The 144179-nt window shown below is 40.0% G+C and overlaps 6 protein-coding genes and 1 pseudogene across 7 annotated transcripts in view; all 7 read left to right on the top strand.

The window, feature by feature from the left end:
• Positions 1-598, top strand: part of LOC118841543 (perilipin-3-like) — a 12759-nt gene extending 12161 nt beyond the window's left edge. The window contains exon 7 of the mRNA XM_036749068.1: positions 284-598. Coding sequence (XP_036604963.1) covers positions 284-598 — 315 coding nt within the window. The remainder of the gene's footprint in view (positions 1-283) is intronic.
• Positions 599-5070: 4472 nt separating this feature from the next.
• Positions 5071-11376, top strand: LOC118841541 (annotated as a pseudogene).
• Positions 11377-29510: 18134 nt separating this feature from the next.
• LOC118841531 lies at positions 29511-38883 on the top strand. The gene is made up of 7 exons (XM_036749041.1): positions 29511-29577; positions 31441-31496; positions 33443-33683; positions 34327-34505; positions 35468-35563; positions 38104-38118; positions 38601-38883. The coding sequence occupies exons 1-7, from the start codon at positions 29511-29513 to the stop codon at positions 38880-38882; spliced, it is 936 nt and encodes a 311-aa protein (XP_036604936.1). The 3' UTR covers position 38883.
• A 12799-nt stretch (positions 38884-51682) lies between these two features.
• Positions 51683-61354, top strand: LOC118841524. Its single transcript, XM_036749030.1, has 7 exons — positions 51683-51749; positions 53579-53634; positions 55577-55817; positions 56455-56654; positions 57582-57677; positions 60308-60322; positions 61061-61354. The coding sequence occupies exons 1-7, from the start codon at positions 51683-51685 to the stop codon at positions 61352-61354; spliced, it is 969 nt and encodes a 322-aa protein (XP_036604925.1).
• A 16031-nt stretch (positions 61355-77385) lies between these two features.
• On the top strand, positions 77386-78081 carry LOC118829922 (transmembrane protein 263-like). Its single transcript, XM_036736739.1, has one exon. The coding sequence runs from the start codon at positions 77501-77503 to the stop codon at positions 77849-77851; it is 351 nt and encodes a 116-aa protein (XP_036592634.1). The 5' UTR covers positions 77386-77500; the 3' UTR covers positions 77852-78081.
• An 11193-nt stretch (positions 78082-89274) lies between these two features.
• LOC118841517 (myotubularin-related protein 10-like) lies at positions 89275-91837 on the top strand. Its single transcript, XM_036749001.1, is given in 5 exon segments — positions 89275-89391; positions 89492-90139; positions 90142-91179; positions 91182-91563; positions 91566-91837. Coding segments are annotated over 5 exon segments (2442 nt in total). The 3' UTR covers positions 91823-91837.
• Positions 91838-108142: 16305 nt separating this feature from the next.
• TDRD7 (tudor domain containing 7) overlaps positions 108143-144179 on the top strand; it is a 153834-nt gene continuing 117797 nt past the window's right edge. The window contains exons 1-3 of one of the 2 annotated variants that reach the window (XM_036741502.1): positions 108143-108294; positions 140030-140242; positions 142274-142415. In XM_036741502.1, the coding sequence (XP_036597397.1) occupies positions 140036-140242; positions 142274-142415 (349 nt within the window). In that variant the 5' untranslated portion in view covers positions 108143-108294; positions 140030-140035. Of the gene's footprint in view, positions 108295-140029; positions 140251-142273; positions 142416-144179 lie in introns of those variants that run through there. The other variant, XM_036741503.1, reaches the window with a different exon arrangement.

Raw genomic sequence — 144179 nt, 5'->3', positions numbered from 1 at the left:
AAACTTTAGAATTCATCTAATTTATTTTGCAGATGAAACTGAGCATCTTCCCCACAGTCCCATAGACAGTGAGTAAAAGAGTAGGGGTTTAAATGGAGTCTTCCACCTCCTAATCCAGGAATTTTAAAAAATGTGAACTATTTTCCATTGCCTACTGGTTGTGTGTGTGTATGTATATGTGTATCTGTCTGCATGTGTATATAGCTTCTAAATCTACAGGAAAGCAATTAAAGAAGTGGTGATAGAAGGCAGAGGACATTAAGTCCTTTTTTTTTTTTTCCAGTTCCTTGAAGCCCTGACTCTGCACATGTCCTGCAGAATTTCTCTGAGATTACAGTCGGCCTTCATGGACCTCATGCCTCAGGTCCTTGGTCTCCCAACCAGTATACAAGACGATCTCCAACAGGCTTGCTGTGACATGGAGGAGCTTCATACCACCTTTTCCACAAGTGGTAGTTTTCAAGATCTAAACAAGCATCATCTGATACTTAGCCAGTTAAAGCTGACCAAAGCCCAGGGAAGCTTAGAAAAATTGCTCTGTTTCTTAGAAAGTGATATTCCTTCTGGTTGGATTGCAGGATCATTTCCCCCCTTCTGAATATTCCTTCCCAGAGGTAGCAGTTCCTAAAGAAAAAGCATCTTGAATTATCATATGGAATTGGGGTGATCTTTATTGTACTCTTTATACTTTTCAAATTAGGATAATAAAGTTGCATTAAAAATTTAATTTATTCATCCTTTGTGGGTTATTCAAATGCAAAATAGGAGACCATAAATTTGGGGCAGCTGGTGATAGGGTGCAGGGCCTGGAGGCAGGAAGACCCAAATTCACATGCTGACTTCAGACCTTCACTACTTGTGTGACACTGGGCAGGTTACTTGACCCCTATTTACCTCAGTTTCCTTGCCTGTAAAATGGGGATAACAGCACTTACCTCCCAGGGTGAGAGGAGGATCAAACGAGACAATAATTGTAAAGTGTCTGGCACATAGTGTGTGTGGGTTTTTTTTTTTCCACCCATTAGTGGCCTATTCAAGGCCATGAACTTTCTTTGAGTTCTCTACTCCTCCCCCTCCCTTGAAGGGGGAGGAGCAGCAGGATGGCCCTTGGTGCAAAGTCACCTGTCTATTTTGGAGATAATGAGATTAGTTCTGGAGGGTTTTGGTTCAGGGCAAAGGTATGAGTCCTATGTGGCTTGCTTTCTCAGCAGAGCTAGAAAGCTTAAACTATAGATTCTGAATAACTCACAAAATGCTCTCAGCTCCTAGGTGACAGATTGATCAATTATCCAAAAGTTCCCTCCCCTACTGCAGAGTATGACAAACACCAGCTCAGGACACGATTAGCCACATCTATCGTGGCTTTTTAAAAAAAATTTATTTTCAGTTTTAACATTCCCTTCCATAAGTTTTAAATTTTCTCCCCCTTCCTCCCCAAGACAGCATGCAATCCAATACGGGCTCTACACATACATTCCTATTAAATATTTTCACATTAGTCATGTTGCATACAAGAACTATAATGAATGGAAGAAACCATAATGAATAAAAGAAAACAAGAGAAAAGAGTTGCTTCCATCTACACTCCAACTCCGTAGTTCTTTCTCTCTATGTAGATGGCATTTTCCATCATGAGTCCTTTGGAAGAGTTTTAGGCCCTTGCATTGCTGAGAAGGGCTGAGTCTATCCAAATGAGTCCTTGTATACTGCCGCTATTCCTTTGTACAGTGTTTTCCTGGTTCTGCTCACTTCACTAAGCTTCAATTCACATAAGTCTTTCCAGGTTTTCCCAAAGTCCGCCTGCTCATCATTTCTTATAGCACAATAATATTCCATTGCATTCATATACCACAACTTGTTCAGCCATTCCCCAACCCCTCAATTTCCAGTTCTTAGCCACCACAAAAAAAGAGCTGCTATAAATATTTATGTATGTACAGATTTTCCCCACTTTTATGATCTCTTTGGGTGATAGCCCTAGAAGTGGTATTGCTGGGTCAAAGGGTGTGCACATTTTTATAGCCCTTTGGGCAGTTCCAAATTGCTCCCCAGAATGGTTGGATCAGCTCACAGCACCTATAATGAATTAGCGTTCCGACTTTCCCACATCTTCAACATCTAGCATTTCCTTGTTGTCATGTTAGCCAATCTGATATGTGTGATGTAGTACCTCAAAATTGTTTTGATTAGCATCTCTAATCAATAGTGATTTAGAGCATTTTTTTCATATGGCTATAGATAGCTTTAATTTCTTCCTCTGAAAACTGCCCATTCATATGCTTTGACCATTCCTCAGTTGGGGAATGACTTGTATTCTTATAAATTTGACTTAGTTCTCCATATGTTTTAGAAATGAGGCCTTTATCAGAGATACTAGTTGTAACCTATTGTTTTAAAAAAATGCAAATAGCCAGCAAAAATGTAAAATGACAGAGAGACACTTAACTGTGCTACTCATCAGAAAGCAACAAAACAGAAGAGAGAATGAATGTAATTCCTCATTGTTCCAGCAGTTTCTCTCACTATCCAAAACTGAGTAGCACCACGTGCTCTAGGGCTTAAAGCTGCCTCTTCAGCTGGTCCCTTTCCTCTCTAATTCATCCTTTTTCCCATTCCTAAGAGATTTAAAAGCTGTCACTAAAGTAGAAAACTAAGTCCATATTCCAGAATCTTTCAACCTCTTCTCAGGCTAGAAAAGAAATAAAACTCCCAGGATCTTTAGTAATTTCGGCCACCTCACAAGGCACCCAGCTCACAAGGCAACACTACTATAAGGGGCAGAGTTAGCAATTATGTGTTTTTCGAACCTGTTCTGGGTAAACTGGCCTGGACATGTGGTACGGTGTAAAGAATCATTGACTTGACTTTTCCCCCCACATTCCTTCCTGCTGCTTCCAGGTGATGATCACAATTCCCCCACAGCATGGGCTCTATGAAGGTGGGATACCTTCCCTCTCCCCTCTTTTGTCCCAGCTCCAACAAATGAGCTTGGGGTCTCCTGAGTTTCTGCATCTCTGTTTCAGGTGCTGGTGGTAAACCCACACAAACCTTAAGCCATGATGGCAACCTTGGAGCCAGGATTGCAGGTGGGATGGTGTATGTCCCAAGTTCTTGTGAAAACTCCATGGAGTGTGGCCTGAAATGAGAAGCCAATTTTCTTTGCCTGCCTTTGCTCTTTCTTTTGTCTATTAGGCTGAAAAAAGGCCCTTTAAGACTAAGCAAATAGAGATATTTGGTAAATTTTATAAAACATTCATTTTCCTGAATTTGAAAAATTTTATTTTGGGTAATGTAACACTGGCTACCCTTGCCCTAGATGCCTGAAAGCCAACTCTATTACATTTCACCTCCTCTGGGGTTTTCCAGTACCCCTAAGGAGGTTGGGTATGTCTAGGTTCTCAGAAGATGGTTCCTGCTCTCAGTGATGGTGTGCCCCCAAGTGTGTATGTATGTTTACTGATGGGGAGAATCACCTACATTCATCTCCACTTACCCACTGTCAGATTAGCTTTTACAAAGAAATTTACTTCAAAGGAATAATCATAAATATAAGAAATTTCCCACAGATGAGAGGAATGATTCTTCCCTCCTTCACAGACATCAGTCTTTGGGGAGGAGAAGGGAATTAACTTCACTTCTCAATTCTTTTGGAGCACAATACTGGTTCCAAGTTCAAAATCTGTTTTGGGCTTGAGTCCCAGGCACCCTAGATTCTCCAGGTTTCCCTGCCAGGCTGGCTAGATGCAGCATCCCACCTGGAAGCCTGGCTCCAACATCTCCATGGTTTGAATGCAATTTTGTCCTAGGAAATAATGAGATAACATAATTAGATCACAGATACATGCTGAGTATTTAAGAGATTCTCCTCCCTGGTTCTAACATCTACAAACTTCATTGAACCAAATTTATGAAACTAGCCACAGGAAGGATGATATTGCACCAATATAAGAAGAATAATGACAATGCATAAATAGCAAAAACCCCACCAAAATGAAGCCAAACACTATGCAATTCTATTGGTCAATCTTGTCTTCAGAGAAGAAATGAGAAAAATATTTCCTTAGAAAGGGAGGGGAAGGTAGATGCAGAATGTTCCATATTCTGCCATACTTGGTAGGTTGTTGTATTTTCTTAATTATCTTTCTCTGTTACAAGGGAAATACCAAGGGAAGAAATCCAGAAATTGCTGTAATATAAAAACAAGCCAACATTAAACCTTTTTTTTCAAAAGGAAGAAAAGTTCAAACCCTTAGCCTCACACTATATTTTAACTAAACTTTACCTATTGTTTTGAAAGACTTCAGAACTCTGATCATAATAATGACAAACACAAAGTTCAAAATACCAAAGATGAAATATGCCCCTCACCTTCCGCCTGAGGTGATAACTTAAAATGCATAAAGACATCTATTTTCAGGCTTGGTCAATGTGGACATTTGTTTTGCTGGACTATGCATGTTTATGATGAGGATTTCATTTATTCGCTTTTTTCTTCAACAGGGCGGGGCCAAGGTCAAGTTATCATAGGGACATGTAAAAGCATAATGAAAAATTATTATTAATTGGCTGTTGTAAATACTACTAGTATGTGGAGAACATACTAAAGTTGCATAAAACACATTGGACCTTATTATTAATATGGAAAAAGCCGACCCTTCAATAACAATAGACCTATGGATTATCAAGAAGTATTCCAGATCTAAGTCATCTTGGCTGCTTCTGCACAAGCACAAGTTCCCCAGGCCAGGCGCATCTCATGAGAGTTCTCACTAGCCTCCAATATTAACATGGTAAAGTTTTCCTAGTTGAATGCTCCTTAAAGCTTGAGGCAATTGGGGGATCCAGAAAGATCTACCATAGGAGAATAATACAAGAACTAAACCTTGAAGTCAAGCAGGGACTCTCATGACATAGAGATGAAAGTATGTTCTAGACATGTAAGTGGTCAATCTTATTTGAAGGTAGGAATCTCTCAAGTTTGGGGGAACAGCAAGTAGGTAGTTTGGCTGGAACTGAACCTATAAAAGGAGAGAGGGAAAGTGAAAATAAACCTATAAAAGTAAATAGAAAATGGATTGTAAAAAATCACAGAGGAAACTGGAAAGTGTGGAAAGTTCTCAGGTAAGGACATGACGGGCTTCTGCTTTAGAAAGATTGCTTTCATACCTTGTGGCAACTAGTCAGAGAAATAGACAAGGAGCCAGGAATCTAGATGAGAGGCTAGCATGATAGTCTGGGTAAGGTAACAAGGGTCTGAAGCAGGGTGGGGGCCATATAAGTAGAAAGAAGGGAACAGATGGAAGATATGGAATCAATAAGACTCTACAACTGGATATAGGACTGGGGAGGGGGAAGAATGAGGAAGTTGGAACAACGACCAGGCTAAAAATTGAGGGTAACTAGAAGAATGGTGTTGGCAATGGTCACATACATCAAGAAAGGTGAGACAACATGTAACCTAATAAAACCCAAAAATCTAGTTTGGTTGGAACCTAATATTTACTAGTACATGTTTGGGGATATTAAAAAGCTGAAAAGGCTGGTACCATAACATGAGCCTAAGGCATTATAAATTTGTTTCTCTTTCTAGATACCACCTTCATCTAAAGAGATCATACCTGACAAAGCTCAACCATCAAAAGAAAGTGATTCATTGATGAATGCCAGTAGTGGTTACTCGAGCAAGGACGATGCCATAAGCCTCAGTAATGTGAGCACAAGGTCTGTGTCTGATGAAGAGAAAATCTGGTCTGAAATCCAAGAGGAGAAAAAACCACTAGAAGAATTAAAAATGACTGTGGACAAATACTTCCCACTCTCACCAAATGAGGGTCAGTGACTATCCAGCTACACACAATTCCTCTGGTCTTCTCCCTTATTCAGTTCTGCATTGGAGTGTAAAACAGTCTGGCTAATTTCTGATTAGACTGTTTCATGATGTACCCTATGACTTAGTCATCTAGCCTCCTTTATATGTAAAGTTGCTACTAATCACTTGCATGTAAGTTTATTTTTAAGAGTACAGCAGTCTTATGACTGTTACATATTCAGCTCTGAATAAGAATCTGATGCTGTTTTATGATTCTAGTGCCTGATGCTTTGGTTTAAGGAAAACGGGATGTCCTGATGGATTGGTCACATAGCATAGTTTAGCTTTCCTCACAACAGAAGCAAAGGGAATATCCTATGGATTGTCAAGGTCTCTAAGATTGGCTCACTACTGGTCTTTAGCCCCTCTTAATTCGAATGCCTCCCTCTGTTAATTACGCCCTATTTACCCTGCATATAGCTTGATTTGCATATATTTGTTTGCATGTTGCCTCCCCCATTAGACTGAGGGCAGGGACAGTCTTGCTGCCTCTTGTACTCCCAGCCTTTGGCACGTTGCCTGGCATATAATAGGTGCTTAGTAAATGTTAACTAAGTATGTTCAAGTAGAATTATTAATGCTTTTTTAAACATTCAAAATAGCTACTATCCAAGAAGCTTCAGAGGAAGACGGAGGTTATTTTGGAGACATGTCTTCAAAAGGCACAGCCTACTTCACATCACTAGGTTCTCTGCCAAGCCACCTCCAGCGCCAGGCATATAAGCATGCATTGGAAAATATCAGAGGTGCCAAGAACAACATCAGAAAACTCTTGTACCTTCTCTATGAAGCAATTGAATGGGTAAGATTTTGTATGCTCTAAGCTACTTCTAACACCAACCAGTTCCTTTCTAAGACCATTTTTAAAGAATCTAAGTTGGAAGGACCATTTAGCCATTTAGCATAAAAAGTCATATAGAGCCATTTAGTCCCTTGTCATTTAACAAGCAGTCACCCAACTTGTGTTTAATGACCTAGTAAAGAAGAACCCAGTCATTATTTCTTAAGGCAGCGCATTATAATTTGGTAAGTTGCCCCCACTCACTCCCTACACAATTCCTTTATGTATAATCTAAGTCTACCTCCCCCACCCCCCATTCTTCCTACTAGGAGCAGTAGATAAACAAACCAAAAAAAAAAAAAACCCTAACCTCCAGTACAGGCTAGCTCATTCAAGGACTTTAAAGTCTTCCTTTCTCTTGACTAATCATTGTCTATTCATCTGACATGGTCTTAAGGCCTGTCAACATTCTGAATGTTCTTTTGATCTCTATTCCATCAGTGTTGTTCTTAAAGTATAATGCCCAGAATGATCATATTAGAATCATTTGATTCTGGCCAGGGCTTAAACCCTATGTTGGGGACATTGCCTCTCAATACTGCCCAAGATTGTACAAGGGGGTACAAGCTTTGATGGATACTGACCTTATTTGTTATGCTGCACTGCCAGGTCTTTACCCACCTAACAAGGTAGACCAGGAGGTGCAGGGGTGGTGGTATGTGTGGGTGATTGGGGGGGATGGTAAAGTGGTAGAAGCAATCTTCTAGATTCCACTTAAGCCATGCTAGCCTTTCCATTGCGGCAATTATCTTTTTATGGCATGTATAAGAGGATGGTCTCCAACTATAGGGAAGGAATTATAAATTGCTGACTCATTAATAAATGCAGCATGCCTCAGTTCTGAAGAACACTGTTACAAGGCAGACCTATATCTTCAAGCTTTCCAAATGCTTTGTTCCACCAGGCTTATCAAAGAAAGCAAGATTCTGAGGATGGGCAGAATTGCCATAAGGCCCTATTTGAGCTGTGGATCAAGTGGAGTAGGAGGCTGTTCGAAAATGTCGATGGCAATACAAAGGTATCAGACTTACAGGCACATGGAAAATTAATGTCAAATTGATATCTCTTTGTAGATCGGATGGGTGACCTCAAGAACATTTGTTTAGTGTTGCTCCTATGTATTGCAAATGCCCAATTGCCTCAAGCTTCAAGGAGCATTCAACTAGGAAAACTTTACCATGTAAATATTGGAGGCTAGTGAGAACTCTCATAAGATGCGCCTGGCCTGGGGAACTTGTGCTTGTGCAGAAGCAGCCAAGATGACTTAGATCTGGAATACTTCTTCATAATCCATGATAAACTCAATCCAATTGGGGGATCCAGAAAGATCTACCATAGGAGAATAATACAAGAACTAAACCTTGAAGTCAAGCAGGGACTCTCATGACATAGAGATGAAAGTATGTTCTAGACATGTAAGTGGTCAATCTTATTTGAAGGTAGGAATCTCTCAAGTTTGGGGGAACAGCAAGTAGGTAGCTTGGCTGGAACTGAACCTATAAAAGGAGAGAGGGAAAGTGAAAATAAACCTAGAAAACTAAATAGAAAATGGATTGTAAAAAATGACAGAGGCAACAGGAAACTGTGGAAAGTTCTCAGGTAAGGATATGACAGGCTACTACTTTAGAAAGATTGCTTTCAGACCTTGTGGCAACTAATCAGAAATAGATGAGGGGCCAGGAATCTAGATGATAGTCTGGGTAAGGCAACAAGGGTCTGAAGCAGGGTGGGGGCCATATAAGTAGAAAGAAGGGAACAGATGGAAGATATGGAATCAATAAGACTCTACAACTGGATATAGGACTGGGGCGGGGGGGGGGGGGGGGGAGAATGAGGAAGTTGGAACAACAACCAGGCTGAAAATTGAGGGTAACTAGAAGAATGGTGTTGGCCAATATGTAAGACCTGAAGCCAATGTATATTTTAACAGATCACAAGAATAGGTTAAGATGAATTGGTAGACAACATGGCATGTTCCTAACATAACATTAAACATGTCAAAAGCTGGAATCTTCAGGAAGTCTTGGATTACAGAGCCTTTGGAAATAATACTCTATGAAACTCAAGACCTTAAGGCAGCTATATCGACCATAGGTCTGACTTACTATAGGGTAATTGTGTCCAACAAATCACAGGAGATTAAAAGAAAATGGCACCATGCTTTAGGGTTCAAGGTAAACTCAATTCTCAGACCTCAACACTTCTAATGGCACTTTAGTTACCAATTACTTATGCATTAACTACCCTAGCTGACTTTGAAACTTTCTGCATCCCTCAGAGGCTCTAGTGAACCTTCTATCTGAAGTATCAATAGACAATAGTATATCTTTGTAGGCATACCTATGACTTCCTTGAGGGTAGCTACTCATGGCTTGTGTAGCCTTCATAAGTACTAAATGTAGTATGTGAAAATAAAATGGCAAAAAATAAAGTAAGTTTTAAGATTATTTGAGGAAGATTTCATGGAGAATAGGGACTTCTGCTAGACCTAACAAAAAAAAAAGGGTAAATTTAGGCAGGGGGACAGAAAAGATAATCCTCAGCATAGTGATTTGAAAGGCACTGAGATCTTTCAGTATCATCCAGGCAGCCAGATGATGACTTTTCCAATATGGTGGGAGCTATTGTGGAACTTGGGGGGAGGGGTTGTCAGGGAGCTGCCTTTTACAATGTGCCTCTAGAGGAAGATTCTCTTGCCTTCTTGCTTTTTTGGGAATGAGACGGAAAAACTAGAGAGAATGTCAGGTTGGGAATAAAGGAAAGTATTCTAGGGATAAGATTATCAAGGCTCTTAGGAAACTTGTCAGTTGTTTGGTTTATTTTTTTTTATCCTGTTCTGGATAGAAGCTGTAGCTAGGTGACCACTCCTTAATATGCAGCAGAAATAGCTAAGAAATCAACTTGAGTCTGGTGTAGCTTAGTGACAAGGTCTTGTGAATGTGGACTCTAGAAGGCCAGGATATTTGAAGGAAGCAGATATTAGGTTGTGGTTGTGGCAGAAAGAGAGCAAAGGAGTGGTATCCCAGTTGTCCCTGAACCCTGATGTTTGAGAGGAGCAACAGTCAGCCTTGGAGAAGGCACCAAGGTATGTAGCTTCAGGAGAAAGCTAGATTCCATAAAAACCAGAACATGCTGAAGGAAGAGAAGGAAAAGACCTAGAATCAAAAGGTTGTAGATATAGAGCTGAAAGGAGTCTTGGAGGTATCCCTTTCACTTAGGAAAGGAAGAGACAAGGGCCTCAGGAAGGTTTAACTTTCAAAGCTCAAAGTGGAGGCAGGATTCAAACTTGGATTTTGTGACTCCCAGTTATGATCTTGCTCCAAAACTACAAAAAAAAAGCCCCTCAGGAGGAACAGAGGAAGACAGGGACAGATAAGGCTTAGGATTGAGTTTATTAGGGATTATGAAGAAGTATTCCAGATCTAAGTCATCTTGGCTGCTTCTGCACAAGCACAAGTTCCCCAGGCCAGTTGGATCTTATGAGAGAGGCAGGAAGAAAAAGCCTCAAGAAAAGGACCTGACCTCCACAGGACCCTCAGACACAGCCCAAAGCAGATGAGGAAGACAGCAAACAGGTAGCTGGGGCTAGGAGGGGGGAGAAGTAGGATGCCAGTACCTGGGTCCCAGCACTGAGCACATCATGCTAGTTCAAGCTGTGGACCAGAACAGTACAGTAAGATGCATCGGGCAGCTAGGTGGCATGGTGCATACAGCAATAGCCCTGGAGGCAGGAAGACCTGAGTTCAAAGTGGCCCTCAGATACTTAGTAGCTGACTAGGACGTGAAGTAGGATAACAGAAGAGATACTAGAAATCCTTTAAGTCAGCTGATTTTGGCAACTGATTTTTCCTTTTGCTATAATTTTTCCCCCTAATCCAAAGATGACTTTTGAACCTGAGTGACTAGAAGAATGGTGGTACTATTAACAGGAAAGGTAGCCTAAAGAAGTTTTTGTAGTTGGCAACAACTTTAGAATTCAACTAATTTGTTTTGCAGATGAGATTGAGGTATAAAATATCTTCCCCACAATCCCACAGGGAATGAGTAAAAGAGTAAGCATTTAAATGGAGTCTTAGTATGCCTAATCCAGGATTTGTGTAAAAAAAAAAGTTCCAACTATTTCCAATTGCCTACTGGATATCTATGTGTGTGTGTGTGTATGCCTTCTAAATCTATGCCAAAGCAATTAAAGAGGAGGTGATAGAAGGCAGAGGGCATTATTAATTAGGTCTTTTTTCAGAAATCTAGAATTAGTGCTTAAATGGGCAACAGCTGCATACTTACTAAAGTCTGTCTGTCCTCTCTTTTTCTTGCAGCTCTTGGAAATCCTGGCTCTGGCCATGTCCCATGGCATGGCTCTGAAATTACAGTTGGCCTTCATGGACCTCATGCCTCAAGTCCATGCCTCTCAAGCAGTGTACAAATACAAGACAAGCTCCGACTGGCTTTTCATGCCATGCAGGACATTTACACCACCCTTTCACTAAATAATAGGTTTGAAGATCTAGACAACTATCGTCTGACTCTGAGCCAATTCCAGCTCACTCAAGCCCAGGGAATTATAGAAGAATTGTTTTGTTTCTTAGAAGGTAGTATTCCTTCTGGTTGAAGTGTAGGACCATTTTCCCCCTCTCAATATCCCATCACAGGCAATGGCATTCCTTAAAGAAAAAAAATCTTGAAATAAGATATGGAATCAGGTTGATACTTTCAGATTCATGGCGAACGGTCTTATGCCAGTTCATACTTAATAACTGCACTCTGTATATTTTTCACATTATGCAAATAAAGTCACATTGAAAATTATTTGATTTAGCATTTGTGGATTATTTAAATGCAAAATAGGTGATCCTAGATTTGGGGCAGCGAGGGATAGAGTGCAGAGCCTGGAGTCAGACACATTCAAATATGACCTCAGACCCTCAATAGCCGTGTGATCATGGGCAGGTAACTTAACCCCTATTTGCCTCAGTTTCCTCATCTATAAGGATAACAGTACCTACCTCCCAGGGTTGGAGAGAGGATCAAATGGTTGAATAATTGTGCAATGCTAAGCAGTGCTTGGGACACAGTGTGATTTCCCTTCCCCCCATGCGGGGCTTATTCAAGGCCATGGAACTTTCTTTGATTTCTCTGCTACCACTACACCTCCCTCGAAGGGGGAGGAGCAGCAGGATGGAGAAAATCCAAAGGCCCTTGCTGCAAAGTGACCCATGTGTTTTGGAGATAATGAGATTAGTTCTAGAGGGTTTTAGTTTAGGCCAAAGGTGTTAGTCCTATGTGGCTTCCTTTCTCAGCAGAGCTAGAAAACTACGGATTCTGAATAACTCATAAAATGCTCTCAGCCCCTAGATGATGGATTGATTGCCAAAAAGGGGATGATCTGAGATATCATCAACTATCCAAAAGTTCCCCCTACTTCATAACAGTAGAAAAAAACACTAATTCAGAGTGGGGGGGGGGGAGCGGGGGTTGAGCCAAGATGGCAGCATGAAAACAGGGACATGCTTGAGTTCTCCCCAAATCCCTCCAAACATCTGAAAAAATGACATTCTAGAGCTACAAACCCACAAAATGAGAGTCTTTGGGGAGGAGAAGGGAATTAACTTCACTACTCAATTCTTTGAGCACAATACTGGTTCCAAGTTCAAAATCTGTTTTGGGCTTGAGTCCCAGGCACCCTAGATTCTCCAGGTTTCCCTGCCAGGCTGCCTAGATGCAGCATCCCACCTGGAAGCCTGGCTCCAACATCTCCATGGTTTGAACTCCTAGTCTAGTTGTTACCACCACTGGAACCCAAAATGGAGGACAAACAAGACAAAATAGTAACAAACAAAATGAAACCTATTTCTTGGAGGAACAGTAAAAGAGCATGGGGAGAAGGTTTTCCACTTCCTGGTTCAATTTATGGCTCCTGAGTTGTGGGTGAATGATGGTCTTCAATCTCTGGATGCAACAGGAAAGACCAGGCAAGAAAGCTCTCAAGACTACCCGTGTCTGGTCAGACGTAACCTGGTCTGCTTGTGTCAACCAAAGGAGACCACACACACACCCCCCACTCCTATCCATGTGGTAGGAGAAGCAGGGTGCTTCTGTTGGGTGATCTGGACATGCTCTAGTCCCATTAGAGGAATAACTAATCTTCATGTGTACATGTGGGATTGCATATAATACTGTATCACCAGCTCTTTGGGAATTTACTGTATCATACTGGAGGAGCAAGCAAAAGGACATTGAGCAGAGAGAACTGCTCTCAATTTAGGACAGGGACTGTGTTAAAAATACAACCTTGCCAACTTGCCAGGGACAGCAAATTACAAAAGGGAAATGGGGCTTGACCAGGTCACCTAACATGGAAGTACCATGATTCCCAGAATTCTCCTAGCACAAAGATGGGAGATCCCTCCTTTGACTGGTTTCATAACCAGAAGAGATTGGACCTTTATACTTAACCATAGTGGGATAATTTCTTTCCTGACCACTATCTCCTATGCTTCCAAAGGGTAAATATCACAGTTCACCCATAGTATGAGCCTCATACCATCCTGAGACCTCTCTGCTATCCTAGCTCCAAGAAATGGGACGAGGATCTCTGTTCTGTGTTGTTTGTCCTTCTGAACCTGGGTGTTCAAGTCATGGCAACCCTGAAGCCAAGACTGCAGGTGGGATGGTGGAGCCAGCTAGCTCGGCAAGAAAACCTTGAAAAGCCAGGGTGCCAGCACTTGGTCCCTGGGAGGTTTCGAAGTAGAATTTAGGACTATGCTATACAGGAACTGAGCTAAACTGTGAACCTAACTACCTCCCTGCCCCTTAAAACCCCCTTTTCCTTCATTGAAGTGGTAAAAGGTATGAGGAGTGCTACACCTTACAAGCTTTTTAGGGTGAGGGGTAGTGGCTCTCTACATAATATTAAACCTTTGAAGTACATAGCTTTGAAAACTTTTTTTAATTAGAGACTTGAAATCAAGACTTTGGGTCTAGTTCTAGGTCAGTCATTTATTAGTTTGTGTGACTGGCAAGTCATTTACTTCTTAATCTCTCAATCTATAAAAGGCAAGGAGAGTGGACTAGATGGTCTACAATGAATCTTCCAGCTCTAATACAATGGAGGTCAGTGGACCTATGGCATCATAAAGTTGCATGCACTGGTAAAAGGGGATAGATAGGATTAATTGGATACAGACAAAGGAAGCAAACTTCTAAGGACCAGATGCTCAGTCTCCATGATAGTGGAAGACCAGGCAGCATGATTTGGAAGCCTATAGTTTTTCTCAGTTGTGGGGCAAGGGCTGTATTTCTTCAGGCCCTAAATTGGGGATTCTAAAGTAGAGACATCTGAACTTCTTATAAGCTAAAACCCAGTAACACTTATTTGTAGGGTGAGAGGGGTGCCCTTCCATCCCCGCTGGGAAAACAGGTTCTAGAAGGAAAAAGGCTTAATGGTCTTGCCAAAGTGAACCTGCCAGCTAGAAGAGGAAGGGAATGAGCATTTATATAACACATCCTCTGTGCTAGGCACTGTAGGAGCAGGCCAAGAATCCAGTCCAGACAGAATTCTCCTTTGGAAGTTCAGAACTAGAACTGGAACAAATAAGGGAAATTAAAAGTGAGGTATAATTACCCATGTTTTTATTCATAGCACCATTTGTTATATTTCCTTTCTTCTTTATTTTAATACACATATAGATTACCCTGTAGTGGTTACCTCTCGGATGCTTAAAATTTTTCTGTGCTGCTATCAGGGGACAAGGAAAGGCAGGAGGGAAAATAATGCTGGGACTGTCCCACAGAATAAGCTGGGTAATGGGAACTCAGGCTGGAGTGGTAATAGGAGTGAGAAACTAGCAGGGAGAATTAAGGTGCACTATTTGGTTTGGTTTGGTAATCATAACTAAACGGTAATGGTAATTATAATTAAAATCTAGGAAAGCAGGAATAATGGAGTTCGGTGGACCTGTGGCATCATAAAGTTGCTCTTCTTGGTCCTATAAGGAAAGAAAAGACAAATCTAAACATAGTGATCTATGCAATTTTGTCCTAGGAAATCTTTGTCAGTTAAGTGTCAATGTCAGTTCAGGAAAGTTCCTGAGAAGGGAAGAATTTCTAGTTTCCTCAATTGGCAGAGCTTTAAGGTAAATCAGGTTGTTTCTAAGTAGTTTTTATCACTACTCGAGACAGTTTTGACCCAAACATGACCCAGGCACCCATGATGTACGCACAGATACTTGGGATATTCTTCCCTCCCCCAGCATACCCTGACTGCCCCAGATCATCTTTTGGCAAATACCCCTTAGAAGGCTCCAGGCTCTGAAGCAATGGCCAACAAGAACTCAGCTGTCCTTTCATTCTACATCCACTCACATAGGATTGAATAGGCATGGATGAGTTTCAATCAGCATCACAGATCTCAGTCTTTCACTCCAAACCCAACACTCTTTCCCACTTATTTCTGTAAAGGGCACCACTATCCTTCCAGGCACACAGCTTTACACCCTTGGTGTCATCTTTGATTCCTCATTCTCAAAGTACATATTAAAGCAATCACCAAATTTGGTTTCTAATTCTACAATAGCTCTCAAAGCTGTGCTCTTCTCTCCACTCACATAACCAGTACTCCAGGGTAAGCCCTTATCACCTCTCACCTGGACCTCTGCAATAGCAGCCTATTTGGTCTTCCTGCCTCAAGTCTGTTCCCCTTCAATCTTATTTACTTGCACCCAAGCTGCCAAAGTGATATTTCCAAAGCCTAGGTCTATGGCACTTCCCTGCTGAATAAACTTCAGTGTCTCCTTATTACCTGCAGGATAAAATAGTGTATTATTTTCTGTTTCCACCTGGATGTAATATCTCCTACTGGTGGAAAAGTTCCCCTTCAAAGTTACATGGTGGGGGTTGGGGGTGGAAGGTGTGTCCCCTAGGTCTTATTCCACATCTGCTCTGAGACTTGCCTGCTTCTCCCTAGATAATTTTGTATTATAATTTGAAAGCCTTTTACAGGTTTACATTTAACACTGCCTCTGGGCTCCCTTCCTAACTCACCCTCATAGATTGGGTCCCCAAAAGGATAAATGCTACATCAGGGTGTGAGGGTAATCCTGTGGGTCTATATTCCTACAATTCACAAGCTTCCACCAAGTTTGCTTCCCATTAACAATTAGCCTGCAGATGCAATTAGCTGTTGGCAAAGGCATTTACTAAGAAAGCATAGCAAAACCAGGGGTTATAAATATTCCTCTCCATAAACCTAGGGTACACTTTCCCCATACATAAATACAGTGTCCATGGGAAGAGTGGGCAGTAATAGGGAGGCACATGTGAACGGAAAGTATAGCAAAGGCAACTCCTAACTCTTGCAACTGCAAGACCTAAAACCTCACATGGCTCCCTTGGGTGCAGACTTGGCTGCCAGGAGTCCCCTTTCTCAAAGCAGCTTCCTCTCTTGGGTGACTCTGTGTCATGTTTGTCTTGAGGACATCTCTGTTTCCACCTGGATGTAATGTCTCCTACTGGTGGAGAAGTTCCCCTTCAAAGTTACATTGGGCGCGGGGTAGAAATGGGTCCCCTATGTCTCATTCCACATGTGCTCTGAGACTTGCCTGCTAATCCCTAGAGCTTAGCTATTTAAAGCTTCCATGGGTATATAATTAATTTGTTTGCTGGGCTAACCATGTTTCTTATCACAGAACACCATCATAAAGGGATCAGTGGGTGAATATACCTCCTTATTCCTCTTATGTGGTCTTTATTGTTTATCATTACACCAACTGGAGGGAAGGCATCCCCTTCCTTTATATACATTAATCCCCCTTTTGTACTCTATGATCCAATCAAACTGGTCTTCCTATTCCTCACATATGATAATCCATCTCTCATCTCTATGCCTTTATACTGGAATGTATGTCTTCATTTTTTCTTCGGATTCTTTACTCAAGCACCACAGTCTACAGGGAGCCATTTTTGGTCTCCCTGCTCCCTCCCAAAATTACCTTTAATTTTTTATATGGACAATCTATCTATCTATATGCGCGTGTACATGTATGTATGTATATTATATATATCTTTTCTGTGAAGGTATGGTTTCATTTCTGTTTTTCTATTCCCAGCACTTAGTACATTGCTGGCACTTAATACCATGCTTGTTGATTGATCATGTGTATTAGGAGGGCAGAGTTTATAATCTCAAAGAGGATCATAAACATGTCTGAAAGGTTCGGAACCGCCGGATATAAGAAACTCTCAAAGTAGAAGGCAGAAGAATCAAAACATATATTTAGGCTCCACAGTAACCAACCCATGAACCAGAAACCCCATTTTGATATATTGATCAAAAGCTTCCAGGCCCAATAAGTACGCCTGGAAAGAGTAACCAGGAGGCTACAGAGAAGCATGATTGCGTAAAGCAAAATCATACTTCCCCCTCTATGGAAAAAGGATTACCCACTGGCCTGAAGTCTTTGTTCAGCTTCCTCCCGTAGGTCAGCTCTGCTACTGGCAGCTCCTGCTTCAGCTGTGGCTGTGGCCACAGCAGCCTCTGGCTCCAATGGGAACTGCTTTTAACCATCCGGCTTCTGCGGGGGTGTAAGGTATGCCGGGGAAAGCACAGGTTCTTTCAATTTGCTTAAGCAAGGTGAAGGGGTTGACCAGGAAAGCACAGGTTCTTTCCATCAGCTTAAGCAAGGGAAGCAAGGTGAAGGGGCCGACAAGCTTACTCCAGTCCAACATACAAACAGTATTCAGTTCAGGGGAAAAAGCCAAACTAGTGAAGGGCACTTGTTGACTAAGTGCTAAGGAGCCCATTTTTGGTTGCCAACACATCATGGGAGAGAACTTGCAAATCCATGAGATCACAGATACATGCTGAGTATTTCAGAGATTCTCCTCCCTGGTTCTAACATCTACAAACTTCGTTGAACCAAATTTATGAAACTAGCCACAGGAAGGATGATATTGCACCAATATAAGAAGAATAATGACAATGCATAAATAGCAAAAACCCCACCAAAATGAAGCCAAACACTATGCGATTCTATCGGTCAATCTTGTCCTCAGAGAAGAAATGAGAAAAATATTTCCTTAGAAAGGGAGGGGAAGGTGGATGCAGAATGCTCCATATTCTGCCATACTTGGTAGGTTGTTGTATTTTCTTAATTATCTTTCTCTGTTACAAGGGAAATACCAAGGGAAGAAATCCAGAAATTGCTGTAATGTAAAAACTAAAGCCACCGTTGAACCTTTTTTTTCAAAAGGAAGAAAAGTTCAAACCCTTAGCCTCACACCATATTTTATCTAAACTTTACCTATTATTTTGAAAGACTTCAGAACTCTGATCATAATAATGACAAACACAAAGTCCAAAATACCGAAGATGCAATATGCCCCTCACCTTCCGCCTGAGGTGATAACTGAAAATGCATAAAGACATCTATTTTCAGGCGTGGTCAGTGTCGAAATTTGTTTTGCTGGACTATGCATGTTTATGATGAGGATTTCATTTATTCGCTTTTTTCTTCAACAGGGCAGGGCCAAGGTCAAGTAATCATAGGGACATGTAAAAGCATATTGAAAAATTATTATTAATTGGCTGTTGTAAATACTACCTAATCTTAATTTTTTCACTACCTAAGCTACATAGAAAATGACCTTCAACTGACAATGAAACGGGTTTTTTTTAGCCTTAAAAGCTTTTGGCTCAGTGTTTCTAAGCCTCTTGTTATGAAAATGTACCAGTGAAGCCTCTGTAATGCTGCTTTCCCCTGATTCCTTGTAGGCTGGACTTTTGTAGTTAGGCCACCATGAAGCAATATTGACAATTAAGAGACTTAGTTCCTTTGACCACTTAAATCTAAAGGATGATTTCATTGCTTCTTAGGGAAAATCTAGCCTAGATTCTGTCAAGTCCTTAGTAGATGTTACTTCCACCATACTGACTTAAGAGAAATCCCTTCCTCCTATAATATCCCATGCCATTCTAACTGACCTCTTCAGTGCAATTCATCGTATTCAAACTTGTCTTTATTTTTAGGTGCACTTTTCCTCATCTCCCAACTAGTCCTGAAGGCAGGCATTATTTCATTAAACAAATAGCCTTCAGTGTTTTACCACAGTATCTGCAACACAACAAACAAAGATTTAATAAATATTTGTTGGTCTGACCAGCAAAGCTAGAGAAATATTAATTTCAAACATTACATATTCATGCTACTTCACTTCGGTAGGGCCCTCACTGTAGCCCCTTTATTAATATACGAATTCCCCCACAATAAAAACCTTAAACCTCCTTTCTTCTCAAGCTTCCAACTAGAGGCCTATTTCCTATTGGTGGCTGACTTCAGACCCTACTTTACTTACATTTGCCCCTACCAGGCTTTTAAAGTATCATTCTATGTCTTATTCCAGCAAATTCCTAGGGAAGAAAAAACTTTCTATTCATTTTTTATCCACTTCTTTTACTCCTATTCATTTCTGCCACTGACTTGTAACCACACTACTACTCTCAACTGAAATTGCTCCCCCCCCCCCACCAAGATTACCAATTTCACAAGAATGTAAGGTAATAGCCTTAGAGAGAGGAAGGTGCCTTAGAAGCCGGCTGACCTAACAGATAAGGAAGCACAGAAATGTGAAGAGATTTGTCCAAGGTCACATAGCCAGTTGTTGGTAGAGCTGGGATTCAAAATTAATTCCTGATTCCAAATACAACACTTTCCACTGAGACTCCATTCCACGTCCTTTTTTTACACCTTATCCTTTTGGACCACCCTCTACTTCTGGATATTCTCTCTTCCCTGGAAGTATGTGTGTGTGAGTGTGAGTGTGTGAGAGAGATACAGACAGAGAGACAGAAACACTGCTCCCTCTTGGCGCTCTTCTTGTTTATCTATAGCGAGTTCCTTTGGGGATATTGAAATACTGAAGAAGATACAGGCCTTTGGCTTCCTGGTGCTGAGTTTTATTTAAACAAACATATATAATTAGACCAAGAATACTCGCACAGGGATGCCCATGGTAGCATCCCAGCAGGTGCTTGATGTGCAATTTCCCAAGTCATGGGTCTTCGGTCCCATGGAGCACACGCAGCCATGCTAAGGTCTGATCAGGCCTGGAAAGCCTTTCCAGGGTCTTTCCACAGGCCTCTTTTATTGGTTTATGTTACTTGTCCTTGAGCTATGCCTGACCAGTTATAGTTGCTTTTGAGACTGGCTGCATAGTTTTGGGACATTATAGTCTGCATCCTGGAAGGATTACATAAGCAAATGAAATACCAAGAGGAGGAGTTTATGTAAAGGGGTACACCCAGGGAACATCTCTGAGAGGAGCCCAGACTTGGGCCTACAATCATTCTCAGCCTCTTTTGATGGATCATCATCCAGATCCTGTCTCCCTAACTATGGGTTATAACCAAGGTGCTGTCCTGGACCCTCTCTCTGTCTCTGGCTCTCCCCACCCATATCAGCTCTCATGAAGTCAACATTCTACAAAGATCATTTGGGAGAGATGACAATGATGACTCTGCACAGCCCTGCCTCACTTATATCCAATGCACATGCAAATCATGACATCACCCTCATGATGTCATTGGTCCTCTTGGAGAATGAAGAGAGGAGGACTTCCAGAGCAGGAATCTCCCTCCACTGGTACTCTAAGGAAAAAATTAGTGATATAGATCAGAGAAATTAAACACACTACCAAGCCAGCTTAAAATATAATTGGGAAATATATAGCAAGATAAAGAAAAATGTAATGGAACATAGATCAAGTTAATATGTGTATTTCTAAGTTAATATGACATGAGGGGATGCTTATGGCTTTGCCAATGTCGCTGATATTAACATTACAATGTGTTTCTTATTTGTTGGCTATGAAAAAGTATTGGATTCAATCACGGCAATTAATGAAAATAAATGCAAGGGAAGGTGGCCTAGCTGTACCAGATCTAAAACTGTATTATAAAGCAGCAATCATCAAATCTACTTGGTACTGGCTAAAAAATTGGTGGATCAGTGGAACAGATTAGGTACACAAGACACTGTAGTCAATGATTATAGTGTTGTACCAGAAGCGAGCAAGACACACCACAGAGTATGAGTTTTAAGTGGAGAATTTATTAGCCGGCAGCCATTGGGGCACTGCACCACAAATCAATGGCCATGTGTTGGGGTGATGGCTTGGCTTATATAGGATATGTGGGGGTACAGGGCAGGGAAACAGGAACAAAGGTCCTGGCTGATAAAACATTCAGTCAGGTTATGGTACTAGTGGGAGAATCTCATTTACATTCCCTGGTGGAGTCACGGAACCCCAGGGATATCGGCTAGAAAGGTTATCCTTCAGTGGGATGGTCCTATCTATTGACATTCCTTGGTGGAGTCATGGAGTCTTAGGGGGTTTGCTAAATGCCAAAGATATCTGAGTCCATTCTTTCTGGGGGTGCTTGTCAGTAGCTAGGGGTTACTCAGGGGTTCCTAATTTTCCTTGTATTACATTCCCTACTTTTTTTTAATGGGGGGTTTCAAATGCTTGAAAAAGGAATGACCTGATGGGGCATAGCAATAAAATTAGGAGGCCAACCAAAACGCTAAGCAGGGGTGAGCCTGGGGAAGGCATGCATTTTGACAATGACAATAAAGGCAAGGCTCAGGCAGAGATTCTGGCCCAATGACAACGCTAGGTCGTTGGCCCCAGGGGAAGGCCAGACCCAGTTGGAAGACTCAAGGAGAGTCCAAGGAGCCTCCCCGGGTACTGCACACCAGAAATTTTAAAAAATGGTATAAAACATTCCACATTTCCCCCTTTTGGGTCAAAGGCAAACTGAAAGTTTCTCCTAAAGACGAATTAAAAGTATGGAAAAAAAAAAAACTCTATCTTCCACAGGGGTGAAGTTCTAAAATCCCTATCTAGGTGGAGTCAGGTTTTCCCTTTTCTGTATTTGGACATCCCCAGGGATGGGCAGACATTGTAAACTAACTATAAATAAGCAGAGGGAACATAATAAAAATTCAGGAAAACAGTCTTGAGAACACAAGGATTCAGAAGGGAAAAAAGCAGGTCTTTGCTCAGGTTCTGGTTCCGGATCCCGTGAGAAAGCCATCCGCATCCAGTGCTGTCCCTCTCAGGCTCTTGGAACTGCAGGGCGAGGTCTCCTATAGGCCCAGATGTCCACTCCTCACACGGGGTTCCCAGAACACATGTAATTTGATGATTAAAAAAAGAAACACAACATAGGTCCCAGCCACGCAGGGCTAAGTTCAAACAGATACAAGAAGTAGTTCAGTATCCCAGCCACACAGGGCTGAGTCCAAACAATGACAATAAAGTTTTTCCCATAATTCACAAACTGCACAATTACATTGGGTCAGGTACAGACCAATTACTTAGATGACTCACAATAGAGGGGGAGATTTGCATGTCACATGCTTTACATTCATAAATTGGATAGCAAGGAAACTTAAACCTGAACCATACAAAGTAATGCAATCATTATTAACAATCACATATAACATCATAAACTTTTAGCCATGCCATGTCTGTTGGATGGCATTTACAAATAGTCCACAAACCATCCTTAACAAAGCCAAAAAAGGTTTCCGATTCAATTCCAGCAATTAATTGCACATTTTGTATACAAAGTAACTTTAAATTAAGGTCACAATGTTCATTTAAAGCAGTATTTTAAAATCCCAGATGCCTGATTGTAGTTATCTGGTCCCTTGATAGTAAAAGAGAGTTCTGCCTCTCTGGTTGACATCTAGAAATTCTCAGACAATTTTAACTTACTCTAACTTACAGATACTTTACAAAGGAGATATATTTTCACTTATACCACTATCTTATACAATTTTCTTTTGCTAGCATCCAAATTTAAGATATTCTTACCAAAACACACTTATCAGCTCGAATTTCCAGAATTGATAAATTTTTAGAGCCAATCATACACATCTGTACGTAATTCTTAGGGGAATCAATCTGATCCTATTGCCTTTTTCGAAATTCGCTATCCCTTCCTTTTATTAGACATTGATCACGTTACATCTTTGCCTTATTTGCTTTGCTTAATTGTTTTCCCCTTTTGGAGGATGTTATCCCTATATTATTTCAATGTTTTATTTGGTCATGAACATAAGTTAAAATTGTAAGCTATTCACACCTGTATCAATATTCATCCATCTATTACCTAACAGATTTAGCATAGTGCTTACAAAAACTTCTTGATAATTTAAATTTGCTATGAAAGAAACGAGGGACTATGTCATATATCTTAACAGAAGGAAAGAACTTCCTTAGCTCTGTTTGATTCCAGGCATGAGTCATATCTGATAGCCAATCTTATAGTCACCAGGTGCTGAAAGCAGGCCTTAGGAGTAACCAGGTAGGGACTTTCCTTTTTAGAAAGGAAATAGCAGAGTTGGGAAATAAAGTCAGGAAGATCCTACCTAGGCTGTGTCCACGGTCGTTTTTAAGACTTTTCCCAGGCACAGACCTTTCAAGTTCTCAGCTTGCAATGCCTGCCATGCCATTACTGGCTTCATGTGACCTAGTCCTGTAATCAGAGCTTAAGACAATATTAAATTGTAGTCCCATAAAATCTTAAATAGCAAAATACATATCCTTCAGATAAGACTGCCCAAATTTCATTGAGCTAATAATTATCAAATCAAGCTACATAACTTTTCCATCTTCTAAATATTTCCTCACACTCATCTCCAACTTATTTTGACCATCTGAAACTATCATTCTTGGGTCAAGAGAGGCTTAGCTAACTCCCATTTGTCCCCAGACTTTCTTATCTGCCTTTCCTATTTTCCCTCAACCTTAATTTACCTTTCCAAATCGTTCAAACCCAGTACTCAGTCTTCCTTTACATTTCAACCATAAGACAAAACAATTCAAAAGTTAGTACTTTCATTGTCATAACTGTGTATACTGGAATCCCATTCCAGCTTCTTAAACACACAAAGACACAAAAAAGGGGATTTGTTTTTCGTGATAACTCATTCTAAAAAAATGAGGGAACACTAATTAAAAAGATCTGCCATCTCATCTCCCACTGAGGGTGGGTTCTTCTCCATCAGATGGCAGACTTCACTAATTAAACTACCAGGCCAAGCCCATCTCTTAGTCTAATCTTATCAATTTTTTTAAAGATGCCAGGTTGGAGGCTTCCTGACCCCTACCATCCTCTTATTGCTGCCCCTCCCCTTTCCTTCCCTTCTGACAGGTGGGCTAAGGTGAAATTCTTTTCTTCTTATCTAAACTAAGGGCAGGGAGGAGTAAGGAATTCAGACTGTCCTTTTGAACCTCCTTACTCAAAAAAGAACCTTGAATAAGACATTGAATGGGCCTTCAACCTCCCTCTCAAGGCTTCTATACATAAGCATTAATTCTAATAATTCTAATAAGGTTCTCACCCAGAAACTCCAAGAACTCACAATAGGTTTGAACTACAACCAATTGGCTTACAGGTGGAAATTCAGCAGTCCTTCTAAAATTATACAAAAAGATTTTACAGAACATTTTTCAAAAGTATTTTCCCTTCTTAAAGCAAAATAGCCTTTAAACATTTGGATTCATTCACAAATTAGTCCATAAACCTCCAGATTAACACACATAAATACATCTTTAGATGATACAGGCTTGAAAATCATACCCCTATATTTTTCAAGGTATTATAACAACACAATTCTTTGTTATTACAGACTTTCTAGATATCACAAAATCCTTTAGTCAAAAAGATGTTGTAATGGACCCAATTAAATTAGCTTTTATTACAATAACAAAGTTTACCAGGACTATTTAAAGCTTTGTCTATAGGAATCCCTCTACCCTGAAAACTTTCACAAGACTGAATATCTAAACGTCCTGGGTTCAGTTAACAACCTCAATTTCTTAATTAAATACAATTCTTAATCTAACAACATCCAGATTACAAGAGAAATTATTCTCTAACAGCAAAGGTAATGCGATGTTAACCAATTTGTATATAATAACAAATTTAGATATAAGTCCACCACGAGCAATTATCATGTATTTAAGCTTGAAACAGATTCCAATTAATTACCAATCTAGTGATCATAACTGAGTTTGGTAAGCAAATCAAATCTGATTCATAACCACTAGTGGTAACATTTTAATTTCTAAGGCCCAATACTCTCTGCATTGAAAAAGAAAAGGTTACTGTTATAAAACCACATTTTAACAAAACAGTTGATTTATAACAAGAACAATTTCAACTGAACTTCCAGACAAAACTTGGAGGTAACAAATACTTAGGTTACAGCAATTGGCCAACTTCTTATCCTAATGCAACTCTAACAAAATATTTTTATATTATAGAAATATAACGATGCCCTAAACATTATTATGTATGTAAAATTTGAACCACTCATTTCAGGCTAGGTAGATACATTTCTAAACCAAATAGGACAGTTTAAAATTACCAACTTTTCATCCCATCCTTTAAAGCATCCAATTCACATAATCAAACTCAAATTAAAATACAGTATAATTTTAGAAATACAGAAACAATACATTTCAGATGACATCAATTGCATTTCCAGATACAATATAGGAATTGTTGGTCTTATTACTTGTGATATTATATATTAATGCATTAATATATAAATACATGTATCACATATATTAATACATTAACATCTTAAATACATTTTATTTAGCTGTATATTCTTCAGCACCACTACCTCTGGCCAAGATATTAGGAACTTTTGCCTGGCCATGAATGAACTTATGAGAGAAAGAGAAACTTAATTTTCGCACCCACATTTTCCAAGCTTCATCTTATACAAAAATGCCTAAAAGGATTTTTTCAGACTCCCAAGGAAGATAAGGTCCTTAAGAGCAGGAAAAAATCCCTTTTAGTTTTCCAAGGGCTCCTCCCTAGGTGGGGCCTGGCAGCCCCTTGAGGGCAAGGAGCCTGCCTTTCCAAACACTAACTAACCAGCCCAATTTCTTTACAAGCTTCAGCTCTGATAATCTTTCAATGTGGAGGGTGGGGGAAGGGTGTGGCCAGGAGCACATGGCAGCCAAGAGGAGCACATGGCCTCCTGACTAGACAGGTAGTCTCAAGCTGCTATTCTACAACCCCCCTAAATTCCTTATACAGGTTTTCTATCTCTCTCTTTCACAAATTTTACCTTTAAACTTTACCACAAGGACTGGCTACAAAGGTACTCAGGGGCACAGGACTGACTGTCAGTCTGTGAATTTCTGTCCCTCTCCTCCTTTTGCCTGGTGGGGAGGGAGATTTAAGTTTTTCCCTACAGTACTCCTGCATTGTCTTCTAATCCAATCTGGGAGGAGAGGAGTTTGATTTAACTGCTCTAACCTTTACTTCAGCCCTACTGAAAAGATCTCAATGACTGTAATTCAAGTAAACTTCACCCCCTTGCTCACTCCCAAAAACCTCTTTTGTACTTGAATCTAAGGGAATCAGGGACTAAGACAAATGCCAGAGTCCCACTGAAGACTTTAAGGGAGGTTTAACCAGAAGGCATTTGTGGGGAGGAGGTGTTTTTAGCAAGAGTGAGCTCCTCGAATGGATTTACAATTTCAGGAGTTCTTCCTTCCCAAATTCAACTAACCAATTTCCAAACTTCTCAACAATTTGAAGCCCAGAGTTTGCCAAAATTTTAACCCTTTTTCCGTTGTGATTCCAGGTCACCCACACATAGAACCATAAGGTGAAAGAGTCTTTGTTTCCCTAGTTGCAGCCTGAAATTTCTGGCTGCCTGCATTTCAGATTTTTTTTTAAGATAACATAGACATCTCACAATTTTGACATAGACACAAGAACAGAGACAAACTCAAAACATAACAAAAAGCACAGTGTGGATCGAATTGAAGGCTAAGCAGGTCCCCTCAGAGGAAAGAAAGTAAACCAGGTTTCCTCTTCAAGGAAAACACCCCCAATCTTCCCACACCCCAAACAGACCAGTAGCATGGGTTAACTGAGGCTAAGCAGGTCCCCTCAGAGGAAAGAAAATAAACCAGGTTCCCTCTTCAAGGAAAACACCCCAATCTTCCCATACCCCAACACACAACAGATAACCAATAGCATGAGTTAATTGGGGCTAAATTGGGGATTAAATGTTACATGTCATGGTGCAGAGAGTGACAGAGAACAGCTAGTTCTGTCAATGTATAGTCAGAACTTAGGTACTACTTAAGGCCTAGAGACTATGCTACTAACCCATGTACTTGGATTCCATCTCTTCCCTCCCCCGCTTAGATGTGGAGGAAGGGGTGATGATGTTGATAATGACACATACATAGGTCTTAAGGTTTTGCAAATTGCTTACATATGTCATGATGTTTGAGTCTTACAACAATCTCATGAGCCTAGCACTATTCTTGTTTTACAGATGAGGAAATAGAGGCTGAGAGGGATGAACTTCTTAACTTCTTTCCTAGGAGAAATTCAATTCCTTAACTCAGCTTTTTATTTTTTTAACATATAAAATTCAAGCATCTTAGACTCTGATCTGACTTCCAGACGGTATGCCTTGGAACTGAACTGACTGCTTACAAGACTGGGGAGTTGAGTGAAAATAGGCAGTTCTAAGTTGGCCATTCAGCTCTCCTCATGTGCTTCACAGAAAGAAAGTAAAACCTGATTTGTAAATGGTCTGTGCTAATACGAATCCCTCTGGAAAGGAAATAAACTTCTAAAATGCCAGCTATACTCTAAGTGAAGAGAAAACATGGGGCTACACAGACTCTAGTAGATGCAGGCCTTTTCCCCTTCCAGCTTGCCATCTCACTAATGACTTGACTAGCACTAAACTCCTTACAATCACTATAATTGTTCTCCTGACCCTTCATTGGTCTACACCATCCATACACAAGCTCAAAACTGCGGTCCTGCTTCCATACAGGCCTCTAGAAAGTAAGATGCTTTTTCTCAGGATCACTTGCATCTTCAGATGACAAGGAGTTACACTAACATATAAATTTGCATTAAATAATTATTTTGCACTGCTATTTCAAGCAAGGTGGAAGAATTCTTGGACTTGGCATGGGAAAAGGTTTCCTTGTACCCTTCTAGATCCATATGAACTTTCCCTGTTTTCTTCCTCTGGCCTCCAAAAAAACACCCTCAGAGCCCAAGTTGCAATATGGTGGCACCTAATGCTGATGTGCACATGTATAAATGCAGGCTAAAAAGGCTAGGGAAATATTGGGGAGGAAGCAGGGAGAGGGGGTAAAAGTTCTCCTTGAAACAAGACCCAAAGGATATGGGGACAGCAAATGGTGTTGTATCCTTAGATTTTGGCAGGTTTCTTCTCCACCTCCCTCTTTTTGTCCAGCACCCAAAAGTTTGGACCATTTGTTCACACTTTTGGATAACGTGGATGATTTTCTTGCTCTTCACATATGTTAATTTCACTTGGTCCTCAATGATCCTGTGTGCCACACAATAAAAGTATTTATTCCCCATCTTAGGGACAGTTGTTCAGTCATTTTTTCAGTCAAGTGAGATGTGACCCCATTTGGGGTTTTCAGGGTAAAGATACTGGAGGGGTTTGTGTAGCCAGAGTGTTCTTTGTTTTAGAGTGACTCAGCTTACCTCATTTTGCCTGGGAGCGGTGAACTTCCTGTGTGATGAGTCATGGGGCTGGCTGAGGGGAGGTGTTAGCACCAGAGCCACACCCTATTGGGTGTTAACCTGGTCTACGCTAGGGGGCGGGGCCAGCTCAAGAACCAATCGGCTCTGGTCATTCAGGCGGCGCTTGATGATGTCAAAAACTCTATAAGAGGGGAGAGGACAGCTTGAAGATTTCTCTTTCCTTTTGCAGTTGGTGTGGGAGCAACCGGGAGCGTGACTCTGGGCCAGCCCTTGCTCTCAGGCCGAGCCCAAGTGTTGGTAACTATGAATTGTATTGGGTCTGTCTGTTGATATTTGTAATTTGTTTGTATTTTGGTTCTGAGGCTTGGGGTGCTGGTTTGTTTTCCCCTGAACTAAATGAATGTTTTGAAGCTCAGGGTGCTGGCTTTTTCCCCTGAAGCACGAGAATGAATCTGTATTTGGTATATATCTTGATGCTTGTCTCTTTGCTCCCTTGAAGTAACTGAATGCTGGCTTTTTCCCCCAAACTAAATGAATGTTGTCTGTATGCTAACAAAGTAAGCTGCTCAATCCCTTCATGCTTTCCTTGTTTAAGCAGATAAAAAAAACCTGTGCTTTCCTGGCCAGCCTCCTGGGGCCCGGCAGCCTGTGTATCTTACGCCCCAACAGAATATGCTAGCTGGGTTGTTAATGCAGTTTGCTATTTCTTTCTCCAGCCAATTTTACAGATAAGGGGGCTGAGGGCAACAGGGTTAGGCAACTTGTCCAGGGTCACACAGCTAGTAAGTAACTGATGATGGAATTGAACTTGGGTCTTCTTGAATCCAGGCCTGGTGCTCTATGCACTGTGCCACTTAGGAACAAACAACATTGTTAAAATACCTGCCCAACATTACAGCTGTGTCAGAACACAAGCTGAAACCCAGGTGTTCTAACTCCTAATCAAGTGCTTTTGCCATTATACTGCATGGCCACGTGTGTTCTTCTGCTAAGGTGAAATTCCCCAGAGTATTCCTATCCAATATAATGTAATGTCTCTTTGACATTCATTTAATTACTCTGATTTTCCCTTTAGATTGGACTGGGAAGAAAAAAGGGCTGGGTATAGCCCTTTTAGCCATATCACTGCTACTGGCATAAAAGAGTCTTGCATGGACTGTATATCCACTGTTGGCAAAGAGACTATCCATCTTGCAGAAACCAGAACAAGCCCATCACAGATGGAGAAGACTGTCTCTGAGATACTTACTGATGCAAAAGAGGTTGTAGCTAGGCTTACTGCCAAAGGTAAGTGAACACTGGTTTAACTGGAAGTGACCCTGATATACTTAGCAGAGCCTCTTGAAAGAGGAGATAGTCCTGCTTACTGCCATGCTTTAAATGGCTTAAAACTTGAATTTGGTTTAGAGAAAGTTGGCCTACTAATTTCAAGCAAAACTCCCTCTTGTGGGCCAGGAATGAAGTGACGTTAAAATATCACACTCAAAAGCTCTCCAATCTCAGAGCTTTGACCTGGAATTAGTTGAGGGCTCTGATTGCTTCCATAGTTGGGCCAAAGCAGCTGTTTTGGTTGTTGGAAAGGATTCTTTTTCCACCACCCCCAAGGTGATACAGCCTAGGAGCCCTATTGTGTGGGAATGTCGAAGAAACAATCTCTAAGTACTAGACCCAGGTAATATAAATACGTGTCAGACAGATAATACACAGGAGGCACTGGAGGTTTTGGATTCCAGCCACTAACAGGTTCACTTTTGTTCTGGTAAGACAGGAAAGAGATTCAAAGGGGTTACAAGAAGGTCTATTCTAGTCTTGTCTTCTCTAACACAGAATTGCTGATAAGGGGAACACTGCAAACTCCTACGGCATTCCCTAATCACTCTTCTTGCAGGGGTCGGAGAGAAAGGGGGAGGTGGGGGGCAACTACCCCTGCATCTTGATGGGCCTAGTCGAGGTGGGAACAACATGTGCAGCCAATCCTAAAGGGTTCCCCTAAATCCTCTCAAGCCTCAATGGCGGCCAGTAGAGGCACATAGCATTCCAGCTTGTGCATGTTTCCCCAACTCACTGACCACTGACCACTTTTTATAGAGCATCTGCCAAAGAAGGCTTTGCCAGCAAGAGCCTCACAAGTTTATATCACTGCATCCTTATATCTCACTGCGCAGTCGCAGTGGATGTTTACAATTTCAGCATGCATATATATATTATTTATCCTTATATAATGCTGTGCAAGCATGGTGGAGATATTTTGAACCATGAGCCTGGGAACTCATATCTAATAGCTGGGAAACAGATTGTCACCGCCACAGATCCTGGGAAACTGAGGTTGTTATGGGCATAGATCCTGGGAAACTGGACTCTAAGAAATAATAACAAAAATCCATTTTATGCACATTAAAATCCACCTTACTTACAATATGTTATAATAAAACAAAATAGCAGGCTTCCTTTTGTTGGCAATATGGATGGAGTGTTCTTCCCAACAAGATGACTATGCTCTACAGACAAAGTTGTAATCTTACCATGAGTATTTCACCTGAGACTTTAAGACCTTTTATGTTTGTAGTCAGCCTAAGGCTGGAGAATAGACAATAGTATTTGGATCTGGAAGGGACTGAAGAGATCATCTCATCTAGCCCCTCCCTTTTGCAAATGAATTACCCCAGTCCAGAGAAAGGGAAGGTACTTGTCCAAGATCACACAGGCAGTAAGTAGAGCAGGATTTGAACCCAATCCTTCTTACTCCAAATTCAATGCCCTTTCTGTTATGGCATGCTACCTCAGAATACCTATTTGTATTTGTACCAATCAGTAGAAAGTAGGCAACAGATGCTTTAAAGAAAAGCATTGAGCTGAGATCCTGAATATGGGATTGTTGCTGTAAATCAACTAACCAGGTTAGAATTGTTAAACATCTTAATAGTATAGATTTTAGAGTAATCAGCCTCTGAATTCAATGTAGTCATTTTCTGTGAAATAGAAACTTCCCTTGCACTGATCATTTCTTTTGAAGGCAGAAGGAAAAAGTAGAAGTGGTGGTTTAATTTCTCCTGGCCCAAAGACTTGTCACCACTGGTACGAGTTTATCTTACTGGAGGGTATGCCCATCAACACCTTCTAGCTTTTAACTAATAATGCTTTCATTTTCAGCTTCAAGTGAGCCTATCAGCCAAGAGAGAATGAGCATACCACAAGTACCACAGGAGGTAATTTTGACTAACCGTCTGAGCTAATTCTGATTCCACTGTGAAAATAATCCAGTCCTGGGTCTAACAGCTCAAAATTGTCTTAGTGTATAGCATCCTATCAGAGCTTGGCACTGAGTTCATTACAAGAAAGAAGTAAATGACCTAGGTGTGTTGAACACAGTCCCTAGGGGCCTTTTGGAGGCTTTCTACTACATATCGCTTTTCTAAACTTTTAAAAAATATTTCCTTTTAAATTCAAGACTGAATTAAAGAGCTAACTCTGGTACACTGAAGAAGGGTTCTATATAAATTCCTCTTTCTTTAAACTGTTTTTTTTTAAAGGAACTAACTTGAATATATTGATAGGTGGAAAACTGAAGAAGGCAGACTAAAGAGCCTGGGAAAAGATTATACAAAAAATGAATGGATAGATGCCAAAGCTAACCGATAAAATGAATAAATTTTAACCTGGTATAAAATCTAAGGAGGGAACCACTATCAACAAGTGAAACATTTGACTAATTAAAAGGAAATCTTAACAGCAAGTTAAACCTGGGTGATAAAAGTAAAACATCAAGTTTTGTCCTCTAAATACAGAGGGAAATCTATACCCTTGTCCTCAGTACTAACGGATCACAACATTAAAAAAGTTTTGGGAAGGGCTGCAGAGAGAATGGAGTGAGCATTTAGTAAGTACCTACTATGTGCCAGGTGCTTTGAAAAATACCTCATTTGATCCGCAAAAAAAACCTGAGGCGGGTGCTATTTTTCATTCTCATTTTACAGTTGAGGAAACTGAGCAGACACATTGTGACTTGCCCAGGATTGCACAGCTAGTAAATATCTCAGGTCACATTTGAACCCCAGTCTTCTGACTCCAGGCCCAGACCGCGCCCCCGTATCTATAAGGAAGGTAGTAGAGCCATGAGCAAAGGCAGCATGGAGATCAGGTGAAGCATCAGCTAGTTTCTTCCCATTAAGTATGGCAGGGTTTCTTGAAAGGGACTGTGGTGCCTTGTACCTGCCCCTTCCTCAGCTGTTTCCTTCATACAGCAGGACATGCACAAACCTCTTTTCCACATGGAGTTGTCCCAGCAAATTTTGTAAGCCTTAAATTTCAGACTCATACCTTTATGTGGAGCCAGCTCTACACGTCCCACTCAAACCTATTCCTCTTCCCCCCCCCGCCGCCCATTACCATGTTTCTCCAAAACCATGTTTTTGTAATTATGTTTCCCTTGCTTTCTGTCCTTTTTGACTAACACCTGATATCTACTTCCATACTCAGTTGTCTAACCTGCACTTTTGTTTCTGTGCCTAAAATTAGTCTCTTATCTAGTGTCCCTGTCTCTCAGAACTATATATGCCTCTATTCCTTCATTCTCTAAATGGGGAGTTACAAAGCACTTCCCCTTCCAACATTTTTTTCCCCACTGAACCTTGCCTCTTCATGGTAACAGACTTCAAAATACAAACGAAATGCACATTTGAACACAAATTCTACGTGGTGTTAGATAAGAGGGAGCACTAAAATTATTGGAAGAAACTTAAAACTGTTAAATATTTATAATGGTAAAATAGATTCTTGTCTACCTTGACTAATTGAAGCCCCCAAAAAAAAATAGTTGACACAAATGCCTACAATATGGAAAGCCCACTGCTACAGATACAAAGATGGGAACATTTGCTGATCTCTATTCGGGTAGATCTTGTCAGCACTTTTCAATTCCTATAGATTATTACTGGAAGGCCTTCCTAACCTTTAAAATAGGTTAGATGTCCCCAAATAGCAATGGTCACATACATCAAGAAAGTTGACAAAAACATGTAACCTAGTAAAACCCAAAAATCTGGTTTGGTTGAAACCTAGTATTTACTAGTACATGTTTGGGGATATTAAGAAGCTGAAAATACTGGTACCATACCATGAGCCTAAGGCATTATAAATTTGTTTCTCTTTCTAGATACCACCTTCATCTAAAGAGATCATACCTGACAAAGCTCAACCATCAAAAGAAAGTGATTCATTAATGAATGCCAGTAGTGGTTACTCGAGGAAGGACGATGCCATAAGCATCAGTAATGTGAGCACAAGGTCTGTGTCTGATGAAGAGAAAATCTTGTCAGAAATCCAAGAGGAGAAAAAAACACTAGAAGAATTAAAAACTACTGTGGACAAATACTTCCCACTCTCACCAAATGAGGGTCAGTGACTATCCAGCTACACACAATTCCTCTGGCCTTCTCCCTTATTCAGTTCTGCTTTGGAGTGTAAAACAGTCTGGCTAATTTCTGATTAGACTGTTTCATAATGTACCCTATGACTTAGTCATCTAGCTTCCTTTATATGTAAAGTTGCTACTAATCACTTGCATGTAAGTTTATTTTTAAGAGTACAGCAGTCTTATGACTGTTACATATTCAGCTCTGAATAAGAATCTGATGCTGTTTTATGATTTTAGTGCCTGATGCCTTGGTTTAAGGAAAACGGGATGTCCTGATGGATTTGGTCACATAGCATAGTTTAGCTTTCCTCACAATAGAATCAAAGGGTATATCCTATGGATTGTCAAGGTCTCTAAGATTGGCTCACTATTGGCCTTTAGCTCATTTTAATTCAAATGCCTCCCTCTGTTAATTATGCCCTATTTACCCTGAATATAGCTTGCTTTGCATGTATTTGTTTGCATGTTGCCTCCCCCATTAGACTGAGGGCAGGGACAGTCTTGCTGCCTCTTGTACTCCCAGCCTTTGGCACATTGTCTGGCGTATAATACGTGCTTAGTAAAAGTTAACTTAGTATGTTCAAGTAGAATTATTAATGCTTTTTAAACATTCAAAATTTCAGACGAAGATGGAGGTTATTTTGGACTCATGTCTTCAAAAGGCACAGTCTACTTCAAATCACTAGATTCTCTGCCAAGCCACCTCCAGCCCCAGGCATATAAGCATGCATTGGAAAATATCAGAGGGGCCAAGAACAACATGAGAAAACTCTCATACCACCTCCATGAAGCAATTGAATGGGTAAGGTTTTCTATTCTCTAAGCTACTTCTAACACCAACCAGTTCCTTTCTAAGACCATTTTTAAAGAATTAAATTGGAAGGAACCTCAGGCCACTTAGCATAAAATAATATAGATATATAGATATAATATAGATAAAAAACCATAGAGCCATTTAGTCCCTTGTCATTTGATAAGCACTCACCCAACTTGTGTTTAATGACCTAGTAAAGAAGAACCCAGTCATTATTTCTTAAGGCAGCCCATTATAATTTGGTAAGTTGCCCCCACTCACTCCCTACACAATTCCTTTATGTATAATCTAAGTCTACCTCCCCCACCCCCCATTCTTCCTACTAGGAGCAGTAGATAAACAAACCAAAAAAACCCCTAACCTCCAGTACATGCTAGCTCATTCAAGGACTTTAAAGTCTTCCCTTCTCTTGACTCATCATTGTCTATTCATCTGACATGGTCTTAATTCCTGTCAGCATTATGAATGTTCTTTTGATCTCTATTCCTACAATGTTGTTCTTAAAGTATAATGCCCTGAATGATCATATTAGAATCATTTGATTCTGACCAGGGCTTAAACCCTATGTTGGGGACATTGCCTCGCAATATCCCCAAGATTATACAAGGGGGTACAAGCTTTGATGGATACTGACCTTATTTGTTATGCCGCACTGCCAGGTCTTTACCCACCTAGCAAGGTAGACCAGGAGGTGCAGGGGTGGTGGTATGTGTGGGTGATTGGGGGGATGGTAAAGTGGCAGAAACAAGCTTCTAGATTCCACTTAGCCATGCTAGCCTTTCCATTATGGCAATTATCTTTTTATGGCATGTATGAGGATCGTCTCCAACTATAGGGAAGGAATTATAAATTGCTGACTCCTTAATAAATGCAGCATGCCTCAGTTCTGAAGAACACTGTTACAAGGCAGATCTATATCTTCAAGCTTTCCAAATGCTTTGTTCCACCAGACTTATCAAAGAAGGCAAGGATCTGAGGATGGGCAGAATCGCTATATGGCCCTATTAGAGCTGTGGATCAAGTGGAGTAGGAGCCTGTCCGAAAATGTCGATGGTAGTACAAAGGTATCAGACTTACAGGCACATGGAAAATTAATGTCAAACTGATGTCTTTTTGGAGATCAGATGGGTAACCTCATGGACATTTGTTTAGTATTGCTCCTATGTATTGCAAGAGCCCAATTGCCTCAACCTTCAAGGAGTATTCAACTAGGAAGACTTTACTATGTAAATATTGGAGGATAGTGAGAACTTACAATTGGGGGATCCAGAAAGGCCTACCATAGGAGAATAGTACAAGAACTAAACCTTGAAGTCAAGCAAGGACTCTCAGGACATAGAGATGAAAGTATGTTCTAGGCATGTAGGTGGTCTATCTTATTTGAAGGTAGGAATCTCAAATTTGGGGGAACAGCAAGGAGGTAGCTTGGCTGGAACTGAATCTATAAAAGGAGAGATGGAAAGTGAAAATCTAGAAAGGTAAATAGAAAATGGATTGTAAAAAATCAGAGGCAACAGAAAACTGTGGAAAGTTCTCAGGTAAGGATATGACAGGCTACTGCTTTAGAAAGATTGCTTTGGTGCCTTGTGGCAACTAATCAGAGAAATAGATGAGGGGCCAGGAATCTAGATGAGAGGTGGCTAGCATTATAGTCTGGATAAGGTAACAAGGGTCTGAACCAGGGTGGGGGCCACGCAAGTAGAAAGAAGGGAACAGATGGAAAATATGGAATCAATAAGACTCTACAACTGGATATTGGAGTAGGGGGGTGGGGAATATGAGGAAGCTGGAACCAGTGACAAGGCTGAAAATTGAGGGTAACTAGAAAGAATGGTGTTGGCCAGTATGTAAGGCCTGAAACAATGCATATTTTAACAGATCAGAAGAATAGATTAAGATGAATTGGTAGACAATATGGCATGTTCCTAACGTAACATTAAACATGTCAAAAGCTGGAATCTTCAGGAAGTCTTGGATTACAGAGCCTTTGGAAATGATACTCTATGAAACTCAAGACTAAGGCAGCTATATCGACCATAGGTCTGATTTACTATAGGGATAACTGTGTCCAACAAATCACAGGAGATTGAAAAGAAAATGGCACCATGCTTTAGGGTTCAAGGTAAACTCAATTCTTAGACCTCTCAACACTGCTAACGGCACTTTAGTTACCAGTTACTTATGCATTAACTACCCTAGCTGACTTTGAAACTTTCTGGATCCCTCAGAGGCTCTAGTGAACCTTCTATCTGAAGTATCAACAGACAATAGTATATCTCTGTAGGCATACCTATGACTTCCTTGAGGGTAGCTACTCATGGCTTGTGTAGCCTTCATAAGTACTAAATATAGTATGTGAAAATAAAATAAGTTTTAAGATTAATTGGGGAAGATTTCATGGAGAATAGGGACTTCTACTAGACCTAAAAAAGGGTAAATTCAAGAAGGGGGAAAGAAAAGATAATCCTCGGCATAGTGATTTGAAAGGCACTGAGATCTTTCAGTATCATCCAGGCAGCCAGATGATGACTTTTCCAATATGGTGGGAGCTATTGTGGAACTTGGGGGAAGGGGTTGTCAGGGAGCTGCCTTTAGAAGAAGACTCTCTTGCCTTCTTGCTTTTTGGGGAATGAGACAGAAACTAGAGAATGTCAGGTTGGGAATAAAGGAAAGTATTTTAGGGATAAGATTATCAAGGCTCTTAGAAAACTTGTCAGTTGTTTGGTTTATTTTTTTGTATCCTGTTCTGTACAAAAGGTGTATCTAGGTGACCACTCCTTAATATGCAGGATAAATAGCTATGAAATCAACCTTAGTCTGGTGTAGCTTAGTGACAAGGTCTTGTGAATGTGGACTCTAGAAGGTTCAGGGTATTTGAATGAAGCAGATATTAGGGTAAGGCTGAGACAAGTAGTCCTACTTGGAGAGGGGGAAGGTCAGCTGGAGGTCCAGAGATGACAAGCAACAAGTAACTAGACAGGAAGCAGTGGACTTCAAAAGACAACTTGCTTGCTGAGTTACAGTGGTTGTGGCAGAAAGAGAGCAAAGGAGTGGTATCCCAGTTGTCCCTGAACCCTGATGTTTGAGAGGAGCAACAGTCAGCCTTGGAGAAGGCACCAAGGTATGTAGCTTCAGGAGAAAGCTAGATTCCATAAAAACCAGAACATGCTGAAGGAAGAGAAGGAAAAGACCTGGAATCAAAAGGTTGTAGATATAGAGCTGAAAGGAGTCTTGGAGGTATCCCTTTCACTTAGGAAAGGAAGAGACAAGGGCCTCAGGAAGGTTTAACTTTCAAAGCTCCAAGTGGAGGCAGGATTCAAACTTGGATTTTGTGACTTCCAGTTATGATCTTGCTCCAAAACTACAAAAAAAAGCCCCTCAGGAACAGAGGAAGACAGGGACAGATAAGGCTTAGGTTTGAGTTTATTATCGATTATGAAGAAGTGTTCCAAGTCATCTTGGCTGCTTCTGCACAAGCACAAGTTCCCCAGGCCAGTTGGATCTTATGAGAGAGACAGGAAGAAAAAGCCTCAAGAGAAGGACCTGTCCTCCACAGGACCCTCAGACACAGCCCAAAGCAGATGAGGAAGACAGCAAACAGGTAGCTGGGGCTAGGAGGGGGGAGAAGTAGGATGTGAATACCTGGGGCCCAGCACTCAGCACATCATGCTGTGGACCAGAACAGTACAGTAAGATATATCAGGCAGCTAGGTGGCATGGTGCATAGAACACTGGCCCTGGAGTCAGGAAGTCCTGAGTTCAAAGTGGCCCTCAGATACTTAGTAACTGAAAAGGAAGTGAAGCAGGATAACAAGAGACTAGAGATCCTTTCAGTCAGCTGATAGTGGCAACTGATTTTTCCTTTTGCTATAATTTTTCCCCCTAATCCAAAGATGACTTTTGAACCTGAGTGACTAGAAGAATGGTGGTACTATTAACAGGAAAGGTAGCATTAAAGAGGAGGTGATAGAAGGCAGAGGGTATTATTAATTAGGTCTTTTTTCAGAAATCTAGAATTTGTGCTAGAATGGGCAACAGCTGCATACTTACTAAAAGTCTGTCTGTCCTCCCTTTTCCTTGCAGCTCTTAGAAATCCAGACTCTGGCCATGTCCAGTATCATTGCTCTGAAATTAGAGTCGGACTTCAGGGACCTCATGCGTCAAGTCCAGGGTCTCTCAAGCAGTATACAAATACAAGACAAGCTCCAACAGGTTTCTCATAACATGCAGGAGCTTTACACCACCCTTTCACTAAATAATAGGTTTGAAGATCTAGACAAGCATCATCTGACCCAGCTCACTCAAGCCCAGGGAATTATAGAAGAATTGTTTTGTTTCTTAGAAGGTAGTATTCCTTCTGGTTGAAGTGTAGGACCACTTTCCCCCTCTCAATATCCCATCACAGGCAATGGCATTCCTTAAAGAAAAAATCTTGAAATAAGATGGAATCAGGTTGATACTTTCAGATTCATGGCGAACGGTCTTATGCAGGTTCATACTTAATAACTGCACTCTGTATATTTTTCACATTATGCAAATAAAGTCACATTGAAAATTATTTGATTTAGTATTTGTGGGTTATTTAAATGCAAAATATGTGATCCTAGATTTGGGGTAGCTAGGGATAGGAGTGCAGGGCCTGGAGTCAGACACATTCAAATATGACCTCAGACCCTCAATAGCCATGTGATCCAGGGCAGGTAACTTAACCCCTATTTGCTTCAGTTTCCTCATCTATAAGGATAACAGTACCTACCTCCCAGGGTTGGAGAGAGGATCAAATGGTTGAATAATTGTGCAATGCTAAGCAGTGCTTGGGACACAGTGTGATTTCCCTTCCCCCCATGCGGGGCTTATTCAAGGCCATGGAACTTTCTTTGATTTCTCTGCTACCACTATACCTCCCTCGAGGGGGAGGAGCAGCAGGATGGAGAAAATCCAAAGGCCCTTGCTGCAAAGTGACCCATCTGTTTTGGAGATAATGAGATTAGTTGTAGAGGGTTTTAGTTTAGGCCAAAGGTATTAGTCCTATGTGGCTTCCTTTCTCAGCAGAGCTAGAAAACTACGGATTCTGAATAACTCTTAAAATGCTCTCAGCCCCTAGGTGACAGATTGATTACCAAAAAGGGGATGATCTCAGATGTAATCAACTATCCAAAAGTTCCCCCTACTTCATAAAAGTAGAAAAAAACACTAATTCGGGGGGGGGGGTGTTGAGCCAAGATGGCAGCATGAAAACAGGGACATGCTTGAGTTCTCCCCTTAATCCCTCCAAACACCTGAAGAAATGACAAATTCTAGAGCTACGGAACCCACAAAATGAGAGTCTTTGGGGAGAAGGGAATTAACTTCACTACTCAATTCTTTGAGCACAATACTGGTTCCAAGTTCAAAATCTGTTTTGGGCTTGAGTCCCAGGCACCCCAGATTCTCCAGGTTTCCCTGCCAGGCTGCCTGGATGCAGCATCCCACCTGAAAGCCTGGCTCCAACATCTCCATGGTTGGAACTCCTAGTCTAGTTGTTATCACCACTGGAACCCAAAATGGAGGACAAACAAGACAAAATATTAAACAAAAAACCAAACCTATTTCTTGGAGGCAGGGTAAAAGAGCCCGGGGAGAAGGTTTTCCACTTCCTGGTTCAATTCATGGCTCCTGAGTTGTAGGTGAACTATGGTCTTCAATCTCTGGATGCAACAGGAAAGACCAGGCAAGAAAGCTCTCAAGACTACCCGTGTCTGGTCAGACATAACCTGGTCTGCTTATGTCAACCAAAGGAGACCCCCCCCCACGCACTCCTATCCATGTGGTAGGAGGAGCAGGGTGCTTCTGTTGGGTGATCTGGGCATGCTCCAGTCCCATTAGAGGAATAACTAATCTTCATGTGTACATGTGGGATTGCATACAATACTGTATCACCAGCTCTGTGGGAATTTACTGTATCACTGGGGAAGAAAGCAAAAGGACACTGAGCAGAGAGAACTGCTCTCAATTTAGGACAGGGACTGTGTTAAAAATACAACCTTGCCAACTTGCCAGGGACAGCAAATTACAAACGGGGAAATGGGGCTTGACCAGATCACCTAACATGGAAGTACCATGATTCCCAGAACTCTCCTGGCACAAAGAAGAGAGATCCCTCCTTTGATTGGTTTCATAACGAGAAGAGATGTCAGTTCAGGAAAGTTCCTGAGAAGGGAAGAATTTCTAGTTTCCTCAATTGGCAGAGCTTTAAGGTAAATCAAGTTGTTTGTAAGTAGTTTTTATCACTACTCAAGACAGTTTTGACCCAAACATGACCCAGGCACCCATAATGTATGCACAGATACTTGGGATACTCTTCCCTCCCCCAGAATACCCTGACCTCCCCAGATCATCTTTTGGCAAATACCCCTTAGAAGGCTCCAGGCTCTGAAGCAATGGCCAACAAGAACTCAGCTGTCCTTTCATTCTACATCCACTCACATAGGATTGAATAGGCATGGATGAGTTTCAATCAGCATCACAGATCTCAGTCTTTCACTACAAACCCAATGCACTTTCCCACTTATTTCTGTAAAGGGCACCACTATCCTTCCAGGCACACAGCTTTGTACCCTTGGTGTCATCTTTGATTCCTCATTCTCAAAGTACATATTAAAGCAATCACCAAATTTGGTTTCTAATTCTACAATAGCTCTCAAAGCTGTGCTCTTCTCTCCACTCACATAACCAGTACTCCAGGGTAAGCCCTTATCACCTCTCACCTGGACCTCTGCAATAGCAGCCTATTTGGTCTTCCTGCCTCAAGTCTGTTCCCCTTCAATCTTATTTACTTGCACCCAAGCTGCCAAAGTGATATTTCCAAAGCCTAGGTCTATGGCACTTCCCTGCTGAATAAACTTCAGTGTCTCCTTATTACCTGCAGGATAAAATAGTGTATTATTTTCTGTTTCCACCTGGATGTAATATCTCCTACTGGTGGAAAAGTTCCCCTTCAAAGTTACATGGTGGGGTTTGGGGGTGGAAGGTGTGTCCCCTAGGTCTTATTCCACATCTGCTCTGAGACTTGCCTGCTTCTCCCTAGATAATTTTGTATTATAATTTGAAAACCTTTTACAGGTTTACATTTAACACTGCCTCTGGGCTCCCTTCCTAACTCACCCTCATAGATTGGGTCCCCAAAAGGATAAATGCTACATCAGGATGTGAGGGTAATCCTGTGGGTCTATATTCCTACAAATCACAAGCTTCCACCAAGTGTGCTTCCCAATAACAATTAGCCTGCAGATACAATTAGCCATTGGCAAAGGCATTTACTAAGAAAGCATAGCAAAACCAGGGATTATAAATGTTCCTCTCCATAAACCTAGGGTGCACTTTCCCCATACATAACTACAGTGTCCATGGGAAGAGTGGGCAGTAATAGGGAGGCACATGTGAACGGAAAGTATAGCAAAGGCAACTCCTAACTCTTGCAACTGCAAGACCTAAAACCTCACATGGCTCCCCTGGGTGCAGACTTGGCTGCCAGGAGTCCCCTTTCTCAAAGCAGCTTCCTCTCTTGGGTGACTCTGTGTCATGTTTGTCTTGAGGACATCTCTGTTTCCACCTGGATGTAATGTCTCCTACTGGTGGAGAAGTTCCCCTTCAAAGTTACCCTGGGAGGGGGGGTTGAAATGGGTCCCCTATGTCTCATTCCACATGTGCTCGGAGACTTGCCTGCTTCTCCCTAGAGCTTAGCCATTTAAAGCTTCCATGGGTATATAATTAATTTGTTTGCTGTGCTAACCATGTTTCTTATCAGAGAACAACATCATAACTGGATCAGTGGGTGAATATACCTCCTTATTCCTCTTATGTGGTCTTTATTGTTTATCATTACACCAACTGGAGGGAGGACATCCCCTTCCTTTATATACATTAATCCGCCTTTTGTACTCTATGATCCAATCAAACTGGTCTTCCTATTCCTCACATATGATAATCCATCTCTCATCTCTATGCCTTTATACTGGAATGTATGTTTTCATTTTTTCTTCGGATTCTTTACTCAAGCACCACAGTCTACAGGAAGCCATTTTTGGTCTCCCTGCTCCCTCCCAAACTTACCTTTAATTTTTTTATAAGGACAATCTATCTGTCTATATTTGTGTGTACATGTATGTATATATATTATATATATCTTTTCGGTGAAGGTCTGGTTTCATTTCTGTTTTTCTATTCCCAGCACTTCGTACATCGCTGGCACTTAATACCATGCTTGTTGATTGAGCATGGGAGAGAACTTGCAAATCCATGAGATCACAGATACATGCTGAGTATTTAAGAGATTCTCCTCCCTGGTTCTAACATCAACAAACTTCGTTGAACCAAATTTATGAAACTAGCCACAGGAAGGATGATATTGCACCAATATAAGAAGAATAATGACAATGCATAAATAGCAAAAACCCTACCAAAATGAAGCCAAACACTATGCGATTCTATCGGTCAATCTTGTCCTCAGAGAAGAAACGAGAAAAATATTTCCTTAGAAATGGAGGGGAAGGTGGATGCAGAATGCTCCATATTCTGCCATACTTGGTAGGCTGTTGTATTTTCTTAATTATCTTTCTCTGTTACAAGGGAAATACCAAGGGAAGAAATCCAGAAATTGCTGTAATGTAAAAACTAAAGCCACCGTTGAACCTTTTTTTTCAAAAGGAAGAAAAGTTCAAACCCCTAGCCTCACACCATATTTTATCTAAACTTTACCTGTTGTTTTGAAAGACTTCAGAACTCTGATCATAATAATGACAAACACAAAGTCCAAAATATCGAAGATGAAATATGCCCCTCACCTTCTGCCTGAGGTGATAACTTAAAATGCATAAAGACATCTGTTTTTAGGCTTGGTCAATGTGGAAATTTGTTTTGCTAGACAATGCATGTTTATGATGAGGATTTCATTTATTTGCTTTTTTCTTCAACAGGGCAGGGCCAAGGTCAAGTAATCGTAGGGACATGTAAAAGCATATTGAAAAATTATTATTAATTGGCTGTTGTAAATACTACCTAATCTTAATTTTTTCACTACCTAAGCTACATGGAAAATGACCTTCAACTGACAATGAAACAGGTTTTTTTTAGCCTTAAAAGCTTTTGGCTCAGTGTTTCTAAGCCTCTTGTTATGAAAATGTACCAGTGAAGCCTCTGTAATGCTGCTTTCCCTTGATTCTTTGTAGGCTGGACTTTTGTAGTTAGGCCACCATGAAGCAATATTGACAATTAAGAGACTTAGTTCCTTTGACCACTTAAATCTAAAGGATGATTTCATTGCTTCTTAGGGAAAATCTAGCCTAGATTCTGTCAAGTCCTTAGTAGACATTACTTCCACCATACTGACTTAAGAGAAATCCCTTCGTCCTATAATATCCCATGCCATTCTAACTGACCTCTTCAGTGCAATTCATCATATTCAAACTTGTCTTTTAGTTTTAGGTGCACTTTTCCTCATCTCCCAACTAGTCCTGAAGGCAGGCATTATTTCATTAAACAAATAGCCTTCAGTGTTTTACCACAGTATCTGCAACACAACAAACAAGGATTTAATAAATATTTGTTGGTCTTACCAGCAAAGCTAGAGAAATATTAATTTCAAACATTACATATTCATGCTACTTCACTTCGGTAGGGCCCTCACTGTAGCCCCTTTATTAATATACGAATTCCCCCACAATAAAAACCTTAAACCTCCTTTCTTCTCAAGCTTCCAACTAGAGGCCTATTTCCTATTGGTGGCTGACTTCAGACCTTACTTTACATACATTTGCCCCTACCAGGCTTTTAAAGTATCATTCTATGTCTTATTCCAGCAAATTTCTAGGGAAGAAAAAACTTTCTATTCATTTTTTATCCACTTCTTTTACTCCTATTCATTTCTGCCACTGACTTGTAACCACACTACTACTCTCAACTGAAATTGCTCCCCCCCCCACCAAGATTACCAATTTCACAAGAATGTAAGGTAATAGCCTTAGAGAGGAGGGTGCCTTAGAAGCCTGCTAACCTAACAGATAAGGAAGCACAGAAATGTGAAGAGATTTGTCCAAGGTCACATAGCCAGTTGTTGGTAGAGCTGGGATTCAAAATTAATTCCTGATTCCAAATACAACACTTTCCACTGAGACTCCATTCCACCGTCCTTTTTTTACACCTCATCCTTTTGGACCACCCTCTACTTCTGGATATTCTCTCTTCCCTGGAAGTATGTGTGTGTGAGTGTGAGTGTGTGAGAGAGACAGAGACAGAGAGACAGAAACACTGCTCCCTCTTGGCGCTCTTCTTGTTTATCTATAGCGAGTTCCTTTGGGGATATTGAAATACTGAAGAAGATACAGGCCTTTGGCTTCCTGGTACTGACTTTTATTTAAACAAACATATATAATTAGACCAAGAATACTCACACAGGGATGCCCATGGTAGCATCCCAGCAGGTGCTTGATGTGCAATTTCCCAAGTCATGGGTCTTCGGTCCCATGGAGCACATGCAGCCATGCTAAGGTCTGATCAGGCCTGGAAAGCCTTTCCAGGGTCTTTCCACAGGCCTCTTTTATTGGTTTATATTACTTGTCCTTGAGCTATGCCTGACCAGTTATAGTTGCTTTTGAGACTGGCTGCATAGTTTTGGGACATTATAGTCTGCATCCTGGAAGGATTATATAAGCAAATGAAATACCAAGAGGTGGAGTTTATGTAAAGGGGTACACCCAGGGAACATCTCTGAGAGGAGCCCAGACTTGGGCCTACAATCATTCTCAGCCTCTTTGGATGGATCATCATCCAGATCCTGTCTCCCTAACTATGGGTTATAACCAAGGTGTTGTCCTGGACCCTCTCTCTGTCTCTGGCTCTCCCCACCCATATCAGCTCTCATGAAGTCAACATTCTACAAAGATCATTTGGGAGAGATGACAATGATGACTCTGCACAGCCCTGCCTCACTTATATCCAATGCACATGCAAATGTGCATTCTATGATCATGACATCACCCTCATGATGTCTTTGGTCCTCTTGGAGAATGAAGAGAGGAGGACTTCCAGAGCAGGAAACTCCCTCCACTGGCACTCTAAGGAAAAAATTAGTGATAAAGATCAGAGACATTAAACAATAAGCAAATCAAATCTGATTCATAACCACTAGTGGTAACATTTTGATTTCTAAGGCCCAATACTCTCTGCAATGAAAAAGAAAAGGTTACTGTTTATAAAACCACATTTTAACAAAATAGTTGATTTGTAACAAGAACAATTCCAACTGAACTTCCAGACAAAACTTGGAGGTAATAAATTCTTAGGTTACAGCAATTGGCCAACTTCTTAACCTAATGCAACTCTAACAAAATATTTTCATATTATAGAAATGTACCGATGCCCTAAACATTATTATGTATGTAAAATTTGAACCACTCCTTTCAGGCTAGGTAGATACATTTCTAAACCTAATAGGACAGTTTAAAATTACCAACTTTTCATCCCATCCTTTAAAGCATCCAATTCACATAATCAAACTCAAATTAAAATACAGTATAATTTTAGAAATATCATCTTATACAAAATCATCTTATACAAAAATGCCTAAAAGGATTTTTTTTCAGAATCCCAAGGAAGATAAGGTCCTTAAGAGCAGGGAAAAAATGCCTTTTAGTTTTCTAAGGGCTCCTCCCTAGGTGGGCCCTGGGGCCTACCCTTCCAAGCACTAACTAACCAGCCCAATTTCTTTACAAGTTTCCTTTTAGCTTCAGCTCTGATAATCTTTCATTGTGGAGGGTGGGGGAAGGGTGTGGCCAGGAGCACATGGCAGCCAAGAGGAGCACATGGCCTCCTGACTAGACAGGTAGTCTCAAGCTGCTATTCTACAACCCCCCTAAATTCCTTATACAGGTTTTCTGTCTCTCTCTTTCACAAATTTTACCTTTAAACTTTACCACAAGGACGGGCTACAAAGGTACTCAGGGGCACAGGACTGACTGTTAGTCTGTGAATTTCTGTCCCTCTCCTCCTTTTGCCCTGTGGGGAGGGAGATTTAAGTTTTTTCCTACAGTTCTCCTGCATTGTCTTCTAATCCAATCTAGGAGGAGAGGAGTTTGATTTGACTGCTCTAACCTTTACTGCAGCCCTACTGAAAAGATCTCAATGACTGTAATTCAAGTAAACTTCACCCCCTTGCTCACTCCCAAAAACCTCTTTTGTACTTGAATCTAAGGGAATCAGGGACTAAGACAAATGCCAGAGTCCCACTGAAGACTTTAAGGGAGGTTTTAGCCAGAAGGCATTTGTGGGGAGGAGGTGTTTTTAGCAAGAGTGAGCTCCTCGAATGGATTTACAGTTTCAGGAGTTCTTTCTTCCCAAATTCAACTAACCAATTTCCAAACTTTTTAACAATTTAAAACCCAGAATTTGCCAAAATTTTAACCTTTTCTCCGTTCTGATTCCAGGTCAGCCACACACAGAACCATAAGGTGAAAGAGTCTTTGTTTCCCTAGTTGCAGCCTGAAATCTCTGGCTGCCTGCATTTCAGATTTGATTTTAACAAAACAGACATTTCACAATTTTGACATAGACACACGAACAAAACATAACAAAAAACACAGTGTGGATCGAATTGAAGGCTAAGCAGGTCCCCTCAGAGGAAAGAAAGTAAACCAGGTTTCCTCTTCAAGGAAAACACCCCCAATCTTCCCACACCCCAAACAGACCAGTAGCATGGGTTAACTGAGGCTAAGCAGGTCCCCTCAGAAGAAAGGAAATAAACCAGCTTCCCTCTTCAAGGAAAACACCCCAATCTTCCCATACCCCAACACAAAACAGATAACCAATAGCATGAGGTAACTGGGGCTAAGGAGGTCCCCTCAGAGGAAAGAAAATAAACCAGGTTTCCTCTTCAAGGAAAACACCCCAGTCTTCCCACACCCCAATAGGGAGGGTGGAATCCCAGCCCCCCTAGCTCTGTCCCACAGCCTCGTCAGGGTTTAGCATGATAACAGAGACCCAAATGGCTAGCCCCAAACCAGAAAAACCTTCCCTCTAGAGGTCTGAAAACTAGAATTCTCTGTAGGCCAAAAAGGGACAGGTCAGCAAAGAGCCCATTCTCCGAGACCATCACTCCACATCAGAGTCCTAGGAAAAGTAATCCCCAGGAGCCAGCCCTCTGAAGTGAGAGAAGGTGGATCGGGGGCAGAGACTCCCTGTTGAGGTCCGGAGTTCTGTGTGTGTCTCCAGGGCAGTAACATAAAATACCGCCTCATCTCGCTGGGGCCTCCAAAATGTTGTACCAGGAGCAAGCGAGACACACCACAGAGTATAAGTTTTAAGTGGAGAATTTATTAGTCGGCGGCCATTGGTGTACTGCACCACAAATCGATGGCCATGTGTTGGGGTGATGGCTTGGCTTATATAGGATATGTGGGGGTACAGGGCAGGGAAACAGGAACAAAGGTCCTGGCTGATCAAAAGATTTGGTCAGGTTATGGTACTAGTGGGATAATCTCATTTACATTCTTTGGTGGAGTCCCAGAGCCCCAGGGATATCTGCTAGAAAGGGTCTGCCAGGTTATCCTTCAGTGGGATAGTCCTATCTATTGACATTCCTTGGTGGAGTCATGGAGTCCCAGGGGGTTTGGGAAATGCCAAAGATATCTCAGTCCATTCTTATAGTCACCAGGTGCTGAAAGCAGGCCTTAGGAGTAACTGGGTGGGGACTTTCCTTTTCAGAAAGGATATAGCAGAGTTGGGAAATAAAGTCAGGAAAATCCTACCTAGGCTGTGTCCAAAGTCGTCTTCAAGACTTTTCCCAGACACAGACCTTTCAAGTTCTCAGCTTGCAATGCCTGCCATGCCATCACTGGCTTCATGTGACCTAGTCCTGTAATCAGAGCTTAAGACAATATTAAATTGTAGTCCCATAAAATCTTAAATAGCAAAATAAATATCCTTCAGATAAGACTGCCCAAATTTCATTGAGCTAATGATTATTGAGCTAATGATTATCAAATCAAACTACATAACTATTCCATCTTCTAAATATTTCCTCACACTCATCTCCAACTTATTTTGACCATCTGAAACTATCATTCTCGGGACAAGAGAGGCTTAGCTAACTCCCATTTGTCCCCAGACTTTCTTATCTGCCTTTCCTATTTTCCCTCAACCTTAGTTTACCTTTCCAAATCTTTCAAACCCAGTACTCAGTCTTCCTTTACATTTCAACCATAAGACAAAACAATTCATAAGTTAGTACTTTCATTGTCATAACTGTGTATACTTGAATCCCATTCCAGCTTCTTAAACACACAAAGACACAAAAAAGGGGATTTGTTTTTCGTGATAACTCATTCTAAAAAATGAGGGGATACTAATTAAACAGATCTGCCATCTCATCTCCCCCTGAGGGTGGGTTCTTCTCCATCACATGGCATTCTTCACTAATTAAACTACCAGGCCAAGCCCATCTCTTAGGCTAATCTTATCAATTTTTTTAAAGAAGCCAGGTTGGAGGCTTCTTGACCCCTACCATCCTCTTATTGCTGCTCCTCCCCTTTCCTTCTGAAGGTGTAGAGACTATGCTACTAACCCATGTACTTGGATTCCATCTCTTCCCTCCCCCACTTAGATGTGGAGGAAGGGGTGATGATGTTGATAATGACAGGTAGATAGGTCTTAAGGGTTTGCAAATTGCTTACATATGTCATGATGTTTGAGTCTTACAACAATCTCATGAGCCTAGCACTATTCTTGTTTTACAGATGAGGAAATAGAGGCTGAGAGTGACCAACTTCTTAACTTCTTTCCTAGGAGAAATTCAATTCCTTAACTCAGCTTTTTATTTTTTTAACATATAAAATTCAAGCATCTTAGACTCTACAAGAAATCATCTTTGCCAACAAAATTCTGATCTGACTTCCAGAGGGTATGCCTTGGAACTGAACTGACTGCTTACAAGACTGGGGAGTTGAGCGAAAATAGGCAGTTCTAAGTTGGCCATTCAGCTGTCCTCATGTGCTTCACAGAAGGAAAGTAAAATCTGATATGTAAATGGTCTGTGCTAATACGAATCCCTCTGGAAAGGAAATAAACTTCTAAAATGCCAGCTATACTCTAAGTGAAGAGAAAACATGGGGCTACACAGACTCTAGTAGATGCAGGCCTTTTCCCCTTCCAGCTTGCCATCTCACTAATTACTTGACTAGCACTAACCTCCTTACAATCACTATAATTGTTCTCCTAACCCTTCATTGGTCTACACCATCCATACACAAGCTCGAAACTGTGGTCCTCCTTCCATACAGGCCTCTAGAAAGTAAGATGCTTTTTCTCAGGATCACTTGCATCTTCAGATGACAAGGAGTTACACTAACATATAAATTCGCATTAAATAATTTTTTTGCACTGCTATTTTAAGCAAGGTGGAAGAATTCTTGGACTTGGCATGGGAAAAGGTTTCCTTGTACCCTTCTAGATCCATATGAACTTTCCCTGTTTTCTTCCTCTGGCCTCCAAAAAAACACCCTCAGAAACCAAGTTGCAATATGGTGGCACCTAATACTGATGTGCACATGTATAAATGCAGCCTAAAAGGGCTAGGGAAATATTGGGGAGGAAGCAGGGAGAGGGGGTAAAAGTTCTCCTTGAAACAAGACCCAAAGGATATGGGGACAGCAACTGGTATTGTATCCTTAGATTTTGGCAGGTTTCTTCTCCACCTCCCTCTTTTTGTCCAGCACCCAAAAGTTTGGACCATTTCTTCACACTTTTGGATAACATGGATAATTTTCTTGCTCTTCACATATGTTAATTTCACTTGGTCCTCAATGATCCTGTGTGCCACACAGTAAAAGTATCTTAGGGATAGTTGTTCAGTCATTTTTTCAGTCAAGTGAGATGTGACCCCGTTTGGGGTTTTCTGGGTAAAGATACTGGAGTGGTTTGTGTAGCCAGAGTGTCCTTTGTTTTTGAGTGACTCAACCAGAGCCACGCCCTATTGGGTGTTAACCTGGTCTACGCTAGGGGGAGGGGCCAGCTCAAGAACCAATCGGCTCTGGTCATTCAGGCGGCCCTTGATGATGTCAAAAACTCTATAAGAGGGGAGAGGACAGCTTGAACATTTCTCTTTCCTTTTGCAGTTGGTGTGGGAGCAACCGGGAGTGTGACTCTGGGCCAGCCCTTGCTCTCAGGCCGAGCCCAAGTGTTGGTAACTATGAATTGTATTGGGTCTGTCTGTTGATATTTGTAATTTGCTTGTATTTTGGTTTTGAGGTTCGGGGTGCTGGTTTCTATTCCCCTGTGCTAAATGAATATCTTGAAGCTCAAGGTGCAGGCTTTTTCCCCTGAAGTGCGTGAATGAATCTGTATTTGGTATATCTCTTGATGCTTGTCTCTTTGCTCCCCTGAACTAACTGAATGGTAACTGAATGCTGGCGTTTTCCCCTGAACTAAATGAATGTTGTCTGTATGCTAACAAAGTAAGCTGGTCAGTCCCTTCACCGTGCTTTCCTTGTTTAAGCAGATTAAAAAGAACCTGTGCTTTCCTGGCAGCCCTCTGGGGCCCGGCAGCCTCCTGGGTCCCAGCAGCCTGTGCATCTTACGCCCCCACAGAATCTGCTAGCTGGGTTGTTAATACAGTTTGCTATTTCTTTCTCCAGCCCATTTTACAGATAAGCGGGCTGAGGGCAACAGGGTTAGGTGACTTGTCCAGGGTCACACAGCTAGTAAGTAACTGATGATGGAATTGAACTTGGGTCTTCTTGAATCCAGGCCTGGTGCTCTATGCACTGTGCCACTTAGGAACAAACTACATTGTTAAAATACCTGCCCAACATTACAGCTGTGCCAGAACACAAATTGAAATCCAGGTGTTCTAACTCCTAATCAAGTGCTTTTGCCATTATACTGCATGGCCACGTGTGTTCTTCTGCTAAGGTGAAATTCCCCAGAGTATTCCTATCCAATATAATGTAATGTCTCTTTGACATTCATTTAATTACTCTGATTTTCCCTTTAGATTGGACTGGGAAGAATAAAGGCCTGGGTATACCTTTAGCCATATCACTGCTACTGGCATAAAGGAGTCTTGCATAGACTATATATCCACTATTGGCAAAGAGACTATCCATCTTGCAGAAACCTTGAGAACAAGCCCATCACAGATGGAGAAGACTGTCCCCGAGATACTTATTGATGCAAAAGAGATTGTGGCTAGGCTCGCTACCAAAGGTAAGTGAACATTGGTTTAACTGGAAGTGACCCTGGTATACTTAGCAGAGCCTCTTGAATGAGGAGATAGTCCTGCTTAGTGGCATGCTTTAAATGGCTTAAAACTTGAATTTGGTTTGGAGAAAGTTGGCCTACTAATTCAAGCAAAACTCCCTCTTGTGGGCCAGGAATGAAGTGACGTTAAAATATCACACTCAAAAGCTCTCCAATCTCAGAGCTTTGACCTGGAATTAGTTGAGGGCTCTGATTACTTCCATAGTTGGGCCAAAACAGCTGTTTTGGTTGTTGGAAACGATTCTTTTTCCCCCACCCCCAAGGTGATACAGCCTAGGAGCCCTATTGTGTGGGAATGTCGAAGAAACAATCTCTAAATACTAGACCTAGGTAATATAAATATGTGTCAGACAGATAATACACAGGAGGCACTGGAGGTTTTGGATTCCAGCCTCTAACAGGTTCACTTTTGATCTGGTCAGACAGGAAAGAGATTCAAAGGGGTTACAAGAAGGTCTATTCTAGTCTTGTCTTCTCTAACACAGAATTGCTGATAAGGGGAGCACTGCAAACTCCTACAGCATTCCCTAATCACTCTTCTTGCAGGGGTCAGAGAGAAAGGGGGAGGTGGGGGGCAACTACCCCTGCGTCTCGATGGGCCTAGTCGAGGTGGGAACAACATGTGCAGCCAATCCTAAAGGGTTCCCCTAAATCCTCTCAAGCCTCAATGGCGGCCAGTAGAGGCACACAGCATTCCAGCTTGTGCATGTTTCCCCTACTCACTGACCACTGACCACCTCTTTTATAGGGCATCAGCCAAAGAAGGCTTTGCCAGCAAGAGCCTCACATCACTGCATCCTTATATCTCACTGTGCAGTCACAGTGGATGTTTACAATTTCAGCATGCATATTTATATTATTTATCCTTATATAATGCTGCGCAAGCATGGTGGAGATATTTTGAACCATGAGCCTGGGAACTCATATCTAATAGCTGGGAAACAGATTGTCACCGCCACAGATCCTGGGAAACTGAGGTTGTTATGGGCATAGATCCTGGGAAACTGAACTCTAAATAATGACAAAAATCCATTTTATGCACATTAAAATCCATCTTACTTACTATATGTTAAAATAAAACAAAATAGCAGACTTCCTTTTGTTGGCAATATGGATGGAGTGTTCTTCCCAACAAGATGACTATGCTCTACAGACAAAGTTCTAATCTTACCATGAGCATTTCACCTGAGACCTTTTATTATGTTTGTAGTCAGCCTAAGCCTGGAGAATTGACAATAGTATTTGGATCTGGAAGGGGCTGAAGAGATCATCTCATCTAGCCCCTCCCTTTTGCAAATGAATTACCCCAGTCCAGAGAAAGGGAAGGTACTTGTTCAAGTTCACACAGGCAGTAAGTAGACAGGATTTCAACCCAATCCCTCTACCTCCAAATTCAATGCCCTTTCTGTTACGGCATGCTACCTCAGAATACCTATTTGTATTTGTACCAATCAGTAGAAAGTAGGCAACAGATGCCTTAAAGAAAAGCATTGAGCTGAGATCCTGAATATGGGATTATTGCTGTAAATCAACTAACCAGGTTAGAATTGTTAAACATCTTAATGGTAAAGATTTTAGAGTAATCAGCCTCTGAATTCAATGTAGTCATTTTCTGTGAAATAGAAACTTCCCTTGCACTGATCATTTCTTTTGAAGGCAGAAGGAAAAAGTAGAAGTGGTGGTTCTACTAATCACCACTGGTACTAGTTTATCTTACTGGAGGGTATGCCCATCAACACCTTCTAGCTTTTAACTAATAATGCTTTCATTTTCAGATTCAAGTGAGCCTATCAGCCAAGAGAGAATGAGCATACCACAAGTACCACAGGAGGTAATTTTGACTAACCGTCTGAGCTAATTCTGATTCCACTGTGAAAATAATCCAGTCCTGGGTCTAACAGCTCAAAATTGTCTTAGTGTATAGCATCCTATCAGAGCTTGGCACTGAGTTCATTATAAGAAAGAAGTAAATGACCTAGGTGTGTTGAACACAGTCCCTAGGGGCCTTTTGGAGGCTTTCTACTACATATCGCTCTTCTAAACTTTTAAAAAATATTTCCTTTTAAATTCAAGACTGAATTAAAGAGCTAACTCTGGTACACTGAAGAAGGGTTCTATATAAATTCCTCTTTAAAGTGTGTTTTTTTTTTGAAAAGGAACTAACTTGAATATATTGATAGGTGGAAAACTGAAGAAGGCAGACTAAAGAGCCTGGGAAAAGATTATACAAAAAACGAATGGATAGATGCCAAAGCTAACCGATAAAACGAATAAACTTTAACCTGGTATAAAATGTAGGGAGGGAACCACTATGGACAAGTGAAACATTTGACTAATTAAAAGGAAATCTTAACAGCAAGGTAAACCTGGGTGATATAAGTAAAACATCAAGTTTTTTCCTCTAAATACAGAGGGAAATCTGTACCTTGTCCTCAGTACTAACGGATCACAACATTAAAAAAGTTTTGGGAAGGGCTGCAGAGAGAATGGAGTTAGCATTTAGTAAGTACCTACTATGTGCCAGGTGCTTTGAAAATTACCTCATTTGATCCGCAAAAAAAAACCTCTGAGGCGGGTCCTATTTTTCATTCTCGTTTTACAGTTGAGGAAACTGAGCAGACACATTGTGACTTGCCCAGAATCGCACAGCTAGTAAATATTTCAGGTCACATTTGAACCCCAGTCTTGACTCCAGGCCCAGACCACACCCCTGTATCTATAAGGAAGGTAGTAGCGCCATGAGCAAAGGCAGCATGGAGATCAGGTGAAGCATCAGCTAGTTTCTTCCCACTAAGTATGGCAGGGTTTCTTGAAAGGGACTGTGGTGCCTTGTACCTGCCCCTTCCTCAGCTGTTCCCTTCATACAGCAGGACATGCCCAAACCTCTTTTCCACATGGAGTTGTCCCAGCAAATTTTGTAAGCCTTGAATTTCAGACTCATACCTTTATGTGGAGCCAGCTCTACACGTCGCACTCAAACCTATTCCTCTTCCCCCCCGCCGCCCATTACCATGTTTCTCCAAAACCATGTTTTTGTAATTATGTTTCCCTTGCTTTCTGTCCTTTTTGATAGCATCTGATATCTACTTCCATACTCAGTTGTCTAACCTGCACTTTTGTTTCTGTGCCTAAAATTAGTCTCTTATCTAGGGTCTCTGTCTCTCAGAACTATATATGCCTCTATTCCTTCATTCTCTAAATGGGGAGTTACAAAGCACTTTCTCTTCCAACATTTTTTTCCCACTGAACCTTGAGTCTTCCTGTTAACAGACTTCAAAATACAAACGAAATGCACATTTGAACACAAATTCTAAGTGGTATTAAATAAGAGGGAGCTCTAAAATTATTGGAAGAAACTTAAAACTGTTAAATATTTGTAATGGTAAACTAGATTCTTGTCTACCTTGACTAATTGAGCGCTCAAAAAAAAAATAGTTGACACAAATGCCTACGATATGGAAAGCCCACTGCTACAGATACAAAGATGGGAACATTTGCTGATCTCTATTCAGGTAGATCTTGTCAGCACTTTTCAATTCCTATAAATTATTACTGGACAGCCTTCCTAACCTTTAAAATAGATTAGATGTACCCAAATAGCAATGGTCACATACATCAAGAAAGTTGAGACAAAAACATATAACCTAGTAAGACCCAAAAATCTAGTTTGGTTGGAACCTAGTATTTATTAGTACATGTTTGGGGATATTAAGCTGAAAAGACTGGTACCATAACATGAGCCGAAGGCATTATAAATTTGTTTCTCTTTCTAGATACCACCTTCATCTAAAGAGATCATACCTGACAAAGCTCAACCATCAAAAGAAAGTGATTCATTAATGAATGCCAGTAGTGGTTACTCGAGCAAGGACGATGCCATAAGCATCAGTAATGTGAGCACAAAGTCTGTGTCTGATGAAGAGAAAATCTTGTCGGAAATCCAAGAGGAGAAAGAAACACTAGAAGAATTAAAAATGACTGTGGACAAATACTTCCCACTCTCACCAAATGAGGGTCAGTGACTATCGAGCTACACACAATTCCTCTGGCCTTCTCCCTTATTCAGTTCTGCATTGGAGTGTAAAACAGTCTGGCTAATTTCTGATTAGACTGTTTCATGATGTACTATGACTTAGTCATCTAGCTTCCTTTATATGTAAAGTTGCTACTTCACTTGCATGTAAGTTTATTTTTAAGAGTACAGCAGTCTTATGACTGTTACATATTCAGCTCTGAATAAGAATCTGATGCTGTTTTATGATTCTAGTGCCTGATGCCTGGGTTTAAGGAAAACGGGATATCCTGATGGATTTGGTCACATAGCATAGTTTAGCTTTCCTCACAACAGAAGCAAAGGGAATATCCTATGGATTGTCAAGGTCTCTAAGATTGGCTCACTACTGGTCTTTAGCCCCTCTTAATTCGAATGCCTCCCTCTGTTAATTATGCCCTATTTACCCTGCATATAGCTTGATTTGCATATATTTGTTTGCATGTTGCCTCCCCCGTTAGACTGAGGGCAAGGACAGTCTTGCTGCCTCTTGTACTCCCAGCCTTTGGCACGTTGCCTGGCATATAATAGGGGCTTAGTAAATGTTAACTAAGTATGTTCAAGTAGAATTATTAATGCTTTTTTAAACATTCAAATTAGCTACTATCCAAGAAGCTTCAGAGGAAGACGGAGGTTATTTTGGAGACATGTCTTCAAAAGGCACAGCCTACTTCACATCACTAGGTTCTCTGCCAAGCCACCTCCAGTGCCAGGCATATAAGAATGCATTGGAAAATATCAGAGGTGCCAAGAACAACATCAGAAAACTCTTGTACCTTCTCTATGAAGCAATTGAATGGGTAAGATTTTGTATGCTCTAAGCTACTTCTAACACCAACCAGGTCCTTTCTAAGACCATTTTTGAAGAATCTAAGTTGGAAGGACCATTTAGCCATTTAGCATAAAAAGCCATTTAGTCCCTTATCATTTAACAAGCAGTCACCCAACTTGTGTTTAATGACCTAGTAAAGAAGAACCCAGTCATCATTTCTTAAGGCAGCTCATTATAATTTGGTAAGTTGCCCCCACTCACTCCCTACACAATTCCTTTATGTATAATCTAAGTCTACCTCCCCCCATCCCCCATTCTTCCTACTAGGAGCAGTAGATAAACAAACCAAAAAAAAAACCCTAACCTCCAGTACAGGCTAGCTCATTCAAGGACTTTAAAGTCTTCCTTTCTCTTGACTAATCATTGTCTATTCATCTGACATGGTCTTAAGGCCTGTCAGCATTCTGAATGTTCTTTTGATCTCTGTTCCATCAATGTTCTTAAAGTATAATGCCCAGAATGATCATATTAAAATCATTTGATTCTGGCCAGGGCTTAAACCCTATGTTGGGGACATTGCCTCTCAATACTGCCCAAGATTGTACAAGGGGGTACAAGCTTTGATGGATACTGACCTTATTTGTTATGCCGCACGGCCAGGTCTTTACCCACCTAGCAAGATAGACCAGGAGGTGCAGGGGTGGTGGTATGTGTGGGTGATTGGGGGCGATGGTAAAGTGGTAGAAGCAAGCTTCTAGATTCCACTTAAGCCATGCTAGCCTTTCCATTATGGCAATTATCTTTTTATGGCATGTATAAGAGGATGGTCTCCAACTATAGGGAAGGAATTATAAATTGCTGACTCCTTAATAAACGCAGCATGCCTCAGTTCTGAAGAACACTGTTACAAGGCAGACCTATATCTTCAAGCTTTCCAAATGTTTTGTTCCACCAGGCTTATCAAAGAAAGCAAGATTCTGAGGATGGGCAGAATTGCCATAAGGCCCTATTTGAGCTGTGGATCAAGTGGAGTAGGAGCCTGTTCGAAAATGTCGATGGTGATACAAAGGTATCAGACTTGTAGGCACATGGAAAATTAATGTCAAATTGATATCTCTTTGTAGATCGGATGGGTGACCTCAAGAACATTTGTTTAGTGTTGCTCCTATGTATTGCAAATGCTTCTTCTTCCTGCCTCTCATAAGATCCACCTGGCCTGGGGAACTTGTGCTTGTGCAGAAGCAGCCAAGATGACTTAGATCTGGAATACTTCTTCATAATCCATAATAAACTCAATCCAATTGGGGGATCCAGAAAGATCTACCATAGGAGAATAATTCAAGAACTAAACCTTGAAGTCAAGCAGGGACTCTCATGACATAGAGATGAAAGTATGTTCTAGACATGTAAGTGGTCAATCTTATTTGAAGGTAGGAATCTCTCAAGTTTGGGGGAACAGCAAGTAGGTAGCTTGGCTGGAACTGAACCTATAAAAGGAGAGAGGGAAAGTGAAAATAAACCTAGAAAACTAAATAGAAAATGGATTGTAAAAAATCACAGAGGCAACGGGAAACAGTGGAAAGTTCTCAGGTAAGGATATGACAGGCTACTGCTTTAGAAAGATTGCTTTGGTGCCTTGTGGCAACTAATCAGAAATAGATGAGGGGCCAGGAATCTAGATGAGAGGCTGGTATGATATTCTGGGTAAGGTAACAAGGGTCTGAAGCAGGGTGGGGGCCATATAAGTAGAAAGAAGGGAACAGATGGAAGATATGGAATCAATAAGACTCTACAACTGGATATAGGACTGGGGGGGGGGCGGGGAGAATGAGGAAGTTGGAACAACGACCAGGCTGAAAATTGAGGGTAACTAGAAGAATGGTGTTGGCCAATATGTAACAACTGAAGCCAATGTATATTTTAACAGATCACAAGAATAGGTTAAGATGAATTGGTAGACAACATGGCATGTTCCTAACATAACATTAAACATGTCAAAAGCTGGAATGTTCAGGAAGTCTTGGATTACAGAGCCTTTGGAAATGATACTCTATGAAACTCAAGACCTTAAGGCAGCTATATAGACCATAGGTCTGACTTACTATAGGGGTAACTATGTCCAACAAATCACAGGAGATTGAAAAGAAAATGGCACCATGCTCTAGGGTTCAAGGTAAACTCATGATTCTGATACCTCAACACTGCTAATGGCACTTTAGTTACCAATTACTTATGCATTAACTACCCTAGCTGACTTTGAAACATTCTGGATCCCTCAGAGGCTCTAGTGAACCTTCTATCTGAAGTATCAATAGACAATAGTATATCTTTGAAGGCATACCTATGACTTCCTTGAGGGTAGCTACTCATGGCTTGTGTAGCCTTCATAAGTACTAAATGTAGTATGTGAAAATAAAATGGCAAAAAATAAAGTAAGTTTTAAGATTATTTGAGGAAGATTTCATGGAGAATAGGGACTTCTGCTAGACCTAACAAAAAAAAAGGGTAAATTTAGGCAGGGGGACAGAAAAGATAATCCTCAGCATAGTGATTTGAAAGGCACTGAGATCTTTCAGTATCATCCAGGCAGCCAGATGATGACTTTTCCAATATGGTGGGAGCTATTGTGGAACTTGGGGGGAGGGGTTGTCAGGGAGCTGCCTTTTACAATGTGCCTCTAGAGGAAGATTCTCTTGCCTTCTTGCTTTTTTGGGGATGAGACGGAAAAACTAGAGAGAATGTCAGGTTGGGAATAAAGGAAAGTATTCTAGGGATAAGATTATCAAGGCTCTTAGAAAACTTGTCAGTTGTTTGGTTTATTTTTTTGTATCCTGTTGTATACAGAAGCTGTAGCTAGGTGACCACTCCTTAATATGCAGGAGAAACAGCTATGAAATCAACTTGAGTCTGGTGTAGCTTAGTGACAAGGTCTTCTGAATGTGGACTCTAGAAGGCCAGGATATTTGAAGGAAGCAGATATTAGGGTAAGGCTGAGACAAGTAGTCCTACTTGGAGAGGGGGAAGGTCAGCTGGAGGTCCAGAGATGACAAGCAACAAGTAACTAGACAGGAAGCAGTGGACTTCAAAAGACAACTTGCTTGCTGAGTTGCAGTGGTTGTGGCAGAAAGAGAGCAAAGGAGTGGTATCCCAGTTGTCCCTGAACCCTGATGTTTGAGAGGAGCAACAGTCAGCCTTGGAGAAGGCACCAAGGTATGTAGCTTCAGGAGAAAGCTAGATTCCATAAAAACCAGAACATGCTGAAGGAAGAGAAGGAAAAGACCTGGAATCAAAAGGTTGTAGATATAGAGCTGAAAGGAGTCTTGGAGGTATCCCTTTCACTTAGGAAAGGAAGAGACAAGGGCCTCAGGAAGGTTTAACTTTCAAAGCTCCAAGTGGAGGCAGGATTCAAACTTGGATTTTGTGACTGCCAGTTACGATCTTGCTCCAAAACTACAAAAAAAAGCCCCTCAGGAGGAACAGAGGAAGACAGGGACAGATAAGGCTTAGGACTGAGTTTATTAGGGATTATGAAGAAGTATTCCAGATCTAAGTCATCTTGGCTGCTTCTGCACAAGCACAAGTTCCCCAGGCCAGTTGGATCTTATGAGAGAGGCAGGAAGAAGCCTCAAGAAAAGGACCTGACCTCCACAGGACCCTCAGACACAGCCCAAAGCAGATGAGGAAGACAGCAAACAGGTAGCCGGGGCTAGGAGGGGGGAGAACCAGGATGTCAGTATCTGGGTCCCAGCACTGAACACATGCTAGTTCTAGCTGTGGACCAGAACAGTACAGTAAGATGCATCGGGCAGCTAGGTGGCATGGTGCATACAGCAATGGCCCTGGAGTCAGGAAAACCTGAGTTCAAAGTGGCCCTCACATACTTAGTAGCTGACTAGGACGTGAAATAGGATAACAGAAGAGAGACTAGAAATCCTTTAAGTCAGCTGATTGTGGCAATTGATTTTTCCTTTTACTATAATTTTTCCCCCCAATCCAAAGATGACTTTTGAACCTGAGTGACTAGAAGAATGGTGGTACTATTGACAGGAAAGGTAGCCTAAAGAAGTTTTTGTAGTTGGCAACAACTTTAGAATTCAACTAATTTGTTTTGCAGATGAGATTGAGGTATAAAATATCTTCCCCACAATCCCACAGGGAATGAGTAAAAGAGTAAGCATTTAAATGGAGTCTTAGAATGCCTAATCCAGGATTTGTGTAAAAAAAAAAGTTCCAACTATTTCCAATTGCCTATTGGATATCTATGTGTGTGTGTGTGTATGCCTTCTAAATCTATGCCAAAGCAATTAAAGAGGAGGTGATAGAAGGCAGAGGGCATTATTAATTAGGTCTTTTTTCAGAAATCTAGAATTTGTGCTAGAATGGGCAACAGCTGCATACTTAGTAAAGTCTGTCTGTCCTCCCTTTTTCTTGCAGCTCTTGGAAATCCAGGCTCTGGCCATGTCCCATGGCATGGCTCTGAAATTACAGTTGGCCTTCATGGACCTCATGCCTCAAGTCCTGGGTCTCTCAAGCAGTGTACAAATACAAGACAAGCTCCGACTGGCTTTTCATACCATGCGGGACATTTACACCACCCTTTCACTAAATAATAGGTTTGAAGATCTAGACAACTATCGTCTGACTCTGAGCCAATTCCAGCTCACTCAAGCCCAGGGAATTATAGAAGAATTGTTTTGTTTCTTAGAAGGTAGTATTCCTTCTGGTTGAAGTGTAGGACCACTTTCCCCCTCTCAATATCCCATCACAGGCAATGGCATTCCTTAAAGAAAAAAAATCTTGAAATAAGATATGGAATCAGGTTGATACTTTCAGATTCATGGCGAACGGTCTTATGCCAGTTCATACTTAATAACTGCACTCTGTATATTTTTCACATTATGCAAATAAAGTCACATCGAAAATTATTTGATTTAGTATTTGTGGATTATTTAAATGCAAAATAGGTGATCCTAGATTTGGGGCAGCTAGGGATAGAGTGCAGGGCCTGGAGTCAGACACATTCAAATATGACCTCAGACCCTCAATAGCCGTGTGATCCTGGGCAGGTAACTTAACCCCTATTTGCCTCAGTTTCCTCATCTATAAGGATAACAGTACCTACCTCCCAGGGTTGGAGAGAGGATCAAATGGTTGAATAATTGTGCAATGCTAAGCAGTGCTTGGGAAACAGTGTGATTTCCCTTCCCCCCATGCGGGGCTTATTCAAGGCCATCAAACTTTCTTTGATTTCTCTGCTACCACTACACCTCCCTCGAAGTGGGAGGAGCAGCAGGATGGAGAAAATCCAAAGGCCCTTGCTGCAAAGTGACCCATCTGTTGTGGAGATAATGAGATTAGTTGTAGAGGGTTTTAGTTTAGGCCAAAGGTATTAGTCCTATGTGGCTTTCTTTCTCAGCAGAGCTAGAAAACTATGGATTCTGAATAACTCATAAAATGCTCTCAACCCCTAGGTGCTGGATTGATTGCCAAAAAGGGGATGATTTCCAGACAGATATAATAAACTATCCAAAAGTTGCCCCTACTTCATAACAGTAGAAAAAAACACTAATTCGGGGGGGGGGGCCAAGATGGCAGCATGAAAACACCCATGCTTGAGTTCTCCACTAAATCACCAAACACCTGAAAAAAATGAAATTCTAGAGCTACAGAACCCACAAAATGACAGTCTTTGGGGAGAAGAAGGGAATTAACTTCACTACTCAATTCTTTGAGCACAATACTGGTTCCAAGTTCAAAATCTGATTTTGGGGAGGGTAGAGATGGGGAGAAAATTTGCTGAATGTTGAAAACTAAAAATAAATTTAAAGAATGTGGTTATTTAAAAAATAATAAAAACACCAACTCAGGACACAATTAAAATTATTCTTGTCTAGTAACCTTTTTAAAAAAGCAAATAACCAGAAAAATGTCAAATGGCAGAGAGTCACTTAACTGTACTATTCATCAGGAAGCAACAAAACAGAAGAGAGAATGAATGTAATTCCTCATTGTTCCAGCAGTTTCTCTCACTATCCAAAACTGAGTAGCACCACGTGCTCTAGGGCTTAAAGCTGCCTCTTCAGCTGGTCCCTTTCCTCTCTAATTCATCCTTTTTCCCATCCGTAAGAGATTTAAAAACTGTCACTAAAGTAGAAAACTAAGTCCATATTCAGAATCCTTTAACCTCTTCTCAGGCTAGAAAAGAAATAAAACTCCCAGGATCTTTAGTAATTTCGGCCACCTCACAAGGCACCCAGCTCACAAGGCAACACTACTATAAGGGGCAGAGTTAGCAATTATGTGTTTTTCGAACCTGTTCTGGGTAAGCTGGCCTGGACATGTGGTACGGTGTAAAGAATCATTGACTTGACTTTCCCCCCCACATTCCTTCCTGCTGCTTCCAGGTGATGATCACAATTCCCCCACAGCATGGGCTCTATGAAGGTGGGATACCTTCCCTCTCCCCTCTTTTGTCCCAGCTCCAACAAATGAGCTTGGGGTCTCCTGAGTTTCTGCATCTCTGTTTCAGGTGCTGGTGGTAAACCCACACAAACCTTAAGCCATGATGGCAACCTTGGAGCCAGGATTGCAGGTGGGATGGTGTATGTCCCAAGTTCTTGTGAAAACTCCATGGAGTGTGGCCTGAAATGAGAAGCCAATTTTCTTTGCCTGCCTTTGCTCTTTTTTTTGTCTATTAGGCTGAAAAAGGCCCTTTAAGACTAAGCAAATAGAGATATTTGGTAAATTTTATAAAACATTCATTTTCCTGAATTTGAAAAATTTTATTTTGGGTAATGTAACACTGGCTACCCTTGCCCTAGATGCCTGAAAGCCAACTCTATTACATTTCACCTCCTCTGGGGTTTTCCAGTACCCCTAAGGAGGTTGGGTATGTCTAGGTTCTCAGAAGATGGTTCCTGCTCTCAGTGATGGTGTGCCCCCAAGTGTGTATGTATGTTTACTGATGGGGAGAATCACCTACATTCATCTCCACTTACCCACTGTCAGATTAGCTTTTACAAAGAAATTTACTTCAAAGGAATAATCATAAATACATGAAATTTCCCACAGATGAGAGGAATGATTCTTCCCTCCTTCACAGACATCAGTCTTTGGGGAGGAGAAGGGAATTAACGTCACTACTCAATTCTTTTAGAGCACAATACTGGTTCCAAGTTCAAAATCTGTTTTGGGCTTGAGTCCCAGGCACCCTGGGTTCTCCAGGTTTCCCTGTCAGGCTGGCTAGATGCAGCATCCCACCTGGAAGCCTGGCTCCAACATCTCCATGGTTTGAACTCCTAGTCTAGTTGTTATCACCACTGGAACCCAAAATGGAGAACAAACAAGACAAAATAGTAACAAACAAAAAACCAAACCTATTTCTTGGAGGCAGGGTAAAAGAGCACGGGGAGAAGGTTTTCCACTTCCTGGTTCAATTCATGGCTCCTGAGTTGTGGGTGAACTATGGTCTTCAATCTCTGGATGCAACAGGGAAGACCAGGCAAAAAAGCTCTCAAGACTACCCGTGTCTGGTCAGACATAACCTGGTCTGCTTGTGTCAACCAAAGGAGACCACACACACACCCCCCACTCCTATCCATGTGGTAGGAGAAGCAGGGTGCTTCTGTTGGGTGATCTGGGCATGCTCCAGTCCCATTAGAGGAATAACTAATCTTCATCTGTACATGTGGGATTGCATACAATACTGCATCACCAGCTCTTTGGGAATTTACTGTATCACTGGGGAAGCAAGCAAAAGGACACTGAGCAGAGAGAACTGCTCTCAATTTAGGACAGGGACTGTGTTAAAAATACAACCTTGCCAACTTGCCAGGGACAGCAAATTACAAACAGGAAATGGGGCTTGACCAGATCACCTAACATGGAAGTACCATGATTCCCAGAATTCTCCTAGCACAAAGATGGGAGATCCCTCCTTTGATTGGTTCCATAACCAGAAGAGATTGTACTTTTATACTTAACCATAGTCGGATAACTTCTTTCCTGACCACTATCTCCTATGCTTCCAAAGGGTAAATATCACAGTTCCCCCATAGTATGAGCCTCATACCTTCCTGAGCCCTCTCTGTTATCCTAGCTCCAAGAAATGGGATGAGGATCTCTGTTCTGTGTTGTTTATCCTTCTGAGTTTCAGGGGTCAGTGGTGATCTCCCTCTGAACCTGGGTGTTCAAGTCATGGCAACCCTGAAGCCAAGACTGCAGGTGGGATGGTGGAGCCAGCTAGCTCAGCAGGAAAACCTTGAAAAGCCAGGGTGCCAGGACTTGGTCCCTGGGAGGTTTAGAAGCAGAATTTAAGACTACAGGAACTGAGCTAAACTGTGAACCTAACTACCTCCCTGCCCCTTAATACCCCCTTTCCTTCATTGAAGTGGTAAAAGGTATAAGGAGTGCTACACCTTACAAGCTTTTTAGGGTGGGGGGTAGTGGCTCTCTACATAATATTAAACCTTTGAAGTACATAGCTTTAAACTTTTTTTAATTAGAGACTTGAAATCAAGACTTTGGGTCTAGTTCTAGGTCAGTCATTTATTAGTTTGTGTGACTGGCAAGTCATTTACTTCTTAATCTCTCAATCTATAAAAGGCAAGGAGAGTGGACTAGATGGTCTACAATGAATCTTCCAGCTCTAATACAATGGAGGTCAGTGGACCTATGGCATCATAAAGTTGCATGCACTGGTAAAAGGGGATAGATAGGATTAATTGGATACAGACAAAGGAAGCAAACTTCTAAGGACCAGATGCTCAGTCTCCATGATGGTCTAAGATGCCAAAGGAAGCAAGCTTCTAAAGACCAGATGTTCAGTCTCCATGATAATGGAAGACCAGGCAGCATGATTTGGAAGCCTATAGTTTTTCTCAGTTGTGGGGCAAGGGCTGTATTTCTTCAGGCCCTAAATTGGGGATTCTAGGAACTTCTTATAAGCTAAAACCCAGTAACACTTATTTGTAGGGTGAGAGGGGTGCCCTTCCATCCCCGCTGGGAAAACAGGTTCTAGAAGGAAAAAGGCTTAATGGTCTTGCCAAAGTGAACCTGCCAGTTAGAAGAGGAAGGGAATGAGCATTTATATAACACATCCTCTGTGCTAGGCACTGTAGGAGCAGGCCAAGAATCCAGTCCAGACAGGATTCTCCTTTGGAAGTTCAGAACTAGAACTGGAACAAATAAGGGAAATTAAAAGTGAGGTATAATTACCCATGTTTTTTATTCATAGCACCATTTGTTATATTTCCTTTCTTCTTTATTTTAATACACATATAGATTATCCTGTAGTGGTTACCTCTCGGATGCTTAAAATTTTTCTGTGCTGCTATCAGGGGACAAGGAAAGGCAGGAGGGAAAATAATGCTGGGGCTGTCCCACAGAATAAGCTGGGTGATGGGAACTCAGGCTGGAGTGGTAATAGGAGTGAGAAACTAGCAGGGAGAATTAAGGTGCACTATTTGGTTTGGTTTGGTAATCATAACTAAACGGTAATGGTAATTATAATTAAAATCTAGGAAAGCAGGAATAATGGAGTTCGGTGGACCTGTGGCATCATAAAGTTGCTCTTCTTGGTCCTATAAGGAAAGAAAAGACAAATCTAAACATAGGGATCTATGCAATTTTGTCCTAGGAAATCTTTGTCAGGTAAGTGTCAATGTCAGTTCAGGAAAGTTCCTGAGAAGGGAAGAATTTCTAGTTTCCTCAATTGGCAGAGCTTTAAGGTAAATCAGGTTGTTTCTAAGTAGTTTTTATCACTACTCGAGACAGTTTTGACCCAAACATGACCCAGGCACCCATGATGTACGCACAGATACTTGGGATATTCTTCCCTCCCCCAGCATACCCTGACCACCCCAGATCATCTTTTGGCAAATACCCCTTAGAAGGCTCCAGGCTCTGAAGCAATGGCCAACAAGAACTCAGCTGTCCTTTCATTCTATATACACTCACATAGGATTGAATAGGCATGGATGAGTTTCAATCATCATCACAGATCTCAGTCTTTCACTCCAAACCCAACACTCTTTCCCACTTATTTCTGTAAAGGGCACCACTATCCTTCCAGGCACACAGCTTTACACCCTTGGTGTCATCTTTGATTCCTCATTCTCAAAGTATACATTAAAGCAATCACCAAATTTGGTTTCTAATTCTACAATAGCTCTCAAATCTGTGCTCTTCTCTCCACTCACATAACCAGTACTCCAGGGTAAGCCCTTATCACCTCTCACCTGGACTTCTGCAATAGCAGCCTATTTGGTCTTCCTGCCTCAAGTCTGTCCCCCTTCAATCTTAGTTACTTGCACCCAAGCTGCCAAAGTGATATTTCCAAAGCCTAGGTCTATGGCACTTCCCTGCTGAATAAACTCCAATGTCTCCTTATTACCTGTAGGATAAAATAGTGTACTATTTTCTGTTTCCACCTGGATGTAATATCTCCTACTGGTGGAAAAGTTCCCCTTCAAAGTTACATGGTGGGGGTTGGGGGTGGAAGGTGTGTCCCCTAGGTCTTATTCCACATCTGCTCTGAGACTTGCCTGCTTCTCCCTAGATAATTTTGTATTATAATTTGAAAGCCTTTTACAAGTTTACATTTAACACTGCCTCTGGGCTCCCCTCCTAACTCACCCTCATAGATTGGGTCCCCAAAATGATAAATGCTACATCAGGGTGTGAGGATAATCCTGTGGGTCTATATTCCTACAATTCACAAGCTTCCACCAAGTGTGCTTCCCATTAACAATTAGCCTGCAGATACAATAAGCCATTAGCAAAGGCATTTACTAAGAAAGCATAGCAAAGCCAGGGGTTATAAATATTTCCTCTCCATAAACCTGGGGTGCACTTTCCTCATACATAAATACAGTGTCCATGGGAAGAGTGGGCAGTGATAGTGAGGCACATGTGAAGGGAAAGTGTAGCAAAGACAACTCCTCACTCCTGTAACTGCAAGACCTAAAACCATAAGAGTACTCACAGGGCTCCCTTGGCGCTACCAGGAGTCCCCTTTCCCAATGTAGCTTCCTCTCTTTGGGGACTCTGTCATGGTTGTCTTGAGTACATCTCTGTTTCCCCCTGGATGTAATATCTCCTACTGGTGGAGAAGTTCCCCTTCAAAGTTACATGGTGGGGTTTGGGGGTGGAAGGTGGGTCCCCCAGTTCTTATTCCACATCTGCTCTGAGACTTGCCTGCTTCTCCCTAGAGCTTAGCTATTTAAAGCTTCCATGAGTATATAATTAATTTGCTTGCTTTGCTAACCATGTTTCTTATCAGAGAACACCATCATAAAGGGATCAGTAGGTGAATATACCTCCTTATTCCTCTAATGTGGTCTTTATTGTTTATCCTTACACCAACTGGAGGGAGAGCATCCCCTTCCTTTACATACATTAATCCCCCTTTTGTAGTCTATGATGCAAACTGGTCTTCCTATTCCTTACACATGATAATCCATCTCTCATCTCTATGCCTTTATACTGGAAAGTACGTCTTCATTTTTTCTTCGGATTCTTTACTCAAGCACCACAGTCTACAGGGAGCCATTTTTGGTCTCCCTGCTCCCTCCCAAAATTACCTTTAATTTTTTTATAAGGACTATATATACAATTATTCTATGTTATCTCCCTTTGCAGAATAGAAGTTCCTTTTCTGTGAAGGTCCTGTTTCATCTCTGTTTTTGTATTCCTAGCCCTTAGTACATTGCTGGCACTTAATACCATGCTTGTTGATTGATCATGGGAGAGAACTTGCAAATCAATGAGATCACAGATACATTTTGAGTATTTAAGAGATTCACCTCCTTGCTTCTAACATCTACAAACTTCTCTGAACCACATTTATGAAACAAGCCACAAAAGGATGATATATGTATTTGAAAAAAAATATGAGAAAAGAGATATTTCCATACACTGCAAAACAATTGCAGAGCTCAAGCACTCAAAATAAACTGCAAGTGCTGTGAAGCAAGTTTATTCTCATTTTCTGTCCTCTGAAGGCAAGCCTCTCTGCTGCCACACAGTCTACTTGGGGTTTAACAGGGTCAATATGTTACATGTGGATGTTCAAATATTTGATGGATGAATAGTGAAAGTTCTGAGACATAGTTATATATGCCAAGTGGCTAGTTATATCCATGTGTGAAAAACTGCGAGTCGTTCACACTTTTAAGTAATTTCTAACTACAAACTAGCAGCTAGGTGGCACAGAGGATAGAGCGCAATGCCTTGAGTCAGGAACTCATCTTTCTGAGTTCTAATTCTGCCACAGACATTACTAGCTGTGTGACCCTGGGCAAGTCACTTCACCCTGTTTGCCTCAGTTCCTCATCTGTAAACTGAGTTAGAGAGGGAAATGACAAACCATTCCAGTATCTTTCCAAGTAAACCCCAAATGGGGTCATGAAAAGTTGAACGTGACTGAAACAACTGAATGACCACAATCTATAAACCACATGTATACAAGTTAAGGCACACCTGCAAGAAACTTTTTAAAAGTGGGGTGAATGACTGGAGGGATAGTTCATAGTTCATGACAGGATTGTACCAATATAATAAGAATGATGACAATGCATAAGTAATAAAAACCCCACCAAAATGAAGCCAAATACTATGTGATGCTACAGAGCAATCTTGTCTTCAGAGAAGAAATGAGAAAAAATATTTCCTTAGAAAGGAAGAGGAACATCAGATTTGGCCTGAGGAGGGAATACCATACATACCTAATTGGGTATCTCATCCCACAGGAAAGAAGAGGGAGGAAGAAAAAAAGCGGGGGGGGGGGGGTAGATGATGGAGCGAAGGGCGGATGGGGGTGGAGGTAATCTAAAACAAACACTTTCAAAAGGGGACAGGGTCAAGGGAGAAAATTTAATAAAGGGGGATGGGTTGGGAAGGAGCAAAATACAGTTAGTCTTTCACAACATGAGTACTGTGGAAGGGTAATACATAATGTTACATATGTGGCCTATGTTGAATTGCTTGACTTCTTAGGGTGGGTGAGAAGGGAAGAGGGGAGAGAATTTGGATCTCAAAGTTTTAAAAACAGGTGTTCAAAAACAAAAAAAAAATATTTTTGCATGCAACTAGAAAATAAGATACACAGGCAATGGGGCATAGAAATTTATCTTGCCCTACAAGAAAGGAAGGGAAAAGGGGATGGGAGGGAAGTGGGATAATAGAGGGGAGGGCTGACTGGGGAACAGGGCAACCAGAATATTTGCCATCTTGGAGTGGGGGGGAGGATAGAAATGGGGAGAAAATTTGTAATTCAAACTCTTGTGAAAATCAACGCTGAAAACTAAATATGTTAAACAAATAAATTTAAATTTAAAAAAAAAAAGGGAGAGGAAGATGGATGCAGAATTTTACATATTCTGCCATACTTAGTAGGCTGTTGTCTTTTCTTAACTATTTTTCTTTGTTACAAGGGAAGGATCAAGGGAAGAAATCCAGAAATGACTGGAATATAAAAACTAAAGCCACCGTTAAACCTTTTTTTTTTCCAAAAGAAGAAAAGTTCAAACCCCTAGCCTCATACCATATTTTAACTAAACTTTACCTATTATTTTGAAAGACTTCAGAACTCTGATGACAATAAGGATAAACTACCTGATCAAAATACCAAAGATGAAATATGCCACTCACTTTCTGCCACAGTTGATGAATTTAAAATGCAGAAAATAGATTTTCACGGTTGGCCAATATGGAAATTTGTTTTGCTGGACTATACCTGTTTATGATGAGAATTTCATTTATTCACTTTTTTGTTCAAAGTGGGGCCAAGGTGTGGGTAATGGTCAGGAAAAAAGCACATTTTTTTAAAAAAATTATTATTAATTAGCTGTTATAAATACTATCTAACCTTAATTTTTTTCACTACTTAAGCTAAGTAGAAAACAACTTTCAATTGACAATGAAATTTTTTTTTCCTAGTCTTAAAAGCTTTTCACTTAGGGTTTCTAAGCCCCTTGTCATGAAAATGGACCAGTGTAGCCTTTGTGATCCTTCCTTCCCCATTGTCCCATCTACCCCTTCACCATGGTTCTTAATTTTCTTTTAAATTCCAAGGACTTGAATTCCAGTCAAATCTTCAACTTTTTGCTTAGGAAAGCACCTTCTTTCCATAAAACTTTTTTTTCTATAAATCAATCTGTGTCTATACTTGAATCTACTGCATGCCTCATGTCCTAGCCCCACTCTTCCCTACGCTCAATCCATCTCTGTCTATCCTTCTAACAGGACCTTCTGCACTGCTCGTCGAAATGTTCCTGTTCTTTTAACACTCCCACAAAATCTTGATCTTATTAAGCTGTATTATAAAGTAGCAGTCATTAAAACTACTTGGTACTGTCTAAGAAATAGAGTGGTGGATCAGTGGAATAGGTTAGGTACACAAGACACAGTAGTCAATGACTATAGTAATCTACTGTTTGACAGATGCAAAGACTCCAGCTTCTGGGATAAGAACTCAGTATTTCACAAAAAACTGCCGGGAAAACTGGAAAACAGTATGGCAGAAACTGGGCATAGACCAATATCTGGGCATAGACCATATACCAAAATAAAGTCAAAATGGGTTCAGAATTTAGATATAAAGGCTGACACTAGGCAATCTGGGAGAGCAAGGAGTAGTTTACCTATCAAATTTATGGAGAAGGGAAGAATTTATGACCAAATGAGATAAAAAGTGTTATGAAATACAAAATGGATAATTTTGATTACATGAAATCGAAAGGTTTTTGTACAAACAAAACCAATGTAACCAAGATTAGGAGGGAAGCAGAAAATTGGGAAAGAATTTTTACAACCAGTATCTCTGATAAAGGCCTCATTTCTAAAATATACAGAGAACTGAGTCAAATTTATAAGACTATGAGTCATTCCCCAATTGATAAATGGTCAAAGGATATGTACATGCAGTTTTCAGATGAAGAAATTAAAGATACCTATAGTTATATGAAAAAATGTCCTAAATCACAGAGAAATGCAAATCAAAACAGCTGTTGGGCAGTGCCACATCCCACCTGTCATATTGGCTAACATGACAAAACAGGAGAATGATAAATGCTGGAGAGGATGTGGGAAAATTGGAACATTTTTACATTGTTGGTGGAGTTGTGAACTGATCCGACCTTTGTAGAGAGCAATTTGGAACTTTGCCCAAAGGGCCATAAAAATGTGCATATTCTTTGACACAGCAATACCCATTCTAGGGCTGTATCCGAAAGAAATCATACAAGTAGGAAAAGGACCCATATGTTCAGAAATATTTATAGCAGCTCTTTTCGTGGTGGCAAAGAATTGGAAATCAAGGGGACGCCCATCAACTGGGAAATGTCTAAACAAGTTGTCGTATATGAATGTAATGGAATACTATTGTGCTATAAGAAATGAAGAGCAGCCAGACTTCATAATAACCTGGAAAGACTTATATGATCTGATGCGGAGTAAGGGGAGCAGAACCAGAACATTATACACAATTACACCATTATACACAATTGCCATGCAATTAGACAGTATCTCTGATCACTAACTTTGATGGACTTGGCTCTTCTCAGCAATGCAATGTTCTAAGACAGCTCCAAAAGACTCATGATGGAAAAAGCGATTCACATCCAGAGAGAGAATTATGGAGTCTGAATGCAGATTGAAACAAACCATTGGCTCATTTTTTGTTTTTGTTTCTGTTTTGTTTCTTCTTTCTCAAGGTTCATTCCATTTGATATAGTTCTTTACGACTTGACTATTGTGAAAATGTTTAGCGTGAAGGTATATATAGAACCTGTATCCAAGTGCACGTCCTCTTGGGTGGAGAGAGGGGGGAGGAGAGGAAGGAGGAGAAAATTTGAAACTCAAAAACTTGAGGAACTGATTGATGTAAACTAAAACTAAAAATAAATTAATAAAAAAGAAAGAAAAAGATGATATTCAATGAACTAAAAAAAAGTGTTCATTTCTCTTCTAGCACTAACTGAAACCTGGTGTTCCCTTGAAGACACATAGCACTTCACAAGCTACTCTCTCCAGCAGAAGATGTACATTCTCTCATTCTTTGCACTCTTCGAGGGAGAGGGAGACTTGGGACTTGGGACTTGAAGGGGGTTTCATAATGAGAATCAGACAGGCCAGTATATGCTTAAAACAATAGATCTCTATTGCGTTTTAACTCACACAAAGGAAGATTTAAAGATCCCTGTGAGTAGAAAAACAAGTGAAGGAAATTAACCAGGATAGCTCCCTGATACCTCTGAATCTGGGACAGGGAGGAACACAATTCAGCGTGATAACTCAGGAAAAAGCCAGGGATTTGGGGGAGGTCTTCTTTTGAATTCATCTGATTGGCTTCTCTTTTCTGATGTCACAGTAAGGAAACTACTAGAGAACAGCTTGAGACCTCAGCTCTACAAGCATCTGGTACAGAAGTTGTCAGAAAATGAAAGTCTGAAAAAGCCAGGAGAAGGGTACATTTCTAGAGTAGAGGCTAGATCCAAAAGAAAAAAAAGAGGTCTTGAATTAAAACAGGTTTTGAATGCTCCTTTCACCCTACCACTACTTCTATACCACAACTGCAAGTCACTAAAATTTATAGGGCAATGTTATGAACTTCAAAACAGGTGAAACGATTTGAGTGATGGCAACCAGTGTCACTAACTTCCTGTTCCCTACACACACATCAAGTTTCATAGGACCATAGACCTAAAGCTGGAAGGTACCTTAGAGACCATCATGTTCAACCCCCTAATTTTAAAGATGAGGAAATGGAAGCCCAGATAGGTTAAGTGACTGGGACAGGTTAGGAACAGGCCAGTCTAGTGGTTCAGGTTTGAAAATGGAATGGAATGCGACACTAATAGGCCATCTAACATTTACCAATAGCATGAAAGGATATGCAACAAAGATTCAACATTGATTCAGTTGGGCATAGCTTGCCTTCTCTGCATCTTTCCTGATGGTTTGCTGGTGAAAAGTGAGTATTTAACCTGAGAAGCCCATGGCTCTTTGTGGGCTGGGCTTTTGGAATTAGGCAACCATGAAGCTATATTGACAATTGAGAGACTTAGTTCCTTGGACCACTTAAACCTAGAGGAGGATTTCATTGCTTTTTAGGGAAAATCTAGCAGAGATTATGTGTCAAGTCCTAAGTAGATGTTACTTCTACTATACCAACTTAAAAGCAATCCTCTTTTCTCCTATCACATACCATTCTAATTGACTTGTCTTTTAGCTGTATGTTTACTTTTCCTCATTCTCCAACTAGTCCTGAGGCATGTATTATTTCTTTAAAAAAAAGAGCTGTCAGAGTTTTAGCATAGTATCTTTAACACAATAAGCAAGGGTTTAAAAATATTTGTGGATTTGACCAGCAAAGTTAGAGAAATATACATTTTTTGTTTTTTTTTTTTTAAATTAAGATGTTTTTTTATTGTTTAGTTTACAACACTCAATTCCGCATGATTTTGAGTTCCAGATTTTCTTCCCCCACCTCCCCGCCTCAATCCGCAAGACGGCATGGAATCCAATATATCTTCTACATTTAACTTCACATTAAACTTATTTACACAATAGTCAAGTTGTAATGAAGAATTATGACCAATGGAATAAATCATAAGAAAGAAGAAACAAAGCCAAAAAAATAAAAACAAAAGAGAAAAAAAAGGAGAGCAAATAGTTTGCCTCAAACTGCATTCAGACTCCATAGTTCTTTCTCTGGACATAGATAGCTCTCTCCATCATGAGTCCTTTGGAATTGTCTTTGAACCTTGTATTGCTGAGAAGTGCAAAGTCTATCAAGGTTAGTCATCACAGAATCCATATATCTGTGGTTGCGTATAATGTTCTCCTAGTTCTGCTCTGCTCACTCAGCGTTATATCATGTAGGTTTTTCCAGGTTATTATGAAGTCCATATCTTCTCCATTTCTTATAGCACAATAGTATTCCATTACATTCATATACCACAACTTGTTCAGCCATTCCCCAATTGATGGGCACCCCCAGTTCTTTGTATTGTGTATTTCCCATTTGTGTGATCTCTTTGGGATACAGCCCTAGAAGTGATATTGCTGGATCAAAGGGTATGAACATTTTTATAACCCTTTGGGCATAGTTCCAAATTGCTCTCCAGAATGACTGGATCAGTTCACAGCTCTACCAGCAATGTAACAGTGTTCCAATTTTCTCACATCTTCTCCAGCATTTACTATTTTCCTGTTTTGTCATTTTAGCCAATCTGACAGGAGAGATGTGGTACCTAAGAGTTGTTTTGATTTGCATTTCTCTAATCAGTAGTGATTTCGAGCATTTTTTTCATATGCCTATAGATAGCTTTAATTTCTTCCTCTGAAAACTGCCTGTTCATATCCTTTCACCATTTCTCATTTGGGAAATGACTTGTATTTCTATATATTTAGCTCAATTATCTATATATTTTAGAGATGAGGCCTTTATCAGAGGCACTAGGCGTAAAGATTTTCTCGCAATTTTCTGCTTCCCTCCTAATCTTTCTTGCCTTGGTTTTTATTATACAAAAACTTTTCAATTTAACATAATCAAAATTATCCGTTTTGCAATGCTCTCTATGTCTTGTTGTGTCATGAATTCTCTGCTTTCCCATAAATCTGATAGGTAAACTATTCCTTGCTCTCCCAAATTGCTTATAGTATCACTCTTTATTCCTAAATCATGAACCCATTTTGACTTTATTTTGGTATATAGTGTAAGATAATGGTCTATGCCCAGTTTCTGCCCTAGCATTTTCCAATTTTCCCAGCAGTTTTTGTGAAATAGTGAATTCTTAGCCCAGAAGCTGGATTCTTTGGGTTTATCAAAGAGTAGATTGCTGTAGTCATTAACTACTGCGTCTTGTGTACCTAACCTATTCCACTGATCCAAGACTTTATTTCTTAGCCAATACCAAATAGTTTTGATGACTGCTATTTTATAGTACAATTTAATATCTGGCATGGCTAGGCCCCCTTTCCTAGCATTTATTTTCATTAATACCCTAGATATTCTAGACCTCTTGTTCTTCCAGATAAATTTTGTTATTGTTTTATCCAGCTCTGAAAAATAATTTTTGGTAGTTCTATTGGCATGGAACTGAATAAATAAATTAATTTAGGTAAAATTGTCATTTTTATTATATTAGCTTGGCCTACCCATGAGCAACTGATGTTTTTCCATTTATTTAGATATGACTTAATTTGTGTGAAAAGTGTTTCATAATTATATTCATAGAGGCCCTGGGTTCGTCCTAGCAGCTAGACTCCCAAATATTTTATAGTGTCTACAGTAACTTTAAATGGAATTATCTCTTTGTATCTCTTGCTCTTGGGCCTTATTAATGATGTATAGGAATGCCAAGGATTTATGTGGGTTTATTTTATATCCTGCAACTTTACTAAAGTTGTTTATTATTTCAAGTAGTTTTTTACTTGATTCTCTAGGATTCTCTAAGTAAATCATCATATCATCTGCAAAAAGTTTCTTCTTTGCCTATTCTAATTCCTTCAATTTCTTTTTCTTATTGCCACAGCTAACAATTCTAGTACCAAATTGAATAATAGGGGTGATAATGGACAACTTTGTTTCACCCCTGATCTTATTGGGAATGCATCTAGCTTATCCCCATTACAAATAATGCTTGTTACTGGTTTTAGGTAGATACTATTTGTAATTTTAAGGAAGGCTCCATTTATTCTTATGCTTTCTACTGTTTTTAATAGGAATGGGTGTTGCATTTTGTCAAAGGCTTTTTCTGCATCTATTGAGATGATCATATGGTTTCTGCTAGTTTTGTTGTTGATATGATTAATTATGCTGATAGTTTTCCTAATGTTGAACCACCCTTGCATTCCTGGAATAAATCCTACCTGGTTGTAGTGTATTATTCTCATGATAAGATGCTGCAATCTTTTTGCTATTATTTTATTTAAAATTTTGCATCAATATTCATTAAGGAAATTGGTCTGTAATTTTCTTTCTCTGTTTTGAGTCTTCCTGGTTTAGGTATTAGTACCATATTTGCATCATAAAAAGAATTTAGTAGGACTCTTTCTTCACCTGTTTTCCCAAATAGTCTATAAAGTATAGGAATTATTTGTTCTTTAAATGTTTGATAGAATTCACATGTAAAACCATCTGGCCCTGGAGATTATTTTCCTAGGGAGTTCATTGATGGCTTGCTCAATTTCTTTTTCTGAAATGGGGTTAAGTATTTTACTTCCTCTTCTGTTAACCTGGGCAATTTATATTTTTGTAAATATTTATTTGTATCCCTAAGGTTGTCAAATTTATGAGCATACAATTGGGCAAAATAATTCCTAATTATTGTTGTAATTTCCTCTTCATTGGAGGTGAATTCACTCTTTTCATTTTTGATACTGGTAATTTGATTTTATTCTTTCTTTTTTAATCAAATTGACCAAAGGTTCATCAATTTTATTTTTTTTTCATAAAACCAGCTCTTAGTTTTATTTATTAGTTCAATACTATTCTTGATTTCAATTTTATTAATCTCTCCTTTGATTTTCAGTATTTCTAATTTGGTATTTAATTGGGAATTTTCAATTTGGTGTTTTTCTAGGTTTTTCAGTGGCATGCTCAATTCATTGATCTCCTTTTTCTCTATTTTATTCATGTAAGCATTTAGAGATATAAAACTTCCTCTAAGAACTGCTTTTGCTGCATCCCATAAGTTTTGGTATGTTGTGTCATCATTGCAACTCTCTTGGTGCCCGGGAGGAGGGCGGGCCGCGCGGGCGCCACGTCCGCAGCCCGAGCCCCGGAGCCCAAACTCCGCTGCCGCCACCTCCCAGGCCCCAGGCCGAGCAGCGAGCGCCGCGACCGCCGGGCCAGGGGCGCCGGAGACCATGAATCAGACAGACAAAAACCAACAAGAAATTCCCTCGTACCTTATTGATGAGCCTCAAGAAGGTTCGATGAAAGACCATCCCCAGCAGCAGCGTGGCATGTTGTCCCGTGTCACTGGCGGCATCTTCAATGTGACAAAAGGAGCTGTTGGCGCCACCATTGGTGGCGTGGCTTGGATTGGAGGGAAGAGTCTGGAGGTGACCAAAACAGCTGTTACTACAGTGCCTTCCATGGGCATAGGGTTGGTCAAAGGAGGGGTATCTGCTGTGGCTGGCAGTGTCACAGCCGTCGGGTCTGCTGTTGTAAACAAAGTGCCCTTAACAGGAAAAAAGAAAGATAAGTCTGACTGAGAGGGAGTGAGAAGGATGGAGAAGATGAGCTTTGCTCTCCACAGCGCCACAAGGCCAGTGGCTTTGAGCCGCCAGCATGGGGACCTCCACAAAGCCACCTCTTGGCGATGTTTCTCTTCTCAAGTGCTGTATTGGAAGTATTGATGACTTCCTTTCATCTGAAAAGAGAAGATGCCAAGACTCTCACAGTTTGTGAAAGTTCACCAGACTTTTTGATTCCAGATTTTTAACTGGTGAAAACACTCGTTCAGTAGTAACTGAAGGTATAGTATGTTTCAATATTTACTGTAGGTCTTTCAGTTCAGTTAAAAATGTGAAAATTACATTTAGTGGAAAATCTTTGCCATTCCATCCATCTGCTAGTGTGCCAGGGGACTCATGGCCCTTACGAGAGCTGTAAACTCTATAAACTGTACCTTTGATGTGCCTAATAGTTTCGGATGTCTCTTAGTTTTTAAAAATTGTATTTTATTTAGGCTAAGAGGCATATTTTGCTCATTTAAGCTGGTAAGATAGGAATTGGAGATGTTAAAAAGTAAACTCTTATGTGATAATCTCTGAGCGCTAACTATCCTTTGTTAGATATGCATTATGTTCATTTAATTATTGATGCCTTACAAGAGGACATGTTTTCTGATGCCCTAAATATCATGGCAGTTCCTAGCTTTTGACTATTTCAGTTCATAAGTGAAATTAAGACTTTTTTCATTTAAGAAAAGAATCTCAGGAGCATTTAAGTAAAGGCACTTCTTGTTGCCAGCAGATAAAAATCCACTCTTTTATTAACTGTCTGCCTCTTACCAAAAAAAAAAAAAAAATTAAAAGGGCAGACAAATCAATATTTAAGCCCACGTTCCACAATCTCTGGAGTAACGTATACCTTGTAGTGCCTAAAGATACATTTCTTAGCTGTTCACTTAGAAAGTCATGGTGGATGAGTTTCTTATTAAGAGGTGTAATATGTGTGATGAATAACTTTTATAGCTGTTCTTTAAGAATTAGCTGCAGCAACCAAGTTAGATAGAGAATTCTTCACTCCTATTAAAAACAACTGTAAGGCTGGCTTAAATCACAGTAGCACTGCCACTGATTTTTAAGGACATTGTAAAAGCAAGTTTTTGAGAACTGCGTTTTGACTCTCCTGGTGAGCCTGCGGCATGAAATGGGTATGGACGCTTCCTTTCAGAAGATCTGTACGTACAGAATACAAGATAAATTCTAGGCCTTAGAGACAGAAAGAGGCTTTTTGGCATTTTGCTTTCCATTTCTTTTCTTTTACATTTTCAGCCAGTGAATGATATTATTGTTAGTCACATACTAGTTTCACATATCATAGCCTCTTTTGTCCCCCAAGAATGAATGACTTTCAACATTCACTGTTTTTACAAAATTCTGTTTCATGAAAACAGTCAAACTAAGTAAACCATCTGTTAGATGTCATCCAAGGAGATGACAATCTAGATAAGTGTTAACAGTTATCTGTACGCTTGAATCTGATGTTCTGTCTCTAATCTTTGCACTTTGGTCCTATGTGTCCAAATTATACTTCTCAGCCATGCTTTGGGCGTACTTATGGAGGTGTCATGTAGTGTGTTAAAGTGATGTCCAAGGGGACTTGAGCCAAACCACTTCAAGATCTGGAGTTAAACGTTTGTTTACAGTGAAGTAGTTTACCTTCATGTGTGTCTATACGTAGCTCAAGGATTGTGTTCCTTAATACTTAAGCTTTTTTTTTTCTTTTTAAGCTTGATTTCATCAGCACCATCACAGTTTAAGTGAATCTAGAATGTTACATGAAAACTCTATATGAGACACTGTTATGACTGAAGTAGAGAGTTCAGCCCAGTCTATCAGGAGTTAAATGATAACTTGCTATGTGGAGTATTAGGATGTACTCACTGGTTACAGCTTTCTTTGCAAGCACCATAGTTTGAAAAGCAGTTGGAAAATAGACATGAACACTTGGATTGGCTAAAAAAACCTATACTGGAGAATTTATTTACTGCTGTTTGGGAAATTCTTTTCTACTTACTTAGTTATTTCATTCCTAATTTATCTTCCGCAGTCATAATCTTCAATGCTTCGTACCTAAATTTCTTTTACATGTAGAATTTTAGGATTTGTTTGCATATTTATTTTCATTTGTGTTTGTCTCTAACATTTTCTTGCAGTAAAAAATGTTGAAATTTTCTTCTGTGGAAAAGTTACCCACCTGTCTTATGTACTATATTGTAAAGCTTGGTTCATGTTCTAACCTTTAAGTGTGTTAAGTCATTGACATATATTTCGGAGAAGCGCTTCCAGTAAACAGCTCAGGGGTGTAGTTAGTGTAGACATCTTTGTCGGCATGAACTTGCCAGTTGATGATGTCTACAACTACATACTTGAAGTTTTATTCCAATTTATTTACATAGACTAGAAATTTTACCTGTTAAACAGAAGGAGCTCATTTCAAGAAAGTAAGGACATTATCCCTGGAGGCATCTGTCGTTTGTGATTGGATAGCTCAAATAACCCAGCCTGGTGAGTGAGCATGGGAACAATGAAGATGTGGAATTGTGCGACCCACCCCAATGACTGAGACAATCATGTTCAAGTGGTGTGTCGTCACCACTGACATCATGGATCTGGGATTAAGGGACTTGGTAACTGCTAATGGAATGAAGGTTTTCTACACAAGGCAATGGGAAAGAGAACCCAAATGAATAGAGGAGGAAAGCACTCCGATCTGCAAAAGAGGAAATGTTTCATAAAGACATAAGAAAATAAAGAGAATTTCAAAAAAAAAATCATTGCAATTCTCTTGAATAAAGTAATTAATTGTTTCTGTGATTTGTTCTTTGGCCCACTCATTCTTTAGAATTAGATTATTTAGTTTCCAATTAATTTTTAGCTTATTTTTCCATGGCTCTTTATTACAAATAATTTTTATTGCATCATGATCTGAAAAGGATGCTTTGACTACTTCTGCCTTTCTGCACTGGATTGTGGGGTTTTTATGCCCTAGTACATGGTCAATTTTTGAGTATGTGCCATGTTCTGCTGAGAAAATGGCATATTCCTTTCTATCACCATTCAGTTTTCTCCTGACGTCTATCATATGTACCATTTGTAAAATTCTATTCACTTCCTTAACTTCTTTCTTGTTTATTTTGAGGTTAGATTTATCAGGTTCAGAGAGGGGGAGGTTGAGGTCTCCCATTATTATAGTTGTGCTGTCTATTTCTTCCTGTAACTCCCTTAACCTCTCCTCTAAGAATTTGCATGCTATACCACTTGGTGCATATATGTTAAATAGTGATATTGCTTCATTGTTTATGGTGCCTTTTAGCAAGATACAGTGTCCTTTCTTATCTCTTTTAATTAGATCTATCTTTGCTTTTGCTTTGTCTGAGATTAAGATTGCTACCCTTGCTTTTCTAACTGTAGCTGAATACAATATATTCTATTCCATCCTTTTTACCTTTACCCTGTGTGTATCCCCCTGTTTCAAACATGTTTCTTGTAAACAGCATATTGTAGGATTATGGTTTTTAATCCATTCTGCTATCTGCTTCCGTTTTATGGGAGAGTTCATCCCATTCACGTTCACAGTTATGATTACTATCTGTGTCTTTTTCTCCATCCTATTTCCCCCTGTTTATGCTTTTATTTCTCCCTTCTCCCTTCCACTCCTCAACAAAGTTTTGCTTTTGACTGCCACCTTCCTCAGTTTACCCTCCCTCTTGATTCCCCTCCCTTATCTTACCTTTTCCCCTTGCTACTTCTTCCCTCCCTTCTGACCACCCCATCCCTTTTCTTTCCCCTTTCCCTTCCTACTGACTGTAGGACAAGTTTGATCTCTGTACTAATCAGGGTATGTTATTCCCTTCTTGAACCAAATCCAATGAGAGTAAAGCTCAAATACTGCTCTTCTCCCTCTCTTCTTTCCCTCTACTATAATATGTTTTTGTGCCTCTTCATGTGATATAATTTACCCTTTTCTACTACTTCCTTACCTCTTCTCCCAGAACCATGCCTTTATATCTCTTATAGTTTTTTGTCATTATATCAGTTATTTTATACTGTCACCCACAGTCCATGAATATCCCTTTCAATTGTCATAATAACTATACTATTCTCAAGACTGACACATACATGTACATATATATGTATATATAACACATATATAAAACAAAGTAGTCCTATATAAGGATGTAACTAATTAGCCTTACTGATTAACTAGGGGTTTTTCCCCTCATTTACCTTCAATGTCTCTCTTGAGTTTTGTATTTGGAGATCAGATTTTCCATTGAGCTCTGTCCTTTTCATCAGGAAGGTCTGGAATGCCCTTATTTCATTGAATGTCCATCTCCTTGCCTGGAAAATTATGCTCAATTTTGCTGGGTAGTTGATCCTTGGTTGTAGTCTGAGCTCCTTTGCCTTTCAGAATATTATATTCCAGTTTCTCCTGTCATTTAATGTAGAAGCTGAAAGATCCTGCATGATCCTGACTGCAGTTCCGTGATATTTGAATGGTTTCATGCTAGCTGCTTGCAGTATTTCTCCCTGACCTGGTAGTTCTGGAATTTGGCTATAATATTTCTTGGAGTTTTCAATTTGGGATCTCTTTCAGGGCGTAATCAGTGGATTCTTTTGGTGATGAATTTACCCTCTGGTTCTAGAACCTCAGGGCAGTTATCTTTGATAATTTCTTGGAAGATACTGTCCAGGCTCTTTTTTTTCCTCAGATAGACCAATAATTCTTAGATTGTCTCTGCTGGATCTGTTTTCCAGGTCAGTTGTTTTTCCAATTAGATATTTTACATTTTCTTCTATTTTTTCGTTCTTTAGATTTGTTTGATTGATTCTTGATATCTCATAGAGTCATTAGCTTCTACTTGCCCAATTCTAATTTTTAATGTTTTGTTTTCTTCCTTTATCTTCTCTATCTCCTTTTCCATTTGGTTAATTTTACTTTTCAATGAGACATTTTCTCCTTTTATATTCTGATTATCCTTAACCAATTCACTGATTTTACTTTTTAAAGATTTGCTTTCCTCCATGAATTTTTTTTCATTTTTTCTTTTACCTCCCTAATTTGGTTTTTAAAGTCCTCCTTGAGTTCTTCCAGGAATGCTTTTTGGTCTGGAGACCAGTTCACTTTCCTTTTTGAGGTTTCAGATGTGGGTGTAGTATCCACGCTGTCATCTTCTGAATTGGTATTTTGATCTTTCCTGCCTCCATAATACGAATCAGTGGTCTTTGAAAATTTCTTACTGTTCTTTTTCATGGTGTTGTTTTTTCCCCTTCCTGGTTTCTAAAGTGGATCTCTGCTTCTGGGGCTCAGGGGGCTCTGTCCAAAGTTTCTTGTATTGGGATCTAGTTTTATGTGCTGTGGCCTCTGGTTTCGTGAGGTGTGGGGGAGGGGTGGTCTGGCTGCTGGGAGTCTCCTTTTCCCCAAGACTGTTCTACAGCACGGGTGGTCTCAGCTTCTTTTTTGTGCTGGTGTCTGCCACTTCCCCTGGCTGTACAAAGCCACTGTCTGGGGCCCTGGCATTGATGTTTGTTAGCTCCACCCCCTGGGACTTAGTTACTCTCGTTGTTCTGCTGAGGCAAGGGCTGCTGGGACACCTCTCTTCCTGCACTAGTCTCCTTCTACCACCACAGGAAGGGCCCTCTCCTCCATTTCTCTTGCTACTGAAGCCCCCCTTCTGGCTCCTCTGTTTCTCCTGAGGTTTTATTCTCTGGGTTTATTCAAGGGAGTGTTGAGAGCCATTTTACCTGAACATCATCGCTCCTGGAAGTTCAAGAAGGTGAGTTTCAAACCTTTAGACTGGGTTGGAGGCCTATGGGCTAGCTGCCCCCGCAGCCACAGGCTCTGCACTCTGACAGACTCCCATCCTGGGCTGAGAGGCCTGGGACTCAATTGTGGCCATAGCCAGTACTTCTACCCTAAGCCTGTTCCTGCTCTGGCATTTCACTCACCCAGAGACTTCCCAGACCAGTAGGTTGGCTGGATTCCTCTGCTGTTCCGTTGGTTTGGTCTGGTGCCTTTGCGTGTGCTGGGTGCTCCTGCCACTCTCCATCTACTAGTGGCTTCTAACTCTCTCAAATCTGTTCAGATTCACTTTTTTAGATTTATCTGACAGAATTTGTGAGAGAGCTCTGGTAGTTCATTCCTTTCACAGCACCATCGTGGCTCCATCCCCATGAGAAACATACATTTTAAACATTATATATTCATGCTGCTTCAACTCAGTAGGTGCCTCGCTGTAGTGAGGTAGTAATATACCAATTCTCACATGGTAAGTATCTTAAACCTGCTCTCTTCTCAAGCCTCCAACCCCAGGCCTATTTCCTACTGGTAGCTGACTTCAGTTTCTACTTTACTAGGAAGATCAAGGCCCTACAAGTTTTCCTCCCCTTCATAGTGGATAGGGCCTTGACTTCAGAAAGACCAGCTTCAAATCCTCCCTGAGACACTTAATAGCTATATGACCTCCTATATCAACAATCTGGCTAGCAGCTGCTGTGAGGGAGTAAAGCCAACAGCCACCAGCTCACAGAATGCTGCAAGCCCAGATCCTTTTCATCTGTTTTACTAAGGAAAACAACGTTAAGGGGTTAACAATCTTACTTTAATCCAGCATACAAATAATATCCACCTAGTTCAAGGGAAAAGGCCAGCACCCTGAATTACAGACCAAATACAATACATAGTTATCAACATCTGAGTCTTCAGCCGGGGAGCTCATTACAACGGCTGGCCCAGAGTCATGCGCCACTCTTGCTGTGGCTAAGAGCTCCAAAAGAACACCAACCTCTGCGCTTATGTATCCTGTTCAAGGCCCCAAGGGCCCTGACCTCACCCAGGCTGGGTGCGGAAAAGTTCCCCACCCCCAATATCAGATACATCACCCCCACATCAGATACAAATCAATGACTCCCAATTGTCTCAGTGCTGAGAAATACAAAAACATCCCACTTTATCTGCCCCATTCAAACAAAGGCCAGAATCATTAAAGGTCAACAGCAAAAAGTCCCACCTTAATTACTATTACACCTCCTGAGCAAGTCACTTAACCTCTTCATGGGTTAGTTTTCTCACCTATAATCTGAAGGAGTTAGACCTGATAGCTTGTAGGATACTTTTCAACTCTAAATCTATGATCCTATGATTCTTCAAAAATTAATCACCTTACTACTTTCATTTCCTTAAAGGACTCAATTCAACCCTCAAACTAGTTCTATCCTTGCTACACAAAAATTGCTATCATGAAAGCAACCAATTGCTTTTTTAAGAAACCATAAAGAATGGGCCTTCCATTCTTACCAAGGCTGGAATTGCCATGTATACTCATGGGCCCAGATTCTACTCCTGATTGACCCAAGAGCTCCAACCGGAGCTGGTCTGTCTTTCATTGAGTAAACTGGTGGTCCATTCTTCCCTGGGGTTCACCATATTGCTGATGAATTTACTGAGGTCATGCAATCACTATAACCCACTGTAGCTCAGAACTTCCAAGCTCAAGACATCTGCCAGCCACAGCCTCCCCAGTAACCTGTATGACAGGTGTGCATCATCACTCCGGCCAGCTGCCTCCTGCCAAATACATTAGCCTTTTCTCAGATCTATCTTTCTGAACATTCTTTGTTTGGTTGGTTTCTATGTCACTGTACTTGTCTGGTTGCTCTCATTCTTTCCTGACTGTCCTCCGGCTCTTCCTACCCTTAGTACTATCGGCCACCCCTGAGGTTCTGTCCTCAGTCTTCTTTCTGGTCTCCCTCACTACCTTTGCTGGATGATCACCAAATCTAAATTGGCTTTTGAGGCCTTCGTCATCTCCAGACTCAAATCTCTAATTACTGATTGGACAGATCTACTTGGTTGGTGTTGAGGTCATCATCTTTCCTCCAAAACATGCTCCCCTTCCTAACTTCCTTATTGGGGGTAACATCATTGATTTCTTCTGTTTAGCAGCTTCTCTTGTTCATTTTAAAATTTTGTTCATTTGATTTTTCTCCCTGTTCTTTTCAATCATGATGCCTAAAGGTTTTCATTTTGTTAGTCTTTTCAATAAAGCTTTTAGTGTTGGTTTTAATAGTTCTATAGATGTGTGTGTTTTGAATTTATCTTTTTCCTCTCTAATTTTTAAGATTCGCTCCATTATGTTTATCTTGGATTTGTTTCTTCTAATTCAAAAAGTTACATATTTAGTTCAGTAATCCTTTTTTCCTAATAAATGTTTATAGAAATAAATTTTTTCCTTTGAGGATTGGTTTAGTTGTATCCAAAAAGTTTTTGGTATGTTCTCAATTATCAATGTCCTTAATACAATTGTTGTCTTTATGCTTTTTTTTGACCCATTCATTATTCAGGATGTCATTATTAAGTCCTCATTTAGGTTTGTGCCTTTTGCTCATGCTCTTATCACTGATCATTATTTTTTATTGTGTCATTGTTTGAAAAGGATGTACTTAATATTTCTGCTTTTTAAAAAATTCTAATTGTTTGTAACCTAGTATGTGGTTTTTTTTTTTATTATTATAAAAGTGCCACTTGATGGTAGGCAACATGTAGATTCTTTAATGTTCCCAATCAGGAAATCCTGTAAGTTTCTGTCCTCTAAATTCTCTCACAGTTAATTCATTTCTGTATTTTTAATTTTATCCTTGTTCTGATTAGTCCAGTTTTGAGAGGAATGTTAAAGTCTCCTGCTATTATTGTGTTACTCTCTAAGTCTTTCTGCAATTCAGTTACTTTTCCTTTATGAACTCAGATGCTATGTTATCTGGTGTGTATGTGTTGAATACTGATATTGGTTTATTTCTATGGTTCCTTTAAGTATAAAGTACTTAATTTGTCTTTTTGTTTATGTTGTGAATTTATTTTTGATTTTTCTGACAGAATGATTGCAATTCCTACTTTTTAAGGAATCATAGCCAATTTTTTTTCCAATCTCTCATTTTGAGTTTATATATTTCTTAGCTTTAGAAATATGTTCCTTGTAAATAATAGATTGTGGGCTTTTGCTCTTTGATCCACTCTGCCACAATCATTTTATTGGATTATTTAGTACAGTCACATTCAAAGTAATGTTAGGTTTTCGTTTCCTTCCATTTGTTTCTTTAGTATTATTTAAATTTAAAAATCTCCCTTCCTCTTTAAAGTAAATGCCTTGTCCCTGAAATTAATTTTTGTGTAAACTACTTGGATACACCTCTATTCCTAGAAGTTCTTTTTCTCCCCCAATTCCCCACTCCTATTTGCCCACCCTTTCCCTAATTTAGGGATTTTACTTAAATTATTTTTAATTTCATATTGATTTTTTTTCTTCTTTTGTCCCTTCTTCCCCATCTCTGTTAAGTGGTTAATTCAAAATTTCCCTTCTTGTCCTCTCCTCTAACTTATTGTTTACTAAATTTTCTTTTAACTTTGTTTTTTCCTAAGTTTTTCTTGTCTTTGTTCTCTTTCTTATACTCTCCTAGTATATTCTAAAATTTTATTCTCTGATTAATGGATTTCACAAAATCACCAAATCACAGAAATGGACATGTATGACTAAAGCTCAACAGAGAAACTGGGGCTAAATATAAAAATCTGAGAATCACTGAGGGGAGATGATAACGGAACCCATGGGAGCTAATGAGATCACCGCATAAAACAGTATATAGCAGTGGCCATACATAAGGATTCCTTCAGGCATATATTGATTTAGAAAAACACATATCAGCATTATTTATGTTTTACTGTGTTTTTGTTAAAGTTTCCCAATTCTATTTTAATCTGGTTCTGTTGCACTTGGGAGTGTTGTGGGTGATATATTCCTGCAGGCAGAAGTGCCTGTCATCTCTGTTAGAGAGCAGGTGTTCTTAACCATTTTAGTGTCATAGTCCCTTTCAGAAGTCTGATGAAACCTATAGATTCTTTCTCAGAATAATGTTTTTAAATGCATTTAAATGCATGAGATTACAAAGGAAACCAATTATATTGAAATAGAAATGTATTTTTTTTTCCATCCAAGTTCACAGATCTCCTGAAATCCACCAACCCTCTTAAAGTCAGTGGATCTCTAGGTTAAGGACTTCTGGTACAGAGGGAAAAGAGAAGGCAGCTTAAGACAGACCCTTAGGAGATACCCACTATTAGTGAGTATGAGAGAAATCAGATAGAGAGGAGAACCACAAGAGAACAGTGTCACAAAAATCTACAAAAGAGAGTGTATCCAGTAGGATATAATAATCAACAATGTCAAAGAATACAAAGAAGTCAAAAAGGATTAAGACTTAGAAAAAGTCACTAGATTTAGCAATGACTTGCTTAAGGACACACATCTAGTGTATACTGGAAATAGAACTTGAACCCAAACCTTTCTGACTCCAAGACCAATTTTCTACACACTATACCATTTGCATATCATTTTCTCTAGTGGATTGTAAACTTAAGAACAGGGGGTCATATCTTATTTTTTTTATCTCCTCCAGCACATAGCAAAGTGCTTTACACAAAGCAGAAACACATTTGCTGAATGAATGAAAATCAAAAGAAGGGAACCTTTCTTCAAGAGTACTTAGATAGATTCATAAAATGGAGGTCCCCAATCTTTTCATGAGGAAGAACTTTTCTATTTTCCCAAAACTTTAATTGTACTTATAAAGGAGAGGGAAGTGAGGAGATAGGCCTGGCTATCTGATCACGTTAACTCTATTACTCAAGAAGTTTCTGTGGCTCTCTATTATCCTTGTTCAGTGTTTCCGACTTTTTGTGACCCCATTTGGGTTTGTTTTTGGTAAAGATACTGAAGTGGTTTGTCACTTCCTTCTCCAGCTCATTTGACAGATGAGGAAACTGAGGCAAACACAGATAAAGTGACTTGCCCAGGGTCACAAAGCTAGTGTCTGAGGCTGGATTTGAACTCAGGTCTTCCTGATTCCAGGCCCTATCTACCCTGTCTACTATGCCACTTGGATGCCCAGCTCCCTATTACTTCTAGGATAAAATACAAGCTTTGTTAGTACATAATCCATTTACAATCTGGTTTCAACTCATTTTTGAAGACTGACTACACATAACTTCCCTCTCATGAATTCAAGGCTCCAGCCAAATTGACCTAGCTGCTGTTCTTCATACAAGGTATCCCATCTTCTGTTTCTATGCCTACCTATGGCTCAAAGGCACTCCATCCTCCCCTGCCTCTGTAATAACAGTGCTTTAACATTGGCAAAGCACTTTATAAATATCTCATTTTTACCCTTATAATCACCCTGGGAGGGAGGTGCTATACTGAGGCAAACAGGGGTTAAGAGTCTTCCCCAAGGTCATATAGCTATGAAGTGTCGACGTTGAATTTGAACTCAATTCTTCCTGACTCTAGGTGTAACACTCTATCCACTGTGCCACTGGAACCCCTACCTCCCTTCAAGATTCAATTCAAGGGGTCATGCCTGGCTCGGCCCCAGGGGCTCCTCCTCCTCTTCCTCCCCGCTGCGGGCACTCCTGTCTCCGCCCGCAGACCCAGACAGCCTGGGCGACTCCTCCGGGAAACTCCGTGGCCGTGGTTGGGGAAGGAAGAAGGCAGCCCTGCCTGCGCCGCTGCCCCCGCCCCTCACCGGGGCGGGTCACCCCACCACCCTTGCTGAGAAAGGGTGGGAAAGAAGGAAGCAGCCGCGGGGGGCACCGCGTTCTCCAAGCCGCCCCGACCCACCTTCAGGTCCTACCTCCTGTCGCCGGCGCCGCCGCCTCAGGATGAAGTGAAGAGGAATCCTGAGCTCAAGATTAAAAAGCTGGAACCAGTGCTTTTGCCAGGAGAAATAGTTGTACATGAAGTCAATTTTGTGAGGAAATGCATTGCAACAGACACAAGTCAGTATGATCTTTGGGGAAAGCTGATATGCAGTAATTTCAAAATTTCATTTATTACAGATGATCCAATGCCATTGCAGAAATTTCATTATATAAACCTTCTCCTTGGTGAACATGTCGTCCCTTTAACATGTATTGAGCAAATAGTAACAGTAAATGACAATAAAAGGAAACGGAAGATCCTAGGCCCCAACCAGAAACTCAAATTTAATCCAACACAAGTAATTATTTATTGCAGAGATTTCAGAATTGTTCCATTTCGCTTTGACGAAGCAGGTCCTGAAGGTGCCAAAAACGCGTGCCTTGCGATAGCTCGGTATTCTCAGCCAACCGATCTCCAGCTACGCTTTGCATCTGAGTACGTTGGGGAAAAATACCACAATCCAGCTAAAAACATCAATGGAATAAACCCAGGAGGTGGAGGAGTAACTGGTGGTAGTAGTAAAAAAAAACTCCTTTATTTGTAACTTTCTCTGATTGGGATAGAGAAATCAAGAGGACAGGTGCCTCACAACGTAGAGTTTGTTCAATTAATAAGTGCTACATGATTTCTACTTGCCTTCCAGAACACTTTGTAGTTCCATCTTCTTTGGCAGATCAAGATCTAAAGCTCTATTCCCATTCTTTTATTGGAAGACGAATGTTATTATGGTGCTGGAATCACTCTAATGGTAGTGCTCTTATAAGAACGGCCCTCATAAAAGATGTATTGCAACAGAAAAAAATAGATCAAAGAATTTGTAATGCAATAACTAAAAGTCATCCACAGAGGAGTGATGTTTACAAATCTGATTTGGATAAGAATTTACCCAATATTCAAGAAATACACGCTGCATTTGTAAAACTTAAGCAACTGTGTGTTAATGAGCCTTTTGAAGAAACAGATGAGAAATGGTTGTCCTCACTGGAAAGTACTGGGTGGTTAGAATATGTAAGAGCACTCTTAAAGCATTCTGCTGAACTTGTATATGTGCTGGAAAGTAAACATCTTTCAGTAATCCTTCGAGAGGAGGAAGGAAGGGACCTGAGTTGTTTTGTAACTTCTCTTGCTCAAGTGATGCTGGATCCTTGTTTTCAAACAATTGTTGGATTTCAAAGTCTGATAGAGAAAGAATGGGTCATGGCAAAATATCAATTCCTAGACAGATGTAACCATTTAAAGAGGTCTGAGAAAGAGTCTCCCTTATTCTTGTTATTTCTGGACTCCATCTGGCAGCTGTTAGAACAATATCCAGCAGCCCTTGAAATTTCAGAAACTTACTTAACAGTGCTGTATGACAGTACACGGATCTCATTGTTTGGCACTTTTCTTTTCAACTGCCCTCATCAACGAGTAAAACAAAGCACAGAATTTGCTATTAGCAAAAATATACAACTGGGTGATGAAAAGGGCTTAAAATTTCCGTCTGTTTGGGACTTGTCTCTTCAGTTTACAGCAAGGGATCGCACCCTTTTTAACAACCCTTTGTACAGTGGAAAGAGTGTACAAAATGTGTACAAAATGGATCAGTGAAATCATTTAAGTGGACAAAGAAAAATTATAGCTCTACGTTGAGAGGAATGCCACCTTCCTTTAAGAATGGAATCATCAGTGACCAAGATTTGCTTCCAAGGAGAAATTCACTAATACTGAAATTGAAGACAGATCTTCAGCAAACTGACAGCCAAAGCATTGATATGGAGCAGTATTTTAGAGACTGGTTTTCAAAACCTGTTGACCTGCATGGTATAATTCTGCCCCACCTCTCTGGAATACACATAAAATTGTGGAAACTCTGCTACTTCCGTTGGGCTCCAGATGCCCAGATTAATAATGGCAGCTTCATTACAACATTTCACAGAGTATCTCTATTGGCAGATGAAATAGATAGCTCAGCAGGAGTCTTCGACACTACAAGAGCAGTCCCATGCAAGCTAGCTCTTCAGACCTGGATCAGAGTAGGATGTACTTTAAAGCAAATGGTCTAAATGTTACATCTGGGACTCTGGAGTTTCTTTCTTCTTCATTTCCATTTTTGCCCACAGGGAACCTTTGCAGAAGAAGCATTTTAGGAACACCATTAAGCAAATTTTCAAGTGGTGCCAAAATATGGTTGTCTACTGAGACTCTAGCAAATGAGGACTAAAATGTAGTATTTTCTGAACATTTGGGAGAAAAATGGTAAATCTTTTTCCTCCAAGTTAACACTGCTAACTGTGGCATCCGAAGCTGTAATAATTTCATGTACAAGAATAATAGTTGAATTTTGCACAAATATTAAAAAGTAAACTGAATCATGCTTCAATAGCACAATTTTCAAAGTAGGCATAAACTTTGGTTTTGATTTTTTCTTTCCCTGAATTTTATAGGTCTGGGCTTATTCCCTGATGAGATGCTAGCAAAAATTTCATTTACTAATTTAGAGGATGAATATGATTATGCTAATCAGATTTTTTTTTTTTGCTGCATCTCTTTTCCAACAACCAAATGAGGTTTCTCTGATTAGCAATTCAAGGAAGCAAAAGCAAATATTTTTTAAAACCCAGAATAACCATATTGCCAAAAATAAGTTGACAAGAGTGGGAGCAAAACTTTGAAACTAGGCTTTAGTGTTTCTATATTTACATACTTCTCTAGTTATGTTATTTCTAATTGGTTTCAACTAATGCTTATATTAGTACACTGTGATCATAATTTATTTTTTCAAATCATCATGTTAAATAAAGAATCTTTAGAACAGGGTTTTTAAATTTTGTGAACTTCTCTTTACTACACAAGAACTAACTTTAAAATGATATGCACTGTTAATCATAAAATGTTTGCTGTAGATAATACAATTATAGCCTTAGAAGTGCCTTTAATTGAAATGAACTTTAAGATATGTATACTACACAGTGAAATGTAATTTCCTTTTAAATAGGATGTTAAAATCCTAATGTGTATTGTAAACATTGTTTTCATATTCAGATTCATAAAACTAACTGGAAATCAGCAAAGCCATTATTTGGAATTTTAAACAGCATAGAGGATTAAGTGCCAGTACATAGAATGCCTTTGAAAGTGTCATTTAGAATGAACCTTTATTTAAGAAAGATCTTGGCAGAAAGATTTAATTTCAATTTTACTAAATCATTGTCACAGAATGAAGTGTTTCTTTTTCTGTTATGCTAATTGTTCATTTTTATATTGGGAAAAATTCATTATATACTGTGAAGATTCAAATTTCGGTTTTTCCCTCTGGAAGGAATATCTGCTATCCTAAGGAAAAGGAAGTATTCATTGTATGTGTCATTGGCATTTTGATAAATTTAATTTTTGATACAATTTTTGATGTCTTATTAGAAAAATTCAGACCACCTAGTCAGATAACGGGTCTAAATAGTCAACAAAGGATAAACAAACTTGGCTCCAAAAGGACCAGAGTGGAAGACACAAGGTCTCTTAAATGCTACTGCTAACTTTGAGCAGGGAAGAGAGAGCCTTTTTTCTGATGTGCAACTATTTTTGTCAGAAACATTGTGAGAAAAGAGACAAAAGTGAAACAGGATTATGGAAACACGGACACAGAAGTGCACTTCACTTTGGGGGTATTTTGTCCCAGCGCCCTAATTAAACTATTGTAATATGCACATATTCATTGCAATAACCTTTCTAGTAGTGGCTTCAACCTTAGCCAAAGACATATTCAAGCCGAAGCTTTGGGTACAAGAGTTCCAATATAGGATCCTGATTTTGAGGTTTTTTTCTATACTTCTTCCCTCTCTCCTCACTCCCTGTTTAAACAGTCATTTTCTTAAAAAGTAGCCAGATTGTTTACAGTTTCTTAAACTGCCAACTCATTTGGGATCTTTAAAATTTTGGATAAGTAAAATAACTAACTAGTCAGTATATTTCACTTTGAAAAAGTGACTACTGGGTGGAGCCAAGATGGCGGCTGGAAAGCAGGGACTTGCGTGAGCTCCCCACCACGTCCCTCCAAAAACCTATAAAAAATGGCTCTGAACAAATTCTAGAACTGCAGAACCCACAAAATAGCAGAGGGAAGCAGGGATCTAGCCCAGGACAGCCTGGATGGTCACTGGATGAGGTCTATGGCGCATGGAGTGGAGGGGAGCAGAGCTCAGCCTGGGAGGCAGCAGGAGCAACCAGACCAGGAGCTGGGCAGGACAGGCCCTAGCACCCTGAATCAGTGAGCTGTGGCAGTTACCAGACTTCTCAACCCACAAAGACCAAAGACAACAGAGAAGGTTAGTGGGAAAAGCTGTGGGGGACAGAGTTCATGGTTGGGCTACTGCCCCAGGGGCAGTGGGGGAGGTGCAGCTACAGAACTACAGCTGCAGTTACTTCCGGCCCCAGGCCCACGTGGTGGGAGGAATTAAGTGGCAGATCAGAGCAGGACTGAAGAGCCTGCTGAAGATTTGCATCAGGTCTCGGTTGGTGGCTCATGAGGACGGAGGAGTGCTAGTGTGGCAGAGCTGGCTGTATAGAAATAGCTCTGAAATCAACGGCGCATCCCCTCAAGCTTGGAACAAAGTACTCTTTGCTCTACAAGCAGTCATACCCTGACGAAAAACTCAAGGGTCAAGTAAGTTGGCTGGGAACATGGCCAGGCAGCGAAAACACACCCAGATTCAGTCTCAGACTTTGGAATCCTTCTTTGGTGACAAAGAAGACCAAAACATACGGCCTGAAGAAGTCAACAAAGTCCAAAAGCCTACACCGAAAGCCTCCAAGAAAAACATGAACTGGTCTCGGGCCATGGAAGAGCTCAAAAAGGAGTTGGAAAAGCAAGTTAGAGAAGTAGAGGAAAAATTGGGACGAGAAATGAGAATGATGCAAGAAAACCATGAAAAACAAGTCAATGACTTGCTAAAGGAGACCCCAAAAAATACTGAAAAAAATATTGAAGAAAACAACACCTTAAAAAATAGACTAACTCAAATGTCAAAAGAGCTCCAAAAAGCCAATGAGGACAATGCCTTGAAAGGCAGAATTAGCCAAATGGAAAAGGAGGTCCAAAAGACCACTGAAGAAAATACTACCTTAAAAATGAGATTGGAGCAAGTGGAAGCTAGTGACTTTATGAGAAATCAAGATATTATAAAACAGAACCAAAGGAATGAAAAAATGGAAGACAATGTCACATATCTCATTGGAAAAACCACTGACCTAGAAAATGGATCCAAGAGAGATAACTTAAAAATTATTGGTCTACCTGAAAGCCATGATCAAAAAAAAGAGCCTAGATATCATCTTTCAAGAAATTATCAAGAAAAATTGCCCTGATATTCCAGAGCCAGAGGGTAAAATAGAAATTGAAAGAATCCACAGATCGCCTCATCAAATAGATCCCAAAAAGAAATCTCCTAGGAACATTGTCGCCAAATTCCAGAGCTCCCAGGTCAACGAGAAAATACTGCAAGCAGCCAGAAAGAAACAATTTGAATATTGTGGAAAAACAATCAGGATAACACAGGATCTGGCAGCTTCCACATTAAGGCTTGGAATATGATATTCCGGAGGTCAATGGAGCTAGGATTAAAACCAAGAATCACCTACCCGGCAAAACTGAGTATCATGCTCCAAGGCAAAATAAGGATTTTCAATAAAATAGAGGACTTTCAAACTTTCTCAGTGAACAGACCAGAGTTGAATAGAAAATTTGACTTTCAAACACAAGAATCAGGAGAAGCATGAAAAGGTAAACAAGAAAGAAAAATCATAAGGGACTTACTAAAGTTGAACTGTTTTGTTTACATTCCTACATAGAAAGATGATGTATATGATTCATGAGACCTCAATATCATAGTAGCTGAAAGGAATATGCATATATATATGTGTGTGTATACATATATATACATATGTGTGTGTATGTATGTATATATATACACACACACAAAGGGCACAGGGTGAGTTGAATATGAAGGGATGACATCTAAAAAAAATCAACTTAAGGGATAAGAGAGGAATATATTGAGAGAGGGAGAAAGGGAGAGAAAGAACGTACATTGGCAAAATTATTGCAAAAAAATAAGGAGGTTTATCAGAATGATCATATGGGATTCTACATTATTACATATTTCTTTGGTACAATATATTTACTGTAGTTGCAATCACATCATTTCTTGTGAGCTGTAGCTAAATGCAGCTTCATTTCACCCACTCTAATCGCCAGGATTTAAAATTTCAGCACTTGTTAATTCTGTGTACAATATAATATGGCACAATAATCATTATAACAGACCAATGAGAACCAATGCAGATTTTCACTAGAAAATGTTATAAAAATAAACTTATATAAAGATTTTTCTATCTTTATAAATCAGTATTGGTAGTACCTAATTTTAAAATTTGTAAAAAAAAAATTTTAAAGTTAAAAGAGATGTATGGGTAAAGGGAGACATCTGTAGAAAATTAGTTAAATCAAATGTTTGAATTCATAATAGTCTCTATACTATATTAACAATGAAGCAGCTTCAAAAAAGGGGAGGAAATAGCTTGAAACAAATGGAAAGGAAATGGATAGCACTTGAAGGGACTAAGAACTGATTTTCAATCAATAAGCTATTACAGATGTTTACATAACAAAAAGGTTCCAACAAACTAACAGTAACCCTTATTTTACATCTAACAGGCTAGGAAAACCTTGACTTTATAAAACAAGACAAAATTCTTAAGACAAGTTATAAAAACATTTCTGCTTCAGTCCAAGAAGCAATAACCATTAAAACAATTTTGTAAAAAGGCAAATTATTCATCAAATAGAAACAACTACTCATTAAATATATAGATACAACACAATCTTAGAAGACCTTTAAAAAATGCAAAAATTTATTGTTCCTGGGAAGTGGTCATTTTTTCTTTTTTTGAATTTTTTTAAAATTTATTTATTATATTTAGTTTTCAGCATTGATTTTCACAAAAGTTTGAATTACAAATTTTTCCCCGTTTCTACCCCTCCCCCCACTCCAAGATGGCCGTATATTCTGGTTGCCCTGTTCCCCAGTCAGCCCTCCCATCTGTCACCCCACTCCCCTCCCATCCCCCTTTCCCTTCTTCTCTTGTAGGGCGAGATAAATTTCTATGCCCCATTGCCTGTGTATCTTATTTTCTAGTTGCATGCAAAAACTTTTTTTTTGTTGTTTTTAAACACCTGTTTTTAAAACTTTGAGATCCAAATTCTCTCCCCTCTTCCCTTCTCACCCACCCTAATAAGTCAAGCAATTCAACATAGGCCACATATGTAACATTATGTATAAGGTAGGTGCATACAACTAGCCTGCATCGTACAGACAGAGCGCATCCACAGATGGACCGAAAATTCCTTTCGATATGTTCTGTCCATAATACTGCTTAAAAACACCAGAGAAAGTTAACATCGATGAGATTATTTATTAGTAATGGAATTAAAAATCTACTACACGTTCCATGCAAATTATTATTTTATTTTTTCACTTGTGAAAATTAAAACCCACAGGCAGGCCACACAAAATCGCACTGCGGGCCGGGCATATTTTGGACAGCCCTGGTCTAGCAGTTCCCAAGGGAAAAGAATGCTGCTTTTGCCATCATCTTGCTCCTCCCCTTTGGGAAGGTTCTGTCCTTTTCCCACCTTTACTGCACCTTTCCCCCTCCCATACCATTCCCATTTAGGAGGAGATTTTTTCCCCTCTTTTTTCCTTTATTGTACTATCATAAATAGGCAAACTTCTGTTTGGATTGTAAACCCTTTGCCCTGGCTTTAGCGTTCCACATGCATATTCATTTCTCTTGTAATAAATTTCACCTAAGTTTCATGAACTTGCGGTTGCTTGCTGACAACTGGTGGCAGCAAATCATAGAGATGATCTTGTGATATAGAGAGTAACAGGGGCACAAAATAGCAGGAACTAGTTTAGTAATCCACAGGGAAGATTTTAAGAGTCCCACATAGAACCTCATCAACTAATTGGGAATCCCTGCTCTAGAGTGTTCTGTGAATTCTCCTCCACTTAATATGGAAAATTGAAACAATGTGAAGTCATAGCAAGAGGCCTAGTGCATTAAGAAGATTATTTGTGTTTAGTTGATTAGCTGCATCCACTCTTTGTGACCCCATTTACAGCTTTCTTGGCAAAGATATTGGAGTAGTTTGCCAGTTCCTTCTTCAGCTTATTTTACAGATAAGGAAACTGAGGTAAACAGGTTTAAGTGGCCTGCCCAGAGTCACAGTGCTACTAAGTGTAAGAGGCCAAATTTGAATTCAGGTCCTCCTGACTCCAGGGCCAGCAACCTATCCACTGTGGCACCTAGCTGCTCCTTGGGAAGATAACAGTTCCATGGCACTCTGCATTAGTCAGACCACGTCTGAAGTACTGTGTTCATTTCTCAGCACTATTAACTTAGGAAAAACATTGATACTCTTGGAATCATTTAGAGGAGTGGGACAAAACTGGGCCAGGATGGTGTAATCTCATAACGAACTTTGAAAAGAGAAGCCTTCAGGTGTGTAACAGATTTCCTCAAATATTTCAAGGCTTTCATATAGATAATAAGATTACAATTCTCCTTCAGTAACTGCCTTACTTTCATATTTATATCTAAGACCTAGCTCTGCCTGGACACAGCATGAACTTTAATGTTTGCTGACTGATTTTTGCTGACCATAGAGGCTCAGAGAAATGGATTGAAGATGCAAAGAGAAAAATTTAGGTTTGATATAACGAAAGACAATTAGGGCTATCTAAAAGTGGAGCAGGCTGCTTCAGAAGGTGGTAGGATCTTTCAATGGAGGTCTTCAATCACAGACTAGATGACCACTTGTTTGATGTTTCAGAGGGGAAGTCTTGGTCAGGTATAAGCTGGACAATTTGGCTCTTCTGGGACCTTCTAACTGTGGAAATAGAAGTAACATTAGCAGAAGTAATACCTCTTACCTACTTAAGAGTAATTGGTAAGAGGTAGACTGGGAGAACAGATTACTTTAGTAAATAGATAGGAATACCATTAGCCCAGTAGGTAACCTTCTACAGGTCCTCCTAAGTCTGTGGCTCCATTCTACCATCTGCCAAACACGCTACAAAAGAAAGGGTTAGGTGACGTCTTTCTCATTTCATGCACAATCTGGTATGCCCAAAGGTCAAGATGAGGAAGAACTCTCTGCAATGGGACGGAGATGACTGATGTGAGTTTTCTATGAAATGCATCAATCAACATGCATTCATTAAGCACTTATCATGCCCCAGAACTGTGCTAAATGCAAGAGATACAAAAACAAAAAGAGAAATGGTCCCTGAAGAACTATTGCTAATTAGAAAATCAGAAGTTTAAAGAATTGCATCTTGGAGAAATGAATAAAGGATCTTTTCTATTTTCAACAAGTGAAAAGAGATAAGGTAACTAAGATCTAAATCAATCTGAATGTCTAACTTTACTATATAATGTGTTTTTCAGAGTTTTCAACAAAGGGGGACATAATCTATTTTCACAATTTTGTTATTCAGTGCTTTCAATAGTTCTTTGGATTTGTACCATATTGCTTTATAGATCATCCAGTCTCTTCTGTGGATTACCTACATTCAGCTGAATCATTCTAGTAGTCATTATGAGTAGATTAAGGGAGGCTGCTGTGTCAGCATACCATTCATATTCACACCTAATGCCATTTTAGCAAGGGGTAGAGTCATTTTGCTTATGTTTACTTTTTCCTACCATCTTAAAATAAAAGCAAAGAGCAGTTTTCTGCATTTTATCCAACAAGAGATAGCTAGGGGCTTAATAATGAAATTTTCAAAAAATGGATCTGCTCAAGGGTCCTTTTGCCATATTAAGAATCTGTTTTTCTGATCATAAGAGCAGAAAGCACCTAGAATTTAAATGTGTTCCATTGGGCAAATCGAATAACTGACTGCTGCTATAATGGATTTCTAAACTATTCAGTGGTTCAGTGGATTATAAAAGATACTAAATTTAGTAAAAGTATAGTATAAAAGATATTAAATTTTCTATGGGGCCTCTGATTCCCATGTTTCCCCCAAGTGACTGGCTTAGACTAATTGAGTCAGTTAACATTGTTTTGGTGGAAAGACCACTGAATTTGCACTCTAACAGAAAGCCAGGATACCTACTAGACAAATAGTACTCCTCTTCCTTTACTGTGGAATTCTCTCTTCCCAGTCTGCCTCTTATCAAGGACACTTAAATAGGAAGTCTTACTTCTACTGTAGTTTTTTGGACTTCATTATGCCCCTAGGATTCTCATCATCAGGAACTATATCATCCTGCAAAACAGTTTCAGTGCTGGTGCTCAAACCTCATCAGTCTCCTCTGCCCTGGGAACCCTCCAACTGGAGGACTGAGCAAGAATTCCTCCCTAAACCTCCATTTAAGGAGACTGCCAAGGCTAGTATCTCACAGGCCTGCAATCTTCTCCTTTGATCTTTTTCATCATGCCCTGCAGCTGGCAGCCCTTCGGAAACCTCCCCTCCTCCATTTTCTATTTCCTTTTTGTGTTATCTTCCCTACCCCGCCCCCCTTAGGGGAAGCAACTGTCTTTTTTTCATATTTGTATCCCTGGCATTTAGCACAGTGACTGGCACATAGTAGGTGCTTAATAAATAAATGCTGACTGACTGACTGACTAACCTAAAGAAAGTCACAATTTATTTTGGTTTCTGTTTCTTCAATTGTAAAATGAGAGCGTTAGATTACCTGAGCTCCATGGTCCTCTCCAGGTCTAACATTCTATGAGGTTTTTTTCCCATTACAAACACTTCTGTTTTACATATAGATATTATTGTCACTTATTTCTCCTAAAAGTATTCTAAGATGTAATTTTAAAAACTGAAACGAAAATTTGGCTTGAAAATCTGGGGAAAGATTTTGCCATCCCCCTCTCCCCTTTGAGAGAGCTGTTGGGAATGAATCTACATAAATGCTCTGCCCAGGATTTGGGATGAGAAGTGAAAGGAATAGAAAAGCTCACACCAACCAATCTTAACATTGGTTCTTTGTCTATATTCTTCTTTATAAGAGAGGAGAAAAGGGGAGAAAAGGCAGGGTGAGATGAAACATGATTCTAGAGCGTTTGCCTTTGCATATATGAAGAAAGCGAATCAAGGGCACTGAATTATGAGAGCATGCTGATTCCTTTCACTTCATCCCCATGTAAAACTAGATCATCGTTTCCCCATCACCTTAATCCCCAATTTAAAAAAGCACCATTCAAGTTATTGTATCAATCATGATCAACAAACACCATGAAAGCCATTGATTATAACAATAGGAAGTACATGACAAGCAAAATCTATTCATAGTCCACTGCTTTCCCAGCCAGTTTCACTGGCTACACTCTCTTCCCCTTCCATTCTCAACCCTCTGGTAGACTAGTTCAACTCTACATCACCTGCTACACTTGAATCCCTTGTCCTGTCACCGTTCCAGTCTGCTACATCTCACTCCTCACCATGTAACCTTCAATCCAGTGACAATGGTCTCCTGGTTGTTCCACAAACAACCTCTCCATCTTTCAGCTCTGGGCACTTTCTCTGGCTGTCCCCCATGCCAGGAACCTCTCCTTCCTCCACTCTTAACTACCAAACTCCCTGGCTTCCTTTGTGTTGCAACCCCTCTCAATTCCAGTGCTTGGTTAATTGTTTCCTATTTATCCAGTATGTAGCTTGCTTTGTATATATTTGTTTGCACTGTCTACCTCCTTAGATTGTAAGCTCCTTGAGGTCAGGGACTGTCTTCTGCCTCTTTTTGTATCCTCAGGGCTTAGCACAGTACCTGGCACATAGTAGGCACCTAATAAGTATTTAATGAATTAAACTGAATATCTGCTTAAACCCTAAACCTGGATTACTCCTACCATTTGCCTCCCTTGCTCCTACTTACATACTACTGAATAGAACTGGGAGAAGTGACAAGATCTTGCTAACCTGGTCTACTACAAATTTATCTGAGCTGAACCCTCAATGCAGCAAGTTAATTCTTCTATTCTTCCCAAATAGATTGTCTATCTCCCATTAACCATTATTGGCTATTCCAAATTTACTCTCCTCCCTCAGACCTCCCCCAGGACTCTGTAGGAGGACCTACATTCTCAGTTGCCTCATACAAAATCTATACACCACCTCCCCTCCAAAAAACAGACCATTTGCCACGGGCTTTCTCTTTTTCATTCTCAGCTCATGTGCCCCTGACATAATATCATGAACCTAATAGAAGCCCCTATCACAGAATTCCAGAGATAGAGGGAGACTCAGAGGTCATTTAGTCCTACGTGTACCTAAACAAGAATCCTCTGTATAACATATTCCACAAGTGAACATCCAAACTTTCCTTGAAGACTTCAGAGAGAGGCAATCCACTACCTCTTATGGCAGTCCATTTCATTTTTGGGTATCTCTAATCATTTTCCTTACATTAAGCCTAAATCTGCTCCTCTGTAACTTCTACCTATTATTCCTAGTTTTGTCCTCTGAGGACAAGTAGAATATCTAATTCCTATTTGATACACCAGTCCTATAAATACTTGAAAAAAACCATCATGCCCATTCCTTCCTCCTTGATGCTTCTCCCCTGCCAGATAAACATCCCTAGTTCCACAGTTCCTTCAACCAATTACTATAGAGCTAAATTTTCAGTTTCTTCAACTGACCCTTACCATTTCAAGGTCATATCAAGGTTCCCTATTTTGGTTACCTTCCTCTGGTCATTCTTCAGTTTATCAATATCCTTCCTAAAATGTGGTGCCCAGAACTGAACACTGCACTAGACACGTACTGAACAAATCAGGATCCATCACAATTACTAACCCCAAAGCACTATACCTCTCTTAGAGCAGGCTAAGACTTATCTAGCCTATTCGGCTACAATATCATAATGCTGACACCCTAGTGTGCTTATACACCACTGAGAACCCCAAATCTTTTTTAGACTAACTACAACTTAGCCTTGCACACATTTTGCACTTGTGAGGTGGGTTGTTTTTTTTTAACCCAACTGTAAGTTTATTTGAATTTTTGATTTTTCACTTGATTAAATTCAGAACAGTAATCTTGCTTGTCAAGATCTTTTTTGAATCTTGTTCTCTAATGCATTAGTTATCTTCTCTAGTTTTTGGTGATCTGAAAATGTGATAAGCATGCCATCCATGCCTTCTTCTAAATGCTAAATCACTGATAAGGAATAGGGACTACCCCTGTGATTTCACTGGCACAGAACAAGATCTAAAAATGGTTTTTACATTTTCAAATCAAATTTTATTATATTTATAAATGCAAAAACCATTCTTAACTCACGGGCCATGCAAAAACATGCAGTAGGCCAGTTTTGGATCTCCAGTCATAATGCATAGAGTACTGCCAGGATGAAGAAATACCTTCTACCAATGCATGTTGATACCTTCTCTACAACTTGTATTCTTAGAGTTGCCCATAATACCGAAAGGTTAAGTGACTTGCCCAGCGCCATACAACCAGCATATTAATATCAGGGATGGAACTTGAACCCAGGTCTTTTACTCAAGTCATTGGTAATAATATTAAACAGAAAAAAATAGCCAAGCATACAACTATGGGAAGAGAAATTCTCCTAAGCAGACACTGAACTATTTATGACTACTCCTTGGGTTTAGGCTTTCAACTGATTCTGAATCTAGATAATGGAACTCATCTTCTCGCTCACTTCAGTCCATTTTCCTTATAAAAATGACACAAAAAATGCTGTCATATGTTTTGCCAAAATCTATGTAAACTATATTCACACCATCTCTTTAATTTACCAGGCTAGAAACCTCACCAAAAAAAGAAAACAAGATTAATCTTGCACGGCTTATTTTTGATGACAACTTACTTTTTTAAATGCTTTTAATTCTATAATTTTTCCAAGAGTCAAAGTTGAATTCAATTGCCAATAGTTTATAGATTCTATTTGTTTCCTCTTTTGAAAAATAAGACATTTTTCTTTCTCTGGTCCTATAATCTTTCCATTCTCCAGGATCTTTTAAAGATCATTGACTGTACATCAGCAATAAGATCTTTCAGATCTTTTATTATCCTGTGATGTTAATAGTTTATCTGAGTCTAGTCGCTTGAACTCATCAAGGAAAGAGAAGTACTCACGATACTTCCTTACTTATCCTTACTTATCAACTCACTATTAGCCATTTTTATTCAGGAGAATAACAGCTGCGTAGCTCTGCATTTTTTACTACATAAAATAAAATACACCCAAACCCATCAGTTTCAATCTGAGATTTAATGCTCCTGACATTTTATATGAATCATTTGCCAAGTACCTCGCACCCCCCCCCCCCCGCGCCCCCCCCCCCCCGCCACAGGCCTTCCACACACTCTTCCTTTTTATTAAAAAAAAAAAAGCTGAGCAAAACAACTGCATTTGCAACATTCTAAGGGGTATGTGGAAAGGGGGGAGGGGTAGGCCTGGAGCATGTCATTTTTAATCCAGGACCATGTTTTGTCTTAACACTATTTTTAGAGGACAATGTCACTGTTACCTGCTTTTACTTCCATCTCATATACATAATCTTTTACATATTAAGTTTATAAATGTGTTTCCTGTATATCCAACATCGGCCTCTTTAGACTTATCTCCCCTTCTCATTCTCAGTGAATTGCGGCTCTTTCTGTCTTCAGAATTTCGTTCTTGAGAACTCCTGACCTTCGCTGGTATGAATTTCCCTATAGAATTTTTATCTATAGTATCCTACCTATCTTTTCTCTAAATATCTTGAAACCAGCTCTCTTAAAATCAAGGCGGTATGCATAGACTAGTTCCAGATTTTCTATCACAAGCAGAAGATTGAATGATCATATTACCTTAAGTTTCCCATTACTTCTGTCAGCAACCATTTCCTCACTATTAGTGAGAAATAGTGAGCAGAAAATCCCTTCAGGGAGGCAATGTGGTATAGAGAGGTCATGTAATACAGCACAAACTAACTCTGGCATCGGAATATATGGGTTCAAATCCTACCTCTGATGCCTACCCTTGGGTCTGTTTGCTCATCTGTAAAGTAAGGGGGAATAGAGTAGATGGCCACCGGCAGGTCCTTTCAGGTCAAGAGCTATGATCCTATGATTCCACTACTTCTTGAACCAAGACATCGTTAATAGCTCTACCTCTGTTAAGGAGAGAGTCCAGATAACACCATTCCTACCACTCCAAGATGACTGTGCCAGATCTGTTGCTCTTTCCTTGAAGTCCTCATGTATTGTTTCTTTCTATCCAGGTCGTCTGTCATATCCTTCAGTGACAGTAATGCTTCTGCTTCAGCTTCCGTTGATCTTCACCCAAATGTTTTCCATTATGCACACTCCACTTCGGTTGACTTCCTCACAAGAGTATGCTTTCTGAATATATGATGCCACTCATTGCAGCTCCGCTGATGGCCGCTACCCCATTTCTTCCAAGCTATATGCTAGTCATGGATCTCATCCCACCAAATCTCCATGACATCTGTGAGTTCAAACCTAACTGTTCTAGATTCCCTAGACCACTTCCTGTTACTGATACTTTGTACATCTGTGTAGAGAAAAACTTTGAGGCTATGGGATATTATTGGCTTCTTTCTGGAATTTTGTGTCCTGTGAACTTCAAGGTGACTCTACGGTTATTTCAGTGGTACTGTATGGCTTGACAGCTATACTAAGGTAGTTTTCACCTCTCCCTGCCTTATTAGCCTTTGGTAAGGATATTCCATCCTTAGCCGAGAGCCTTAATTTCTCTGAATTACTACAGAATTTTCCTAGATGACCAATATGGATTCCATTAACTTTTTCTCTTTCTTGTACTCATATATTCTTCACGCTTCCACCCAACTAATCTATTTTAAATGATACTTTATAACGCTACTTTTGGATGAAAAAATCTACAATGGCCCCCTGTTGATTCCCACACCAAGTCCAAATCATCCTACATGACTTTAAGGCCATCCATAATTTGGCCTTGGCCCATTAATACAAACTAATTTTCCAATTAACATATTAGATATGAACCCACTATTCTAATCAGTTTTAGTATAATATCATGCTTACAGATTTTTCCTCCTACCTAGAATGCCTTCTAAGCCCATCTCCCTATCCACACCCTTAACCACCACCTTGTTTTTTTTCACTTCCCTCTAGCTATGCCATTTGCTAATCTGAAGTAGGTTAAATGTGTAAGACATGACTCCTAAATGTTGGTTATTTCTTCCTAAGACTCTAGCTGCAAATATAGCCAAAAGATGGATGGATGCCTCAGTCTGGGTCCAGTAAGCCCAAAGGCCAAACTTATTTTAGAGTAAAAATATGTGATAACTTGTATTTCAAGGTAACTTTTCCTTTGTAATACTATGTATTCTGAACATTTAAGAACATTACTTTGAGACGTCCACAGGCTTCACCAGTTTGACAAAAGGATCCATGGCACAAAAAAGTTTAAGAACCTCTGCTTTAGAGGTAGGTAACTGTCGTCTTAAAAAAAATTCCCTTTACCTTTTTCTATCAACATTTCCCACGTGGCTGCTCTTGTAGACTTCATTATGGTCTCCGGAAAGTTGTCATCCTTCTAGATAACACCAACTCTGAAAATCACACCCGGTCAGCAAGCAGCCCCACCCTGGGAGCCCCCTCCATGCCTCTGATTGGAGATGGCGGACATTGGAGAGCTCCCCTATTTGGGGTTTTCTTGGCAAAGATACTGGAGTGGTTTGCCACTTCCTTCTTCTTTTTACAGATGAGGAAACTGAGATGAACAAAGATGAGTCTTCCTGACTTGAGGCACTCTAGCACTCTATCCACTGCACCACCCAGTCTCTTATCTGGTCAGCTCTCCCCATCCTGCATGCTCTGTCATATGGCAATGCTGGCCCACCTGCTGTTCTGAACACACAGTGTTTCATCTCTCGCCTTTACTCCTTTGCGGGGTTGTCCCTCCATTGCCTCTTGGAATCCCTGACTTCTTTCAAGGCTCAGCTTAATACACATCATACACAATGTATACGTAGAACATATCACACATTGGGTGTATATATGATACATATCTCACACGGTATATACATATAATATACACACAATATAATGTGTGGGGCAGCTGGGTGGCAGTGGATGGAGTGCTGGCCCTGAAGTCAGGAGGACCTGAGCTCAGACGCAGCCTCAGACGCTTACTAGCTGTGTGACCTTAGGCAAGTGGCTTAACCTCTGTTTGCCTCAGTTTCCTCATCTGTAAAATGAGGTGGAGAAGGGAATGGCAAACCACTACACTATCTTTGCCAAGAAAATCCCAAATGTGGGGCAGCTAGGTGGAGGGCATAAGTTCAAATCCAGCCTCAGACACTTGAAACATTCACTAGCTGTGTGACCTTTGGCAAGTCACTTAACCCCAATTGCCCTGCCTTCCCTCCTCCAAAAACAAAACAAGAAAACCCCAAATGGACGGATCAACAGCCACACAGCATGTATTTAAATACAGAATACATATTATACACAGTGCATGTAATACAGAATACATATCTCACACACGTACATATAATAGACGAACCCAGCACACTGTGTAATATATATTTTAACATAGAACACATTTCACAATGTCTATATAATATGTGATATACACTACACTGTGTATTTAACATATAATATATATCAGTGTGTGGACAACATAACACATTTTAGTGTGTATATAACACACATACCACAGCGTGCATTTAATGATACATTTTACACAGCGGACATATATAAATGGTAATCTATAATACATATCGCACAGTATGTATAAAATACAGAATACGTATAACACAAACCTACTCACACTGTTGAGAGACAGAGACAGACACAGAGAGAGACAGTGTATGTGTGCGCGCCCGCGCGCGCCCGTGTAGGCAGAATCGGAAGAGACAGCCGACTCAGACTGACAGCACAGGGTCGTGCACTCGGCTCTTCTACGCCCCCGGCGTTCTACTCCGCGCGCCGCCCTCCGGGCTCCGGGCCTACCCTGGAGCCACGCAGCCTGGGGCCCTCGGGGCGGGCCCTGCCCGTGGACCTCGAGGGTACAACCGCCCGGTTCCCACTCACTCCAGCGACCAGCGCCCTCGAGCCTCTTTCCGGTTGCGAGGAGGTCGCGACCACGACGCGCGCAGAAACCGCTGGGTGGCGTCGGTTTCCCTGCTCTCCTCGGCCATCCCGGGTCGGCCGGCCAGTCCGCCGAATCGACCGCCCCTCCCTACCGCGCTCCTCCCTCCCGGCCTCATCCTCGGTAGTTGGTTGGAGGAGGGACTGGTAGGAGAGCCGGGAAGGCTGGAGAAAGTCGCGCGTGCGCTCTAAGCAGGAAAAGACGGGAAGGAGGGGAGGCGGATCGCCGCGGCGGTTGTGCGCAGGCGCGCTTCGTGGGGGCGGGGCAAGCAAGGGGGCGGGGCGGAACGGAACGGAGATGTGGGGAGGGGTGGGGAAAGCATAGGTAGGCCGGGGAAGGGTCTGGGCGGGCCGGGGCGGGGTTAGAGAGCTGCTGAAGAGCCACCTCCGAGCTCCGGGAGCCGGCTGTGAGCAAATCGAAATTGAAAGTCGTGGCCGTGGTGGCGACTGACCGAGGCGGCGCTGACCACCGGCGCGGGGAAGGGTCCCCAGCGCACGGAGCCAGGTAAGCACCCGCCCCTGACCCAGCCCGCCGGTGGCCGTCCCACTCCCCAACCCCACCATCTCCAGGGATACCGGCACAGCCTCGCCGGGCGGGCGGCGCCCACTGCGCTCCCGGGTTCAGGGTCTCGGCTGCTCGGTTCTTGGGCTGGGGATGCCCCCGAACCGGACCCGGGCTCGTGCTGGGACTCGGGCTAAGGGTGATCCCGCGCCCTCTCCAGACCTCTCCACGGCACCCCCGGGGCTGCCACCTCTGGAGGGGGTTACGGACCGGCCAGGGTAGGGCTCCCATTCAGTAGCTGTCCACCTCGGGGACTGGACGTCGCGGTCTCCCTGCCATCCTCGCATCTCCCCCGCGCTTCCCTCGGCCTGCGGAGGGCGGTTCCCACGCTCAGTTAAATTGCCCGGGCGCACCCCCACCCCGGCCTCGGGGCTCCGGGCTGCGAAATTGTCCTTGGGTACAAACTGTCAGCGGGCTAGGGCCGGGTGGGGGTGGGGTGAGGTGTTACGGCCTTGGGTCTGAAGCGAGGGGGGCGGGGGGAGTTACTGCCTTGTGTCTGATTGGGGGAAGCAGTAGCCCCCTGGCATAGCCTCTACTTAGGAAATATATCGAATCTATGCAGATTTCATACTACTGAAGGTTCAGGTGAGGAGGTGGCGCGTGGCGAACGTAATAATTAAGAGCTGTAAATCTTACAGCGCCTTTAATGCTAACATTAACCTTCCGCTAATGCGTATGAAAATGAGAGCCGTAGCTGGCGCCGAAGTCAGCGCTTGATGCATTTATAGCCAGGCACATGAAGTGACTTTCCTCGAGTCAGGATAGTAGTTAAGTAGAGGGAGGATTCGAACCAGATACAAGTGAATTGATTTTTATTCCCTGTCCCCCTCTTCGACCCACTAATTTTTGTGTTGGGGTTTGTTGGTACGCGTTGAAAGCAGCTGCTTGCATTGTTGGGTCCCTCATCCTAAGTTTTAAATCTCTAGAGGTTCTCCATGCAATATAACCTGGTACTTCTTGGGGTATTTAGCGAATGTTTATTGAACCAGATAAGAAGTGAATTGATTTTTATCCCCTCCTGTACGGCCTCTCCGCTTCTTAGACTCCACTGATTCCTGTATTGTGTTGGGCTTGTTGGTAGTTTTAGAATTTGGCTGTAGGGATTGCTTGTTGGGTTTTTCATCCTGCAAAATTTAAGTCTCTTGAGGCCTGAGACTAAAATCTTAAAGTTCTCTATGTGTCATATAAACCAGTGTATCTTGGTAACTTAGTGAATGTGACGAATTAGTGAATTATAACGAATACTCACAAACTGGTTTAAGCAGTGACTGTGTATTTGAAGTGCCTCTGTTCATAAATCTTTAGGCAGAAGGTCCTATTGTCACAACAGTTTAACTTTTTTGTTTTTGTTTCATAGAGTTTTAGAGCTGGAAGAGAACTGAGAGATCCTTTAGTTCCTCATTTTACAGACGAGGAAACTTGAGGTTCCAAGATAGGGACTTGACAAAGGGTTAGAGGCAGTCAGGCTTTGAGATTCTCAGCCAGTGCTCTTTCCACTAAACTGTGGCATTTCCAATATCTTGGCAATAGACAAATTAAAGTACTTACCTATTTATTGTACAGTTAATTATATATTGTAGTAGTTAGTCCCACAGTTATTACTGCATTTAAAATTTGGAGCTAGAAATGAGAAAAATGAAAAATCTCAAAGAAATCCAAATTAAATATCACTATCTAAGTGTTTTAGTTAGTTTCCCCCCTCTTAAGGAGTTCATTTAATGAGGAAGTTATTAAGGTTTTCAACCAGGAAAAATTGAGTAGGAGTATATTAGGTCTAGAAATTAAAGCAGAGGAAGAAACTATCAGTTGCTGGTGAAATATATTCAAGTGGGACATGTTACCATAACTACATCTCAACTAGAAACTAAAAGTGCTAAAACTAGAACTTTAGTTATTTAACTAAAGGCAGAATAACTGGGACTTCATAGGTCAAAGAAACTTCAGAAGGTATCTATTCCAACCCCCTTCACATTCCTTACTTTTGAGGAAATTGAGACCCAGAGAAGTAGTGGTTTGGGGACACAAGTGTTAAACGGCAGACAGACCTTGATGGGATTTGAACTCAAGTCTTCTGATTCCAAATCCATCATTCCTTTCTTAACACCATGCTGCCTCTCAACACATGAGTTTTGCAATTGGCAGATACACAGAAATGTTAGATCTGGGAGGGAGTTTAGTCTAATTCCTCTCTTTTTACATATGAGGAAACTGAAACCTAAAGAGATTGTAGTTTGCCCAAAGTTAAGTAACAGAGCTGAGTCTCTAATTCAAGTCTTGTGACTCTACAATATAGGACATTTGCCATGATACCACACTTCCTCCCTTTGTTTTAATGATACTCATAATTCAGTTTTATGAAATGAAAAAATTAATATGGGGAAATAGACCAAAGATTGGAACTGGAAGGGCCCTCAGAGGCCAATCTAATCTGTCTAATTCTTTCATTTTACAGATGAGGTCACTGAGGCTCGGAACAGTGAAGTGATTTGCCCAGGTCGCACAACTAGTAAATAAATGTTAGAGGCAGGGTATAAAACCAGAACTTTGTGACTCTAGGTCTAGCGCTCTATCCACTGCTGATAAGGAGCTGCTTGAGTCAAATGAGAAATAGTCAGTAGTAGACTATGGTAACCAATGTGATGCTATAAGCGTACTGGGAGGCATAGGCTAGTCCCAGACTGAATTGGCAGTACTCCAACTGTGTCATGGGGAGAAAGGGTCTTTAGGTTAAAAAAAAATAACATTTTTCTTTTCATTCTTTTTCACTTTTTAATAGTTAGTGCTTAAGATAATAGCTCAATTTCAGACTACCCAGGTAAACAGCTGGAGAGCTATTTGAGAACTCAAATGCCAGGGACTTCAAATAATAGAATTTTCTCAAACTTTGTATCCAGGTGTATGAAACTTGGCAGGCCAGAGTTTGACTTATTTTAGAGTCCGGCAGACTATTTTTGGACTTTATGCCCGCATCAAACTGTTGTTGATTTCCATTTTCCTGCTACTTGAATATCAGGGCTATGGAGCCAGAGGCAGCTTGTTGTAGACAAGGAGTCTCAGCATCATTGGGTGAGATTTCATTTTCAGGGGCCAGCATTTGTAAAGAAGGGAGCAATTATCTCTTATCTGGACTCCTCCACCCTAGTTCAATTCTCCCTCAATGTAATAGGACCAAGTGCCTCTGTCTTGTTTGTGCTGAACAGAAACGATAACTGCACTTCTACTTAAGCAGAAAGCAATTTCCTAACTTATTGGTAGGTGGGGAGCTCTGGGATAATTAATGGCGAATGTGATTGATGTTTGGGAGGGTGCTGATGAGACGAATGATCCCATCCATACATCAGAGCCAAATTCTTGTTTCAGAAAATATAATATTGTGCCTTTAAAAGTCTGTGGTAAAATATCAATATTTAGTAGTTTTTGAGCATTAGATGTTACAATATTTAGAATCCTTTCTCTCTGGGGCATTTTTCAGATTCCTTAACCCATCCAGTCCCTGCTTACCTTTGAAAAATAAATTGGAGTGAGTGAGGTTTTAAAAACCAGAGCAAGGTCACTTGTAGAAGCCCTCTGACTGCTGAGGGTTACCGACATGAAATCTTTAAAACCCAGGTAATACAACCCATCAGTAAGATTCATTTTTTGTTTCTTAGCTGGACATGGGAGTGATTGGTTAGCTACCTTATCTTTGACTCATCGGACTTTTTGACTTTTATTCAGGAAGGGAGGTTAGGGAAGAGAAAAGAATGTAGACAAGATAGTGAGACCAGAACGTCAAATATGATTTTATCTCCCAAGGTTCTCAAGCTTCACAATTGGTAAATTTCCAGTAATTTAAGAGGCTTCAAGTAGATAGACATTTCAGCCCTTTTACACCTCTTTTCTTGCTGTCTGCCCAGAAAACTGATCCACCCCCAACTAACTTTACATTTTGCCTACCCCGTAAAATGCTTGGGGATGGAGAACAGATTGGCAAAGTTTTGAGAATCTTTGTGACTAAAATTACTTTTACTTTACTTTAAAAAGAGAAGTAAATTAGAATGGTTTAAAAAATGTTAATTGGAAAAAGTTTGGAAATCACTGCTCCAGAAATTTGCCTGTTTTAGAGGAGTAGAAAGTGCTCTGGATAGGGGTAAGAGGATCTGGGTTTGAATCTTGCCCAGCCATTTACCTGTGTGGCCTTGGACGAGTCAATCTCTTTAGGTCTTAGTTTCCTCTCCTGTAAAATAAGAGGTTTGGACTAGAAAGCCCCTGAGGTCCTTTCAGCCACTGGCCATGAGCTTAAACCTAATTGCCTGTATATTGCTCATAATGTTTCCCTTGGTCTAAGACAGTAATAAGACTCACCTTAAGATTTACAAAGTACTTCTGTTCTAGCAGCCCTGTGGGGCAGGGAGTACAAATGTGATAGCACCTTAAAATTGAAACTGCCCATTTATATAGCTCTTTTTTATTTCTGTTGGCTGGAATCCATTACTGATCTGGTTTAACAGTGATAGAGAAGTTCCAGAAAAGGAGGGCAGTGTAGCAAAAGATCCCTGGACCAAAGTCCAGTCAGAAAGCCTTGAGTTTGAATCGTGGCTTGAGGCTATTCGTGCCACTGTGGTTAAGCCACTTCAGTTAACATCTCTGAGCCTCAATTTCCTCACCTGTAAAATGGGGATAATACCAATACCATCTTCCTCACAAGATTGTTAAATAAAGACTTTGTGACTATATATAAAATTACAATGGATGGATTGCTGGAGGAAAGAGAGACCCTGGGAACACCTGTTAGAAATCTAGTACGGTAGTCCAGATATTACTGTATTATTGTTGTTCAGTCGTTTTACTTGTGTCCGATTCTTTGTGACCTCATTTGGGTTTTCTTGGCAAAGATATTGGAGTGGTTTGCCATTTCCTGCCATTTCCTTCTCCAGCTCATTTTTCAGATGAGGAAACAGAGGCAAACAGGGTTGAGTGACTTGCCCAGCAAGTGTCTGGCCAGAAGACTCATCTTCCTGACTTCAGGCCCGGCACCGCACTGGCCACCTAGCGCCCATTACTGTATTAGGGTGTTGGCTATAGGAATAGAAAGTAATGCAGGTTGGCATTTGTTCTCAAATGTATACCATATTTCCCCATGTATAAGACGCACCCTTTTTTGAAAAATTTGGGGTCTAAAAACTGGGTGCATCTTATACAGTGGGTTGTGGGTTTTTTTACTTGCATTTCCCGCTTTTTTGCACTTGTTTTTGCGCTTATTGTTGTAGATTTTTTCACTTGCATTTCCTACTTTTTCGGGCTTATCTTTGCGCTCATTGTTTCACATTTGTTACTGGTACATTTGCCACGTTCTGCCCAGAAATGGCTCAGAAAAGATTTTCGTACAGTGCTGAATTCAAGTAAAAAGTGATCCAATTTGCAAAAGTGAATGGAAATCGTGCTGCTGGACATAAGTTGGTCCTCCTGCAACTGAGAAACGGGAAGAGGAAACCCTACTGCAAATGCCATGGTAGGAGAAGGCCATGAGAGGCAAGTCAGCAAAATGGCCTGATTGAGAGAGGGAATTGAAGATAAGGATCGAAGAGCAAAGGCGAGCGGAATTCCTGTGTCCACAAAGATGGTTCAGCATGAGACAAGAAGAATTGCTGATGAAAAAGAAGTTACTGATTTCAAAGGAGGACACAGTTGGTGCTTCAGGTTCATGAAACAACAGACTTCCCCAAAGATGCCTGAAAGCTATGAGCCGATGAATAAAACTTGAGTTCAATAATTTTATGTAATACATTTTTTTTTTTCAAATTTTGGGCCCCAAAATCAAGGTGCGTCTTATACATGGGAGCATCTTCTACATGGGGAAATACGGTACGTTTTAGAGGCACAAGAGAGTTATAGTGACTTGATTATGCAGTCTTACCCAACTAGTATGTGTTAAAGACAGGACTTGAGAGGACCTCAAGGTCTTTGGATTCCTTCTAGTCAAGTAAGTCATACTGTCTGTGAATATGTAGGTTTAGAAAGGTTAAGTAACTTGTTTATCATTACACAGCAAGTCAAGTAACTGCCAGGGTTGAGATGGAAACGCAGCTCTCTCCTCACTCCATATAGCTCTTAAGGGCAGAGGATCTTATGCAGTTGATGACTAGAATAGAATCGAAGGGGTTGGACTTGATGGCCTCTAGTTCCTTCCAGCTATTAAATCACTAGAAAAACTTTTGTACGAAACAGAATCAGTGTTGAATTAAAAGAGACACAGTTGACTGGGAAAAATCAGTATTGTTTTTCTCTGTGTTGTTGTTAATGTATAAATTGTCTTCCTAGTTTTGTTCCCTTCACTCAGCATCACTTCATAATTCAACAATTTATTCATCATTAATGTCTTCCCAGACATTTTTGTTATTTCTTTTGTCACTTTTTGTCTCATTTAAGCCATCTCCCAGTTGATGGGCACACTCCTTTGTTTCCACTTCTTTGCTACAATAAAAAGTGTTTCTATAAATATTTTTGTATTTATAGTTTTTTTTCCTTCCCTTTGAACTTTTTGGCATTTATGTCTCAGAGGTATCACTGGGGGAAAGGGTATGTGCAGCATAGTGTCTTTTTAGCTCTTGTTCCAAATTGCTTTCCAGAATGGTTGGACAATTCACAGGCCATTGTTGTGCCTGCCCTCCAATAATTGTCTTGTTCCTTATGTCATCTTTGCCAACCCCATACGTATGAGGAAGCATCCTAGATTTGGCTTAATGCTTTTCTCTTATTAGAGATTTGAAGCATATTTATATGGTTGATGATAGCTTGGATTTCTTTTAAAAGTTGCTTGTTTTTGATTCTTTGGCCAAAATTTGTCTGTTAGGAAAAACTGTTTTTTGACCAAATTTATCTATTGGGGTATGGGTGTCGCTTTCCTATATTTGTGTCAATTAAGTATGTATCTTGGATGTCAGACCTTTATTAGAGATAATTGCTATAAAGATACTTTTCCCAGTTAACTGCTTCTCTTCCGATTCTGCATTGGTTTTGTTTGTGCAAAACCTTTTCATAAGAATATAGATTTAGAGCTGGAAGGGACCTTAGAAGGCATCAAGTCCAATTCCCTTATTTTACAGATGAGGAAATTCAGAGTCAGAGGTGTTAAGTGATTTGACCCTAATAAAACAGTAAGTAGCTGAAGTGAGATTCAAACCCAGCTTATTCTGACTCCCAAGTCTAATATTTTGCTCACTACCACATATTTTCAATTTTGTGTCGTCAAAATTTTCCATGAAAAATACTATCTCTTTCTCCTGTTTGATCATGAACTGTCTCACGGTAGTATGAAAAGTATCTCCTTTCTCCTGAAATTTGTTTAATATGATCCTTTATATTTAGATCTTATATCTATTTGGAGCTTATTGTGAGACATTATCCTAGTTTCTTCCAGATTGCTTTTCAGTTTTCCTAGCAGTTTTTTTTTTTCCTGTAGGGAGTCCTTGCCCTGGTATTTGGTGTCCTTGAGTTTATTATGCTCATTTGCTTCTGGGTCTTGTTTATATAATCTGTTCCACTGATCCCTTAACCTCTCTCAAGTTGTGTCTTTTCATCTGTAAAATACGGGGTTTAGAGGGGGTAGTTAGATGAATCTTAAAGGTTCCTTACAGTTCAAAATGTATGATTTTGTGACAAGTTTTTCTGTTTTCTAACCAATAACAAATACTTTTGATGATGACTGCTTTGAAGTATATTTTGAGATCTAGTTCAGCTGGGGCCTCCTTATTTCTGTTTTTTTCATTGTTTCCCTCACAGTTCTGGATCTTTTCTTCTTCCAAATAAAGTTTGTCTAGTTCTATAAAAAATACTTTAGTATTTAGGTATGGCACTGAATTTGTAAATCAGTATATATAATATTATCATTTCTATTCTGTGGGCACAACCCTACCGTGGGAAGTTAATGTCTTTCCAGGTATTTATTTCCCATTACATAATTACATTCATTTAATTTGTTTAGTGTGTCTTGGTAGGTGGACTTTTGTGCAGTCTCTAGTTACTTTAAGTGGAATTTTTTTCTCTGTTCCTGCTGGATTTTGTTGACAACATATGGGCTGATAGGTAGAGATTTTTTTTATTATTATATTTTGTATCCTGTTACTTGGTTGAAGTTACAGTTTCAGTTAATTTTTAGTTGACTCTTTGAGTTCCTTAAACCTTCATATCTGCAAAAAAGTGATCAGTGTGTTTTTTGCCTATGTTTATTTCCTCATTTTAAAAAATCTTGCCTTATTACTATAACTAATATTTCTAGAACTATTACTAAATTTTAATGGTGATAGTGAATATTTTTGCTTTGTCCTTAAACTCACTGGCAAGTCTTCTAGCATTTCATGCAATCTCTTTTCTAAGTACATACTGTTTGTCCTGTCAAGGTCCATTTATTCCTATACTTTTAAACATATTTAATATAAATCAGTCAGCAAACATTTATTAGGTGCCTGCTATGTATCAGGTGCTGTGTTAATCCCTGAAAGGTAAAAGACAGTCCCTGCTTTCAAGGAGCACATAATTTAATGAAACAATTTACATCTAGGTACAAACAAGCTAGCTATTGAAATAATCTACAGAAGAAAGTCACTAGTATTATATTTTTTGAAAATCCTTTTCTGTATCTATTGATATAAATGTGGTTTTTATTGTTTTTGTTATTAATATGCTCTTTTAGTTTTCCTAATTTGGTTTTTCCTAAGTTTTCCAACTTATATTTCCAACCTTATATATCTGTATCTATTGATATAAATGTGGTTTTTATTGTTTTTGTTATTAATATGCTCTTTTAGTTTTCCTAATTTGGTTTTTCCTAAGTTTTCCAACTTATATTTCCAAATACAACCTTGTCAAAGTATGTAATCATCTTACATTGCTATATCCTTTCTGCTAATATTTTATTCAACACATTTGTGTTGCTATTGATTAGATCTATTGGTCAAAGATTTCTTTTTATCTCTCCCTGGTATGAAGACCATATTTATCTCATTGAAAGAGTTTGATAGGCAATTTTCTTTCTTTTTCTCCTAAGTGATTTATGTAATATTAGAGTTAATTGTTCTTTGAGCGTTCGATGGAATTCTCTTGCAAATCTTTCTCATTGTGTTTGCTTTGGCTATTTTTTGGCAGGGGGAAGAGAGAATTGTTGGGAGTTGCTTTATTTTTTTTTTCTGAGAAAGGGTTATTTTATATTTTTGTAAATATTGATCCATTTCAGTTGTTACTAAGTTCGTTAGTATATAATTAGACAAAGTAGTTTACAGTAATTTTCTTTATTCCTTCATATGTTGTGAATTCTCTGTCATTTTTGATATTGATGATCTGGTTTTCCTCTTAAAAAATAGTTGTCTGTTTTTTAAAAAACTGTTACTAGTTTTATTTATCAATTTAATAGATTTTTCATTTTCAGATTTATTTTTATATCTTTGAGTTTCAGAATTTTAAATTATGGGTTTTTGATTTTTTTTTGTTCTGCCAGATTTTTTTTAGCTGCATATGCAGTTCATTGTCGGTCCCCCCCCCCAAACCCCCATCACCACCTTTGATGAAAATATTTAGAGATATAAATTTTCCTTTAAGAATCTCTTTGGCTGCATCCTGAAGATTCTGGTGTATTGTCATATTGTTTTTATTTCTTTTGACAAAAATTATCTGTTACTTACGTGATTTGTTCTTTGTCTCTTATATTGCCTCGTCTTCATTTGTTGTTTGAATCCTTTATTATTATTTTTATTTCATTGAGATCAGTAAAAGGATGTGTTTAATATTTCTGCTTTTTTACATTTGTTTATTATACCCTAGTACAAGATGTCATGCATAGATGAGAATGTGCATATTCCTTTTGGTTTCTTCCACTCAAAAGTCACTAGAGATTTATCATTTCTAACTTTTCTGAAATTCATTTGAAGCCTTTAACATTTTTCTTGATTTTCTTTTTGTTAAATTTGTGCAGATCTGAAAGGGATATATTGAAGTGATCCCAGCTATTATCCTTGGAAATAGTGCAGAGCTGGGCTGGGTGGAGGAACTTATTAATGTTGTCCTTTGGTTTAATTCATCATTACTTCTTCTGGAGTCATTTTTTCATCTTCCCTAGGGAGTTTCTTAGCGGAGCTAGGTTCTGATTTAAGCTTTTATGTGGCCATATTTGCCAGAAGTCTCTGTTGCAGATCTTCTAGGGGCTTATTCTCTCCTTTGAATGTTTGAAATTTATTTAACAAAAAAGGAAATATTGCTGTTACCCTTTTCACCATTGTATTGTGCCATGCCAATTTGAGTTGTTCTGTGTTAACTGAAAGCTAAAGTAATGGAGAGAGAAGAAAAATCTGGGTCAGCCCACTGAAAGCTTCACTTTCCAATACTGAAGAGTCCTTCTAAATCCCTCTAAGGTCCCTTTAAGCTTCATATCTGTGAATCTATGATCTCTTTTTACCCACAAGGAACTGAACCTTGTATTGCCTGCCTCAATCTAGAAGACCTGGGTTCAAGTACAAAGTCTGGGCTATGAAATGCTGGACAAATCACTTAAACTTTGAGTTCATTCAGCTGTTCTGTCAATAAGAAATGGTGCTGAGAAGATGCTCAGCTACTTTGAGAGAGGAAATGCTTTCCTACAGCATTGAGATCACAGATCCAGGTTCTCCTCCCCATCAGAAAAGTCAGTTATGTGTTCATGCTGTGTTCTTTTTTCTTTATAACTTGTTATTTTTAAAGTGATTATCTTTGTCTCTTCCTGTTGAGATTTTTCTTTATTAAACTTTGTTGGTTTTTTTTTTTAACTCTGCAGGATCAAATTAAACCTTTTCTCTTAGAATGTTGTCAGAATTCTCAAATTAAGATTTTCATTGTTTTTTTTTGGGGGGAGACTATCTAGAAACTTAAAATTTTAATTTTTCTATAGATAAATTCAGAGTGTTGGATATTAGTAACTCTGGAACCAAAACACTAATTTAATCCTGAACTTAATAAACAACGAATAAAATAAACATGTTCATATGCATAGTTGAACAACAGAAAGAATACACGTGAAACTGCAAATCTTTGCTATGTACACTTTGTTTCTCCTTTTGAGCATTTGATAAATTCAACATTAATTTTTTAATTAATTAAATTTTTTTAACTTATCAAGCAATTTTTTTTTCCTTTCCCATAGTTCCTCCCCCCTCCCACCCCCCAGTGGCAAAAAGAAGAAGAAAACCGACTCAATACACAAACATAGTCAAGCAAAACAGTCCTATATGAGCCGTGTCTAAAGATGTGTCCTAATATGTCTGTTAGTCCATCACCTTTCTGTTACATAAGTTTCCAAACTGTTTTGCTTGCCTTCATTTCCTTCTGGCCTTCCTAATCTTTTTTTTAGAAACTTTGTTTTATGTAATTAACAAAGAATGAGTTTTCCCTCTTTCCTATGAGGAGGGAGCAGTTTTATACACACACACACACACACACACTCTCTCTCTCTCTCTCTCTCTCTCTCTCTCTCTCTCTCTCTCTCTCTCTGTCTCTCAAGCAAAACAATGCCTGCATCCAAAAAATTATGTCTCCTTCCATACCCTGAGTCCATCATCTCTCAGGTGGTGGCAGCATGCTGCTTCATTAGTTCTGTTGATAATAGTGGATGTTGTGTTGGCTTTCAAACTTTATTGTTGTTATTGTGAAAATTACTCTCTTGGTTCTGGTCACTTTACTCTGCCTCAGTACATACATGTATAGTTCTTCCAGGCTTCTCCTAAGCCACCCCTTCATCCTTTCTTATGGCACAGTAATATTCCATTACATTTATATACCATAATTTGTTGTTCAGCCATTCCCCAATTGATGGGAACCTCACTCAGTTTCCAGTTCTTGCTACAGCAAAAAGGGCTGCTATAGTTTTTTTTTTTCTTTTACATAAGGCCTTTTCTTCTTTCTTTGGTGTCTTTGGGGTATAGGCCTAGAGGTGATAGTGTCTGGCACACATGTACAGTTTAGTAACTTTGGGGACATACGTAGACCTAGAATACTTGGATCAGTTCATAGCTCCACCAAGAGTACATTAATGTGCTCATTTTTTTCCCTGCAGCCTCTCCAACATTTGTCATTTTCTTTTTTGGTCATTTTTGCTAATCCAGTAGTTGTGAGACAGAACCTCAAAGTTGCTTTAATTTGTATTTCTCTAATTTAGTGATTTGGAGCATTTTTTTTTGTATGGTCATTGATAGCTTTAATTTCTTCCTCTGAAAACTGCCTGTTTATATCCTTTGACTAACAATTAGGGATTGGTTCTTACTGTTAGAGATTTTTATCAGTTTCTTATATACCTTGGAAATAATACCTTATCAAAACTTCTGCAAAGAAGTTTTTACTCATTAACCTGTTTACCTTCTCTGCCCCCCCCCACCCCCCCCCATATTTTATCTTGTATTATTCTCTCTATATCTTGTTCGGTTGTGAACACTTCCTCTTTTCATAGACCCAAAAAGTAATTCCCCACCCCCATTCTTCTAATTTGTTTGTCTTGTTACTTTTAATGTCTAAGTTATGTATCCATTTGGACCTTATCTTGGTATAAGATGCTTCTCTATACCTAGTCCCCCATTTTTCTAGCAGTTTTTGTTGAATTGTGAGTTCTTACTGTAGTAGCTTGGGTCTCTGGAGTTTTCAGACACTGGGCTCCTAAATTCATTTGCTCCCCTGGTCAACCTCTCTTCATGTTCTCTTCTGCGTATTTTAAAAAAATGCTTCAAGGAATGTCGTTTGAGGTGGCAACTCAGCAGCCTTTCCTTTCCCTAGTACTTCCATTTCCTTATTGAAATAAAAACATTAAAATTAATAGGCATAATCAAGCAAAACAAACTTCCAGTTTACCTGTGTCTGACAATGTACGTCTCTTTCTTCACCTTGAGTCTTATCACCCTTGTGGAGAGGTAGATAGCAGGGTTTTGATTAGAGGTGTGGTTGGTTTTAGGAGTGAAAGAAGGTAGAGAACAGTTAATATTTGGAGAATCCATACCAGAAGATTAGGGTAGAACTCCCTAAGAAATTCCAGACAAGCGCATTAGGTTTTTCTTCTAAAGTTAGGAGACAACAGTCCTAGAGAAGGCATTGTTTTTCCTTGCAGTTCATTGTTTGTAACTTACTGTTGTTCCTCCCCCCCTTGGGGTTCCAGATATGAATGCCAACTCACAGTACTTATTTATTAAATTAATATAGCTGTATGTTAAGGTGTGTGTGTGTGTGTGTGTGTGTGTGTGTGTGTGTGCATGTATATAATCTGTGGCAAGCAATATAGCTCCATTTATATCCCTCAGAGTAGGGATAGCACTGGAAGATAGAAGCAAAATATTTCCGTATATATAAGAAGCAGGTAGAGAAATACAGAGACATGTGTTAGGGAAAACATTGGAGTTCTTGCCTGACACAGGCAACCTTCCCTACCTCCATCATACAATTGATTCTAGTAAATTGCACCTTCCAAGATTTTAGAATGGTGCTCTGTGTACCAGAAAAAGGTTTAGGATTACTGAAAAATTTGCCCCTTGAGGATAAAAATCTCTCCTGGTTGATAAAAAGAAACTGCTTTCCATGTTTCAGGAAACCCTACCCCATTCCCAACAGATAACAGTATCAGGCCGAAGTGCGTGTAGCGAAAGTACTTTAAAATGTTTATTAGGTTGAATTGTTGAATGGAGGTTACAGGACTAGAAGCCAGGCAAACCAAGGTGGAGGTTGAGAATAAACTAAGGTGAGCATGTATGAGGTAGTGAGAGAATAAAGTGTGAAGACTTCACATGGTATATGTATATATATTTGTATCTAAAATGTTTGAGAATCAATATTTAGAGAAAAGGGAAATGGGATAAATTTGAGTCTGTGGGAATCTGATTATTTAGCCTTTAGGAATGTCTTTCTCTCCCTTCTTCTTTAGATTTATAGATGTCACCTCAACTGTGAATGGAATACAAGATTGTGAAAGCTTCCCTATGAATCACTCATGCAAGGCAATATTCAAATAGAGATAGTACAAATTTAGTTAGGATATGAACCTCACCAGGCCTAAGTTTCGTTTTCCTGTAAATCATATGATTTCGGGGAAATCAGGTGATATTCCCCTCTCCCCCTCCCCTAGCCTACTTACAAATGGCCATCTTAGCATTAAAGTTTCCCTATAAGGTAATTCTGTAGTTTCTGTGCTGGTATTGGGTAAAACTTATTCCTGGTTAGATTGTGAGGCCACCTGTCCCCGCAAATGGGGACAGGGGTCCAGCCTCTGGGGTGGGATTTCTTAGAATTGTTTGTACAAGGATATATATCCCCTTGCTTGCCTTCTCCTCCTTGCCTCTCTTCACTGCTATCTCCGCCCTGGTAGTGAGAGATGCCCACTTCTCGAGACTTGATCAAATAAAGCTTCTGGTTTTTTTTTTCTACCTTGAGAAACCGAGACATCTTTTTTTTTTTTTTAAACTTGAGCCAGTGGTCTTTTGTCCCACACGAGCATGACCAACCAGGATCAATGAGGAAAATCAGTAAGCACACATTGGAGATCATAGAAGAACAGCAAGGAGAATACTTGAAGCTTTTTTTTTTAATCCAGAAACTTCTTTTATTTATCTTACACTTTCGTGTGCAGAGTTTCTTGGAATACTTTGGTAGAAAGTAGATACTTTGACCAGGATATATGTGTGTTGGCTCACCAGCTACTGGGAGGGGTTATTTGAACCATTCTGGCAAAGCTGACTCCTCACTCTTTTGAAACACAGGGTGTATGCTCTGTGTGTCCGAAATCTTGGATAAGCATAGATGAAGTAATGCAGCCTGGTATTGTGTTAATTATGTATGGTTAAGGTTGAGAGTATTGACGATATTAGTATTGATGAGGTTTAGGGTACTGGGACACCAGGAATGTCAGGGTGGTGTTGCCTGGAGTGAATTCACACCCTGAAGCCATCTCAGTCAGTGGCAAAGTTTATCAAAATGCTTTAGGAAAGCGGGCAAAGTTCCCAGGGAACCTGCAAGCTAGTGAGAATGGGGACAAGGGGAGAGAATGCCAAGGAAGCTAATTAAGTAATCCAGGGACTTCCGAGGGATCTGGGAGCAGGCCCCTGTAATCTATGGATGAGAAAATACAGGGAGTCTGCAAAGAGAACTTTGTTGATACCAGACATTGAGGAAGAAAAGACAGTTTTTGTTCTGCTGCCAGTCACGGACATTGGGGAACGGGTATGAAAAGAGAGCCCTTGAGTCAGCATCCCTGTATCTGCTCCAATAAAGGGAATTACAGAGTCAGGCATACATGTGTTCTGCAACAAGGGAAAGTTTTCTCAAAGGTCAGGGGCCTCCTGAAAGATTGGGAGCCTTCCAGAGACATGATCTTAGGGCTGGGGCCCAAGCACAAGCACCCCATCAGTATCTTTTTAGAGTATCCAGAGGAGAAGTTTATAGGTGTTGGCATAAACCACTGGAGGATGGAGCTAAGGTTCAGCTTGGAAAGTTACTGGTTTGGTGGTGCTTCCTGGATGTCAGGAAAATCTGGAGCTGGACAAGATTTTGCTAGAGCTCTTGATCTTAGTGTCCTGTGAGACTGTCATGACTACCAGGACAGTCCCTGATAATCAGAGGTCTACAGGACAAGGATGCCTTATGTCCCTCTATAGCAGGTCTTCTTATTAACCCTTTGGTCCTTGAACTTGTGTTTTAAAAATATCCTGATAACTGTATTTCAGTATCATTAGTTTCCTTTGTAATTCTATGTATTTTATTTTATGCATTTAAGAACATTATTCTGAGAAAGGCTTCATAGGCTTCATTAGATTGCCAGTGGGGGGCAGGACACACAAAAAGTAGAACCCCAACTCTATAGGGCCAGGGAAGGTCTCTCTCCTCTCTCTTTGTCTGTCTCTCTGCCCCTCTCTGTTCCTCCCTTCCTCATCCCCCCTTCCCACCACTCCTTCCCCTGTAAGTTAGAGATCAAGGTTTCAGTAGCGTAGAAAACCAGAGCATTAAAAGGAAATGCAAACAAACTAGCTGCCCAGGGCCAAGCTGAAAGTAGAACCTATCAGTTATTTATCTACTTGAGTTTGAGTCGTCTGTCTCTAAACGGTTACTAGTCACTCTTGGGATGTTTTGCCCATTTCAGACTCAGTGTTCTCCAGACTGACCTGATCATCATCCCCTTTCCCCTCCAAACTTTGCTGCCTCTCTCAGACAGGACCACTTATTGCACTATAGCGAGGGAGGAAAATACAAGAATTCAGTGGAATCCTTGCAATGAGGAGGCTGGGCACACACAAAATGCAAGGATACTGCTATTCAGGTGTCGTTTGCTTGCCAGGTGAGCAGTGGAGATCAAAATAAATACCAGAGTGTTGAGTTAATGATGTACAAAGTCCATGCAAATAGAGAATAGAATTGCCAAAGGAGTTTTGAGGGCAAGAGTGAGTCAGATGATTAGATGGTCAACAATTCTGTAGGACCTGAGAGAGCCTGGGCAGAGGAGGCCGACACATGTCATGTGACACCAGCAGTTTCACTAGAAAGACTTCATTTTAAGACAGTTTTCCCTTCCCCTTTTTGCTACGTTTATCCTCTTACGCCAGTCAAAATCAATCTTGAGTGAGCTTGGCTTGGAGCCTCACTGATTGGTTAGTGAATAGCATGGGGAGCAGAGAAAGGCATTCCCCAGAAACACCACCCTCTCAATCCTGCTGACTCAAATTCTGGACTCACTTTTCACTTTCTCTCTTCTCTTCCACCTGCTTACAAGCTGTTAAAAAGTCCTGTCAGTATTTTATCCCATCATCCTAGTATAGGCCCTAATTAGCTAGCACCTAAATTATAACAGTAGTTTCATAGTTGAGTTCTCTATCTATAGGCCCTTTCTCCCTCTCAAGTCCACAGTAATACTGCTCCGATCCTATTTCTCCAACTGCATTTCCCACTGTTCCCAACAGGCACCCTCCCACTCCACCCCCACCCCCAGTCATGTTGGACTCTCTGCTTTCCACATATTGAGCTTATTGCATCTTTTGTTTCTCCTGAAATACCCCACTTTCCTACCCTTCATCTAAATATTTGTTTGTCTTTCCTCCCCACCTCAAGTAAACATCTTTAAATAGGCTTTCTTGTCCTCTTTGATCTAGGCTTCCTCACCTTCTTTGATCTCACTTTTGTATGACTTCTGTATGCTATGTAATTTAGTACCTTAATTATGTTCTCTCTTGTGGTATCCTGATTGTTTCAGGGTTATTAAATTTGTCTTCTAAGCAGATTATGAATTCTTTTTGAGGTCAGGGTTAAAAGGCACATTATGGTTGTTCAGCAAACAGTTTGCTTAGGAGGCAGCTAAGTGCCTCAATGGATAGAGTGCTGCACCTGGAGTCAGGAAGATCCTGAGTTCAAATGTGACTCAGACACTTGTGACCCTGAGCAAGGCACTTAACCTCTTTTTGCCTTAATTCACTGGAGATGGAAATGGAAGACTACTGTAGTATTTTTGCCAAGAAGATAGTGTGGTCAACAGGGTCACAAAAAGTCGGACACAACTGAACAAAAAATACTTGCTTAATTTTTTTAAAGGGAAACTTCTAAGCAATCATGTATTTTTTTCTGTCCGTAACACTTTACCTGAGCCTCCTTTCTTTAAAAAAAAAAAAGATCTTGGTTTTAAGATCTCCTACGTTTCTCAATGTTTTCCCCTCGCAGAGACCTGTTCTTTATAGCAAAGTATAAAAAGAGGAAAATTAATAGTTCAGCAAAATTAACCACCATGTCGAAAAAGTATATGCAATGGGGCAGCTGTGGATGGAGTGCTGGGCCTGGCAGTCAGGAAGACTCCGCTTCCTGAGTTCAAATGTGGCCTCAGGCACTTACTAGCTGTGTGACCCTGGGCAAGTCGTATCTTTTATATCTCTTCTTGGGGGCCATACTCGGTGGTGATCATTCCACAATATTCCATTTTCATTGTTATATTGTTATTATTCTTTATATTTTCAGTTGTTTTTATAGTCGTGTCCTACTTTTCATGACCCCAATTTGGGTTTTTTTTGGCAAAGATACTGGAGTGATTTGCCGTTTCCTTTTCCAGCTCATTGTACAGATGAGGAAACTGAGGCAAACAGGGCTAAGTGACTTGCCTAGGGTCATACAGCTAGTACGTGTCCGAGCCACATTTGAACTTGTCTCCCTAACTCCAGGTCCAGCATTTTATCCACTATAACACCTCACTTGTAATGACTTGTTTTCTTGTGTCTGCTTTTGCCTCAGTTTGTATGTCTTCCCATACTTCTCTCTATTTGTTTTATGCATTGTTTCTTCAAACAATTAAAGTTTGCATTTTTTTGAGTAGCTCATTTTACTGCGCTTTCTTTTGGAGGTGTACTTAAAGGAGACAAGTTTGGACAGATACAAGTACCATTTATACAGCACTTTCTTATGATAGGCTGTAAAGGACTTACTGTAGAATTATGAAATACAGTATGATTTTTAGATGTATAGTATTCATATTAAAAAGACAATGAGTTTAGGAGCTGTGTGCCTGGTAGACATTATTTCCTGAAACGTGCAGGGCGGGGGTTGGGGGGGGGAGGGAAGGGAGTGTTGAGAGGAAGTCTGCAAGGACTGTATATGAGGAAACTTAAGCTTTGTGAAAGGAAGGAAATGGCAGAAGAAGATGGGAAGAATTAAAAACAAGCCATTTTTTGGAAAAGAAGATGCATTCCACCATTTCTACGCTCCCTTTCCAGAGAGAGATAGAATAGGAGCAGAACTCAGGTGGACAGAATGAGACAAGATTGCCACAGACTGCTTATTAGCCTGAGAGATACAGTAAGGGAAAGTCTGAGATTCCTGTTTCTTGGCACTGGGAAAGAGTAGTTGAAGGAAATGTCTTCGAGTTCAGGATCATATAATACTCTCATAGCACTGGAAAACTAACGCTTTCATTTTAATGATGAAGAAGCTGAGGCATAGAGCAAGATTTAGTGATGTGGTTAGGTCATACAGTGAGTCAGTGGCAGAGTCTCCTGATTCTGGCCCCTCCTCTTCCTATTACAGTAGAGCCAGGAGGCTTGTTAACTGCTCAAGATGCTTACTCTCCAGCCCTAATGAGAGTAAGTCCTAGAGAACTAAGACTGAAAAGACCTAACTTCAGGAGGAATCTGGGGGAAAAGAGAGTTCTAATGATTTGAAATGAAAAATTTTGGACTTGTAAAGACTCAATAATTCCTGGATTATGTCTGGGATATAGGAGTGACCAGGGACTGAAATCTATGATAGTAGGCTATTAAGACTGATATAATGGATTACAGCGAATCCACTGGAATAGTGAGAGATTATACATCCACAGTTCACCTAATAGTAATTTGTATCTGAAGAGTTTCACAAGCTATGATAAATTGGTTTTGTACGTTAAGTGGCCTCCTGAGGATGCTGCAGTAAAGAAGCACCCTTTCAGGGGGTTACTGCATGAGGATTGAAGGGTACATATCATGTTCTTTATTTAAAAATTTATTTTAATTACTATCTTTTGTTTTTACATTGCCCAAAATATCAACTGCCCCCATCAATTCCTCTCCCTGCTTCCACAAAGCCATCTCTATGGCAAAGAATTTTTTTTAAAAAGAAGAAAAAAAATCAACAAAAGCATTCAATATATTGAAAAAACATTATGTGTAATGCTCTTGTATACCCCTCCCCCCACCTCTGCAAAGGAGTTGGGAGGAAATGTCTTGTCATGTTTCTTCCTTAGGGTCAATCTGATTCTTTATAATTTCCAAACATTCATTTGAGCGGTTGTTTGATGGTACTTTCTGTTTACATTGTTAAAATCATTGTGTATATTGGTTTCCTCATTCCACTTAGTACGCATGAGTTCATTTAAGTATGTCAACACTTCTCTGGATTCGTCATGCTTGTAATTTCATAAGCATAGTAATATTCCTGAAGCTTGAATACTTCAGCCACATAATGAGAAAATGGCACTCAATGGAAAAGACCGTGCTGTTGGGGAGGATTGAAGGCAAACGGAGAAGGGGATGTCAGAGGATAGGATAAAAGGATAGTATCATGGAAACAAGTAACAGGAACTTGTACAGACTTTGGGAGAGAGTGGAGGAGAGAAGGGCCTTGTGTTCTATGGTCCATGGGATCATGAAGACCTGGACACAGTTGAACAACAAATAGTACCACATTATGTTCATCTATCACAGCTTGTTTAGCTGTTCCTCAATCAGAAGCCATTAACTTTATTTCTCATTCTTAGCTATAACAAAAAGTGCAACCAGAAGTATTTTGTGTAGATGAACCTTTCCGTTTTTCAGTTACCTCTCTGAGTTATGGTAAAAGGATATGGACATTTTCGCCACCTGCTTTGTACAGTTCCACATTGCTTTCCAGAATGGGTGTGCACACTAACAGCTCCAGCAATGATGCATCAGTCTGCCTCAGAATACCCTGTTCTTGGTCCCTTAAGGAGAACTTTTCCCCATACTGTCCCCTTGAAAAGTTTCCACCACATAGAGCCTATTTAGGAAATTCTTTGGACCTACTTTGTCCTAGCTGAAAACGTAAAGAGGTGCGTGATTAGGCCTCTTAAAATGTGGGTTCTCAGCCAGTTCTTCCAGCTAGTTGTGTAGCCTTGGCTAAAGATGGATGGTAGCAATGAGAACAGTGGTGATGGTGATGATGATAGCGAGCATTTTGATATCGAGTACTTTAAATTTTGCAGAGTGCTTTACATAGATTGTCTAAGTTGATCACAATAACTTTGTGAGATAAATACTATTACTTATTTTACAGATGAGGAAACTGAGTCTAAAACAGATTAAATGATTTGCCCAGATATCCCCAGAGTCCCCCAGCTAGTAAGTGTCCGAGGCAGGATTCGAACCTAGGTCTTCTGACGCAAAGTCTGGCATTCTATCCACCATCCCACATAACTTCTCGTAGCCTTAGTTTCCTCGTCAGTGTATTGAAAGGGCTGGGTGAGATCAGCACTCTTTCCTTTGTACAGTGATGAAAGACTTCAGAGGATATTTAGTCCAATCTATACCTGGACAGGAATCCTCTTTACAACATGCTGACCAGTGTTCATCCAGCCTTTGTGTAAAGATGAGTGCTGTGTTCCATCCCTCACCCCAAGGCACAGACTCTTCTACCCAGACCTACTCCAGTGTGACATCTTTTCTGAGATCTACAGGATACTTACATATAAAGCTTATACCTACATTCGGCCTTTTGTGTTGATCTGTGCAAGTTTCTCTTTTAGCATCAGTAAGATCGCTCTTCTCCCAGGCCCTCAGGTTGGCTATGTTAATAGGTCACCTTTTAAGCCTTCTCCGTCATTCACGCAGTACAGCGCAGTACAGAGCACTGAAGTTAAAAGTTGTTTAGCCCTTTCACTCATGTCCGACTCTTTGGTTTTCATGGCAAAGGTACTGGAGTGGTTTGCCATTTCCTTCTCCAGCTCATGTGCAGATGAGAAAACAGAGACAAATAGGGTTAAATGACTTGCCCAGGATCACACAGCTAGTAATATGTCTGAGGTCAAATTTGAACTCAGGTCTTCATGACCCTAGGCCCAGTGCTCTATCTTTTGTGCCACCTAGCTGCCCAGAATCAGGAAGGCCTGAGTACCCTGGGAGTAACATTCTTATCACTCCCTAAATTATATCCTGCCATCTACTGCCCTCTACTCCCTCTTTGAACATTTCACACTTGTTCCTCCATTCCAAGCTCATGCTGCTTGCCCCATATGACATCCTTTTTTCTTGTGATTTATTTGACATTTGCCCATCTGTTAAGCCCCACAAGCCTCATCTCTTACATGAAATTTTCCTGACTATTTCAGGCCATGTCGTTCTCTACACTATCATTTCTAAATAAAGATTTTATTCTTTAACTAAAAGCTGCCCTGAATTGTAATTTAGTTTTCATTAACACATGTCTCATCGGCAGCTAAAGTGTAAGCTTCCTAGAAAGCAAAAGATGTTAAGATCTAAGCTACACTTTAACTGCTCTCCATTTCCTCTTTCGTAGTGTCTAGCATGTGGCTCTAGGTAAAAGCTGCTGCATATTAAATAGCTATACCTAACTGGAGAAAGGGCCTTTTATTTATCTCATTTTAAAAATTACAACTTCCACGTAGGGTCAGGTCATTTGTCTATATAGACGCAGCCTACTCCCACACATATTTTTCCCAAGGCTGTAGCTGTCCTCTATGATATCAGCCTTGAAAAACATCCTATCATAATGCAATAAAAATTACATTCAATAAAGGGCTGTGGAAACATAGATTAAAAATTAATTGGAAACCACATAATTGAATCCTAAAGAATAAGTGGGTTGAAGAACAAATGATAGAAACAATCAGTAATTTCATTAAAGAATGAGATAACATACCAAAATTCATGACATTCAGCCAAAACAGTACCTAGGTGAACATTTATATTTCTAAGTGTTTGTATCAATAAAATAGAGAAAGAGCAGATCAATGGATTGGACATGCAACTAAAAAAACTAGAAAAAGAACAAATTAAAATTACTCAGTTAATTACCAAATTGGATATCCTGAAAAATCAAAGGAGAGTTTAATAAAATTGAAAATAAGAAAACCATTGAACTAATAAAACTGGGAGCTGGTTTTATGGGGAAGAGTGGGCAAAATAGATAAACCATTGGTTAATTTGATTTTTTTTTTAAAGAAAGAAGAAAAACAAATTACTAGTATCAAAAATGAAATTAAAGCAATTATTGGGAGCTACTTTGCCCAGTTTTATGGCAGTAAATCTAAGTGAAATGGATAAATATTTACAAAAATATAAATTGCCCAGATTAACAGAAGAGAAAATAAAATACTTAAATAACCCGTCCTTAGGAAAAAAAGAAATTGAACAAGCCATCAGTGAGCTTTCTAAAAGAAAATTCCCAGGACAAGGTGTATTCACAAATGAATTCTACCAGACATTTAAAGAACAGTTAATTCCAGTAGGATATATACTGTTTGGAAAAACAGGTAAAGAAGGAGTCCTTCGAGATTCCTTGTGCAGCACAAATGTGGTGCTAAACCAGGAAGAGCAAAACAGAGAAAGAAAATTGTAGACCAATTTCCCTAATGAATATTGTTGCAAGAATTTTAAATAAAACACTGGCAAAGAGAGTACAGCAATACTTCACAAAGATCATACACTATGACCAGGTGGGATTTGTAACAGCAATGGAGGACTGGTTCAATATTAGGAAAACTATTAGCATAATTGACCATATTAATAACAAAACCAACAGAAATCATATGATTATCTTAGTAGATGCAGAAAAAGCTTTTGACAAAACACAATACCCATTCCTATTAAAAACACTAGAAAGAATAGGAATAAATGTAGCTTTCCTTGATATGATAAATAATATCTATCTAAAAACCATCAGCAAGTATTATCTGTAATGAGGATAAGCTAGAAGCCTTCCCAGTAAGATCAGGGGTGAAACAAGGATGTCCATTATCACCACTATTATTCGATATTGTACTAAAAATTCTAGCTATAGCAATAAGAGAAGAAAAGGAAATAGAAGGAAGTAGAATAGGCATTGAGGAAACAAAACTTAGCAGTCTTTAAAGATGATATAATATACTTAGAGAATCAGCTGAAAAACTATAGTTTAAATAATTAACAATTTTAGCAAAGTTACAGGATATAAAATAAACCCACATAAATCATTAGCATTTCTATAAACTACCAACAAAACCCAGCAGCAAGAACTAAAAGAAGAAATTCCATTCAAAATAACAACAAAGAATACAAAATACTTGGGAGTCTGCCTTCCAAGACAAACATAGGAACTATATGAACACAATTACAAACATTTCATGCAAATAAAAAGTCAGATCTGAACAATTGGAAAAAACATTAATTGCTCATGGGTACGCTGAGCCAATGTAATAAAAATGACAATCCTATCTAAATTTATTCAGTGCCATACCAAACTATCAAAAAATGATTTTATAGAAAAAATAACCAAAAAAAATTCACTCAGAACAACAAAAAGGTCAAGAATATCAAGGGACTTAATATTAAAAAAAGTGAAGGAAGGTGGCCTAGCCATACCAGATCTCAGACTATATTATAAAGCAGTAATCTTCAAAACAATCTGCTACTGGCTAAGAAATAGAGTGGTAGATCAGTAGAATGGATTAGGTACACAGATCTCAGTGGTAAATGACCATAGTACTAATCTAGAGTTTGATAAACCCAAGGACCCCAACTTTTGGGACAAAAACTCACTATTTGACGAAACTTGCTGGGAAAACTGGAAAACAGTATGGTAGAAGCTAGACCAATAGTTCACACCACATACCGAGAAAAGGTCGAAATGAGTATATGATTTGGACATAAAGGGAGAATACCATAAGCAGATCTATGAATAAGGGAAGAATTTATGACTAAACAAAAGGTAGAGAGCATTACAAGATGTAAAATGGATAATTTTGATTATATTAAATTTAAAAGTTTTTGCACCAATAAAAGTAATTAACGGCCAAGATCATATAAGTAAAGCAGAAAGATGGGAAAATTTTTTTACAGAAGTTATCTCTGATAAATGCCTCATTTCTGAAATATATAGAGAACTGAGTCAAATTTATAAGAATACAGGTCATTCCCCAATTGATAAATGGTCAAAGGATATGAACAGGCAGTTTTCAGATAAAGAAATCAAAGCTAACTATAGACATATGAAAAAAGATGCTCTCAATCACTATCGATTAGAGAAATGTAAATTAAAACAACTCTGAGATACCAACTCAGCCATCAGATTGGCTAATGTGGCAGAAAAGGAGAATGACAAATGTTGGAGGAAATGTGGGAAAATTGGGACACCAGTGCACTGTTGTTGAAGTTGTGAACTGATTCAGCCATTCTGGCTGGCTGGCATTTGAAACTATGCCCAAAGGGCAATCGAAATGTGCATACCCTTTGATCCAGCAATATCACTACTAGGTCTGTATCCCAAAAAGATAAAAAAAGGAGAGTGGGAAGGACCCCTATATTTATAGCAGCCCTTTTTGTGGTGGCCAAGAATTGGAAATTGAGGGTGTGCCCATCAATTGGAAAATGGTTGAATAAGTTGTATTATATGATTGTGATAGATACTGTTGTTCTATAAGAAATGATGAGCAGGATGTTTTCAGATAAACCTGGATAGACTTATATGAACCGATTCAGAATGAAGTGAGCAGAACTGGGAGGACATTGTACACAGTAATAGTAACAGTGTATGACAGTCCACTATGAAGGACTTAGCAATACAATTATCCAAGATAATTCTGAAGTCTTATGATGAAAAATGCTCTTCACCTCCAGAAAAAGAACTTAGGGGAGTCTAAATGCAGATCAAAGCATAACCTTTTTTTTTTTTACTTTATTTTTTTAGGGTTCTTTTTTGCTTGTGTTTTCTTTTGTAGTAGGCTAATATGAAAATATGTTTTGCATGAATGCATATGTATAATCTATATAAAATTTCTTACTTTCTCAATTGGGGGAACGGAGGAAGGGCAAGAGGGAATTTGGAACTCAGTTTTTAAAAAAATGTTGAAAATTGTTTTTACATGTAATTGGAAAAAAATAAAATTATTGAAAATTTTTTTTAAAAATCTCGTTTCCCTTAACAATTAATTATGAATCAGTCATCTACTATTTAACATCAGGAAATTGTTGGATTAGAAAGGACCTTAGAGACTGGTCACATTACCTAACCTTAAAGTAATTTTAATGGCCTATTTATTTGAACAGAAATTAATATGTGTCTAGGGAGCTTACCCATAAAAGCAGATTCTACTTCCCAGAAAATTCATTAACAAAAATGTTTAAATCTTATTAGCTCTTATTAATATAAGCCAAAACTGGTATTCTCTTTTATAATATGTAGAATCATGTATGTCTGATGGAGGAGACAGAGAAGACAGTACTTTTTCAGGGTCTTATATTAATTCAATGGGAGGAAATGTTGGAGGACATTCTAAGTTGGAGGAAATGATGTATGAGAGCTCAGTGGCAGGAGCGAATAAATTGTGTGCAAGAAACAGACAGATGACTACAGGTTAAGAAGTGGGCCTTTAAACAACATGATGAAGAACATGAATTTCATCTAAATGATCCCCTTTACATTTCTAGCAAGTTGGTGATGTGATCAAAAGAATGTTTAAAGAAAACAATTCTTAATCCTTTAGCTTTGAGGGGAGAAAAATAAAGACAGATAGGTTAGGAGTCTCATAAGAAGACACTAGGAAAAGTATGGGTATTTTAGGGCCAGCACATGTATTGTGACTGTAGAAGGGAGGGGATTCAAGAGACATTACAGAGAAAATATTGGTGGAGTATGGGTGAATTTTAACGGCGAGTATCATGGAGGTAGATAGCCAGTCTGGTGGTGTGGTAAGACTAGGCTGATGTTGTTGAGAATGGCAAGAGGGGCAAAGTGGAGACATTTCAACAGAAGAAAAATAGGAAGATACTGTGAACAGAAGGTCAATCAATCAACAAGCCTCTATAAGTGTCTGCTATGTACTAAGCACTGTGCTAAGTGCTGGGTATAAGAATGCCCAAAATGAATCAAGGAGCTTCTGTCATATCAAGGAAGACAACACATACATGTATAATCATCGGGATGACTAGATTTGCGATTTTATTGGCAAAGGTGAGGAAACCCTTTGCCAATGCAGATTGTCACTTTCTCCACAATTTAGAGCTGCCTAGAGCACTAAGAAGTTTAAAGACTTGAACCCACATCTTCCTGGCTTCAAGGCTAGCTGTCTATCCACTAAGCCATCCTCTCTCACTTCTATATGTATACCGAATAAATGCAAAATAAATATATAAAGTAGTTGAATACAGGACAGTTATGGATGGAGGGAACAGACAGGTGTGGGGATCAGGAAAGTCTTCATGTGAAGGTGGTGTTTGAACTGAGGCTTGAAATAAGTGAAGGGTTACTGTGAGGTGTGGAAGTAAGGGGAGAAATTGTGCTACAGACTCAGGTGGAGCCAATGCAAAGACAGAGAAGAGAGATGTAGTGTTATTGTGCATGACGAACAGTAAGGACAGTCTGGCCAAACCATAGGTTCATGAAGGGGAGAATAATCTATATTTAAACTAGAAAGATAGGTTGAGGCCAGTCGTGAAGGCCACTAAAAACAAGGGGGCATTCTAGAAGCAATAGGAAGCCCCTAGAGCCCTTGAGTGTAGGTGTAATGTGGTCATATCTGCATTTACTTTAGTATTTATGTCAAAGATGGTTTGGATTGGGAAGGAACTTAAGGCCAGGAGCAATTAGGGAAGCCATTGCGATAGTCTAAGTGAGAGGTAATGAGGGCCTAAACGAAAGTTCTGGTTGTGTGAGAGAGTAAGAAGAAGATAAATACAAGAAGTTTTGTGAAGTTAGATTGATTGGATATATGGGGTGAGAGAGAGTGAGGATTCAGGAATACTGCTGAGATTGCAGACCAGGTAGACTAGAAGGATTAGATGCCCTTGAAAGACAGGGAGGTTTGGTAGAGGTTTGGATTTAGGGGGAAAATAATTGGTTCTGTCTTGGAAATAATGAGTTTAAACTGTCTGTGACAACCAGGTTTCTAATTGGGAGGGGGAGTTAGTTGGGAGGCTAGGAAGTATGAATTTGGTTCACTTTAACAGACATTTACCAAGTGTCAGTTGTGTGCAAGGCCATTGTGTTTCATGGCTTGCCATGGCCACACAAATCATCAACTTGTGGCCAGCCAAGAAGGCCTGGTATGAGAGCAAGCTGTATCATATCATCCCAAGAGCAAGATGTTACTAGAAGGACAACAAGCAAGTGGAAACCAAGGGAGACCTTATGTTAATATAGCTGCAACAGACGATTTGGATTTAACACCAGGAAATAAAAATAGCTGAACAATTCTTCACAGAGGAGGTCCAGACCAAAGGCATCACTTTTGAAGGAACTGAGGGATTGATTCTTAAGATACTTGAAAAGAGAGAAAGATACTTAATGAATGATTGTGGGAAAATATGGATATTATTGCCACTAAAGGAAAACAATGGAAATTATAGTCACCAACCATGTGCCTACTTTTTCATCTCCACAATGATTTTATGATGACAGTGTACACATATATCAAGGATATCCTTGGTGAAGTTGAGGACTTTAAAAAAATTCTAATATTCTCCAGTAGACCAAAATTTTATATCACACATTTGACTTAGAAAATGTAGAGGAGGCGGAGCCAAGATGGCCGCGTGAAGGCAGCTTCTTGCCGGAGCTCTCTCACAAGGTCTGTCAGATTCCTATAAAAAAGTGAATTTGAGCAGATTTGAGAGAGTCAGAAACCGCGAGCAGTCTGCGTGGGGCAAATTTCCGAGCCGGGAGAGTCTGAAAGGCTGAAGACACGATCCTGTAGGCTCGGAGAGTGCTCGGTGCGGAGCTGCTCCAGACCAAGGCGGAAGCGGCTGGCCGGGAAATCCACGTGGGAGACGGGCTGGGAGAAAGCTGAGCGCCGGAAACTGACGGAGATCCCCAGGCCTCCCAACACAGGACTGCAGTCTGTGGAAGCGACGAGAGGCAGCGCAACGCCACCCATGACACACAGTCTCCGGAAGTTTGCAGCCCAAACGTATTAAACGCGGCTTCTTGAACTTCCGGGAGTTCTTAATGTCCAGGTAAACAGCTCTAATCCCTCCCCTCCCCACCCAGAGAATCCCTCGGGGGAAAAAAAAAAAGGAACGCTGGAACAGAGCAGAAAGTAGTGGGGCTTCAGTGGTTAAATAGCAGAAGTTCATTAGTCCCAGAGGGGCAGAGTCGGCAGGGGTCAATGCCAAGAGCCCAGACGTAACCTTGCTCCCCCAGGGGAAGTGCCAGACATCAGCTCAAACAACAAACAGCTGAGACCATTGCTGAAAAGCAAGTGCTGGAGAGCACCCACAGGGAGTGAGACGCCAGGGAGCCAGACCCCTCCCCCACACCTCAGGAAACTGAAGGTTATAATTCTAGACTCACAACCCCCAGAATAAGAAAGCTGGGACAGAAAGCCCTGAGACCCACAGGTAGAAATTCGTTGTAAAGCCAGCAAAAGGCAAACCAACATGAAGAAGAACACAAAAAAACCGAGGACAATAGATTCTTTTTATGGAGACAGGCAGGATCAAAATATCAACATAGAAGAGGATAGCAATGACACGGTAGATACATCAGATACCTCAAAAGCTAATATGAACTGGTCTCCAGCCCAAAAAGCACTGCTGGAAGAGCTAAAGGAGGATTTTAAAAACCAAATTAGGGAGCTAAAAGAAAATATGGAAAAAATGGAAAAAAAATTCACTGATGAAATCAAGTCCCTAAAGAATAAGATTGGCGAAAAGGATACGGAGATTCAGAATCTAGAGAGAGAAAAGGGTACCCTGAGAGGCAAAATCAACCAATTGGAAATGGAGACTCAAAAGCAAAATGTAAACACTAACTCATTCAAAATTAGACTTGAGCAAGTGGAAGCTAATGAATCTATGAGGCATCAAGAAGTAATAAAACAAAATGTAAAGAATGAAAAAATAGAAAAAAGTGTAAAATATCTGATTGGCAAAACAACTGACCTGGAAAATAGATCCAGGAGAGACAATTTGAGAGTTATTGGTCTACCGGAAATCCACGATGAAAAAAAGAGCCTTGACAGTATCTTCGAAGAAATTATCACAGACAACTGCCCAGAGGTCCTAGAACCAGAGGGCAAAATAGTCATTGAAAGAATTCACCGATCACCCCCTGAAAGAGATCCCAAACTGAAAACACCAAGAAATATTATAGCCAAATTTCAGAGCTATAAACTCATGGAGAAAATACTGCAAGCAGCCAAAAAGAAGCAATTCAAATATTGTGGAACTACAGTCAGGATCACGCAGGATCTCTCAGCTTCCACATTAAAAGACAGGAGAAATTGGAATATGATATTCCGAAGGGCAAAGGAGCTGGGACTACAACCAAGGATCAACTACCCAGCAAAACTAAGCATAATTTTCCAGGCAAGGCGATGGACATTCAATGAAATAAGGGAATTCCAGACCTTCCTGATGAAAAGGCCAGAACTCAATGGAAAATTTGATCTCCAAATACAAAACTCAAGAGAGACATAAAAAGGTAACCGGGGGAAAAACCCCACAAACCTTATTAACCAATAAGGGCAGGTTGTTTACATCTTTATGTGGGATTATATCATCTTATGTATGTTTTTTATGTGTATACATGTATACACATATATACATATATAAGTCATTCTTGTGAATGGTACAACTATTATGACAAATGAAAGGGATATACATAGGTTGTGAATGCCTGTATAAATTAACTGATGTAAAGATATAAAATATAAATAAGAGATATAAAGGGAGGGCTATGAGGGAAGTGGTAAGGAGGTAGTAGAAAAGGGTAAATTACACCAAAGGAAGTGGCACAAAAACATATTATAGTAGAGGGAAAGAAGGGAGGGAGAAGAGCAGTATTTGAGCTTTACTGTCATCTGATCTAGTTCAAGAAGGGAATAACATACTCTGATAAGTTTAGAAATCTAACTTGTCCCACGGGAAGTGGGAGGGTAAGGGGGGACAAAGGGAGGGGGGTGGGCAGAAGGGAGAGGAGAAGTAGCAAGTGGGTAACGGTAAGATAAGGGAGGGGAATAAAGAGGGAGGGTTAACTGAGGAAAGCGGCGGTCAAAAGCAAAACTTTGTTGAGGAGGAGAAGGGGAAAGGGAGAAATAAAAGCATAAACAGGGGAAATTAGGATGGAGAAAAAGACACAGATAGAAATCATAACCCTGAACGTGCAGGGGATGAACATTCTCACAAAACAGAAAGTGTAGAGGATACAAGATCCCACTATGCTTATTGTTTGTTGACTATTGAAAAAAAAATTACTTCATTTGGTAGGGTAAAAATACTACTTTAAAGGCCTTTGTCTGAAAAAGGGTTTCCCATGTATGTGTCAGAGTCTTCATTTTCTTGACAGCCCTCCACTGTGACAAAGAAAACAAAAATATCCAATATAGTGAGCACACTCAGCCCTTCTCTGCTCACCTCCCTGTCATGGGGAAGGGAGATATGGTTCCTTATCTCTTCTGTGGACTCTGGTTTTTCAGGTTCTTGGAGTTTGGCTTCCTTTAGGAATTTAGGCTTTAGGCTGCCCCTGAGAATTCCTTGAAATGTTAAGGTAAACTGGGGAGACATAATGTAAATAGGGCTTGTAGCACCATAATAACAGAGCTTCCTCATAGAATATGTTTAGAATAGGCTTCATTAGTGTATTCGGCAGTGAAACTACAGCTCTGTCCTGACCCTTACCCAATCATCTGATTCCTTTCCCTTTCACATAACTGAAGATGAACTTACCATCTCCAGAACAAGAAAGGCCGGTCCCTTCTCTCCTGTTGTATAGTACCCATTTTCTGTGAAAGGAGCTAAAGTAAGAGGCAGAGAAGAGTAGGTACAAAATAGTGTGCCAACCCCTGGTGGTGTATCAGCAGACTGTCTGCCCACAAAACCAAGAAGAAATGTATTTATTCTAATGGTAGAGTAACCACTGCTTATATCCCCTGTACAGGCTCTTTTTGCTCTACAACTTATGTGTCAGTTCCTTTCTAATTGTAAATTTGTGGATGATGAACTGTGTAGCCATGAATTTCTGTTCTAATTAATTACAGGTGAAGATGCTGGAAGCCGACTTGGTTGCAAAGATGCTTCGAGCTGTTCTGCAATCCCATAAGAATGGAATAGCATTACCCCGGCTACAAGGGGAATATAAATCCTTGACTGGTGATTGGATCCCATTCAAACAACTAGGATATCCTACATTAGAGGCATATCTGAGAAGTGTGCCAGCAGTTGTCAGAATAGAGATCAGTAGATCTGGAGAGGTAAGAAGGTAATTGCACATATATACATATATATGCCATATAAATTAAATGAAAACTTGACATCTCAAAAGTTCACAGAATCATAGGCAGACTTAAGGAGTTAGAAGGAATCTCAGAGGTCCCCTAGTCCAAATTTTTGCTAGTCCATAAAATTTTACTTCTGAGGTGATTACATTTTAAAAACCTCTGAATTTCCAAAAATGAATGTTATCCGCTGATCAACACTCTCACGCTGAAGTCTGAAAGTGAACTGACTGAAAGGGAAACAATCCATGATTGAGAATTTTTATGTATTTTACTCTGGTCTGCAGTATAGTTTGAGTTAGGAAATAACAATCTAGTCCAATACTCATTCAAAGTACAAATTCCGTAAAACATCCCCAGCAAAGGGTGAATGAGGTACCAAGGGTGCTACATGAGGTAGCCCATTTCATTTTTGGACAATTGTAATTGTTAAGGACTTGGGTATATATTTTTTTCTACAATGAGACTTAATAATCTTTCCTGTAATTTGGACCTTTTAATTTCAGTTTTGTCCTGAATGACCAAACAGAATAAGTCTAATCCTCTTTTACAACCCTTTAAATATTTGAAGACTGCTATCCTGTTCCTCTTAAGTCTTCTCTTGTCCAGGCTAAAAAAGAGCCAGGGCTCCAACAGATCTATGTAGGGACATGGTTTTGTGTCCTCTCACCAATGTGCTGGTTTGCCAGATTGCCACTGTCACTTCTTAAATGGGGTGCCCAGAAGTATCTTCTTCCTCTTTGGATACGTTCTGAGAAGAGCAGGGCACATGCTGTAGGAGTGCCACTTTCCTCATGCTCTGCCTGATGGTTCTGTTAATGCAGCCTAAGATCCCACGAGCTTTTTTAATCCTGTACTGTGTGGACTCCCATTAGTGTTTTTTCATGAGTCCTTTTCACTTATAATTGAAGTTACTGATACTCTTCAACAAGTGATTTGAACTCAGCAGTGATAGAGTGGATAACAAAAGGGGGTGCATCTGTGATTAGCACATAAAGCACTATCTAGAACCTCTTGCCCTTTGTTCTTGATTTGATAGTAGGACAATCAATAAGTAATTAGTAGTAATATCAAGATACTGGTAAGCTTGCACTTTTGTGGATGTCAGAATTTTAAAATTACCTTTCAATTGATTTTTTAAATGAATTTAGAAGTGTGATGTACATAATGTGAGCCTAGGTTTACTTGATTATACCACAGGACTGTTGAGGCTTAAGTTAATGTTAGTAGTGTGTAAAAAGTCAGAATAGCCAAGTAGATTAGCTGATGGAGCATAGGAAGTGATACGAGCATGTATGGATCTTGACAGCTAGTGAGTATGCCTGAGGGACATTCCCTTCCAAATGGTAGGTATTTTATGTGGACACCAAGAAGCTAAGGGCCTCCTGGTGATGAAATTGGCCTCTCCTCATTCTAACCTCTTCCAGTCTCCGTTTCCTAATTTGTAAAACGGACATAATCACAAGGACTACTTAACAGAGGTGTCGTGAGGATCAGCTGAGATGCTGTGCATACATAAAGAGCTTTGCAGCCCTTGAAGTCCTGTGTCAGTGATGGTTATTGTTATCATGATTATTATTTCCTGTATGACCCAGTTGGCTTTGTTGTGTTTCATGATACAGATTGTCCCATTGCGCTGTCTTGCAGAACTGTTATGAGGGGAACCAGATAGAAAGAGAGAAATCAGTAAAAAGCCATGACTGCTATTGAAAAAAATGACTCAGTGTAGCCACCGTCTCTATTACGAGGCGTCCGGCACTATCATCATTGTATACGAAGAGTAACATTGTGATCTGCTTCTGAAACTGAGAAGTGAAATGAATAAAGCCTTTTGGGCAAGATGGTTGTTAAAAATGCTGAAAAATATATTTTTGCTGGAGTAATGTTAAGAGTAAATAAAAGGAACATTATATACTTTGTATGTGTATAAAAAGTATGGTCTATTTGTTTCATTTACTCCTAAGAAATTTTAAATCTCAAACTTTTTTCCTTGCTTCCTACGAGCAGATAACTTGCTATGCTGTGGCTTGCACAGAGACAGCCCGAATTGCTCAACTGGTAGCACGCCAGAGGAGTTCAAAAAGAAAAACAGGAAGACAGGTGAATTGTCAGATGAGAGTGAAGAAAACCATGCCATTTTTCCTAGAAGGTAAGTTTGTATGCTGGAAATGTCAGACTTTGTCTGCAGATGGTTAATTGTATAGAAAAGAAATTCATGATCAAGTTGAATGTTTTCAAATTTCAACTGGCATTAACATATTTGTTTTATATTGTTTCAAAGAAAAAGGCTGGAAGTTAGTATTTCCATTCGAAAATTGTTAGAAAGTAAATTTGATGAGGTGATTTTTTTGAAGATTGGTTTGTGATAAAACAAAAAGTAATTGAAAAAACTCCAGATAGGGTGTGAAGCCTAGTATCTTTATTATAGTTTTTTGGAAAAAGAATCAGCTAGAGTACTAGAGGCTGACTCAATATTTCTGATTTAAGATTTTCTTTGGCAAATTATAAATTTTTTAGAAGTAAAACTTGTTTTTTGTTTTGTTTTTTACAAAATCTGGAATTGCATGGAGCATGTGAGATCAGTAGCATTTCTTGAGTACTTTTTTTATGCACAGCATAAAACAGTGGACAGCAGTGTAGTGAAAAGCAGCCAGAAGACTTGGGTTTGTGCTCATGTTGCTGTGACTTTGTGCATGACCTTGGATAGACCTTTCTCCCCTTTGAATTGCACCGTTTATCATTTACAGCCTGAGGGTGTTGGACCAGATGATCTCTAAGGTCTTTTTAAGCCCTAAAAAGGTGTGATTTCGCTGAAGATCCCAAGAGTAACAAAGAGGTCCTAGAAGAGACCTTTCTTTACTACTGTGCTATAAGAAATAATGAGCAGAATGCCCTCAGAAAAACTTGGAAAGACTTACATGAAATGAGTAGAACCAGGAGAACATTGTACACAGTAACAGCAAAATTGTATGATGAAGCAACCAGGAATGACTTAGCTATGCTCAGCAATTAAAATCATCCAAAGTGCTATCCATCCCTAGAGAAAGAACTGATGGCATCTGAATGCAGATCAAAGCATACTTTTTAACTTTATTTTTCTTGGGGTTTTGTTTTGTTTTTGTCTAGATTTTCTTTTACCACATGACTAATATGGAAATATGTTTTGCCTGACTACATATGTATAACCTGTATCTCACCTTTTCAATGAGGGAAGTAGAGAGGGAGGGAAAGAATTTAGAACTCAAATTTTTAGAAATGAATGTTAAAAATTGTTTTTAATGTAAGTGGGGAAAAATAAAATAGCAAATAAATTTCTAAAAAAGAAGAGACCTTTCCTGATTCCTACTTTCCCCTAAGCTAGTAGCACCTGTCCCTCCATTTTACCTTGAATTTCTTTTGTGCATATATTTGCCTGAGAGGCAGTGTGCCATAGTAGATAGAGAGCTGGCCTTGACTCAAGGACAGGGGTTCAAGGCACACTGCTAACACATACTGGCCTTGTGACCCCGGACAAGGGACTTCACTCCTAAATGCTCTAAGACTAGAAGTTGCAGAGAAGGTGCCGATCTGTATTGGTAGAGTGATTTTCCTCACCCAGGAATTCCCTATGTCAGTGAAGTCAGAGGTCTAGTCCTTATCCTTGTCTTTTATATATACTTTTATGTGGACATGTTGTCTCTGCCAATAGAAGGTAAGCTCATTGAGGCAAGATGCTTTCACTTTTCTTTGTATCCCCAGTCCCTGAGACAGTATCTGGCTCTTAATCAGTGAAATTCTTTGGGAAAGGCTAGAGTAGTGAGGGAAGTCAAGTATTAAGCTGGAGCAGTCATGGAAGTGGTTGGGAGAGCATGGGATAGCATGGAGGCAGGAATGAAGATGGTTGGCTAGTTAGGGTAGGACGAGGCAGGGCCTT

This window comes from Trichosurus vulpecula, chromosome 1 (assembly GCF_011100635.1).
Source record: "Trichosurus vulpecula isolate mTriVul1 chromosome 1, mTriVul1.pri, whole genome shotgun sequence".
Lineage (NCBI taxonomy): Eukaryota > Metazoa > Chordata > Mammalia > Diprotodontia > Phalangeridae > Trichosurus > Trichosurus vulpecula.
Note: the sequence above shows the minus strand (reverse complement) of the source record. Positions and strands in the feature narration are given on the sequence as shown.

Excerpts from the sequence above, each read along its gene's own strand:
- LOC118841524 (XM_036749030.1), top strand. The coding sequence starts at position 51,683 with ATGGAGAAGACTGTCCCCGAGATACTTATTGATGCAAAAGAGATTGTG. Across the intron at positions 51,750-53,578 it reads GGCTAGGCTCGCTACCAAAG|ATTCAAGTGAGCCTATCAGC; the intron begins GTAAGTGAACAT and ends TTTCATTTTCAG. Across the intron at positions 56,655-57,581 it reads TCTATGAAGCAATTGAATGG|GCTTATCAAAGAAAGCAAGA; the intron begins GTAAGATTTTGT and ends TTGTTCCACCAG.
- LOC118841531 (XM_036749041.1), top strand. The coding sequence starts at position 29,511 with ATGGAGAAGACTGTCTCTGAGATACTTACTGATGCAAAAGAGGTTGTA. Across the intron at positions 31,497-33,442 it reads TACCACAAGTACCACAGGAG|ATACCACCTTCATCTAAAGA; the intron begins GTAATTTTGACT and ends TTCTCTTTCTAG. Across the intron at positions 34,506-35,467 it reads TCCATGAAGCAATTGAATGG|ACTTATCAAAGAAGGCAAGG; the intron begins GTAAGGTTTTCT and ends TTGTTCCACCAG.
- LOC118829922 (XM_036736739.1), top strand. The coding sequence starts at position 77,501 with ATGAATCAGACAGACAAAAACCAACAAGAAATTCCCTCGTACCTTATT.